This window comes from Podarcis vaucheri, assembly GCF_965113315.1.
Source record: "Podarcis vaucheri genome assembly, chromosome: 10".
Lineage (NCBI taxonomy): Eukaryota > Metazoa > Chordata > Lepidosauria > Squamata > Lacertidae > Podarcis > Podarcis vaucheri.
The window spans coordinates 45,587,042-45,712,886 of record NC_138748.1 but is presented as its reverse complement, the minus strand read 5'-3'; the positions used below and the strand labels follow the sequence as shown (position 1 = coordinate 45,712,886).

The 125,845-nt window shown below is 44.8% G+C and overlaps 4 protein-coding genes and 1 long non-coding RNA gene across 7 annotated transcripts; 3 read left to right on the top strand and 2 right to left on the bottom strand.

The window, feature by feature from the left end:
• Positions 1-4,794: 4,794 nt before the first annotated feature.
• Positions 4,795-36,890, top strand: MICALL1 (MICAL like 1). 2 transcript variants are annotated; one of them, XM_082241355.1, is made up of 16 exons: positions 4,795-5,268; positions 12,882-12,930; positions 16,532-16,673; positions 17,782-17,882; positions 19,712-19,848; positions 21,403-21,968; positions 23,291-23,354; positions 24,487-24,887; positions 25,497-25,984; positions 27,273-27,407; positions 28,211-28,340; positions 29,608-29,701; positions 30,447-30,520; positions 32,804-32,918; positions 33,424-33,470; positions 35,054-36,890. In XM_082241355.1, the coding sequence occupies exons 1-16, from the start codon at positions 5,123-5,125 to the stop codon at positions 35,173-35,175; spliced, it is 2,811 nt and encodes a 936-aa protein (XP_082097481.1). In that variant the 5' UTR covers positions 4,795-5,122; the 3' UTR covers positions 35,176-36,890. The 2 variants fall into 2 exon arrangements, with proteins under 2 accessions (XP_082097481.1, XP_082097482.1); XM_082241356.1 differs by having other exon boundaries at positions 4,796-5,268; positions 29,611-29,701.
• LOC309542525 (UPF0193 protein EVG1) lies at positions 36,878-45,770 on the bottom strand. Of its 2 annotated transcripts, XM_082241369.1 has the most exons (7): positions 45,620-45,770; positions 43,575-43,688; positions 41,853-41,915; positions 41,063-41,248; positions 40,090-40,221; positions 38,377-38,477; positions 36,878-38,123 (listed from the first exon to the last, which is right to left on the bottom strand). In XM_082241369.1, exons 1-7 carry the CDS (start codon positions 45,642-45,644, stop codon positions 38,001-38,003), a joined length of 744 nt encoding a protein of 247 aa, XP_082097495.1. In that variant the 5' UTR covers positions 45,645-45,770; the 3' UTR covers positions 36,878-38,000. The 2 variants fall into 2 exon arrangements, with proteins under 2 accessions (XP_082097495.1, XP_082097496.1); XM_082241370.1 differs by lacking the exon at positions 45,620-45,770.
• Positions 45,771-45,818: 48 nt separating this feature from the next.
• POLR2F (RNA polymerase II, I and III subunit F) lies at positions 45,819-52,738 on the top strand. Its single transcript, XM_082241371.1, has 5 exons — positions 45,819-45,981; positions 47,595-47,664; positions 48,090-48,220; positions 50,904-50,975; positions 52,563-52,738. The coding sequence occupies exons 1-5, from the start codon at positions 45,962-45,964 to the stop codon at positions 52,651-52,653; spliced, it is 384 nt and encodes a 127-aa protein (XP_082097497.1). The 5' UTR covers positions 45,819-45,961; the 3' UTR covers positions 52,654-52,738.
• Positions 52,739-59,681: 6,943 nt separating this feature from the next.
• On the bottom strand, positions 59,682-85,204 carry SOX10 (SRY-box transcription factor 10). Its single transcript, XM_082241366.1, has 4 exons — positions 85,021-85,204; positions 83,626-84,078; positions 63,155-63,420; positions 59,682-62,343 (listed from the first exon to the last, which is right to left on the bottom strand). The coding sequence occupies exons 2-4, from the start codon at positions 84,033-84,035 to the stop codon at positions 61,634-61,636; spliced, it is 1,386 nt and encodes a 461-aa protein (XP_082097492.1). The 5' UTR covers positions 84,036-84,078; positions 85,021-85,204; the 3' UTR covers positions 59,682-61,633.
• A 9,410-nt stretch (positions 85,205-94,614) lies between these two features.
• LOC309542527 lies at positions 94,615-115,933 on the top strand. Its single transcript, XR_014224280.1, has 2 exons — positions 94,615-95,035; positions 113,561-115,933. It is a non-coding gene; the product is annotated as an uncharacterized lncRNA (long non-coding RNA).
• The last annotated feature ends 9,912 nt before the right edge of the window (positions 115,934-125,845 follow it).

Sequence of the window (125,845 nt, the reverse complement as noted above, 5' to 3'; positions counted from 1 at the left end):
TCAGTGATAATTAGCTGAACACAGTAGGCCCGGTTTTTTTTCAGCAATCACTTCATAACTTCTAAAGTTGTAAGGGATCCCTGAGGGTCATCTAGTCCAAACGCCTGCCATGCAGTAATCTCAACTAAAGCGCTGTTTCTCTCAGTTTTAATCCCTCACAGGAATCCAGCTCAAGAAAAAAGAGCCAACAGCAAAGAAGCTATCTGTCCTCTTGCTTGCAGTCAAATGAAAAAAAATATATACTTTTGCTTTTAAGGTAAACCATTCTTAATTCCACAGATCATCTTATGTGGCTGCTGAGTCCCTTATTGATAACAATAGAGTAAGTAGGCTCTGGAAATAAAGATTCTCCTCAGGAGTGTTCTGTTCTCAGGTTAAGAGCAGCATAGAGAACGAGAAGAAAGGACCCTCTGTGAAGAGTTCGAGACATGTACACCTCGTTACCTGGATCAAGGAAGCCACAAAACGGTTTGAAAACATGTGAAGGGGGGCAGTCTGACTGCAGCAAAGGGGATCTTTTCTGGCTTAGCTAAGGCCATAACATCTGCAGCTATCTCTGGAAGGAGCATGTCATATTCCGAATTGCTTGGCCTCCAGCCTTTCTGCTCGCCTACTCCTGCCCTTTCGGCTTTGGAGACCACAAAGAACTCATTGTATCCGCTGGTCTGAAAATGCTGCTGTTTTCCATAGCTCCTTGCAGCAGGGCTGGTTCATCGCACCGCTGCCAGGTGACTGGCTGTTAAGAGCCCCAAATCCTCTTGTGTAAAGGTGAAGTCACGGCTCTGCCTGGATGCAGGACACACCCTTCCACACCTACCTTGCTTAGCTCCTCATTCTAGTTCCCCTGGTCTGACCAGTTTTTGCATGGGTTTCTTGGGAGACGACTTGGACTAGCCGTGTTTGCTTTCCCAAACAACTGATCCAACATTATGTTATTTGAGGTTTTATTACCGTCAAGCAGAATATCAAACTTGGGGGGGGGGGGAAACAAACGGTATTGTTCCTGTTTTTAATTATTCCTTTCTCACCACATCATCATCATTTTACCTAGCAATATGTATGGTGCTTTTAAGAAGAACCATGTATGTCAGGTTTCTGCCCCAAAGGGCTTACAAGCTAAAATACAGTCAGGGAAACTGAGGAAAGTGTTGGGAGGAAATGGGCAAGCAAGAGATGAATATGTGGTTCTTTCAATCATATTCCTTAGCTTAATTTAGTGTGGAGAACCTGAGCCCTCCAGAGGTTTACACAATGTTGTTGAGTTTATGCCTGGTTTTGATAATTCTGAATGAATGGCTAGTGACTTTTGATCACATGAATGCTAATGCTCCTTAATAGCTGGGTCTCCCTCTCCAGCCCTTGGAATGGAATATTCCCAGCAGATACTGAGGTGAAATGGTTTAGAGCCAGTTCTGCAGTATGAATTTCAGAGGCAGAGTGTGTGTTGATTTGGCTGAAGCATCCTTGGTGTAAAGTTGCACCTTTTGTAGACTTCATGAAGGATTAGTAGCTCTCACCTCCACTATGCTTGGCTCGCCTATCTGTTTTAAAAGCAAATATTACAAAAAAAATAATGATGCCACAATAGTCCTGTGCTCTCTCATTCAAAAGAAACTAATTCTGTAGTGCTGTCCCTGGAACTTCTCAACGCTTGGCAGCGGGGAACATGTAACAATATGCACATTCATTAGTGTCACAGCGTGGGACCAAAATCTGCTTCTCTTTCATTCCCAGAGAGGATGGGCAACGACGTTTTGAAAGATGCCAACTGGAACTCACTAATGCCATAATGTATGTGATTTCTGTAGATTTATACAGTTTTAGTAGAGTCTTGGTTTTTCATCGGGGGATCCAAAGCCAAACAAACAAGAAGCAATATATGCTAAATACAGCCTTCCTTTCGATGCTAAATTTCTGTCTTTCAGATGCATTCAAATGATCAAAAAACAGGCAGTACAAACTCTGCATGTTCTAGTGAGGCAACTGTCTTGAGTGTTAATGGGAGGGTTGGAGATAGAATTTTGATAACTTTAGCCTGAGCCATCAAGAAGTTTATTTGCTGCATTGTTTTGGGGACAACCAACTACTGTAAGAATCAATGAATGGGCCCCCCTCCCTTGCCTCCTCTATTAGAGCCTTCCCTGAGAAACTGGGTCAGATATTCATTCTATCCTCTGAAGCAAGATCAGTGATGGGTGTGGCCTCAGGAGAGTTCCAAGGGGCAGAGAGAGCCTTGGAAGTCTTCATTTGGCTCCCAGGCCAGAGGTTCTCCATTCTTGGCTTATGTAGGCAAAATAGGCAATGGCACCACACATACACTTGCTGGAGGTTGGGGGAAACCCCAAGGTTTGCAGATTTTAAAAATACAAAAGGGGACGACAACAAAAAGAGCACATTGAGGACCAAGTTGTGGAATGCTGACTTGACTATTTCATTGAAAAACTGGATTATCAGGTGAGAGTGGAATGGAGTTGTATTGCACTACTACAGCTGCCCCCTTTCCCCACTGGTGGCTGGAAAGCTCAGGCTATGGTTGAAAGGCTGGTTGGGCTGGTACAGACCAGCTTGGCTCTTCAGTGCAGTTTGCAAAGAAATGCCCCACAGGTTGGTATAGCATTGTGCAGACATATCATGCACTGGGCAGCCATAGACTGCATGCAGACCACAAAGGGCACACTTCCCTAACCACAAGAAGTCTGTTGTCTCTTTTTTTAAAGTGAATTCATTGTGCAAGGGCAACAGAGCACTTTAAGCTACTTAAATTGCACAGACCTAAATTTCCAGCTTGTACTTGAATCCCTCTTGCAAAATAACCAGAGTCTGAAAGTGGCCAAAGGCTTCACACATGGCACTTGTGACTCCTTTTCTTCCTTCACACTTGTACCTTTTTTCTGCAGTAAAGCTCACTCTGATTTAGCTCAGCTCTAGAGGCCAGGCAATTCTCAGCAACTTTTTAGAAGTCACATGCTCCTCACTTCCCTGAACTGTGAGTAGTTCAAAAAGCAGCACTGCCAGAGTTCAGTTTCGTTTGGGGTATGTGTGTGAGTGGAGAACTGGAAACTGTGTTTCTGCAATATTTTGCTTATTTACCATTATACAGGTAGAACATATCTGGGGGCACAGGCACTCCAGAGGGATGCACCTTGCAACTCACTGGGTGCCTCCAGGGCACAACTCCTCTCTCTTTCTCTGTGTATGTGTGTTGTTGTCTCTCTGCAACCATTATTAGCACTACCTGCCCAAGGGAAGCAAGAGACAATGGTTTAACTTACTTTCTTCTTCTGACCCACACTTCTTCTGGGGCTTTTTCAGCCCCAAATATTTCTGAGAGATCTCTGCATCCAGAAACCATTTTCTGATTAGTTCTCCCAGAGAGATTTCCCCCTTGGCCATCCTGGACCATTAACAAACCGTCTTCCTAACAAAGGAAGGTTTTCCAGACTCTGCAACAATAATATGTGCCAGGCAGGTAGTATCTGTGTTGTAAATTAATGTGAAATGACAACCTGAAATTAAGTGGTCTAATATGCTTACAAGTCTTTGAGTTGGATCCAGACTAACTAAACTATTTGCCCTTATGTTCCATGAGAATCCAGGTGAAAAAAATAGTTATGATGACCTGCTTAAATCCCACTGATTGTAAAGGGAATTAGGTGCAACTATCTAGGGTGGATTTTTCCCAAAACATCTGCACTGGTTGCCCAGAACCCTAGAGCTGTGAATAGTAGATACATATACTTGCACATTTCCCCCTATTGTAAGGTTACCAGACGTCCCTGTTTCCTGGGGACAGTCCCCAGATGTACAAATCAGTCCCCATACAAAATCCATTGAAGTTGAAAAGTGTCCCTGGATTCACTGAAAAAAATCTGATAACCTTACCCTAGTAACTCTGTAAGGAAAAAAGGGGGCAGGATTTAGTATTATTTCAGCTTCATGTATAGATTAAAGGGTCTAATACTCTTATTTGGGGGCATTTCAGTAACGGGGAAACTATGTATGGCTTTAGGCAGGCATCATTTTATAGAAAATCAGCTTAGCCCACAGGACTCAGTCTGTGTCTGGGACGTGATATTACACATTTGAGTTTGCTCTGGCATTCCCAGGAGGACCGAGAACTCTCCAGCGCTCAGGCCTTCCCTGCCACAACTACCAATCTTTCAGCACCAAACTCTTGCTTGTATGCCTGGTCTCTTCCAGCCCAGCGTCATGTCATGAAGAGCCCTGATGGCGCAGACCAAAAACCCATCCAGCCCCGAAAGTGGGTAACCTGAAGCAACTAAGGGACTCAAAACTCCCACCAGCCCACGCCAACAGAGGCCGATGGTCGGAGTGTGAGTGTTGGGAGTTGTAGTACAGCAACACCTGGTGGATCAAAGCCCCCCCCCCCCCATCTCTAGACCAAATATCCCGCTTCCCACAGCAGCCACTTCGGTGCTTCCGGGAAGCTCACAGGCCCGTTTCCCGCGGATGCAGCTGGCGCTGAGCGGCATGCTGCCTCTGCCCATGGAAGCTCCATTTGGTGTTCCTAAAAATAAACTGCCGCATCTCCAGCCAGCGCGCTCCGCTGCCGGAGTCCGTCCCCTCTCGGCTGCCGGGGAGCGAGGCATGTCCTCCTGCTCCTCCTCTCCAGCCCGGCGGCCGCGCCGCACCTCCCTTCGCCCGCCAGCTCGCGGCCCAGACGGGCTTCTCTCCCGGGGCCGCTCCATGAGTAACCGCTCCGGTGGGGTCGGCGCGGGGATCATCATCATGGGCGGAGAAGCAGCGGCGGCGGCGGCAGAGACAGGTCTGAGCAGAGCCCGGCGGTGTGGCTGGGCGAGAGAGGAAGGAGGCGCCCCCCGGGGGTAGGAGGCGAGCCGGGAGCCGGCAGAGGGAACCTGAGCGCGGGCCCCGGAGCTCAGCCTCCCCGCCCAAGCACGGGGCAAAGGAGCCGCGCCGGGCTGGGAGGCACAGACCCGCCTCGAGCCGCGCAGGAGCCGCCCGCATCCAACCAAGGCGCGCCCAGCCAGCCTGGCGCGGCTGCCTCTCCGCCCCATCCATGTCCCTCGGCCGGGCGAGGGCGGCGGCGGCGGCTCCCTGAGCCTGGACCCGCGCCCCGCTGCTCGGCTCGTCGCCCGCCCCGATGTCGGGGCCCCGCAGCGCCTTGCAGGCCTGGTGCCGCCGCCAGTGCGAGGGCTACCCGGGCGTGGAGATCCGAGACCTCAGCAGCTCCTTCCGGGACGGCCTGGCCTTTTGCGCCATCCTCCATAGGAACCGGCCTGATTTGCTGTGAGTACCGGGCGAGCGCCTCAGACCCCCGACCCCACCTCACCGCGCCCCCCTCCGGGACTAGGCCCAGCAGCCGCGCTCTCGCCTGGGCAAGCAGCCCGCCCGGGGGACGACTCCTCTGCGGCTGCGGAATGGAGATTTGAAAAGAGGGCAGGGGCGGAACAAGCCGTAGAGAAGGAAGGAAGGAAGCCCCCTGGCTATGGGGTAGATGTGGGGTAGCCCTCGAGTGGGATTTAGACTCCTTAGGAAAGAGGAGAGGGAGCCCAGGTTGCCACACCTGGCAGGTAGGAGGGGAAGCCTTCTTGTCAAGGGAAACATGCACCCAAGCACACACCCTTCTGCTCCATATTCATTGATCCTGAGTGACTTCTGTCCTTTGCTCATTACGGTTGCCAGTACAAATTAGGGCCTCGCCTCAAAAATGAGAGCCTAGAAAAGGCTGGAAGGAGAGTCCGCCCTTTTAATCCTTCTTTGATCATCCATACTTGTATATAGAGATTAGGGTAGTTAAAACGTGGGAGTAATTAATCTACCTAAAAGTGATCTCATGACCCAGGTTGCGTGTAACCATGGTTTAGCCTGAACAAGCAGACGTATAAGTTCCTAGACCAAAGATCTAGGCGAGCAAAGCCATGGTGTTATGCTTGAACCCAGTCTCGTGGTTCGGTCTTGCTGCAGAGGCACTGTGCGTTGTAACCAAAGTCTGTTTTTGGTTTATCACTCTTTCTTTTTTGAGAGCGGGAGACAAACCATAAGCCTGAGTCTGGATGGGACACTAAGCCAAACCATGACTTAACTATGGGTAGTACATTAGGGCTGGGAGAAGAGCACTATGGCTGCAGTTAGGCTGGGAGGGACTTGCCTAATTGATCATTCGTGCTAAGCCATAGCTTTACGTGCAAACTAGGCCCATATATAAGGGAATACCAGACGAAGTCGTCAACCCATATCAAGGAAGAGAGGTTGTAGACTGTTTTTCTGAAGTCTGGGGTCTAGTTAGGTGGTTGAAAACATCTTTATCAAAGAGGACTTGGAGGGAGCAGATTGAACCTGATAATGGGGCTCCTCTTTGCTTGGGCTGCTCTGATGGGAGCGGTGGCCTCAGACTGCCATTGGCATAGCTGCTCTGAAATCATAGAGGAGCTTTCCAGCCAAAGAGAGGCATCTGATTATTGGGGTGCTGGTGGTGCTGTCTTAAAATCTGAATGCCAAGATTCATGTGCAACCTTTGATCGGTTCAGCTTCCTTATCTAACCCAGTACACTGTGGAGTTTCTTTATCACACACCTGGTTGTTGCAAACTGATTGAGCCTTTTTCTAGAAAGAGAGACAGGTTGCCTTTAGTATGTGATAGTGCCAACTTCTCCTGACAATTCAGTATTATCGTTGCCATTTAGTGTAGTAATTAATACTTCACCTTCTAATCTAATTTTGAAAGCTTCCTGCATTGTCTCAGACAATGTGCTGCTTCCTTCCATATTACTATTTATAAACATGACTTGTGAATTGCAGCACCGGAGAATAACATCCATAGACAAAAGCAAGAGATTGATGAATGTGACCTAGTTTGTGTCCTTCAGTGACTTTTGTGCTTGTATTACAATGGACGGTTGCATCTGGTTGCTGCTTCCTTATGGTCTGATTAAGTGCTTGGGGAGAAAAATTGGTGCCGTTTCAACAGGAAACTTCCTTATGTAGAGCTTTGAGAGTGTTCAAATGCAAGTCTTACTTGGCAAAGATTTTAATTTAAAATATTTTTTTTTAAAAAAATTAACTAGCATTTCAAATAGCCATGTAGGTGAGAACTGGGAAACATGACCTTCCAGATGTTGCTGGACTACGAGCCCCATAATCCCTGACCTTTGGCCATGCTGCCTGGGGCTGAGGGAGCTGGAGTCCAGCAGTATCTAGAGGCCCTGCTGCAGGCAGGGGATGGCATTAAAAATATACATATATTGAATTAGGACCCGTATGGTAGAGTCCCATGGATTGCAAGAAGATCAAACCTCTCCATTCTGAAGGAAATCAGCCCTGAGTGCTCACTGGAAGGACAGATCATGAAGCTGAGGCGCCAATACTTTGGCCACCTCATGAGAAGAGAAGACTCCCTGGGAAAGACCCTGATGTTGGGAAAGATGGAGGGCACAAGGAGAAGGGGACGACAGAGGATGAGATGGTTGGATGGTGTTCTTGAGGCTACCAGCATGAGTTTGACCAAAATGCGGGAGGCAGTGGAAGACAGGAGTGCCTGGCATGCTCTGGTTCATGGGGTCATGAAGAGTCGGACACGACTAAACAGCAACATGGTAGTTTGGAACAAACAAAAACAGTCTAGATACGATAGAAATTTAAAATAGTAAAAATGTTATAAAAACAAATTTAACATACAGTTAAAACTCATTAAAAACTTGACCATCATTTTTTTTAAAGAAGTCTTGTCTGTCAACTGGGAAACTATGAACAAAAGGGCCAACTGAACTTTTGGGAGAGAGAATTCAGCAATTGAGTAGTTACCAAGAAGGTCTTTTTACTGTTAGCCACACCTCCTTTGGTGGCAGAACAGGGCTACTGATGGCAACAGTAATGGACAGTAGGTTTGTTTTCATCATGCTCTGCCTCAGAGGTTCCCAGGGCATTTTACCGACCTCTGCAGGAGACAGATTGCTGGGGTAGATTTTCCAGAAACACGTGAAGTCTCTGGTTTTGATTTTCTTGCAAGGCGGCCTTACACAAGCCAGTAGTCTCTCAGCTTCAGGCCCATCCCTCTTCTATATGGAATCAAGAATACTGGCCTACCTTACAAAGCCATAAGGATAATTTATTGTGGTAATGTATGTAAATGGTGCCAAGGTGTGACCTGAAAGTGCATGAGACTTGCTGAAGTCTAAGAAAGTCTAGGCAATTGCATGGATAGGTGACCACCTCGGCACCTTAGGTACCCTGCATTGGATTCCATAACAGAAGAAAAGCAGAATGTAATTGTTAAAATAAATATTCCCTTGTTATATGTGTGTTATATTATCATCATCATGATTGGCCCTTCTTTATGAGAACATTTGCTACTCTTCAGAATGGAGACTGAATTGTGCTAACACATTATCTTGGTGATTTCTACTCTAATTTTGAGATGTTTTCAGTAGACACAGAAAGTTAGCTTCTAATTAAATCAGCTTCGGTTTAGCACAGGTCCACACCACATGCAAGAGAGTAAACCCACAACCTGTAGCAAACAAGGGTTTGTTGCTAGGACATTGTTCTATCTTCACAGGTGGAGAAGTTATTGCCAAGGGTCTCCATACAGTACTGTGTGACATTGACGTGCGATGACAGACAGGCATGAGAACAGTGAACAGTTCATACACTTTTTAGATGTGTGTGGCAGCTGTTAAGGGTCCAAAAAGCAGTTGTTTAAAGAGCATGTGGCCTAAGCCAGCGTCTGAACAAGTGGGTCAGAAGAGCTACATTCAGCAGTGGCAAACTTCGCCAAACAGCTTTTCTATCCCATTAAGCAGAAGTCGTTGCTGCTAAATATCCAGGACATAAATCTCTTTTCTAGCAGATGGTCTAACTAAGCACTTCTCAGTTTAGTGAACTATATTGCAGACTTGACACATAGGACCTTACAAGGACATGGCACGTTAAGAAAGGATTTTCGAAGCAGCATCTAAGGGGAGTGTTGAATCATTTAAACCACTTTAGTATGCCTTCATTTGGAAGCAGGGGATCTAAGAGTGGAAAGAACCACTCGAACAGATCAAAAGCAGACCCTTTCTCCTTCCCTTCATATTAATGGGTTCTGGCTGTGGTTGCAAGGTCCTCCACATGGACTGGCTGTTTCAGCTGAGGCCTTGGAGAACTCAAAGAATCTGCTTAAGACCACAGTGAATTCTATAAAAGCCCTGAATGCTCACATGCAGCTGTGCTATTAATCATTGCCACAGCTTCCACAGACCATATGATCAGGGCTTTGTGTGGTAAGAAGTAATAGAATTGTTGAGTTGGAAGGGACGGTGAGGATCATCTAGCTCAACCCCCATTCAATGCCGGAATCTTTTGTCCAAAGTGGGGCTTGAATCCACAACCCGGAGATTAGGAGCCTCATGCTCTACTGACTGAGCTGTCCCAGCTACGCTACCACCAAATAAATCAAAACTCCACTGAGGAAAGATTTCTGTGACTTGAATAGAATACTTTTAAATTCTTATTTTGCGTAATTTAGTCTGTATGCTTACCGACTTATTCAGCTTGCGCTAGTTATAGGGGAGGAATATCCTGCCTATTGGCCATGTGAAATCTTGCAGTCATTTTGACCTGAGATTTCACCAGGGGTTGTCAACCTGCTTTTAAGCATATCTTCACAATCTTATGGACTAGGAACTTGATTTTTTTTTAAGTATAGGCACCAAGGAAGCTGAAGTATGTTATTTTCCCCTTCCCTGTGCACCAGTGTGGAATACACATAGCTCTATTTGTAGGGGGCACTGAAACTGCCTTCATATACATAATTGGTGGTGAACCAGATATGGGTTGAGGAAGAGGATGATAAACCCCTTCCACCCTCTCTGTTCATTGTGGCCATTCAGTGAAGGTGATGTGTGGCAACCCATATGTTCCTTGTCATTCACTCGCACTTGGAATAAGCCTTGCCCTTTTGTTTTCAGGGTAGTCGCTTTTTTCCCTGACTACACAATGAACCAGAGGAGCCTGGGATCAGACACAGCTTTTCAAACCCCAGGCCAATGAGTTGCCTGTTGGTTCAATTTGACCAATGAGGTCTCTCTCTCTGTCCTATATCAGTATTAATACCATCCTTGGGCTCAGTGAAGTTTTCTCTGGGCTGTGGTGCCTCTATACATGCCAAGCATTAAGTCACCTTTTATATACGAGCAGCTAGTCAATGTTGTGTCCTGGCTGCATATCATTCCTGTGCTTTATTTTTTTGCATGTGAGATGATGACAGAGGAAGTGTTTCATATTGAGATTAACAAATAAATACATCACAAAGAGAAATCCCTGCTGCTTTAGAGTTAGCAGCTGGAGGCCCTGGGCTAAACCTGGCTCCTGAGAGGCGCTGCCTGGCTCTCTGTGCTGCCAACCTGGGGGCTAGATGGATATAGAGAAATCAGCGTCTGTGGTACGGGATAGGGATTAAGGCCCATCAGCTCCCCCTCACCTCTCAAAGTGGGTTTCTAAGATTACTAGTAGCACAGAGAGAGAAGCTTGCAGTATCGTATGACCCACTTTTGCTTCTGCGTTGCCTAAACCCGCTCCAGCGTTGAGCCGAGCCCCTCCTGGCCGTATCTGTGTGAAATCCCATCCTTTCTTAGTGAGTAGTTCCTGCAGTTAAGTCTCCATTGGATGGATGTGCTTAAAAGCAGTACTGCTAGGAGGCCTTGCTGGGAAATGCATGAACCTTGCTCAGATGAGAAAAAGAGTGTTTTGTCCTCTTGGAGAAAAATGAATGTTCAGCTTCACGTGTCTTTGATTATCCAGTTGTGAACTTCCTCAACTCTGGCTATAACTAGCACATTTCACACTGTGTTTCTGAGCTGCTGCTCTCAGCTGCATCTTTTCCTTCATTCCTCCCTCCCTCTTTCACTATTGCCCAGCAAGCTTACGTTGCTCAAGGAAAGCTCATGCAGAACAGGAGTGCCTTATACTCCATCTTTCCCTGAAGGATCTAGTAGTTAGTCAGTGGCCAGAAGGCTTTTCACTGAGGTCACCTCAGTAATTGGAATACCCACACCGTGCTAGCTAGGCTTAGGCTGATTTGCAGATCAAACTTTTGGGGGCCTGAAATGGGCATCCCTGAAACAGATGCAGTAATGATACTGGGTGGTGCACAAAAAGCAATGTTTACTCTAATGCCGGAATTCTATTTCTATACTCTCAGGTCCCTCTTATTTCCGGGACCTGCATATAAGGCTAAAAAAGTACACCTTTTTTTCTCTTGAGGGCACTCACTCAGCAATATGCCAGTGAGATGGCAAAGTTCTCTCTGTGTTTTTTGTGAGGAGCATTGCTAGGTAGGGCCCACAAATTGAAACTCTTCTTACTTGGCAGTTTTTATAAGTAACATGAATAACAGGAAAAGAAAGACATGCATAGACCAGACCTACATATGTTTGTTCAGGAAGTTAGCCATATGGAGTTCCTGAGAAAGTATTCATAAGATTTCAGTCAAAGTTAGATTTTGTTATCCTTAAGTCTACAATTCATAAATTAACACAGGACACGTTGCATAGAATGTAAGTGCTAAAACTCTTTGCTTTGCAGGGTTGAATAGGGTAGCAGGAGAACAGACTAAATTAAAAATAAAATCCTTGTGCAACTGATGAAATGAATCCATGTGAAGAAAGGGAGCTTAGCCCCATCCTTAATCAAAGTGCTTGTTTTCTTGCACATGAAGCAGCAGGGCAGGGGGTTGGACTAGATGACGCTCTGGGTCTCTTCCAGCCCTACAATTCTGTGATCTTTGACCTCAGGTGCGTGGTGATGCTTAATGAAGGGTTTAAAATACACACACAATTGCTGAGATCATTGGGCAGATGGTGCCATGATAACCAATCATGGTTGCTGTTGTGGTGGATGTGCAACAACTCAGACATTTGCAGATCATGCCCTAGCTTGTTAAGGTTCCTCCTTTGCGAAAGGTACTGGAAATCTTGGCAAATGTTACCTCTTTTGCTGAACAAGCGTCCACACCATTAGCAATTAAGTGCCACTGGGTAGTTTTAGACTCTGGATGTAATGGTCTTACACCCCACCCCCTTTAGGTGGAAGCACTAACTTACTTCACAGTGTGGCAAACCACAGCCTTCCCCTATGATGCTGTCATTGCTATACACAAAGTTTTTCTTCAACTACAGGATGCTAGAGTAGAGTTGCCATATTTCAAAAAAGGTTTTTTTGTTTGTTGTTGTTTTGGCCAAAATCTCCCCCCCCCAAAAAAAAAAATTGAAGTTTTTGAGCTGTTTTTAAAAAGAAATTTGCCAAAAACCCAACACTTCTGACATGGGTTGCCATACACCTGGGTTTTCCCTGACATTTTTACCGGTTTTGGGAAATTGTGCCCAGATGCTGTTTCCAACGGACAAATCCCAGATATGTCCAGAAAATTCCGGACGTATAGCAGCCCTCTGCTAGGGGAAATGTCATGTGTGAAGCAGTCCACATGATGGTATATCCCTATTTGGATAGACTGAAATGTCATATGTGTACTGGCTATGAAAATATTGGTGTAGAACTGTACAGTACCTTTGTGGAGCAGCAGTGGAAGGGTTGGTTTTCTTTTGAAAATAATAATAAGAACCAAAGCTCACTTTTTATCTTTGGTCGCCCTAAAATCAAGGTTCTACGGCCTGCATTTCCTGCCTTTGTGTTTTGTAAAATGCCGTAGTCGGAAGCTTTATTTTCCTGCCTGTAACATCAAGGACAATTAAACTACAAAGATTCTGTGGTTTGAAAAGTGTGCTTTGAAGTGTCTCTATACTAATGGTTACCCAGAGATGCTGCCTCTCAGATCTCATGTGTGATCTGGTATAGATTGAACTGTGCTTCCTGCTCCTCTTGTAACACCTCCTTTATTTATTATTATTATTTTTTCCTTTCAGGGACTTTAATTCGCTTTCCAAGGACAATGTATACGAGAACAACCGCTTGGTGAGTCCCTGCCTCTGTCTTCTCACTTGATTACTTCACTTAATTCTGACGCCATTCTGGCTTACAGCAGGTTTTGAAAAAATCCCAGGTGCCTGGTTGCCCAGGTGTCTAGAAAATACGATGCTGGTACTCAGATATTTTGGCAACTGTTTCCAACCCTGGCTGCATGATTGTGTTTCTGATGGCTGCATTCACTTCTTGAAGTACAGAGGGGATTATCCCTCTTATCTCTTCCTACCTAAATATAAATGTGTTGATATCCAGCGAGTGAAGATATTGAAGTATAATAAATATAAATAGTCATTAATTAATAATGACTATAGAATCACCCAAAAGATCATCTGCTGTGTCCACCAGGATGATCTTGTGTGCTTCTGTTTTTGTGTTCTTTTAAGTACCCGGGTTCTTGCTTGCAAATTCCAAATGTTCAGTCTATATAAAGAAATGAGGATGTTCCCTTTTCATCTAATGAATGTGAACTGCCTTGTCCAGTAACTACCAGCTTTTGCTTCTGGAAAGTGTTGGACCTTCAGTTTTCTGTAAAGTTTAAATGGATGCATGCAATGCATGTGGACCAAAGTTTTGGATCGTGAGCTGCTTAATGTTTCTGGGATAGAGATGGGCCTGGCAAGGGGAATTGGTTTGTATAGGAAAAGGAGCAGAAATGAAACTGAAAGCAGCCAGTACTGAAAAGAAGGAAGAATGTGTTCACTTAGGTAGTTTGTATGATTTTATCTCAGATTAATAAGCTGAAATCGAATTAGACTTTTGGCTGCACACACAGACTCTTGGATCCTTTCTTCCTTGTACAAACAATCAAACCGTTAGCTGTAGTTTCCCATTTTGTCTGAACTAGGAAACTATGGTTAATAGCTTCAGAACAAGCTGGAATTATGAAACCTTTTGGCTAAGTTTTAATCAGTGTAGAGCCATGGAATTTAATGAACATTACTAACTAAGTTGGTGAGGGACAGAAGGGGCTTGGCAACCTGGGAAGGCAACCCATCTAGGAAGAGGAAAACTCTAATCCTAAACCTCTGCTGTTTTGTGGGATATCTTTGGGAGGAGAAAAAGCTAAGGAGTAAACCCTAGACAAATCTGGAGTCCCCAAGACGGTTGGATGGTGCCTTTTACACCTCCTTCTGGCAACTCCTGCAGCCAAGCTGGTACCAAACATATTGCTCTGCTTTCCTTTGGACCACATCAGCGAGGCTAAGAGGGGGTTTTGTTGCCTGGGCAGTCCAGGACCTCCAGACACACTGCCCAGGTTTGTGTCCCAGGGAGATCATTTCGGTGCTGCTAACACAGCAGTTTGGTTTTACCCTTGGAGGAACACTCCATTGTCTCTCTAGACAGACTGATGCTGAAAACTAAGTTAGGTCCAATAACTTAGCTCAATACCACCCAATACCACTTAGCTCAATACCACTAGATGTAAATTGAAGACTTCCTGATATGTTTGCTTGCTTGTGTGAAGGATGGGGCAAAGGCCCCAAAGACTTTTCTCCTTTCTTCATTTATTTGTTTTTTGTTATTTATTAATGTCATATGCCACCATTCCTCCCAAAGGAGGCTGTGACTTATTAAGATGAGATATGGCCATCTGAATGTGGTCAGTGTACAGCTCCATCCTTATTGAAACAGACTGAATAAAACTAGTTGCAACCAGACTGTATTTGTTAGAAACTCTCTTCCCCGCCCCCCGCCACTCTGTTCCTTAAAAACAGAATTCAAGTTCAGATTTCCAGGGTAGCATATGAGATGCCACATTTGCACAGCAAACTTGCAGACCCAAATATGCAGCCCAGCATGATGGGCTTGCCATGACAGTGGAGGAATGTGCTTAGATTTCTCTTTGTGGCCTTCCAGCGATACCAAGCAAGTGTAAATAATAATCTCAGCTGGGCAAACAAGCGTTGATGTAATTGCAGACTTCTGCTGGAGATGGGCTGGTTCTGACATAATCCTTTGTGGTTCCATTCTGGAAAACGCCAGAGCAAACTATATGTACGTACAAATGTTCACGCATACTTAGTCAAGAGTGCCTTTATTGAAGTTTTGCCTTTATGTTTCCCTTGGCACTAAAGTCATGGTACTAGGCTTTCTTAACATGTTTAAACTCCCATCCCAAGACCAAATGGAAACTTCTGCTTTGCAAGCAGAAGTTTTCAAGTTTGATCCCTGGTATCTCCAGGTAGCGCTAGGAGAGACTGAAATCCTTGAGAGCCAATGCCTGTGAGCATAGACCAGGGGTCTGCAACCCGCGGCTCCGGAGCCGCATGTGGCTCTTTTACACCTTTGCCGCGGCTCCGGGGCGGATACTAGCGAGGGGAGGAGGCGCATTGTGTGCCCCGACACTCCCCACTGTGGCAGGCGCTGTACTGGCTGTGACGTCGCATGGGGGCGGTGCGTGCATTAGTCCCGACGTCACCTTCCCGCCCGCTGTCAGATCGCGGCTCTGGAGATATATTTGTTTTAAATGTCGCAATGGTTTTGCGGATCCCAGGTTTTTTTTTCCTTCGAAAATGGGTCCAAGTGGCTCTTTTTGTCTTAAAGGTTGCAGACCCCTGGCATAGACCATTCTGAGCTAGAGGGACTAATGGTCTGATTCAGTATAAAACAGCTTCCTAGGTTCCTACTGCTGTGGTGGGCAGAGCTCCCATTTCTGTGTGACTGGTATTTGTTTAATATGCATCTCTTCCTAGTGTTTTGTTCAGTGTTGTTGTCTTATGTTTTATATTGATTGCAACCGCTTTGAACACATATTTCTTGGGGGGAGGAATGGGAGAAAGCAATTTTAAGCAAACATATAAATAAAATATACTCCGCACAATATGGTTTATTCTTTATATTTGATAAGCGCCAACATTCTCAAACTGAGGGAGAGAGCCTCAAGGTCACCCAGTAAGTCTGTGGTGCAGCTGAGAATTGGTGAGAGTCCAAATTCTGACTAATGGGCCATGCTGGAAGCAAATATAGCATCGTCATCTCTATTCTGCTTCATTCTCTGTCCCCGAGCAATTGCTAACGACTGGAGAAATTCACTTTGCCATACCCTGGCAGGAGCACTTCTGTTGCCACTAACTTCAAGTGTGTGTTTGTGTAATATATATATAGAGAGAGAGAGAAAGAGAGAGAAATTTGGAAGGGCGGGTGTTAAACTAAAATGGTGGAAATGATCATTGGACCCTTGCTGAAATTTCAGGGGTGAACCACAGAAAAGCTCTGCTGATTCAGGCCAAAGGCCCGCCTCTTCTGGCACCAGATGCCTATGGGAAGCCTGAAAGCAGACCTGAGCACAGCAACACTCTCCCAACCTGTGATCCCTGACAACTTGTGATCCCCTGGCATTCAGAGGCATACTGCATCTGACAGTGGAGGCAAAACATAGTCATTGTGACTGGTAGCAATGCCAATGGAAAGAGGTGGTATGATTGGCCTAGGTCCCAATATGTGTCATCTTCCTTATTAGTTCCTTCTGTACTGCAAGTTTCTACTTGGCGACTTCTGCCCTTATTTTGTTCCACCAGCGGTGCTTGCCTGCCTCTTTCTCAGAGTCAGCTTCCGCTTCCTGATTGTCTGCTCTTTGTTGCCTTTGCAGGCCTTTGAGGTGGCTGAGCAAGAGCTGGGGATCCCTGCCCTGCTGGATCCCAGTGACATGGTCTCCATGAAGGTCCCCGACTGCCTCAGCATCATGACCTACGTCTCTCAGTATTACAACCATTTCAACAACCCCAACCAAGGTGAGAGCTCCAAAGCGGGGCATTTTCCTACAGTTACCCCTCCAGGGATCTGAATGACACAGAGGAGGAGTTGTGCTCCCCTCCCCATGACAATATTGGCACCTTTGCTCGCTTGCAGTCCATAAAGTTGTTTGCAGTGGTGAGCACTGACTTCTCCAAGCTTGATGAATCCATGCCCTTCTCCTAGAGCAGGTGTGAAGAACCTTTAGCCCTCCAGAAGTTGCTGAACTACAACTCCCATCATCCCTTGTCTGTGGCCTTACTTGCTGGGGTGATGGGAGTTGTAGTTCAGCTGCTGAGTCACCCATGAGCATGAAATACTTGCCTTTGGTGAGTTGGGTTAGTAGATTCCGAAGTACCATACTGGGAGCAATACACCATCACCCTTCCTGAGACTGGCGTGGGGCAGGACACAAACACTTGCCTGTTCCTAATTTGCCAAATTTTGCAGATCCCCAGAACTGCACATGGTTTTAATGCTGCTGCTTAATGTTTCTGGGCTCTGGGCTGAAAGCCGAGCTTAAGGGCTCATCGCAGCTTTGAAGTATAAAGGAGTGGGGTGAATAGTTTGCCCACAACAACCGGAAAGAACAGAAACTCATGTAGGCTGTGTGCTGCCACCCCTGTCTAGGTGTTTTCAACTATGAGACAGTAGCGAAGTGAGAAAATCCACTTTGTCAAATGCAGTGATACTCTACAACTTCTGGCCCTGAAAGCATACAGGCTAAAAGGGGGTGAGGGTAGATGAGCAAATCCATCTCCAGTGTCCCTGCATTTACCAGCTCTGCTTTAGAGCCATGTTGAGAGGGAAAGTGAAGGGAGATTCTAAATGCGTTCACCCAACTAGCCTAGAATCTTCCCCTTGAGCCTCCCCATGCCTTAGCTGGTTTCTCGATCGCAAGGAGGCTAAGCACGCTCACCCAAACACATTAAGACTCCCTTTTCTGACTTTCCCTCTGGTTTGTGTTCAGAGATGTGCTTGGGTACATGTACTTGCCCCCTGTCCACTTTTAGCCCACATGCTTTCAGGTGAGCACCTGAAGAGGGCTTCTGTCTTTTACTGACTCATCAGCCACCATCATGGATTGGTTCCCATCTGTCTTTGCAGCCAGAGTCCTCCCGCCTATGAAGCACCCTGCAGTTGCCTCCTCACCTACTCTGCCAGCACACAAACCTGTGCCTGCCTCCGAGACCACATCAGCCCCCAAGGTACTGAGCCTGCTCCTCTGATCGGTCAGATGTCTCTAACCTGCTTCAGGTTCCAGTTTCTGAATTGATTCTTTCCAAAAGCAATAGATTCAAAAAGTATGGCTGATCATTCTGTCCTCTTCAGCTTTGAAGAATTTACGGTTCTCCTTTTGTGGTTACTGTGGCAGGGTTTATATTGTTTCTGCACTTGACACAGAGATATGTATATTTCAGGAAGGGGGATGCAGTGTATAGAGCAGGTGTTAATCACAAAGTTCAATGCAGCCGTTGTGCCACTAATAACAGCCCACAAAGGCAGGGGTGGCCCTTTAGGTATTGTTAGTCTTCCAACTCCCATCAGCCCCAGCAGCATGGCCAGTGATCTGGGAGAGTGGGAGTTGTAGTCCAATAATATCTATAGGGTTAGAGGTTCTCTTGTAAGGGTTTGCTAAACCTTATGTTTATGCTACCTGCCAGGGATTGCAAAAAAGGGGTGTTTGAGCACCATGAATGCCACAATACCTGAGTTGTAAATTGTGCACGTTTGGTGTAGAGAGTTGCTGTTATTCCTGATATCCGAGGGCCTTTTTTTGTTTGTTTAACATAATTGAGTATCTTGAAATAACTATCCCTTAACACACATCAGTGGTTGCTGTGTTTACAGGATATCAGCCCTACATATCTTGTTTCACCTTGGGATAAAAACAATTCTATTGTAAACAACCTTTTTTCCTGTGACAGGGGTCAACATTTTTGCCCAGGGCAAATAGCAAACCTGTTAAACATTGTCATGCACATTTCAAACTAGGATTCAGTTGCACACAGAGACCGTGAAACAGAGCTTGCCTCTGGACAGGGTTGTTGTATGATAAACACCTGTCTTTCTCCAGTCAGCAATAATGCATGAAGACAAAGTACTGGCTTCTTCCATGACTTCTCAGTATAACACTTTCTACTGCCAACAGTTCCACATGATCATGTCAAACAATAACACAGAAGCCTGCAATCATCCGGGGAATGGAAACATGCACGCAAAGAAGGAGGCGACAGTGAATTAGGGATCCTGCAAAGTCATGCAGCACATTTGCTCAGGCTTAACAATACATAAAAAATCCAAAAGAGAGTATAGCATGCCTCTCTGCTGAAACTCAGAAACTTTCATGTTTACAAGTGAAAATGTAGACAGACCTTTTACCATAACTTAATCAGAAGGGTTGCGGGGGGGGGGGTTGTAATATCAGAGTCCATAGAAAATTGCTTTAATGTGTGTGTGGATGTGGCATGTACACCTCTGCTTGGCCACTCCTGATTACTGAAAACAAACCAGTTACCTGCAAATTGAGAATAAGCCAGATAATGCAAACCAATTGGAGGTAACAACTGGATTTCTGAAGAAGAAGGGAGGTCAAGATATGGCTTCTATTCTGAAAAGAATATTGTAACCTGGAAGCTATATATGTGCCTCTTTCAAGGGTCTTGTTGAGAGATTTAGTAGTTCCCATGAGCTGTTGAGAATTTTACATTATTGAACTGGTATTGGAAGATTCCCCTCTTCCTCCTTGGCAGTCATCATTCGAAAGAGCATCATGCTCCATTCATTCCAAGACTGGCTGAGAGCCAGAGCATCTTGCTGAGATCTGGGCTGCAGATGTTGGATAAGTCACTTCTTAATACTTTGAACTGGGTGGGGCAGGAATTTGCAGCACAGTGGAGCCCTAAGTTGGTAAGCAACCCTAGTACCTGAATAGATCTTTCTTCAGGTTTGAGGCTCTGCTGTGAGGCCAGTCCCAAGAATGTCTGAATCTCTTTGTTTGTGGAGATATTCTTACGCCACCTTTCTGTTGCGACAGGATGAGGATGCTGCAGGCCTGGCGGAGCAGTCCCAGCGAACCACCCTGAGCAGCACTTGCGCAGCTTGCCAACAACACGTCCACTTGGTCCAGCGCTACCTGGCTGATGGCAAGCTGTACCACCGCCAGTGCTTCAGGTAAGCTCTTCCTCCTCACTGAAGACCAAGTGGAGCCACCTGCTCTCCTGTAGCCTTATCCTTCTTTGCCAGGCATGGCCTTCTAATTATGCCAAGCCCACGGAGATCATCTCTGTTTTCTGAGTTGTGAGAACACACTACCTGCATATTTTTGCCAGCTACCATGAGGTCAGTAACTTCATTATGAAAAGAGAGAAATAAGCAGCAGCCTAAAACTTCTGTACTTGAGTGGGTCCCATAATTGCTGCTGTTCTGAGAATCAGGCAGAAGGGGCTTTACTTGGCTGGTGGTTGTCCTCTATTTGTCTTTATAGGATATTGTCCTCGTTTAGATAGATAGATAGATAGATAGATAGATAGATAGATAGATAGATAGAAAGATAGTTCAGTAGCACCTTAGAGACCAACTAAGTTTGTTCTTGGTATAAGCTTTTGTGTGGATGCACACTTCTTCAGATACGTCCTCCTTTAATTAGTATTTAAATTAAAAGCTTTCTTTTTAAGGCTGCATTTCAGTACAATAGGAGGACTTCTGTTTCATGTCCTTCTCCCCACAACGCCCAGAATCTGCTCCTGAGGGTCCCCCCAAACCTCCAGGGCTGATTTTGATGGTACGAAGGGGTGCTGGAGAGGACATTGCACACACAAAAGTCTGTTGTAGTAGTGGAGCTGCCTCACTGGATACAGCTCAAGGTCCTCTCTAAGAGATGATTCCAAAAATATGACATCAGGTAAAACACAGATTGCAACAGCAGCCAGTGAATAGTAGCTACAAAGTAGTCAGACTTTTAAACAATGTACAGCCCAGCATAAAAATAGCCAGAATGTCCAGATAAACTGAAGATTAAAACCCAGTCCTCTAAAACCCAACAGCCTAAAAAGAAAAAAGAAAGCTGAAACAGATGGGGCTTCAAGGCTTTTTCACATCACTACTGTAGGTTAAATGATGAGGGCATATCAATTTTTTTCAAAAACATGAGCAACTGTGGGAATATAGAACACTACTGTGATGTTCTGCTACTAAATCCATGAGGCTCATAAGTCTCGCTGTCATTCCCAGTTCTGACCTGCTTTCTGTGTTATTGGCGTACGACTGTAGTGTAGAAAAAGTGAGGGGCACGTCTGTTTCTCAGGAAAGAGGCACATTTTCCAAACCAGCTTTGATTGTTTTACTTAATATGTCTTTTCTCTGAGGAATAAAATGTACTTGATTAACTTTATGGTGTCATATTTGCCCACACAAAAAGGGAAGACAGATCCAGCCCCAGAGAGCAAAACTGCTTTTGAGTTTAAGTCATGTGAGAGAGACGGCACCAGCCTCTGCTCTGAAAACCTATAGCCTGAGTTAGAAGTGCAAATCAGTTGTAATTTCTATGTGGACAAATGGGGACTCAAGAAACAGAGAAGCTAAGTGACTTAGCCTAGAGTGTCACAAGGCATCTTTGGCGAAGCTATAAAGGGAAGTTTGTTCTTCTAAGGGTGCCTGTGATCACAACTCCGCAATTCTTGCCTATCTCCACTGTTTGGTGACAGGCTTTGCTTGTGTCTCTGGCAGGTGTAAGGAATGCTCCAGCACTCTCCTCCCCGGTTCTTACAAGCCTGGACCTGAACTGGGCACGTTTGTGTGCACCCAGCATCGTGGCAAGTTGGGCCTGAGCGGGAGGATGGAGCGCAGACCAAGCCCAGATCTTCAGCACGTGGGGGAAAGCGGAGAGACTGGGATAGTGAGCACTGGTGCGGAGGAAGAGAACGGAATACTGGAGGAGCACCCATCTGCCGCGGAAGAGATAGGCAAAACGGGGGAGAGGGTAGCTGATGGAGTGGAAAGCGAGGTGCCTCTTGCGCAGCCAAAGAACGAAACACTCGCCCCTGCTCCCGGATCTGAAACCTGCTCCCAAACACCCCCCAAACCTCCTGTGCCAGCAAAGCCACCTCTGCTCATGCAAGAGAAGGCTAGCCTGCAACACGGGCAGCTCAAGGAGGCTCGGCCCACGCCTGCCCCCAGGAAGAGCACAGACACAGCAGCTGCCCTGTCACCGCCAAGCTCCCAGCCTGTTCCGAAGCCCAGAGCCAATGTGCAAAGCGAGGGATCCAGTGAGCCTGGCGCTGGACTGGCCAATGGTAAGGAAATGCGTGCACAGAGGGAAGCAGTGAAAAACCCATGTGCAGCACCATGGCAATAGCCAAACTGAAATGGGAGCCCTCATTTGCAGCTTGTGTGGATTGGAATCTTAGAATCACAGAAGGAACCTCAAAGGCCATCTAGTTAGACTCCTGAGGCAGGAAACCTGCTGTTGCAACATCTCTGGTAGGTGGCCACCCGTGATGTTGCAGGAGCAGAGTCCCTGCTTTCTCTTTTTTGTAAACTGCAGTGCAGCCATCCTTGTTGAGGGGCAGTATAGAATTTTCTGCATAAATAAATACAGTTGACAGGGGGTTATACGAGAAAACCTTTGGAGGTACATTTCAGCAGTAGCAGTGGGCAGCTTGGCGAAAGCCCTTTTGTCCTGTGAAACATGCCCTTCTGATGGGACAGATAACCTGGATTCTGTGCCCATGAATTAACTGCATTCACTCCTTGTGTGATGCTTCATTCTTCTTCCACAAGCACGATTTTCTGGTAAGGACCAGTGGAGTGGATGGAAAGAAGGGCGAGGAGATTCAAGGCTGGGTGTGCCTTGGGCATAGACCAGAGAGCCGTAGCCAGAGTGGAGGGAAAGGAGCTGTGCGGCTGTGCAGTCATGCTCCCAGAAGGCAAGAGATGATTTAATTGGCCACTTTCCTAGTTTCTGAGGTTTCGCAAGATGCCGCGCAGCTGCATGTTGGGAGCTTTCATCCCTGGCTATAAAGACAAGTTATCCCAGCGTAATGGATTTGGACGTCCTTGCTAGGAGATGAGACACATGGGTATGTGAAGAGCCGAGCTGGATCAGACCAAAGGCCCATCCAGTCCAGCATCCTGCTCTCACAGTTGCCAACCAGAGGCCTATGGGAAGCCTGCGAGCAAGACTAGAGCTCAAGAGCAGTCTCCCCACTTGTGGTTCCCAGCAGCTGTTATTCAGCAGCAGATTGCCTCTGACAGTACAGGGGGAATCATAGAGCTATTAGCCATTATGGCAGTCTGCCATGACTTTGTCTAAGCCTCCATTAAGGCACCTATTTTTGCTGGCTATCCCTACGTCTTGTGGGAATGAATCCCATAGATTTAACTGTGTGCTATGCGAAGAAGTATTAACTGTTGTCCTGAATTTTCCAACAAATTCAGTAGTGCTTGAAAACTGTTGGGAGAGAGGGAGAAAAATCCTTTCTCTATCCACTTTCTCCAAACTGTTCATAATTGTATACACATCTATCATTTTCTCCCTTACTTGCCTTTCCCCCTCTCCTAAACATAAAAGCCCCTAATGTTGCACCCTTTCTTGTGTTCTTCATTTCTGGATTAGGTAGGCCTCCTGAGCCCTGTCCTCCTGTTCCGAAGCCCAGAGGCAGACCCACGTCCTCCGAGCGGTATGTCCCTTTCGCTTGCAAATCACATTCAGACAGCGAGATAAATGTCAACCTTCCCTCCAGTTTCCTTTTTCCCTGTTCATGCAAATTGAGCTGCAGGATGGGCATGCATTGGAGGTTTTAAGTGAGAGATGGAGGCTCATTCAGAACTTGTTATTTTGAAGTAGTGACACTCCCCCCCCCCCACTGTCTATTGAAGAGAGAATCCTGGGTCCTTGCAGAGCAATACAGACAGCAACAGCCCCCCTTCAATCTGTGTACCTCTTGTCAAAATGCAAGTTAACAAACAACTGTGTAGACCACACTTCTCCAATCTGGTGCTTTCCAGATGTTGTTGGCCTGCAACTCCCACCATCCCTGAACACTTCCTCTGCGGTCTGGGGCTGATGGGAGGTGGAGTTAAAAAACATATTGAGGGCTCCCAGTTGGGGAAGGCTGACAAGATAGTAAATCATGCAGATGAACCCTGTGTAGGAAGAACAGCATGTCTTGATTTCCAAAGGGTAGCTATGTTAGTCTATTGCAACGAGTCTTGTGGCACCTTTAAGGACTAGCAAAGCTAAGAAATCAGGTAGTTTTCCCTGGACCATGTGTCACAAGACTCTTCATCATGCTTTAAGCAGCTCTTAGCAATTTCAGCCACAAAGAGGGGAAGATGGAAAGGCTCAGGGTCATGTCTGAGTCACTTGATGTCTCCCAGTCCAGCACAGATGGAAAGGGTTGTTCTCAGTGCATCAGACTATCCTTAGCTTGAGAATGCAAAGCTGCTGCTCAGTATTCCTGCCTGAAAGACTGGAGAAAAAAATAACAGGGCTGTGTATATTCTAAACATAACAACCAAAGTCATGATTCAGTACCAAGAAAATCTGCTTTCTGCTTTTCAGCCTTCAAAATATACATGTGTCTATCTTTTTTCTTTTTTTTAAGCAAAGGGTTATGAAGTAAATTAAGATTCTGCAGGGGGGAGTGAATGTTGTGTTCAGTATCAGCTTGTGGTCTTGTGTGGCACACTTGCGGAATATGTGCAGCCTTGGGCTTCAGAGACCGAGCGTCTTGCTTGGGAGGAGCCTCTTTTCCATTTTGTACTCTCCCCCTTTCATCCTTCCTTACCCCATATAATTTCTCCTGCCAGAACTGGGGAATGCCCGCGGCCCAAAGACCCTCCCTGGATTGCATTGGTCCAGGGAGAGCCCAAGAAGAAGCCTCCCCCGCCTCCCCCGCCAGGTAGTCGCAAGGAGAGCCCCTCGAGGGTTTTGGAGGAGGATGAAGGCGGAGAAGGGAAAGCGCAAGGCAGGGAAGGCAGGCCCGCTCCGGAGGAGCCCAAGCCGTATAACCCCTTTGAGGAGGATGAGGAAGAGCAGGAGGAGGAGGAAGAGGAGGGAGTCGTCGCGCAGCAGAGCCCGCCAAAGCAAGAGCAGAGTGAGGGCGAGCCCACCTCCAAGGGGTCTCACCCCTGGTACGGCATCACCCCCACCAGCAGCCCCAAGACCAAGAAGCGGCCAGCTCCCAGGGCCCCCAACGCATCCCCTCTTGGTGAGTCTCCACCCTCCCTTCCGACAGGAAGGAAAAGAATGAGCTCTCTCATGGCTTGCCCTGACGTGGCTTGGATGTTTGAGGCCTGGTCCTGCCATGCTTGCCGTGGCTGGGGTGCCCTCAGGGCTTTGTTGGACTCAAGCTCCCATCATCCCTGACCACTAGCCATGCTGGTGGAGGCTGATGGGAGTTGGAGTCCAGCAACGTTGAAGGGGAGATGCTCAGGTTCCCCATCTTTCGAATGGGCCTGTCTGGAAAAGGTGTTCTGTCATGCTATGACTTTTTTTCTGCCCAATCGCTGCCTTCACTCCTGGGTGCTTTGTGGGGGGGGGGGCAAATTGGCTGGGGCAGCAAAGGTAAATTTTGCCTTTGGACCAGTAGGCTAGGTTTTGCGCACACACATCGTTCTCTGTCCTCCAAATGGACAATCAAGAGGCAATATCGGAGTTCAAGGACACATTCCATGCAGGCAAATTGAGGGCCAAAGCAAGGCCAGTGGGAGGTGTGGCATGGGAAGGGTTCAGAGGGCTGGGCAGAGAGGCCTAAAGAGCCATGCTTGGGCCTGAGTTCCCCCACTTTCGTCTCACCTGTACTTTCCCCTGGTTGCAGCTCACCACCCCATCTCCCGACTCTCCCGCTCGGAGCCATCTTCCTCCACCCCCTCGCCTGCCCTGAGCCTGGAGAGCATCGCATCCGAGTGTTTGGCCAAGGGCGCGGACGACTTGGACGAGACCTCCGTGCCCAAGAGCTCCTCGGAGCCCGCAGTCCACGTCCCAGCCGCCACTTCCGTCGTCTCCTCCTCAGCCCCTCCGCTCCCCCGCCTCTCCTCCTCTGGTGAGGAGTGTCCCACGGCCCTGCCCGGCAGCTCGGCCAACTCCTCCTTTTTGTCCTCCAGCGATTTGGCTGGCGATGGCAGCGAGGCACACGGGGGACATTCACAGACTGCCCGAACCTCCTCATCTGGGAACTTGAAAACCTCTCCTGGGGGAGCCTCCCCCAAGCCTTCGGCCGGGGCCATTCCCACGCCTATCCTCTTGGCCTCGGAGCTGAGTGGTGCGGCTGCCAGGAGCTCTCCATCACCCAAAGCACAGCCAAAGGTAAGTTGGAGTCGCTTTCCTAGGTTCTGGTCGTGAGACCCATCCTTCGTCCCTGCAGGTTTTTGAAAAACAATGACCTTTTGCCTTGCTCTGTTACTTTGAAAGGTCCCTGAAATGAACGGAGAAGTTTTTATGTGTGCATGTGCATGTTTGTGTGTGTAACAAAGCATCTGGCCAGGAAGTCCCAGTCAGAGTTAGGGCTTCACTGTCTTCGTACAGTGGTACCTTGGTTTGCCACCGTTTTGGATTACAACCACGTCAAAACCGGAAGTGTGTGTTTTCCTATTTTGGATTACAACTCTTTTTTTTTTTTATTACAACCAATTTTGGGGGGGAGGCCCCATTGGCGAAAGCACGCCTTGGGTTACAACCTGTTTTGGTTTACAACCAGACCTCCGGAACAGGTTATGGTTGTAAACCAAGACACCACTGTATTCCCAGAGACATGACAACTTCTTGGCCTGCTCTCCACTCTCGCCTCTAGCACCACCCGCTGGTTATCTTATGTACTGCTTATTTCGCAGCCTTACAAATAATTAACTCTGGGTAGAAGCTGCTGTTATGAAGTACTGCACAGGGTTTCAGATCCTCTGACAATGCTGCTTTAAATATGGCATGCACAACAAAGGCTGTTCTCAAGGGAAAGGTCTGTTAGGGCTGTGTTTAATGGTGCTGGGGGGGGGCTGATTGGGGGGCTTCTGATTCCCCCACCCCTGCTTTATCTCTCCATCAGTTTTGGCTTTTTGCTCCATTCTCTTCCCCCTCCAATTAACATAGGCCTAAACTGATCACATGCAGAGGGCTTGAAATGAAGGCTGCCTGTGGCTCATGAGCTGCAGAGGAGGGGGCTGACACGAAACTCCCCAGCCACAGAGTGCTGCAGGGTTTCGTGTCAGCCCCCCCCTCCATCTTTTACCCCGGGAAATATAAAACTCACTGCTCCACCATGCAATTCCCTGTTCCACCAGGATCCCTTGGACTGCAAGGCAGTCTCACTGTGGCTGGCTTGCCCTCAGTTGCTGAGCATGGGTGTCGGGAGTGTCCCCAGCATTTGTGATTTCTCGTGTGCACTGCCTCATTTCCCTTGCTCAGAATCAGGAGCCCCTGGCCTGTGTCTGTTGCAAAAGAGGCCTGGCTACTACGCCCCCCCCCCCGGTGCCAGAGCTGAGTCCCTGCTCCAGAGATATGGTCCTCAAAAGTGCCAGGGTGGAGTGGCAGGTTCAGGATCCCATTGTGGTGCAGCCCAAGAGGTATATTTTGATATTCTGCTTGGTGTGTTTGTCCCCAGTCATCCTGCAAAGAGAATCCCTTCAACCGGAAGCCGTCGCCTGTCACATCCCCCTCCATTAAGAAGACTCCAAAGGGACCCAAGCCAGCAAGGCCTCCTGCTCCAGGACATGGCTTCCCGCTAATTAAACGGAAGGTAACGAGGATTGGGGGCTTCTGCCTCATTTGCAATGCTACTTAAATTCCCACAAATCGCTCACAAAAGGAGTATTTAAATTAACTGAGCTAACTCAGTTGTGTTTGTTAACTTCAGTGGGTTCTACTCTGAGTAAAACTTAATTGAATACCACCCCTGTGAAGAGGGATTGCATACTTTCTAGTGAGGTGATTGAGAGCTAAGGGCTGGTGTGAGGCATTTGTATGCAGTGGTTGTGGCTTCCTCTGAAAGCTACACCATAACAAAAGCTGCTGGGGCAGATTCTAAATGCTGAGCCTGAAACCTGGCTTTGAAGGTGCTGAAGGCAAGCTTCGCTTGCAGAAGAACAGTTATCTGGGGTCAGGTGTGGGGCAGGTGCTGGGGCAAGGCTTGGTGAAATGAAAGCACAGGTCAAAGAGGGGCCAGGGCATGTTTAGTTAGGCCTGCAGGCTGGAGGTTCCTCACCAGTGCTTTATGTTTATTCTGTGGACTCCAGAATTTGTCTCCTTAAGAATGTTGGCCAAAACAAGTTTCTGTCCCTCATGATTGTGTAGGAAACCATCTGAAACATTCAGTAGTGATAATTTTAGGTAAGGAGGCTAGGAGGGATTTTGGGTGGGAGACCCCTGCCAGGTTCTGCCCTACATCTTGCCCTAATTCACAGATACATATTTTCAAAAATGTATTCTCCATGACTCTTATCTCCCTCCTCCCACCCTGGAGTCAGTAGTTCTCTTCTAGAAAGCCACACCTGCCTTGTTAGAAACAGGAAGCATGATCCTTGGTTCCTTGCCTTTTTACAGGTTCAGTCAGACCAGTATGTTCCAGTGGAGGACATCTATGGCGAGATGGACAGCATTGAGCAACAGCTGGATGAGCTGGAGCATCGAGGGGTTGAGCTGGAAAGGAAGCTTCGCAGCATGGAAAATAATGGTAGGGTGGTGGATCGCTGCCTGTGAGGCTGCGCAGGGCGAGGCAGAAGGCAGGAATATTCGCAGGATATATGAGCGTCATCTTTGGCCATGCTTGCTGGGGCTGCTGGGAGTTGTAGTTCAGCAACATCTGGAAGGCCAAAGGTTCCCCCGCACCTGATAGAAAGCAGCCAAGTTTGCTTTTCCATGGCTTGGGCACCACCTGCCCATCTTTGCTTATCCCACTGTGTATATTCATGGGGTGAATGTTAAAAAATATTCTATGTATATGAATTATCCATGTTTGTTAAAATATATGCCACGTAATACTTGCTTAGGGAACTTTCAGGCAGAAGGGTTTCTGTGTTCAGAGCAAAGGCAAGGAGGGAAGAGGTTAAGTGTTGGCTACTTGGAAAAGACGGGTCAGGTTTAAAAACAAAAGCCAACCCTCCAGGATGTTTGGTATTTGTGTCCGGAGATGGAGGTGATTGAGGAAATGCCTTTGTGCGTGTCCTGGTTGTGTTTCTGCTTCAAAAATAGTATTTCTAGGTTTCAGGTGCCCTGAAGCTAATGTGGACTCACAGTAAGAGCTGCTGTAGCTGCCTCATCCCTTTGCCTCTGTGGTGGGCAGATCTCAGGGAAGGTCTCAGTGGTAGAGCACATGCTGTGCGTGGCAAAGATCTGGGTTCAGTCCCTGGCATTTCTACGTAGGGCTGAGAAAGTTCCCTGGTCTGAAACCCTGGAGAGCCACTGCCAAGGTAGATGAACCAATGGTCTAATTCAGTATTGGTGTCAGGCTCTGAAGAGTGTGTGGCAGAGGCAGGGGGACAGTGTAGTGACCCCAGAGAGACAGGAGCCAGGGCAATTCAAGGCAGAAGGAGAGACGGTTCAGGCGAGGGACAGGTCAGTAGATTCCCCATCTTCCTCTGTCCCACTGTCTCCTGGGAGCAGGAGGGGCTTGAAAAGGGAAGAGCAGTGACGACTTCTGTGCAGGAGGTCTCAGATTGAGGGCATGCCGCCTGTCAGATAAGCCGGAGGATAGGAGGGGGCCCCACTGTTGCTGCAACTTCTCCGTAGGGCCCAGACCTATGGACAGCTGCATAGAGGCTAGAAGTGTGTGAGTATGTGTATCCAGAGCACAATGGAAGCTGCTGTAAGTGGTTCTCTAGCCAACAAAGAGTTAACTGTCAGACGTGCATCTTCCTTATCCGAGATAGGCCAGGACAATAAGGTAGCTTCGTACCCGTGTGGCCTTCTGAGCTCTTTCCCTTCCTCCTCCCTTTGACCAGCAGATATTCCTGAAGATGGCCTGCTGGTTGACTGGTTCAAGCTCATCCACGAGAAGCACATGCTGGTGCGCCGGGAGTCTGAACTCATCTATATGTAAGTACATGTGGTTGATGAATGGCCACACACTTTCTAGGGGGCAAGTGCCACTCTTTGCAGGCTCAATCCCAAGCGCCAAAGGCCACCCCAAACAGGTAGATCAGAGGTTCAGGGGGCGCCATATGTTGTTGGGCTGCATCTCCCATCGTCCCCAGCCAGCATGGCCAGTGGTGAGCAATGATGGGAACTGTCTTCCAGAAGCATCTTGAGAGGCTAAGATTCCCCATCCAGGAGTGGATCTTCCAACCTTCTGAAAGAATCTGGACTTTGCTGAATTGGCTGTGGTAGGGAATGCCATAATGGCAAGGAGGATGAGCTAGTTAACTGGCACTATTACAGATGCCACATAATATTAGTTCTGCACTTGTTCTGCAGGGGGGCACCACCAAAACTCTGGAACTCACTGCCTATTGACACCAGGCAGGTGCCTTTACTGTACTCTTTTCAGCACCTGCCAGAAACTTTACCCAAACATGTAAAAACTGACAGACATTTTAATCTGCCATTTTAGCCTAGCTGATTTTATTTATATATTTTGTTTTTTAAAACTAACTTTAACTTTTATCAATAATTCTAATGTATATTTTATGCCTTTTGAAAACCACTTAGAAGTTTTACTTCCAGTTAAGCGGTGTATGCAGATATTGTTAAAAATAAAAAATTTGCCTTGCTGAAGATTCCCATCCCGCTGCTCCCACATCTTTGTGCTGGCATGTAACTCTCCTCTTTTCCTTCCTTTTAGCTTTAAGCAGCAGAACTTGGAGCAGCGTCAGGCTGACGTGGAGTATGAGCTGCGATGCCTCCTCAACAAACCTGGTACGTCTCTCAGGGTGTGATACGAGCAGTTTTTAAAAAAGTGATCTTTGCCGTAGCATTTGAGAATGACTTGAAAATGATTTTGGATGCATTTGAAAGGAACAGTGTTACAGGACCTACGTGATGAGACCATGCCAGGCAATGTGAGCTGTTTCTTGTTCCCCTGGTGTGCTCAGACTTTGCTGGGATGGCCAGTGCTCCAGGCTGCTCACTTTGAACGTTAGCCTAAGTATGTTTCTTCATAAGGTGCTTACAGTTCCTTCAGTATCCTTAAAATTGTGTATGTCCGTTTGTTTGTTTATTTACCCTACTCTTCAGCCAAAAAAAGACTGAATAGCAATCAATAAATCATTCATCCAATTTATATCCTACCTTTCCTGCCGAAAAGTCTAGGACTGCAGAAACGGCCATGACATATCACAACTAAAAACAGTCAAAAACAGTTACAAGCATGTTAAACGCATTCTAAAAACCAGCTAAATACATTATTTCAGTCGGTGACCTCAGGGTTGCCAAGAGCAGTGTCTTTCAGCCATCAAATGCCTGGAGAAACAGGAATGTTTTTAGAGTTCTCCTGAAAGTCAGTAATGAAGGAGACAGACACACCTCACTAGGGAGGGCATTCCACAAACACCCCTGTCCCTAGGTTTAAAATTTGAAAGACACAACACAAAAGGAAAAAGGATTGGGCAGGAGGAGGAAAGAAATGAAACTCAGAAACTAGTTCTTAGATATGGAGTTCTTTTGACTAGCTGGAAGGGAAACTGCCCAAGGAGAGGAACAGCCGAAAGTTGCTGATTTTGCATCAGAGCCAGTAAAGTGGTCCTGCTTCCCTTCCCTTTGCTCTGCTGTAGTATGACACAATGACAAGATGGCATTTGAAGGAGAAGAAAAGCCTGCTGGAGACGGCTTCTCAGTGGAGCTGATGGAGCAGTCCTTTCTTCTGTATGCTTCAGGCTGATGGAATGGCAGGCTAGGAAACCTGGGGCCCAGCAGCTGTTCTTCCACTATGGCCTGAGTGTTGCTAGTTTAGACAGCCGCTGTTACTGTGTCAGCTAAGAGGAGAACTCCCTAGTTTGAACATTCTCTCTGCCATGGGCGCATTAGGTAGCGTTTGGCAAGCCATAGATTCCCAGCCTCAATCTCATCTGCAGCATGAACAGAATAATAGCGGCCTACCTTACAGAGCTATTCTAAGGCTTGCTGAGATTGAAGGATTTCAGAATTTCGACATGAACCTATATGTAGGCGGAATACTACCCAGAGCAGAATATTATCTCAACGCACGTTGACTGCCAGCAGAGAGCACTGTTCAATAAAACGAGAGGCTCTTTCCCTACTGCCAGCCTTCAGTCGATGGCATTTCCTGCCCTAGTTAGTTCATGAAAGTCCAACAAGAGGGAAGCTCTCGAAACAGGCTCAAGGCACGGATGATCTGTAGAGAGGTATGGGGAAGAACATAGTGAGCAAAACCAGTGTTTCTTGAGCCACAATTGACCCTTTGTGAGGAGAACTTGGAAGATGTTCAGTCTCACAGGCAAGAAAGGAACATGGAGCAGTCTTGTTCTGAGTCACTGCCTTACACATTGCTTTGCCCAGTCTAGTTCTGTGTACTCTGAAGGGCAGTGGCTCTCTGGGGACCCAGACAGAGGTTTTCCTTAACTCTACTACCTGAGACCCCTTCGACTCAGGAGTAGCTAACCTGGGTCCCTCCAGAGGTTGCTGAGCTACAACTCCTCTCTGTCCTAGCCAACACCCCGTCATGGACAGTGTGGGTTGTAGTCCAGCAACTTCTGAAGGACACAGATTTTCTCACCCATTTTATCTGGAATTGACACACTCTGTCCCACACAATCCCACGGGTTGTGCACCTTCATAAGGGCCACCTTTTATCCTTTGGGTGGCATGTGCTAGGCTAGAAAGCCAGAACACGCTCAGACTTTGTGATATTTCCAGCACCGTTCATGTTAAGAGGAGGAGCACGCTGGGTTCAAGCGCACACTTGTCAAGTAATCCTTCGCAGAGCAGAAGTGTGACCATCTAACCCTAGGAAGTTCCATCACATAACTCCTGCATTGCTCTTCGCTGCTATTCTGTGCTGATGTTTTGCTGTTGGGTGTTCTTGTGCTTTCATTTTATGATTTTAACGTAAACTGTATTTGTTTAATTGTCACACTTTTTTGTCATCCGCTGCGGGACGGTTTCAAGGAAGGTGGGCTTATAAGTACAAACACCTAGTAAATAAATAACCGCCTACTCACCTCTCTCTTTCTTGGCGGACAGAGAAAGACTGGACAGATGAGGACCGTGTGAGGGAGAAGGTGCTGATGCAAGAACTGGTGACCATTATTGAGCAGCGGAACGCCATTGTCAATTGCTTGGACGAGGACCGGCAAAGGTAGCAGAAGGGGGAGTGGTTGGAAATGGCCTGCCTACTTCTAAATAACAGGGCTGGGGTGACTGTAAAGCTGGCTGTAATTGCATGGCCCCAAATGCCGTTCTTATAGTGAACATCTTCCCCAGACAAGACACAAGAGCTTTGTCCAAGGGAGCTGGTGCTAGGAGCTTGCCCAAAGATGTGGTGCATTTGGGATCTGAAAAAATGGCTTTCCTACTTGGGCCAAGGATGGTGAACCTGTGGCCTGTCAGTTGTTTCTGGACTACAGCTCCCATCATCCCTGACCATTGGCCATGATGGCTGGGACTGATGGGAGTTGGAGCCCAGCAGCTTCTAGGGGAGGGTCATAGGGTCCTATCCCCCAGCATAGAAACTATTGGCTGGGCAGATTCGGGAGAAGAGCAGCTTCTTGTGTTCTATGGCATAATGACATCTTTTTAGAAGCTTCACTTCAACTGTTCTGGCAAAGGCCGAATCTTACTATTCCTTCCCCTTGTTTTACCAGGGAAGAAGAAGAGGACAAAATGCTGGAAGCCATGATTAAAAAGAAAGGTAAGAGAGGTCCAGGAGTTAAGGCATTGGTTCCTGAATATTCTTTATTAAAATATTTCTAATTCACCTTTCATTTAGATATTTAAAACGACTGTTAACCAGGACACAGTGTGCTTATGTGTCCTTTCCATACTGAACACACTAAAAGTATGCACCCAAGCAATTTGAATTCTGCTCCAATGAAAGCTGAATTGTATGACTTAAATGCAAAATTAAGCAAATTTGCATAATTTTTCTTATTTTTTGTAATCCTGCTGATCACTCAGGAAAGTAGCCTTCTGCTTGCAGATGCAGTAGGGGCAGGAAGCTGAGTTCGGGGAAATTTGGGATGGAAAGGATGTCAAATGCTCCTCAGCTTTCTCGCCAAACTGCCTTTGGCCATGGGTGGTGCATGCACGTTCCCTCGGTTGTTGAGGAATATCGCTCCCGGCACAGGGCAGCACATAATCCTTATAGCCCAGGTCTTGTTCTTCATCTCGAAAGCAGTTGCAATACAGAAGGAGGAAGCTCTGAGACATTGCACCTAAATCTGAATCCTTCCCTCTTAATAGTTGCCTGGGGGGCAAAGGGAGTCTAAGCTTTCCCTTCCCTTCTGAAGCAACTATTTTAGAGGAAGAATGAAAGCCATGGAAATTCTTTCATGGATGCATGCTTGTTTTTGCTAATTTGCTAATTTAGTCTGGTTTTGCTAGCCACAGGGCAGGGCAAGAAACTATGCAAGGCACTGAAAGCCCTGCCCCCAAACATAGGAGATTCAGTCTCCTTTATGGCTTCTGAGATTTTAACTCTGCATTTTCAAGCATTTTCTTCACATCCAAAAAGGCTAGAAACCTTTTTCTGTCCTCCTGGTTTCTTTTTTCTTTTAATCAGGAAACTAAATTCAGTGACTAAGAAAACATTATGGGTTTTTTCTGGACTCCTGCAGAATGGCAGGATATACGTAGCTTTGGGATCAACCCTGAACACCCAGGCATAATTCCAGCTTGAGACTGTATCTAATACAGTCATCTAACACACCCTTTAGGTGCATATTTGTTTTGGCAAACAGCAAGGGTCACAAATCTATTTAGTGGCTGCTATTCCTCCCTTTTTGCATTTTTCCACAGGTGATGATCTTCCTTTCTCAATCCCTTGCAGAATAATAATTCCAGATTCTGTAAACAATGCTTGTCCTGACTTGACAAATGGCCTGTTGTCTGAAGCATGCAAATAAACAGATTTATGCTAATTTAGCTAATGTAATCCCTTGAGGCATTTGGATTTTCTGGTTACTGAATCTAATTTTAGTATAGAACTGTAGCATCCATGATGTTACAAGCATTTGCCAGGGTATGCTTTGTGTATACTTGTTGCATGGAGATCCTGGTATATATGGGAGGGCTTTAGCCCATGTTCAGTCCCTGGCGTCTCCAAATAGTGTTGGCATCTCCTGTCTGAAACCCTGGAGAGCTGCTGCCAGTTGCTGAGCTCCTGTCTGACTCAGCTGAAAACAGTTTCTTACCTTCCTCTCTTGCCCAACCCCAGGTGCATTCCACAGAAAGTGATCACTGTACTTTCTCTCTCCCCCTCCCTCCTTTCTCCAGAATTTCATAAGGAGACCGAAGCCGAGAGCAAGAAGAGAGGGAAATTCAAGCCCATGAAAGTGTTGAAACTGCTTGGGAACAAACATGAGTCAAAGAGCAAGTCGCCCAAGGAGAAAAGCTAAAGCAGGAGGCAGCCAGAAGCGGGGAGGGACAAAACCGGTCCTGTTTGGCCGGCCACCTGGCAAATGGGGCTTCTGCCTCCTGCCCCTTCCCTGCCCTCCCGCCACCACCAATGCTGTGCCTCGCCATACACCAAAGCTGGCTTCCCTTGGAGAAGTTCCGTCAGCTTCCATCAACAGAAGCTCCTTTGCCTAGTAAAAGGGGAGAGAGGTGGGGCAAGCCTAGTCAGCACTGAAATTGTTGGAGGGACAGACTGGAGGAGGAAGCTACTTGTCTCTTCGGCTTCTGGGTAGGGGTGGGAAAGTGAAATAGCTTTAGGCTTCCTCGGCTGTACATGTGTACTTCTTCTTACTGGTTCTGAGCAGTGCAGAATTTGGGTGTCTGTGGGAAACTTGCACTAATTGTCCCCCTCCCGTCTCTCAACTGTGATAGTCACATGTGCCTCGTACCCCTCTCCTTCGGGGAGGAGGAGACTTTCCATAGTAGTCCAGGGACGGGGACTCCTCTCCCCTGCTCCAAATCCCTTTTCTCATTAGCCTGCTAGTCAGAAATCCCACTTGGGTCATTTGGAAAGGTTTTGGGCTTTTGGAGCATGGTTAATTTTTTTGTTTTGGCTTAAAACTGTTAAAACTGAGTATCACGGGAAACGCTTCCATGCCATAAGAGCGGATAGAAACAGCCAAGAGCCTAACCAGTGGCCTATTTCTCTCCTGCTGCCAATGTGCTGTGAATGCCGAATCTCTTGGAAACCGTTTTTAGCAATGCAGGGAGGAAAGCTTAAGGGGGTTGGATTTTCATGTACTTGGTAAGGTCTGAATCGGACACTCACTGGGCCTTTTCACCCTCTTGGTTGCTGCTGCTAAATTTCATCCATGGTGCTCTTCAAAGGGACACAGTGGGCTGGGAAAAGGTCCAGCGTTCCCCTCTACTGTGAGGGTGTAAGATCTCATGCTGTACTCAATGCCAACAAGGTTCCCTTTTTGCCTTGCTCACCAGTGCCACCCTTAGCCCATTTGGGAGGGATTCCAGCTGCTCCCCCCTTGGCTTGACATGTATATACTTTCCTAAGAGTGCAAGAGGGCTCCTTTCTATACTGCTTCCTTAGCTTGAATTTCCACCTCTCCCTTCCAGCTTTGTTTTTATTTGTTTGCGTGTGTGTGTGTTTGCGTGTGTGCTGGGAGGGAAGGGACCTTCCCACCTTCCTTTCTGCCTTCTCCGAGTGGAGGAGCTATTTATTGAGATGTTTGTTTGGTCTGAGTTAAACACTGATAGTATTGTAGGTGTTGGTTAGTCAGCTGTTAGTCTTGGGTTCTTGTTAGCAGAGTAGACTACCAGCCCAGAGCAAATTGCTGTGCTGCCTTATCCAAATATGATGGAATGTTTGGCCAGTCCCTGGCTATGACACTCAGCCTACGCTGTCCCAGAAGGGGATCTGAGTTCATCAGTGTTGCCAGCGCTGGTTCGGGGCCTTGTTATCAGTCCCCACAAGTGGATGACAACCTCCTGCTGAATCCTGCTCTCCACAGAAAGGCCACCCTGGGGTTTGATCCCAGAGCACAACATTCCCCTCTAAAACGAAACTGTTACAAAATCCCACCAGAGACGCTCCCATCACAAATTCCCCTAGCCCTGATGGACAGAATTACACTGTATTAACCACAATCTCCACTTACATGCAGGGAACAAACAAATGAAATAAAACTATTGTATTTAGCAACAGTGTTGGTGTTTATTTCTCCGTTTTGAATCACAGTAGAAACAAAACAGACCCTCTCTTATAAAGGTAGTCCCAGGGCATATAAAATAGAGAAGTCTCAGGTATATATTTCATACAGTCTTGTTTTTTAAAAAAATAATCTGAGAAGAGTATATGAGGGGTAAACTAGCCTTGAGGGGGCAGCTGTTTTCTGTTTTCACACTTCTGCCCCACAACTAAACTGGAGTGGGTGTTCTTTTTACAATAAAAGGTAAGGGGAGCTGGTTGCCTCCTCCCTCCCAAATTTACCTCTTTCCACTCTTGTCACTTCAGGCATTTGCCCTGGTTCCAATACCAACCATGAGCTAAACAGGCAGAAAATGTTTCAAGTGACCGAGCACAGTGAGTTAAAGCAAATAAGATATCAGCCCTCCTTGGCCCCAGCTTTAGTCATGAATGGGGTAGGCCTGCGACTAAACACACATGGGTGTCCTCTGTTATATCTAGGTTGGTCCTGACATGTTCCTACATGCTCCCAATCTCACTGAGGTCGCCATAAAATTAAAAACAAGTTCTCTCAGTGTTCTTACTAGCTCTGAAGCAGCAGGCACCATTATTTGTCAGGTATAATTGTATACAAGATTGTAAGAGACGGCAGCATTAACTTTCAGCTTTCACCGGAAAACGTGTGAAAAGTAAAGGATATGAGCTTAGACAGAAGCTTTTGACCCAAACACTTCCTAGAATAGGCTGTTGTGATTTTAACAAGCAGAAGCACAACCTTCTAGAAAACTGCATACTGCTTTGCTTCACATTGAGACTAGATAGGTGTGTGGAAGTTCTACTCCTTGCTGGTCTGTTTAAAGAGGAAATGCCCATTCATGCCCTTTATTGTAGCCAGGCATTAATCCTATGGCAACTTTTAAACCACACCCTTGAAAAGGCCTCTTGCTGTTAAAGACTATGAAAATAGAATATTTGGAGTTCTTGCAAAAACAAAGCCCTGGGGGCACTGAAACTCTTCAATTTGCCACTTAAGGACTAAGAGGCATTTCTGAAACTGTCTCGTGGAAAGCCTAGTTCTGGCACCCTTGTGCAATAATCATGTCGAAAATGAAAAGTGAAAAATGACTACTGGTCTTCTTGACTTGTGCATTCAGGGTCAGGTTTGTTGCCTATATTGAAGGATTTAGCCATCGCCTCTTTCAGTTCTGCACTCCTCTGTTTGTCGATGATCTCCATCTCTCGAACCTTCTGCAAAAAGCAGGGGAAGGGGAGGCAGTGAGAATTCCAGACACTTGCATCACAAAATCACATGCAACGAGTATCAGAGATTTACTCCCACCCCTGTAGCATTTTTTAAAGGATCTTCATGTCTTTCATATACCTGTCGGTCAATCTCTTTCCCCACCTTCTCAAAATACATTATGGCCAGTTATCAGACTAGAACAGTAATGCTCAGTACTATACATGACAGAATGTCCAAACCAAAAGAGGCCACACATACCTGTGATATTTCAGTGAGGATGATCCCTCGGTACAATTTGCCTTGTCCTAGGGCCTCCATTTCTTCCAGAAACCTCTTTCGATCTTGAACTTCATTAACCACTGAGCATTTTATTTGGGGGGGGGAGGGGGAGAGAAAATGAAACAATGGAATGAGGGAGCCTGAAGGCAGGAACACATAAGTACTCCCGGAACTCTGACTCATCCAATTTCCTAATTACTACGCATATTGTATTCATTTTTAGTATGCTCTTTAAACTTGGAAAGGACCATTACTCTCTTGGAAAGAAAGCTTGATGACTGAATTGGTTTATTTACATGTATGAAAAGGAAGTGCCTAATTAATTTGTCAAATTTGCTTGCAATAGAAAAGTGGCGGTCAGCGCCTTCAGTAACTTTAAAATGAGACTGAGCAAATTTATGGATATCAACTTGCTGGCGTCCAATATACATCAACCCCAGGCAGCATGGCTCAAGGGCCAGGGAAGGTGGGTGTGGTGCCCTCCAGATGTTTTGGACTACTCACTTGGTGAAGGCTGAGCTATAATAACTAAATAGGAACTCCAAATTCAGAGGAGCTGAGCATATAAATTCTATTTGCTGTGGTTGGAGGGCAACAAGTACAGGCCAGCAGTTGCTTGCCAGAATGTTAGATTGGATGGCCCTTACGCTGATCCAGCAGGAATCTTTCATCGGAGCATTTATATTCTGCCCTTCTAGTTTTGATACACCACACTGGGGTGCCTTAATATACATTAAAAATACAATTCTATTAAAAAATGGTATAAAACAATTACTTAAAAAAATAGTAAACAATTACAAATATTGTAAAAATACTGTCCTAAAAATTTAAAATAACATTTTGTTTCCTTTTTATTTTATTTATAAAAGTATTTAATTTTATACCATCCTCTCACCAATCATCAGAGCAGTGTACAGCCCTGTTTATGAATGACTTTTGCCTGATCACCACCAATCAACATATTTGAATGCAGAGGAAAATACACATAGCTTTCCCAACTTGCATGTATGTATATCACCTACTCAGCATGTTTTCCAAATCAAATATGAGAATATTCCCCCGCACCATTGGCAGATGCTTTTCAGAATGAGCTCATCTCAAGGTTTTTGATGCCACAGCTGTCACTGGCACTGTGTAGGTGTTCCCATGCACATGGGATGCACCTCTGGGGCTTCTAAACTAATGGGGGTCTGCAGAGTGAATTCACTTTACACAGAGGACACAAGCCCACAATACATGTGCTGTTTCTATTGTGGCAGGAGTTCATTTAACTAGGAAAACTAGGCTGCCTGCCTAGTCTGCTTGTATATTTCGACAGCTTTACTGAGTCAGGTCTGCACTGTATGTGCTCAGACATGAAACTAGCCCTTGTAACTCATTATACCCATCTTAAATATGTATTAATCTTGTATCAGACTGCTGTAGTGCCATCACGGGGAACAGAGGGCACCACTGACCATGTTTATAGGGTGGAATTTGTCCTGCACTCTATAGTTCCTACTTAGTGAGGTAACCTTCTTTGACAAGACACAATAAGGGAGATTTCTTTACTTAGGGCTCTCCCTGAACCCAATAACACAACCCTTACTTTCCTCTGACCAGTTCCTATGCTTCAGAATGGGAGAGCAGCCTCCCTACCATACATAGAGCATCAGATCACTGCTTTCAACCAAGGCAATACATTGTACATACATTCTTCAAACCGGTCTGGTTCTGGGACCTTCTCTTCTACCTTGACTGGCTCTTTCTTCGGCTTTTTTTCAACTTTGTCCTTTCCTGTTGCAAAAATGTTTTGGAGTCTTTCCTTCTCCTTCTCCAGGTCTCCTACAAATGCCAAAGCAAGCAGATGATGTACAACATGTGGGAGAAGTGCTTTCTTCTATTGCAAGCTCTTCAGGCAGTTTCTGTGCTAGATATTCAGAGCTCCTACAAAGGTGTCTGCATAGGAGACTTATCAAAATCAGGCACCACAGACTGTAGGCTGCAGAGGCCATGCATCATGAAAATGACAAATATTTTGGGTAGGATTTCTGACACAAATCAATCAGCAATGGTAATGTGAAACAACCTGAACACAGCAAGGTATGGCAGGCACCAAAACTGGTAAGAGGAGGGCAGAGGTTGCAACACAATCCTATTCATATTTACTTGGCAGTAAGTCCCACTATGTTCAACAGGGCTTGCTCCCAGGTAAACATGCATAAGGCTTGTAGCCTTAGTAATGGAAACTAGATTCTATTAAGCTTTTCAGAGGAGAGGTGTGAAAACTGGTTTAACACCTGGAAAATTTCAGTGTGTGGTCTAAAAATTCTGCTGAGCTTTCACAAACAGGAACTTTCATAAACGTTACTGCAAAGAAAACTTGTGAGCTACTGCACTGCAGTGGCTAGGAGCTGGAAGCCAGGAATTTCCCAGTTCAAATCCTGCCCTCAACCATCAACTTATTGGTGGCCCTAGGCAAGTCCCTTATCCATCCGCTTTAGCACAAACACACCCACCCATTGCACATGGAAGGACTGTTAATGCTGACCTGACAGGGCTGTTGTGAAGAGCGCTAAATCCATTTTACATTCTGAAGTGCTACATAAATGCAAAATGTTGTCAGGGTTACTTAACTCCCATTTCAAAATTAGTCCCCTGGGAATGTTATCATTTGCTTCCTTACGGGTGGCCTGGGGCCTGAATTTCTCCCGGATGTATGCATCGCCTGCCCGGCACATCTCAGCAGGCCGGAGACGAGGTCTTCCATATGGACTGATGGACAAAAAAGCCTTTGGTGGTGAGACAGGCTTGGAAAGCTCTGGTTCCTTGCTGGATGTTGGGCTGCATTTATCAGGAAGGGAGTCACCTCCTAAGGAAGGAAAGACCAAGAGCAGAAGATCAAGGAAGTAGATCTTGTGACTTACTGACAGAAGCAAGTGAATGTAATCCTGAGGCTTCAAAGGTATACCTGGTAAAAACCAAGCATTTCAAGAGCTCAGATTTGAACCAAAGGCCTAACACAGCCAAGCAGATGCACAGTGCTCTACTCACCACCTCTCAGCAGCGGCTCTGGCAATTGGTTTGGCTGCAAATGCATGGTGCAGCATGGTAGATGACATTTAACATTCAGAATCTTTTGATTCTCCGCTTTTAATAAAAACTACCCAAATCTAGTTTTACAAATCTAGTTTTACAGTATATGCAGTGACCAGAACAATAAAACAGCCTTTATTATGTCTCTACAGAGACAGCTGGATAGAACTAGTATCTGTTAGGGAATCATCCATGACTCATTTCCACTTACGTTCTGTATTACTGCTTGAGTCAATGCTAATTTCCTTTCCAAAGGGATGATTTGTTTGTTTGTAAATGGATAACATGAATGTGACTAAACCGTATTTGGACTAGTAACAACCAACAACTCAGCAGCAATGCTAAGTGTAACGGCAAGGCTGAAATTAGACATAACTCACGCTTTATGCAGTTTGTGAGATGACGTTGCTGGAAGTTGGTAAGTTTGGATTCTTGCATCATCACTGAAAAACAGAAGCTATCTGTAAATATCATGGCCTGAAAATTCCTAGGACATCATCACCTTCACAGGATTAGTTTTAACATAAACAGGAAGAGCAATTGTCCTACAGATTCTTAAAAGATCTTAGGTAACGTGTGTGGGGGTTTTTTTTGGGGGGTTAAAGTATATACAGCAAAATAACTACTTAAATCTTCAAATGTGTGATTCGCCATCAGCTCCCACTGATCTCAATAAGTGGAATTCTTGGGTGAAATGGTGATGACTATTTGAACTTTTCAAGAGACCCCCAAATGGAATAATTGATTTTCCCCATATTTCTGAAAAAGAATGCAAATATTTAAATACCTTCTGAACCACAGAAATCCAAAGAAAAGAGACACTTTTATGAGTTTGTACTAGATCTTTTATTTTAAAAAGTATTATTCAGAAAGGCCATTATACAGAAGCTTTTTTTTTTTAACACAAAATTGCAGATCAGTTTAGAATCTGTTTCCATTAAAACTTCAGTGGATAGCAGCAGTGAGAGAAACCCAATCTTTGGAGCTAACTGCAGATCATGGCAAATGGGACACATGCACTTGTCCCCATGCGTTGGGAGCTTGGGCAGCTTATGGTAGTGTGCCAAAAGCTGCTTCCACTACATCGTGGCAGGTGTGGAAATCCTTCCTTGCACATGCTAGGCAAAGAAGGGACTTGATGTAGGTTTGTTTCTGTAGTCATCATTTATGAAATTGGTTCTGAAACTAGGCCTTTACTTTATAATCCCGATTTGCACTTTCAACACCATTTAAAATTATTTGTATTATGACATAATATATATTCTTTGGCATGTGCTCTTAAGTGTAGACTTGGATAAAGAGGGCTAAATCAGAAGTGTGAGAAGCCCACAAATTAGATAACTCTGAAATGCAAGTCCATTTTCTTGCACTTATACAATAAAACTCATGCCATGTGGATTGTATTTTTAATCTTTGTTGGAAGCCGCCCAGAGTGGCTGGGGAAACCCAGTCAGATGGGCAGGGTATTAATAATAATAATAATAATAATAATAATAGGCTCAAAGAAAACCTGTAGCACGGTGGTAGTATGCATGATGTCAGTCCCTTGTTTGTCCAAGCAGTCTGGGTAAGACTCCTGCCTGAAACCCTGCAGAGCAGTTGCCAGTCAGCATAGAGCAGTGGTGGGGCATCTGTGGCCCTCTAGATGATGTTGGGCTCCAATTCCCATCAGGCCCAACTAGCATTGACAATAAACAGGAATGGTGGGAGTTCAGTAACATCTGGAGAGCCCCAGATTCTCACCCGGCATACAATCTTTGCAGACAATACTGATTGAGATGACTCAATGATCTGACCTGGTAGAAAGCACCTTTCAGTGTTCATGTAACTGCAGAGACTTTGCTGTATCTGCACTTGCTGTTGCCCGAGGTGTAGACAGCCCGCAAAAAAGGGGCGATGAGTGCTAGATGGACTGCAGACTGTGATAGTGAATGTGGATCTACAAGCTCAAGGACCTATGTGCGTGGGAATGCATTCACACAGAAGATTATACAGGGCAGCATGGCCAAATGATCTGGTGCATGAAGCAGGGTACAGAGTTGCTGGGCGAGGTCTACGAAAGCTCAGTCTTGTTCTAATATCTGCTTAACAGCCTTAATTACCTTTCAACAGTTTCTGTGTTTCCTGGCTATATTCGGTTACAATGGGAACATGCCAGAATCCAGAGCCTTTTGCCACAGCAGGTGTGGTCCTTTCTCGGGCAGCCATTGCAGCACCTTTAAAAGAAAGGTAGGGAAATGCATTTTCTGCATTGGTTAGCACTACAGCTCTAAGACATATTCCATCACCAAATATAGTTTTACAAATAAACGTTGGTCAACATCAACAAATTTTACCCTTTCACCATGCTGTCAGGTACTACTGAAAAAAAGATGGGGAGTGAAAATTATTCTTTGAGAAGTTACAGGTAATGGTTTAACTGAATTCAGGATTTGATTGCCTTATATGCAGGCCAGTCCTATGCATATTTACTGGCTACTGGTTGCTAATGTGCTTCCAGGCCATATTCATGGTGCTGGTTTTAACCTTGAAAACCCTTTGTATTCCATCATTGAAGGGGATGGGAACCTCAGTTGGTAGCAGATTTGTTTACAGCATTTGATCTCATCTTGAATAATAATCTCAGACCTGAAAAGCTGCAAATCATTGGCTTACTTTAGAAAGACATGAGGCTTTCAAATGGCTTTTGCTTTGGGTGGACAGGAGGCAAATTACAAAAAGCAGCTGATGCTGTTACAGTTCTGTGGTTTTTTAGAACTGTGTTTGAGATGCTATTTTAAATATTGATTAATTTCTTATATGCTTCTCTTACGAATAAAAACACGTAAAAACTCAGAAATCAGCCCTTCAGACTTCAGTGGGACTTAGTACCAAGTAAGATCTAAAGGGCTGTCACACAGAAGATTGAGAAAACTTGTTTTCTCCTGCTCTGGAGGGTAGGACTCAAGCCAATGGATTCAAGTTATAAGAACAGATATTCTGACCAGTGTTACAAACTGAGATATGAAAGCTAGGAGCTAAATGGCACCTTAAACTTAGGTTATGGGCACCGCAATGGAGTGTCTAGACACACTTTTTAATAAGAATACAAAGCTGAAAATGAATGAACCACAGCTAAAATCTTATGCTCATTTTTTACATGGTTTAGTCCTCATCTGAAGGCTGCAAAAAACAAAGCCCACCCCCCCCAATATTCCTATGAGGGTCCTTTCTCCAGTCTTCAGAAAGTGGCTGGAAGTGAGGAGGCAGAAAAAAGGTCCCCTTTTCCTTCCAGCAGTGGCAGTTTTAATCTGAAATTAAGTACTGCGCCCAGAGCTCAGAAACTGTTCACATTAATGAAATTCCCTGTCGCAAAATGCGCCATGAGAGTTTCAAACGCTGATTCCAACTAAACATCAGGAAGAACATTATGACTGTAAGAGCTGTTCAACAGTGGAATGAACTCCCTCAGAAGGTGGTGAACTCTCTTTCACTGGAGGTTTTTAAGCAGGATGGCCATGTGTCATGTGATGCGAGGGCTGAACTAGCTGATTCTTTGGTCTCTCCAGCTCTATGATTCTAGGAAACCAAATATTTCAGGTATTATTGCAACATATGAGTTTCTCATGCTGAGGCTGTATACACACCATATATTTAAAGCCGACATGCCTCCCCACCCTCCCAATACTGGGAACTGTAGTTTGTTAATGGTGCTGGAACTGCAGCTCAATGATGGCTAAACTACAGTTGTCGTGATTTGGGGCGTGGGGGGGGGGAGAGGGGGAAGCACTCAGCCAGAATTTCTCACAAGACCAATTTAAAGACAAAAATGATATATTTATTATTTTATTTTATTAAATTTGTATACCGCCCTTCATCCGTAGATCTCAGGGCAGTTCACGGTATAAAAATACAAGATAAAAACACGTTTCATAAGCAGTAAAATATAAACGAAGCAGCAATTCCATGAGGGAACACACAGCCCCTCGTGCATGTGGCTGCAACAATCCGCGCGCATTTCTTATTACTGACTGGTTCTAGGGGGCATTTTGGCATCGCACGTGACGCCACGGAGCAGCTTGTTGCCTCGCAAACAACGCAGGGACAATATTCTTTTCTCCCCATCCACCTTGCATATACCGTGGTCGCCCCAATTCCACCCTTTTACCTTTAAAAGAAAAAAGTTCCCTCATAGGATCTTAATTGTTCCCTTCATTTGTAGGGGTAAGTCGAATCCCTCACATCCTCCTCCTCCTCCTCCTCTTGCCCGAGCTGGCGGCTCCCGTCGCCATAGCAACCGCCTCCGGCGTCCACTTCCGGTGACGTCAGCTACGACCCGGAACGACTTGCGCCTAGAAAAAAATCGTTGCCGGTAGAACGTTTGCGAGGCTTGCGCGCGGCGGCCCGGGTGCCGTTTGGCGTTTCTTGGCTCCCTCGTGCTGGGCGCCTCGCTTCTCGTCGGAGCCTGTGGTATCGCGAGAGGCCGCGCCGAACCCGGAAAAGGCGCAGCATGTCTGACAACGAGGATAAGTAAGGGACCCTCGTGAGGGGTGGGGATGGGTCGCTGGGGTTTCTGTAGGCAGCAGCGGTGGTATTTACGCAGGGCGCTTATTTTGTGCTGTGCCGCTGGATTCCCAAATATTAAACGCCATTATTGACGTTATTCTTATTGCGTCCTCCCTCCAGGGAACTCAGGGAAGCCTGCCTGGTTATTCCTATCCACATTCTATCCACACAACAGCCCTGTGAGGTGGGTTAGGTGGAGAGAGAGGGACTGGCCAAAACTCAACCAGTGAGCTTCATGGCAGAGCAACAGTTTTGTGGGGGTGATGGCCACAAAGGTTCGATGATTTTAAAAGAGGACCGACCAAATTCATGGAGGATAAGGCTGCCAGTGACTATTGTCCACAGTGGCTATGCCCTGCTGCCACAGTTGTCAGCAGTACTGGCTTTGAATACCAGTTTTGTAGAACTACAGGAGGGGAGCATGGGAATTTTTTTTTTGGGGGGGAGCAGGACTTTTGTTAGGGGAGAGGGCAGAAGCGATGTGATTGGTCAATTGGTTAAGTATTTCTATTATTTTACAGTGGTACCTCAGGTTACAGACGCTTCAGGTTACAGACTCCACTAACCCAGAAATAGTACCTTGGGTTAAGAACTTTGCTTCAGGATGAGAACAGAAATCACCTGGTGGCATGGCAGCAGTGGGAGGCCCCATTGGCTAAAGTGGGACCTCAGGTTAAGAATGGACCTCCATAACGAATTAAGTTCTTAACCCAAGATACCACTGTACTTTATCTGGGGAGGGGGGGCAGCTTCCCTCTCTGCCCCCTTTGGCTATGTCCATGGAGGGGAGAGCAGTCTTGGGCTCGAATCCAGATTTTGGTAGGTGGTGGTTGGGTTCTTTTCTTTCCCTTTTTCTTATACTGTATTAAGGTGAAAAAAACTGAAAGGCTGTGATTTGTCTGTGGTCGTTCTTTAAACTAGTTGCCAAGCTGAAACATAAGCCAAGCAGTCAGTTCAAACTCTCAGAAATTAATATGACTATTAGCACATTTCTTCCAAACCTTCCACTCAATGCGGTGGAAAGGATTGTGAGAATAAGATGCATTGCTTACATGGAGGTACATGCTATGTATCTCATGTCATGGCAGCCATGCTCATAAGTTTCTCACCTCATATTATGTATAGTATTTTGAACTGGTCCAAAGTGTCTTAAAGTTGGAAGGAATCCAGTGAGTCACAGGCCTTGAAGCAGGACTAGTGGCCCACAAACTTTGACTAGCCACTACTGCATGTTGCCACCAACCTTTCCCCAAGTCTTCTGCGATATGCAAAAGATTCATGCTGGGATTTGGAGATTCTTGGAAGATGTACGAGACCTGTGATGGCAGGTTTCAGTTCTCCAATCTTGGAAGCCTTGGCAAAGGAGATGAGTTGAACATATTTTGTTGATGATTTTGCAAAGGGAATCTTGCTGTTAGTAAAGTTTAAGCAAGATACAGTAACTAGCCAATTCCACAAAAAGTTATTTGAGTATTTAGTGGCTATTATGAAAACAAGCAGAGTATTTGAAGACAGTGATGTAGTAAGATTTGAGCTCTGAAATTTTATATAAGCCTTTGATACATTTCTTCCTCCAGTTTTGATGGAGATGATTTTGATGATGTGGAGGAAGATGAAGGACTGGATGATCTGGAAAATGCTGAGGAGGTAAGTGACTTCAGTATATGATGTCCTATAGCCTATGTAAACATCCCAACATTTACCTGCAGTTCTTGTATCTGTGTCTGTAACCTGTACCTGCACGGTTCCTATGTCTAACGTCAACAACTCCTCCAAAACTCATGTGATGAGAACAATAGAAAAAGATCAGGGAACAAGTTCTAATCTATTAAGGTGAACATATCTCATAGCCTTTCTTTTTTCTTTTTCTTTTTTTGAAATGGTAAAACTTAGTCTTCTGTGTTAATCAAATAAATACTTCTCTCTAATGGTTTTCCTCTTTCAGACCTTTATTTTAATATATTTTATTGAAATCTTCTCTGTAGATTTGAATTTGATCTCAAGTGGCTCTAACAACTAATACACATATAACTCTGTGAATATGGTTATAATTCCTTATATTTGTGTTACAGGAGGGTCAGGAAAATGTAGAAATCCTCCCCTCTGGAGAACGCCAGCAGGCAAACCAGAAGCGAATCACCACTCCTTATATGACCAAATATGAGCGTGCCAGAGTTCTTGGTACACGTGCCCTCCAGATAGCGTAAGTATGATTTTGGTCCAGGAATATGGATATTCGTCAATGAAAATTGGTAGAACTTATTTCATGTGTTTAAAGTTACTTCTGTTTATATCTACACCTAGTTCTTATCTCAATCCTCTCCCCCTCAGAAGATTTGGCGTTCCAACCAAGGATAATACCCCTGTGCTATAAAGCAAGTTAGGTGTTTTAGCCAAATCCCAGAAGGTTTTAGGCTTTTTCTATAATTTTCTGCCCCCTTCTTTTGCCCCATTGTGCAACAGTGCCCTTCCAGAAACCAATAATAAAATAACATTTGGGAAGCATTTCAGAACAACTAATGAAGTGGAATGATGTGTGGATGGGCCAAGTAACACACGGTTATTGTGACAGTGACATGTTGCAGAATACACCCACACAAAACTCTGGTCTTGAGGGGCCACATGTGTGTCAACTACACATGCAGTGGATCACCAAAAGAAGTAAGCTGTTCATAAGGGATGACAAAGAACAGGTTGCATATAATCTGCCACCCACTGAAAGCTTTTCATATGAGCATGTGAAATTGCACCTTTTACTCTGGTTCTAGGTTTTCATATAATTCCAGTCCCTTATATTGTCATAAAATGTAGGTATCTCATTTTTCTAGAGTGCTGTTATGGAGATGTGCTTTAAAGTATCTAAGATAAGGGGGGGGGGGGTTGGTCTTTTTTATTATGGGTCCACAAACTAGCAAACAATAAATGCATTATAAACAACAAAAAACCTGAAAAGGTTAAAACTTAAAATAATTTAAGCATCAACTCATTTAAAAAAAATGTTTATACTTAAAATAGTGGAAATGAAAGGGAAAAACAAACTTATCAGCTTACATACTAATTATATAACAAAATGGTACACAATATTTCATTTTTTCTCTTCATATTTTATATTCTTGTAGTTAGTAAATACATTTCATTTTTCAGTGAATGTATATGATGCACAATCTTCTTTACATTGATAAGTAAGCTTAGTCAAGGAGAAAAGTGTTTTCTTCTTCTTAAAGAGGTTCCCATTCTGTATCTCTGAGTTAATACCTGTTGCTGCATAACTTAATATGCCATGAATACAGAATATAGGCCTGTAGGAGCTAGATCAGTATAGCATGCATAGTTATTTTGCTGAGAATGTTTCAACTTCTCATCCAGGTGTAATATTAGATGTGAATGCAGCATTGGCTTAGTGCATGTTTTGGTTATAATAATATACAGGTTATTTCATAAAAAGACCAGTATTTCCAGGCAATCTTATTCATGTGCAAACCAAAATTTTTAGAAAGCTAATTTGCATCCATAATTGTTAAAATAAAAACTGTCTTGAATTTAAGGTGTATTGTCTAGACCAGGCATCCCCAAACTCGGCCTGCCAGATGTTTTGGGACTACAGTTCCCATCATCCTTGACCACTGGTTCTGTTAGCTAGGGATAATGGGAGTTGTAGTCCCAAAACATCTGGAGGGCTGAGTTTGGGGATGCCTGGTCTAGACATTTTGTATGCTCTGAGTAAATGATGTGTGGTCCAAGTCGGGATATCTAGGCACCAAAATTACTACATCTACTCCAGTCTACTGGGCAAAGAGAAAGGGAAGCTTTAGGGTGAGGTACTGAAAGTACCTTGCTCCACCTGTGTTTGTTGTTACTTGAGATACCTGATGTCTTGCAGAAGATGGAGATTTTCCCTGCTTGGCATTCTGTAAAATCTGGAAGTGAAAAACAGCCCTTCTCTGCTCAGGATTAACTGGTCACTGAAAGTGAAGTGATGTCCAGTGTTTGGCAATATCTTCTGTTTAGGGCTTCAGGGAAGCACATGGAATCAGTGTAATGCAATACAGTACTCCTGAGCTGAGCCTAACAGTATCTTTCCACAACACTGAAAGGGCAAAAATAAATGTAGTTTGTAGATACAAAAGATCCCTGGACTGCTTTTCTCCCTGAAGTTAATAGGAGTCCCACATAGCGCAGTTGCTTTGATAAGCCAGCTGAGACATGTTTGCTGGCGCCTGTCAGAATAATGTGTGTGTCTGACAATTATACAGTGGTACCTTGCAAGACGAATGCCTCGCAAGATGAAAAACGCGCAAGACGAAAGAGTTTTCCGTTTTTTGAGTTGTTCCGCAAGACGAATTTCCCTATGGGCTTGCTTCGCAAGAGAAACGTCTTGCGAGTTCTTGCGAGTTTGTTTCCTTTTTCTTAAAGCCGCTAAGCCGTTAATAGCCGCTAAGCTGCTAATAGCCGTGCTTCGCAAGACGAAAAAACCGCAAGACGAAGAGACTCGCGGAATGGATTAATTTCGTCTTGCGAGGCACCACTGTACTCTCTGTTTGCTTTATTTATTTCAAATATTTCTATTCTGCCTTTTTGCCCGCAAAAGGGCCCCTAAGGTGGCTTTCAATTTAAAAACTACAATAGAAAATTTAAAAAACACAATCGAAACATCTCAAACAAATAAAGCAAGTGGTATTAAGTGACCTCAGTTAAAATAGCAGCAAGCAGAAATCATGAAACTAAGTCAAAAAGCTAACAGTAGAAGGATAAAAACACAGGTTAAATAAAAAATATGATGCAAGATGGAATTCACTGCCCACTCTGAACTGAGAATAGAGTTGCTACTGCCACACAATATATCCCTATTGCTGTAATGATTTTGGAATTGTTTCCCCTCCTCCCAGCATGTGTGCCCCAGTGATGGTAGAGCTAGAAGGAGAGACAGACCCGTTACTGATTGCAATGAAAGAACTCAAGTAAGTTGGAGATTTTAACCATGTGTGTGTGATTTGTTGTAGAATGCTCAGCCCTGAAAGAGGAAAGTTGATATAAAGCAATGTGAAGAAGAGGGCTTCATCCCATCTCTTAATATTTGCTGTCATTTCATTCACACGTAGATTACAGACAAGGCTGGTATTGATATGGAGTTTAAATGGAAAATTCATTTTCTTATTAAAAGTGCAGTAGAACCTTCATTAGCTTGAAAGCCATAGTGCCACTTCATAAATTACGTTGGAGTTGTGAAAGAAGTGCTGGCGACTTGTGCTCCTGCTATAATACAAGTGAGATTCATAACTGCAGCTTCACACATTACAGAAGTGATGAGAAAAAGCAGGACAAATCAATCAACCTTTCCTCGCGTCTGTGCTAGACTTTTATATATTTCATTTATAGCTCGGCTTTCTCCGTAAGAATCTAGAGATTTGGCTCTTGTTTTCCATATAATTTAGCATCTGTACATCTGTGTCTATATAACTTCATGGAAACAAGTTTGAATAGTCCAAACATTAAAAGCATGTAAGCTTGTTTTGTTGTAAGCTTGTTTTACTGCATGTTTGAGCTGTGTGGAAGGAGTCATGATGAGGGGCACCAGTTACACCATTCTGGACACGGCTATGTAATGAATTCTTGTGATTTTTAAAGATTTTCATGTGGGGTTTTTTTTACTGTTCATGTGCTGCAAGATTATAAGCCTGATGTCCTGGACAAATTCCAAGCTGGCTAATTACATTGTTGACCTAAAAAGTCGTACTTAGATTAATCTGGATTTGAGTTTCTTTCCTTTCAGTCCTGAAATGTTCACTTTTCCAAATGCTTTTTTACAGCCATTGTATTCCACTCAAAGGTGGGGCCGTTTCAGTGGTTGATGAGGTGTGTGAGCTCTTTAGACTCTGCTAGACAGATGTGTTATAGATGCTTTCGTAGATTTTCACGGGTACAGGAATGCAGGTTTTGGTGTCTTCGGGTGTCTTCCCGTGTAAGAGTCGGGGTGTCTGTGCGACGTTTCGACGAGGTCTCACTCGTCATCTTCATATAATACAAGTGAGATTCAGAAACGTCGCACAGACACCCCGACTCTTACACGGGAAGACACCCGAAGACACCAAAACCTGCATTCCTGTACCCGTGAAAATCTACGAAAGCAAATATCTCACCTCTACGGGGAGGAAACCTTCCAGCTGACAATGAAGATGACGAGTGAGACCTCGTCGAAACGTCGCACAGACACCCCGACTCTTACACGGGAAGACACCCGAAGACACCAAAACCTGCATGTGTTATAGATAGGTCAACATGTGTCAGATATTTGTGTCATCCCAGCAGGATCTTTATTCAGTTGTTTCTTCACCTCGGGGGGGGGGGCGGGGATGATCCATTGATTGGGATTCAGTATTACTAAATCAAACCATTTCCTGCTGAGCTGTGGGGGAACTCATCACTTAATGTCAGAAGTTTTTGTAAACATTTTGTGTGATCTTACCCCACCAAAGTGCCCTTGGATGCGAAACTCCATGATGTGGCCAAAGTGCCTTCTTCTATATACTTTTCTTTCCTCCCTGCAGAGCCCGGAAGATTCCCATAATAATCCGCCGGTATCTGCCAGACGGAAGCTATGAAGATTGGGGTGTGGATGAGCTAATTATCACAGACTGATCAGCTACCCTTCTGTGCTCTGACTTCAATTTGACTGCAGATGTTTTTATTTTTGTGTAAATAAATACTAAAACCCCACTATAAATGTTTTGTTGCTTACTCGTCCCTCTCACAACTTAATTCCGTGAAGAGGCCGTACTATCCTTTTTTTCCTTTCTGTTTTTCTGGAGCATCCAGGCTACTTGGCCCATTGCTAGATTTGAGCTTTGAAATACTACATCAGCAAACTAGTTGAGGGCCACAAGAACAGACTCTCATGCACTTGTTTCTGACTGCCATGTTGTATATTTAAGTGTTTTTTAAAGTGATTGTGCAGCTGCCAGGCTGCCAGGTGCCCTCTAAGGCAATTGAGAGACACCCTCCCCCCTGCCCAACCCACACCCTTCTCCAGGGGCCTGTAGTAGAGGAGACCTTTCTCTTATCTGCCAGCAGACAGACATGCCTTTGTGCCTGGGAACAAGTTGCCTTGGAAACCCCCAATTTCCCCTCTGATCAGGGCTGGCTCTGTGGGCTTCTCAGGAGTATCACAGAGCAACTCTCATCAAATCTCCCATTGTTCCCTTCTTCTGCCCCAGCTTCTTATCAATCAACAGGATCCCCTTACAGTGGCAGTTCTGCAGCAGAAAGCACAGTTTGCCTCTATGAATCCCGACCTAGTGAGGCTCTGTTTTACATCTTTAGGTATAAACTATGATTTACGGTATGTATCAGTGCACCTCTTTCCCACAGATCCCATCATAGCCTTAATGTAAGTACATCTGGTCTTCCTATTGTAAGAAAGTGAGGTTCTTAAATTTTAGTGAATGAACCACTATTGAGGCAGGGATCTATTTGAGGAACTCTGCGCGTAACAAATGGAAATAATCACTTTTGGGGGAAAAAAATAGAAAAGAGCAGCTATTTGGATGCTTCTGGATGGGTTTCTGTGTTAATCTGTTCTGGTAAAAATAATACTGTCTTTGGCATCTTAAAGACTGACAAATTAATTGTGTCTCTTCATTGTTTTTGCTGTGTATCTTATATGATCTAAAGATCTGCATATAGCACTAATTCCAGATTTTAGGTACTGAAAACAGATTTTAAAGCAACAACCATCCTTTAAAAACCACCCTTTAAAAACAGCGCCACCTTTAAATTGCTGCACTGCAAGTTTTAAAAAGCAGTTGGTGGTAACCTGTAAAAGTGTCAGAAACAACACATCTTAAGTGGATGACAAAGCTACAAAGTGGGTGGACAACTGAAGTTCCCTAGGCAAAGAATTCCAGAAGTGAAATTTTAATAATTTGGGGTGGGCGAAAGAACCACCGCTAACTATACTATGCTCTTACAGACTCCACCAAATGTAAGCCACTCTGTGATCATCAAAGGAAAGGTGGTATATAAATGTAATAAATCAAAATAAATACATGACGAGTTACAGAGCAGAGCTTAATTTGCTGATCTCGATGTGAATGGAAGTACATGAGGCAGCAGGCACTCCCTAAGCATGTAAAGTGGTTTTAAAGGTCAACAGCAGCACCTTGAATTGGGGCCGAAAAAGAAGTGGGCAGACAGATCAGCATCAGAATAATATGATCTGTCCTAGACAAAGCTGCCAGTAGGCGGAAAGCGCATTCTGTATTACCTTTCCAAACAGTCCAGGGCAGCACGTTGCAACAGTTTAAACCAGACCTTGCCATCGCAGAGACGATAGGAGCAAAATTCTGGGCTAAAAGAATGTCTTAGATGGTTTGCCAACAAAAGGTGATGGAAAACATTACTGGACACTTTCTCCACCTGAGAATTAATCAGCCCTACACAGTCAAGGAGCACTTCCAGGCTGCATGAATCAGGAGTGAAGAATCTGTAGGACTCAAGAGGTTACTCCCACCATCCCTGGTTATTGGCCATGCTGTCTGGGCAGATGGTAGTTGTAGCCCAACAGCATCTAAAGAGTCACAGGATTCCTACCTCTGATCTATAATGGTGAAAGTCACTGAGGTCAAGAAGCACTGTTACACTCTGTCTGCTGAATTCTAATAATCTAGATCTGTGGTAGCCAATGTCCCCTCCAGATGCGGGTACAACTTGCATCAGCCCCAGCCAGCATAACTATTAGCCAGAAATAATTGGAGTCCAACAACATTAGGAAAGCACCAAGGCTACTCCTGATCTAGAGTCTAAGTGTAAACTTACTTTAGTTAAGTTCTGCACAAATCTACCATCGCTTGTACTCAAGTTGCTTCTTCCTTGCAATTTCATTGCCAAGAACTACTCCATAAACCAAGTAGAAATCCTTCTTGTTAGCAACATGAGAGATCATGGCAAAATACCTTTTGATTCCAATAATCAACTTGGCTACAAACCAAAACACTAGTGGGAGCAGCTGACAACATCCCCAGAATGTTTGGAAACTAATTGGATTAATCAGTCCTTGGAGGAAGACATATCTGAATTGATCTCATAGGAGACAACTCCTAGGGGCTGAGGGGTCTTCAGCCCCCCCCCTCATAAAATATTTGAGGGAGCCAGGCCCCACTCCCAAAATTGATGGGCATTGCCATTCAAATGGTGTGATTGCACTGCGTCATGTGATTGATTATTTCAGGGCAGGGCTCACTTGCCCCCCCTCCAATATTTCAATAGATTGATCTACCAACGCTGTGTGAGTGAAGGACTTTCACGACCTATGCCCTGACCAAGTTTCAGTTTGTGCATGACAGCTGCAAAACGGAAATGTTGCCTTAAAACCCAGTAGAGTATATGCTTTGTGTCAGGAGCTGGAGTCCAGTGGAGGTCAGCAATTCAAATAAAGCAAAACAGTGCAGGCCTAGTCACCTCAGTAGGTCTTGCCCCCATGTAGGTCTTGCCTAAGTCCCCTCCTCTCCAGGGTTTCCCCCAAGCAATTGGAATTGTGTCTGCATGAAACCTCTACCCTGCTCTTTTCATTTCTCTGTGTGTTCTGTGCAGACCAGTGGCGAGGGAAGCTGGTCACAGCAGGACGGGGAGACTTCCTGGACTCTTCAGCAGCCAGCCTCCTCTCTGTCTCCTATTCCCCCTCCTCTACCTCCTCTGAATAAGGACTGCTCTCTGCCCCAGCCTCTTCCTGCTCACTAAACCCTGTTGCCCCTTCAGCTTCTTCCTCCTCCTCCCAGACTGTCCCGTCTTCTCCCTCTGACCACTCGTCGTCTTCCCACCACCGATCCACTAGCTCTGAACCTTCTTTCCTTGGTTCCTGCCACTCTTCTGCATCTAGCCAGTCCACGACACTTTGCACGCAAAACATCCCAGGCTCTGTCCCAGGTATCTGCAGGAAGGGCTATGGAAAATACTCCTGCCGGAAACCTTGCAGAGCCAATGCCAGCCAGTGGGGATGGTATTGAGCTAAATGGATCAGTAGCCTTGATTTCGGTCTAAAGCAGCTTCCTGTTACTCCTCATCCATGTGACCAGTGTAGGGTATATGTGCCTTGCCAGTGACCAACAGTTGCCGTGGGTGCCATGAAATCCTGAGCTACATCTGACAAGGCCGATTTGATATGGCTGTATCCCCCCACTCCAGCCGCAGCCCTCAACTACCAACAGCCTTCATTCTGTGTTGTGTGTTGCTTCAGGCAACCCCTCGATAATGTCTTCCCATGTGAAAATGGAATGCAGAGATGCGAATGGCGATTTAATCAAGGGAGCGGTTTAAGAGGCAGTTTTGAGAAATGACCGCTTTAAAGGGATATGATAAGCAGCTGTCAGCAGGAGCAGGGCACTGAAGCCACAAGGAATGTGCTGCGTGCTCGCAGCAACCTGGCCAGGAAGAGGTTAATCTGTGGAGTTAAAGCTTACAGGCCTCCTTGTCCTCCCCGCTCCCCCTGGCGTTTAATCACGTTGGCGTGATGAAATTTCAGTAATGAAATGTGCCTTTGTGCGATCATTTTGGCATCTGCAATGGAGCGCGGGAGTAGTTTTCTTGGTCCTCTTTTTTGAAAAAAGCTTCTTTGTTTTAATGCTCCCCCCTTCCCCCAGCCCAAGCCTTACATCTATATCAGATACAATTAAAGGGATAGCGAGGGACTCTAGGCCAGCTCCCACCAGACTGCGAAAGGGAACGTGCAGCCCCTTTGTGTCCAGTGTGGAAGCTGGTGGGTGCCGAATCCTGCTTTTGCTGGGAAGACAGAAGTGGAGTCTTTGGCACTAACTCCTGCCAGTCAGTGACCAAGAGAGCCTGCCACCGCTCTCTTAAGCAGCCTTCCTCGTAGGGAAATCTGGGGACCAGTTGAATTAGGCTGGGAGGTTTTCTTTCTCCAGCTTTGCTTTGGTCTCATGTGCATCACTTTTTTGCACATTCCCCTAATCCAAATCCCAGCTCTGCTTCTGCAAAGGCAGGATTTGAACCTGCACTTTATTCTTAGCTATCTTTCCTAACTTGAAAAAATGGCTTTTCTCCATCGCTCTTTTTGAAATATTTTCTCTGCCTTGGATTTTCCAAGGGCACATCTTCATGTGCACTTAACCACAAGGCAATTTTCTCTGCTGTTGCTTTTGCCTGCATATCCAGGGAGCAACTTCTAGAGGGGTAGCCGTGATAGTGTGTTGCTGCAAAAACAGTCTTTGGGATCTTAAAAGACTAATATTTATGTTGGCATAAGCTTTGGGGATGCGTCGGATGAAGTGGGCTCTAGTTCACCACAGTTTATGCCATAATAAATCTGTTATTGTCAGGAAAGTGAAGGATCAAGTGCCCTCTAGAATTAAGCAGTATCCTAATTTCTGTCTCATTTGCCGTCTGAAGGCATCTGAATGTGTAGCCATGGCTGGTACAGACTCTGATTAGTTTCCAGTGCCAGCCAAAGACCACATTTGCCCAGGTAACCTGGCACTTGAGCCGTAATTGATTATTAGATTTTACTGGGTGTTTTAAGTTTGTGAATAATATATTTCCTTACTGATTTATTACACAGGTTGCATTTTTTAAATGATGAAGGAACTCTGCCCTGGGCTTGTTTTTACAAAGAGAAATGGGGTAATGCATACATTAAGAGCAGTTCTTCATGTTTCCGCTTGCTGACCTATCCCTTCATAATCCTCTTTCTCCTCTTCACTTTAATCCATGGGTGCAATGGTGGCTACGTGGGCACTTAACTGAGGCAGAGTACCTCCCCTCACTTGATTAGGCAATTTCTGGCACCCTGATGGAGGCATGGTCCAAATCGCTTAATTTGGCTGGGCATTTAAAGCATTTGAACTGGAAAGACCCTCTGTAGGCGTGGAGCCAAAGATTCCCATTAAAGCCAGTCGGGATAATGTCAGGCCAAATGCATAACCCACTCGCCTACTGCATTTTTGCATGTGCCCACGCGCAGAAAACGGGCAAAGTGTCTGCTCTGTCATGCAAAAACGTGGCATTTCCTAACTCTTTGAAGTGACCTCTGGCTGCGTATCCCCCCCTTCTTACCTTTTGCTACCTTTGGCCTTGCAAAAAGATATTTCAGAGTGAAGAAAGGATGTGTCGTCTGTTCGTCATCTTGAAAGGCTGGCTGTGGAACCATTTTATCTGATGGAGTGGAAAAGCCGGGGGAAGCTTCTGTAAATGGTGTTTCTTTCTCCTCCTGACTACTGTGCAGTATGACAGCTCCGAGATCAGAGGGTATCAGTTGCCTTCAAGGGTAGTGCAGAGGCTTGAAACAAAGGAATCATGGTTTGGAGTGGAAATGCCAGTGGTGTGGAGCAAAGGATGGGTTGTTGCTGCCATAAGCAATCTGCTGGAGGTGTGCAGGCAGCGATGGGATGGAGGAGGCAGAGCATCCTCTTTTACTTAACCTTTGGCTTTAACTGAGCTATGCATGGTAAGGCCAGGTACTCTGAGTTCTCTCTCTGTCTGTATGTGTTTCAGTACTACTAGAATGTGATGCTACCCAGTGGAATAGATTAGAAGGAGGCTTACAGAACGAAGTCACGCTTAATGCAATGTGTAACTTACAAATGCATTGAATCAGTTGCAGGTATGGATGGGGGAGATATTCTGCTTAGATCACAATTAAAGATGAGTCTACCTAATTTGTACTTCCCAAAGATATAGTCAAACTGAAACACAGCCTGCCTTTGAAATTTGCATTTATCTGAATTTTGCAATGCCGTGTGCACAAAAATGCATATATTCATGGAAGCAACATACAGAAATGCTTTAACTTAGAGGACATTGCTTTGCAAAAAAGTGTGTATTAGGTAAAGCTGTATGCAAAAATGTGCTTATTCAGGGACAAATTAACACTAAAATACTGGTGAGGACTTTAAAACGAACAGTTTGGGGGCCTGATGTGGAAATGTGAAGAACTGAACTTAAGTCAGGAAAAATGAGAAACTGAAATGAATAGTTTTGCCCATGCCTAGCTGAGAGGGACCTCAGCGTTTGCTTAGTCAAGTCCCCTGTCACTACATTCCCACAGAAGGTCGGAATGGGTGCTTCTGCCAAAAGATTAGATGCAGACCAGGGCGTGGATCTTATTTGGGATTATCCCTGAAAACTAACTGGGTGGAACTTAGGTCACCCAGCAAAGACAGTTCTTAGTTACCATTTGTGCCCATTCAACAATGTTTAGGGAAGAAATATGAAACACCATTTTCATATTGCATATGTATTACTGCTATTAGCCACCTTGAGCACTACAGTCGTACCTTGGAAGTCAAATGGAATCCATTCCGGAAGTCCGTTCGACTTCCAAAACATTCGGAAACCAAAGCATGGCTTCTGATTGGCTGCAGGAAGCTCTTGAAGCCAATCGGAAGCCACTGAAGCTTCGTCGGACGTTTGGCTTCCAAAAATAGTTCGCAAACCGGAACAATCACTTCCGTTCAAGAACTAAGCTGTTTGAAAACCAAGGTATGACTGTACTTGGAGGAAAGGCGAGATTCAGATTTAACATATAAATAAGAAAAAAAAAAATGTGTGAGCCAGAAGGGTGTGTGTAGGTAGAAATAGTTTCCTTCCACCCCTTTTGGGCGGTGGGGGTGGGGATTGAGATTGAGATAGAGAAAAGAAGAAACAAAAATTGACACGCATAGCTGAAACCTCTTAAGTTTATTATTCCATACATTTGATGCAAAGTTAATGGTGCTAGAGGGTTGTGGTGCTGGGAACAGGGGAGGATGTGCTACTTCCATAAATAAGGGTGTAGAGCAGTTAATAGATTGCATGCATACAAGGATTACAGGCATACTACATGTTCTTTTCAAACACCATGGAGAAGAGATAATCATCCATAGCAGAAAAATGGAGTCAAGCATATATAAAGCTCATAACTTTTGGGGAGGTTAGCCTCAGTCGTCTCAATCCAAAGGGGTTAGGAACAACAGCAAGTACCACAATGTACATGGTGGCCAGTTGTGGGTCTATCCTCATGCAACTGCACAGTGTCTGGCCTCTCCAGGGTGTGTTTTGGGTACCGTCTTAAGTCACGGCAGCCATCAAAGTGACATGCTCATTCTTTTTTGAAGCTGTGGAATGGGCATGCATCAGGGCCACGGAGAAGAGGAAAATAAAGGCAAAGTTTGATTTAGCTGAGGAGGCTGCCTCCATTTGAAAAACTCAAAAGTGAACATGGGTTCATCTGAATTCTGCACAGCCCTACTTCTTCTTTAAATGCCCATTCCACATCACTTACACCAGCAAGGTCCTCCTTGTTGTGGCAAAGACAGAACTTAGCTGCTAACAATTTTGAACATGTGACAGGGATTGGCCCTGCCAGGAGGCAGGGTGAGGCAGCCTCTGGCACACAGCAGATTTTGGAAAGTGGGAGCAAATGATTGGTGATTTAGTTTATAATGTTTTTGGCAAGCCATGTGCATGCTCTGCCTCGGGCACCAAAACGCCTTGAGCTGTCTCTCGTGGGGGAATGAGGATATGTCTGTTCTAGCATTGTGTTCATGTAGAAGTTCTCCCCGCACATTTGGTCTGTGTTTAAGAAAATAGGAGAACCACACTGACCGTTCCAGGCACTGATATCTTTCTGCTTTCCCTCACCCACTCTGCACACACATGTGCACACACACACACATATAGACACACAATCACTCTTGTAAGCCGGAAGGAAAAGTATTGGCTTTGGTAGGGTATCTTCTGGCATGTTAGGAAGGTAGCTGGGGGAGTTTAGAAGGGAGCCACAAAGTGTTGGAAATAAACTAGGAATACAAAATGTTCATAACAACAAAGTTGGATTCAGTCCCATTTGCTATTTTTATGGTCCAAGGGACCAGCATGTATGCACATGCTTACATGCTGCGATGCAAAGGCGTCCAGAGCATATAATGCAGTTCCTGAGTCCAAAGTACTGTGTAGTTAAGTCTTAAGAGAGCCAGGCAGCAGAGAGGCGATGGAATGGATAAGGGAAAGTGGGCGCAGGTGCCAAATATCAACAGGAAAAGCAAGCATAGGTTGGTCTTCCAATGGGGAGCAACATTTCATGCACGTGCGACTCTGAAGCAGGAATGTCCTAGAGCATGGTCCATATCGGACGGCTGCACCATTCTACTTCTCCACCTGTAACATTACCCCACCAGGGTGCCCACCTAGCCTTCACCCACAGCGAGTGGCAGAATTGCGTCCATTGTGTTTCTTTCTAAACCATCAAGATGATGGGTCTGGACAACTTCAGGGAGGGGGAGAGAAGGGAAGGGATTATCTCTCAATTTTATTTTGTTTTAAACCCTTGATCTTCTGAACAAAAACAAAAAAACCCGCCATGACTAGTTGCTCCGTGCCTAGAATCGTCCTCATCTAGAAGGCCTACGGGACCTCGGAAGCCAATCAAGGACTGGGATTGTGGGGGGTGGCTGGGAACCTTCCTCCAGCCAGGTGAGCCATCGATAACTGCGGTCAAGATAGACACGCCCGGATATTCTGTGGGTTCTGGCGGCTGGATTACCCCGAATGACCTCGGGACCCGGAGGCTCGTCTTCTGGGGCTGATTCTCCGGAGCCTTTCCGCTGCTGCTTTGGTCACTGCTCCCCGTTCCCTAGGGTCTCGAGAGGGTCGTATATACAGGCTGCTCCCAGTGTGTGGGGCTATGAGACTGTGGCACTGAAGGTGCCGGGTCAGAGATGGCAGTGTATAGGGGCCGTTGGGAGGGCCCCATATAGGAGAAGGCCGAGTAGAGGCCGGAAGCCTGACTGGAGTGGCCGTAGTAGGGTCCTGAGGGCTGGTGGTCAGGGTAGTCAAACTGAGGCCTGGATATAGAGGGGAAAGCTGAGCCATAGTGGGGCAAACTGAGAGAGGTGTATGCTATCTGTGAAGTGGAGGGCTGGTCAGTGTAATGGGCCCCCGGAGCAGAGCCCTCTGTTTTCACTTGTGCCTTGGAGTCTACCACCGATGATGTGGCAGCAGACAAGGAGACTCCATGCTGCTTGGAGATCCAGGCCGAGTGTCCACTGGCTGCAGCCAGGGCACTCCCAAGGCCATAACCAGCAGCTGTGGCATAGCCTCCAACGTGACCTGGGTGAGCAGCATGTCCATTCGGCGGCAGGTACTGGTCAAACTCGTTGACGTCGAAGGGCTCCATGTTGGACATCACTTCGTGGCTGATCTCCCCAATATCCACATTGCCAAAGTCGATGTGTGGCTTTCCTCCTTCCCCAAGGGAACGCCCCTCCCTCTTGGAGTCAGCCTTACCAGACTGCAGTTCTGTCTTTGGAGTGGTCGGCGGTGTGGGAGGTCCATGGCTCTGACCTGTGATATGAAAACCACATAGGAGGAAGCCGAGGGAAGATGTCAGTTACCACCTCGTCGCGGATAAAGTAGAGAGAACAACTTCACAGCAGAAGAAGAGAGCAGCTGACCTGTCTCCCTTCGCTGCACAGACCTGCTAGAGCAGCTCCCTAGCTTGAAGCCCTACAAATGTTGTTGAGTTGCAGCTCCCATCACCTTTAATCATTGGCCGTGCTGGCTGGTGTCAATGGGAGCCAGAGCCCAAAGCATCTGGAAGGCACTAGATCAGCCTTTCTCAACCTGTGGGTCCAGAGCTCAGGGATGATGGGAGTTGTAGTCCAACAACATCTGTGGACCCACAGGTTGAGAACTGCTGCACTAGATGTCGGAAAGCTGTGCTAGCATTGTTCCTCAGAGATGAGGCAAAAATAAATTGGGCAGCAGCTAATGAAATACAAAATGACAGCTGGGTTAAATATAGCCCTTAGACTTTGGCAGTGATGAACCATGAAGGTTTGTTTTTTAAAAAATAAAAAGTTGCCAAACTCACTTGTGCCTATGCCAAGTCAGAAAAATAGGAACAAAATCAACCATTTGTTTTCACGATGGTACTCTACAGTTAGACAAGGGGTAGCCAAGTGATGTCCCTCAGATGAAGGTGAGACTACAACACCCATCATCCCTGACCATCAGCCATGCTGGTTGGGGCAAATGGGAGTGGGAGTCAAAAAACAAAAAACAAAATGGAGGACACCATGTTGCCTACCCCTGATATTCCCAGCTGCTGATCTTCAGGGTATGTCTGTGGATTAAACTGTGTTATGGGACTAACCTGAGGGGTGTTCAGGGTGCCCGTCAGACAGGGGAGAACCTTCCCCAGGGTGCCTGTGGTCCAAATGGGCGTTCTTGTAATGTGCCTGTATTGCAGCTGCTCCACCAGCTTCCCCCTCGGCCTGGCTGTCATTTTCACCCTGGGCGGCCTTGCCATTTTTCCGCCGGCGCGGCTGGTACTTGTAATCAGGGTGGTCCTTCTTGTGCTGCATTCGCAGCCGCTCCGCCTCCTCAATGAAGGGACGCTTGTCGCTTTCATTCAACAATCTTAAAGAAAGCAGAGGAAGGGGGGTGTTGGGGGAGGACACGCGGAACGAGTTTGTTAAAAGCGGAACCACAAACCCACCAGAAGCCATAGCATTGGAGGAAAGAGGGGCAAATATGTTCTGAAAGTGGATTGCTCCATTGTGACCCCTGTCAACCATACACTCCCTTTCAGAGGTTTTGCAGTGGCAGGGTGAGGCTCTTCGGGCCACTTTATGAACAACCTGCATATGTGATCGGCTCCCCATTTTTGATACATTTCTAGTCTCAACCAATGAGCCATCTGATCCATTTATTAGTAGTAGATTGCAATTCAATCACACCAGCAAAGTTGTTGACCTTAAGCACAGTTTTATTTAGATTTACTAACACGGGCAAAATGTGTTAATTCTCTTTATTTTTTTTCTGTGTAGTTTTGAAAGCTGTGCAATTGGGAATGTCCCATTTAATTATCCCAGATATTGTTGCATTAAAAACCCCCACAAAATTCTAAGGTCCTTGTGGTCTGATCTCATTTTCCACTCTCTTTAACAGGCGCTGCTTTATAAGATGCTGTTTTGGGGTGACTAATTAAATACACAGCACAGAGCCTTGAAAACACAGGATGAAAGACACTATAGAACAGTACGGTCACTCCTGTAGCACTTTGAGTTTTCTCCAGTTAGAACAGAATCTCACTGCTCTTCATCATATTAGTCATGGACTAGACAAAATCCTATACCGCTTTTGCAGGTGCTATCAAGCTTTGACCACAACCTTTTTTCATACTACATCAGGGATGGCTAAATGGTGACCCTGGAGTAATATTTTTCTGGACCCTGGCAACTCTTACCAGATTTTAATCAAGGTGTCGTGTACATGCTTGTTGTCAGTTTCCCTCATAAGAAACAGCATCGAGTGGACCACGTTTCTTATCTTTGTTCCCAAATATGCTTATTTAGCCCATCTAATTTGCTCAAACATAATTTACACAACTTTTGTAGATTCCAGAATTCCAGTTTCGGAGTTGTCTTCTGTTCTGAATATGGTTCCATGGTCATTCTATCTTGCAACACAGATTGACTGTCATTCCCCACCAACCCAAATGCCGTTCTGTGTTCTATAGGAAACAGAAAAGCTCCAGGGTGTGAAAGCTTCTTGGGTGACATTTCCAGTCAAGACAGACCTAGCTGTAATATCTCACATGCAATTTTTTTCATTTATATGCAAGATCTCTAGTTGAAAATTTGAATTAACTTCTGGAGAAAGTATAAACTGAAGAAGCTTCTGAGGGCCTATGCAAATGCAGAACCAAACTTTCTGCAGAGTCTATTGCTAGAAAGTAAATAAACTCAGGACAAAGAAATAAAAAGGGGGAAAGAGCTAATGGCAGGAATAATGAACACAAAGCAGCCCATAGCAAAAGTAGTGGCAGACTTGAGACTGATTTAGTCAGGCCCTAACAACAACAACAACAACATTTCTCACCCGCCCTTCACCATCTTATCTCGGGACTCGTTACAACAATTTAAAAATACAGTATTAAAAACTGTTAAGGCCATTGGGCAGATTGAGGACGCTGCCTCAGGCAGCAGATGCTGATGGGTGAGGAGTGGCAGCAAGGTGTTGGGGGAACCTGCCCTGCCTGCCTGAAACGCCTCTGCTATCCAATGAAGCCATAGAGGGTGCTGCCTCGTTCACCAAGGTTGAATTATGACCCAACTGCCAGTCCAGTCCGCTTCTGTACACAATGGTAGGGACACCATTTTGCATTTCACTTCAGCAAGCAAAAGGCCTGGGGCAGCCCTGGATTGAGCTTCTCCTTTTCCCTCTTGGGCAGGATGTCCTGCAGTGGTACCTCTAGTGGAGCTGACCTAACTTCACACCAGGCTGAGAGGGTCTCCGCCACATAACTGCATTCCAACCATGGCTTTAATCCAGGAGATTAAAACGATTGAGTCACCCTGAGTTCAACACCAGCTTTCCTGTGTCTCCTTCCCGCCCCTTTTTATCACACACAAATGTCCCCAAGGATCCTCATTCTCTCATCCTGAATTGCTGCTCCCAGCACGGTTATTCAATGAGTCCAAGACTCGATTCCTGATGGTTTCCAAGAAGCAGGAGACTTGGGAATCAAACCCATTTTGAAACCTATTCTGGGTGCTTTAGGTGGATCCACGCCATATTTATTTATTTTATTTATTTTAAATTAAATTTCTATACCATCCTTCCTCTGAGGATCACAGGGCAGTTTTCAATGTAAAAATACATGAATACATAACATGGCAACAAACAAAACAATACTTCCCCCAAACAGTTTAAAAGGTTATAGATTGTTTAATTAGCCAAAGGCCTGAGGGAAGAAGGATGTTTTTGCCTGGCACCTTTATATTTAAAGCACACCCAACACACAGTGAAAGCACATGACTTCCCCCAAAGAATCTGGGGAACTGTAGTTCGTTAAGGGCTCTGCAAATTGTAGCTCTGTGAGTAGGAAACCTACAGTTCCCAGGATTCTTTCGGGGAAGTCATAAGTTTTAAATGTACACTGGATGTGCTTTAAATGTATGGTTTGGAACTGCCCAAAGCTCTCAAACAGGTTTCCAGATAGGTTTAATTCTGGGTCTCCCGCTTCTTGGAGACAGTGAGGAGCTGGGTTTAGACTCGTTGAATAATCGTGCTTGGAACAATTTAGGATAGCATAATTGTTTTTTTCCTGACACTGGAGGAAGCAAAAACTCATTCCAGCAAAGGATCCAGCCTTTTTTAAACCTGGGAGGTACTAAGTACAACATACACTCCAACATTTCTCCAATGAAATTAGGGATGTCCCATTTCACAATGATAATTTTACTATTGATACCCCACACATCTTACTGGGTTGCCCCAGCCACTCTGCCAATCTATATAAAAGCATGACAAAACAATAAACATTAAAAAAACAACCTTCCCTATACAGGATTTTCTTCAGACGGCTTGGGGGTGAGATAACTCCATACCCTCCAACATTTCTCCAGTGAAAATAGGGACATCTTAAGGTAAAAGTGGGACATTCTGGCATCAAATCAGAAACCAGGACGGCTTCTCTAAATCAGGGAAGTCCCTGGAAAATAGGGACACTTGGAGGGTCTGAATACAAGCCGGTGGGGAACTGGGTTCCTGCAAGCTTTCCAGAGCTTCCAGCCCTTGCTTATTCTAGTGGACATAGGACGTTGCCTTATAGTCAGTCAGAGTATTGGGCTATCTAGCTCAGTACTGTCTACACTGACAGACAGCTGCTCTCTGGGGTTTCACCCTAACCCTTACCTAGGGATGCTGGGAATGGAAACTGGGATCTTCTGCATGCAAAGCAGATGTTCTACCCTGAGCTACAACCCCCAATGCATGCACAGGGATGGATTTTTCAGTTATGGCACCCACATGTGCCTAACCCTATTGCTTCTTCTGAGTTTAGGATGTCATTTCCCTTTACTGTGAAAAATGCATCATGTCCAGTGTTACAGATACATGTTTGTCAGGAGGAAACAAGCCACAGAAACAGTGAACTCCAGATTTGAACTGCAGTGCTCGACAGCAGCCTTGCTCTTGAGATTCCCTGACTGCATTGTGCAACCAAGTCCTCTTTCCGTTCCTCCCACCCCACCCCATGGCCCAACCCTGCCCTTGTCTTCTCCTGCTATGTCACCTGGCTTCCCTTTGTTCTTCCTGGGGATCAGAACTTCAAATCAGCTTTAGCGAAGGGAAACCGGTATGAGCAGGCAGAGAGGCCAGGAGATTTGCGGGATTTGGATTTCACTCGTTTCCTGCCTTGGCGTCCCCCCTACTTCATGACCTTTCGTGCAATGGAATTTTTGCAGGCACCCAGGAAAGAAAGAAAGAAAGATTGGCATGTAAATGCAATTGGTATTAAGGCAGCTTTAACTGGACCTTCTCCTCCTGCCTCCCCATAGGCAGAATACTTTTTGATGCAGCCAGAGTGGCATCTACACTCCAGTTTTGTGATCACGGAGGGGATCCATTGCCGTGGCTTCTACATTTGTAGTCGTAGCACATGCAACTAGTCTAAATCACTGAGCCTCTTGGATATGCCAATCAGAAGGTCGGTGGTTCAATTCCCTGTGATGGGGGTGAGCTCCCATTGCTCAGTCTCAGCTCCTGCCAACCTAGCAGTTCAAAAGCACACCAGTGCAAGTAGATAAATAGGTACCGCACCGGCGGGAAGGTAAAGGATGTTTCCATGCGCTCTGGCTTCTGTCACGGAGTTTCCATTGCACCAGAAGCAGTTTAGTCATGCTGGCCACATGACCTGGAAAGCTGTCTGTGGACAAACGCCGGCTCCCTCAGCCTGAAAGCAAGATGAGCGCCACAACCCAGAGTTGATTTTGACTGGACTTAACCGTCCAGGGATCCTTTACCTACTCCCCCCCCCCACATCACCACCATGCTACAACTCATATCCTCCCTAACTGCTAGTGGCTGGAGTTGATGGGAGCTGGGGCCTGACAACATACGGCATACCCTCCAACATTCCTCAGGTGAAAATAGGGACACAGTCTACATCAATGTCATCATTGCTATCCCCCGTGCCTCCTTCTCCTCAGAGGCTAGGGCATGGACTCAGACACAGTGGCCGAATGAACCAAGCTGGAGCCAAGTGACCATAATGGCTGCTCTTCAGCTCCCGTGGCGCCCCTTGCAGCCATGGCAATGGCCTTGCTGAAGGCCCCACCCCCTTCGCTCCCCCACCCTCCACTTTCTTTATGGGAGTCCGACCGTCTGAGGGGCGGGGTAACGGAGAAAAACTTTCTTGGGGGCATTCAGGTGACTTGTTTTCATAAAAACAGGAAGTGACGCCATATTGAGCGCATCTAATAAATGTGCACAGAACTGAACTTCTAGTAACACATTGAAATGCTGTACTGAAGGGAAGGGCCCTTGGGAATTTGGGACTCTGTGTGAGGAAGTGAGATGCTGTAATGGCTTAAGGGTTTTCGTGATGATCCTGGCATTGTGAGGGCAGTGGGAGGGTATGCATATGGAGGGCACCACCTTGGCCATCCGTGCCAAAATATCGTATTTTCCCATCTATAAGACGCCCCCATGTATAAGACGCCCTCTGTTTTGGGGGACTCTGATTTAAGAAAATGGGGGGAGATCTATCCGTGTATAAGATGCCCCCAAATTTTGGACATTATGTTTTAGGGGGAAACCTAGTCTTATACATGGAAAAATACAGTATGTCTATAGTGTAGTGGCTCTATTAGTGGGTGGCTGCAAAGGATGCAGCTGATATATTTTGCCAAGCCTCTTTACTCATCGGTGTCTGCTACAGCTGAGTCAGTGCTATAAGAGGGGCTCAGTCATTGGTCCCATAGAGAGCAATGAGGAGAATTAAGGCAGGGAATAGAGTGGGGGAAGAGATCAGTTGTATCTATGCATATGTGTGCACAGACCCAATGCAGATGTTGCAAGCACTGCTCCAAGGGACAATTTGCTCAGAGCGGTGTGTGCCGAAAAAGATTCAGCTGTTATCCACATGCTGAGATCCCATCAACTCATCTGTTATATTTGATAGGCCTCTTGCCTCTAGCATGCAGGCATGGAATAAAAAAACCCAAATCTATGGCAGCCAATGGATTCATTTCATGCTGCTCCGAGAGAGGATCCCCCATATTTACACACCCCAAAGACTTTTTACATCCTATTTTGCCATGCACCGAATGCAGAAGAGAGAGACCAAAGGAACTTTAAAGAGACTTGAGCATGAATCTGCTAACTTATAAAAACGTTAGTTGCTATCCACTCAGACTTGAATGGAGACAGTGGTTTCCTGTCTCGTTATAGGTGTGAGTAATTAACTGTGCTTATTTTGAATACGTACATTTAAGTTTTTAAATGCATTTGTGACAATTCAATTAACGCATATGCAAAATAAGCAGAGCAGCAGGCTATAATTTTTAACCATTTGATGCCACTGTTGACAGTTTTTGCTCTCTACATCAGAGGTGGGGAACTATAAGGCTGGATCAGACCTCCCAGACCCCTCCTGTCACTTCATGCTTATTCGCAGAGAGGAAAACAAAATGATCTGCCCCTGCAGGAAGTTCCCTACATGGCCAGCTTGCTGTTTTCTCTTTTTGAGTGCTGAGAAAGGGCTCCTTTTTCCCAGTGCCCAGAGAAAAAAACAGCACACATGTATATACACACACTTACAGACATATGCACACTTGCATACACTTTCACACACACACACACACACACACACACACACACACACACAGATTTGTACACCAACATGCTGAGGATCACGAAGGGGCACCCTAACATATAAAAGCATATGCCACAATAAACATGCAAGTCCTAAGGCATGTATTCTGCCTTAAAGGGGAAGCTATCACTTAAGGGAAATATACTTATTCAAAGGCACCTTTAATATTTTTTCACATGTTCACAGTCTAAGGCCTGGCATGCAGGCCAATTCTGGGAATTTAGGAAGCATCAATTTTATTCAAAGCCACGAACATCTTCTTCTTCTTTTTTTTTTAAAAAAGTTTTTATTAAGACTTTCTTGGGTTACAAAAGTACATACATCATTTCTGTTTTCTGATCATAAAGTCCTTTTTTCAGATCATTTATATTCGATATGAGACTTTGATGCTGCATACAGTAGAAGGTTGGGGAAGAAGAGAGGTAGGGAGAGAAAACTGGGGAGAGAAAAAGGGGGTAGTAAACTTTCATTCTTTTACATAGTGTATGTGTGATATTTCTGTGTCAGGTACACATGTGTAGGTTCCCTTTCTATTCAGTAATTAGTTTTCATTGGCGTTGAGAGTGGTTGGGGACTCAGGGTATGGTTAGTTGCCTTCAGCCGACTGCTGTGAGTTTTCTTTCTATGGGGGGGGGGGTTGTTGGGTCAAGTTAGCCGTATCAGTTTGTATGCTGTTGGTGGGTTCTTGCCAATCACACCTTTTAAAACTTTATTTTAGCTTAGCGAAATTCATTCAAAAAGCTCTGAACTATGTGCGAAAGTAGTTCCTGTAATTGCAAGGTGAACTGAATGTGGAAGATTTCTACAATTATCTGCCATTTGTGGAGCACAGTCTGTGGGCATGAAGCTCAGGCTGTGCTTTTGTTCTTGCGATGTCACAAGTGTCACAACACTCGGCACTATTTATAGCCCTTGTCAATGTAGCACATGGATTGTTATTGCATGAGGGTCATAGGCACCTGTTGGGCCCAGCCGTCTGTGATGTCATTTCTGGAAGAAAACAGCTCCTCCCTCTCTCCCTCACATTCTATTGGTTGCCAGATCCATTTCGGGGTTTGTCTGGGTTTTGTTTTTTTTAATGCTTCATTTTAGGTTTTGGGTTTGAAAGCTGTGTTCTCCCAAATCATGAAGAGAAGCATGTGATTGTGGCATTCAGAGAGAGAGAGAGAGAGAGAGGATGCAATAAACAGTAAAAAATATTCCACTTCCACAACACACTTGTTATGTTTACAACTGGGATGCAGAGATGGGATACTGAGGCACTGCTGATGGTTGCATCACTTGTGCAGGTACTGCACAACAGGTGAAATGTGGCCAGGGCACACTTTGAGTTATTGTATGGAAAGGCTCAATCTGAGGGCCTATTATTTACAGGCATAGAATGGGTTAACAAGTAACCCCCCCCCCTTTCCTGTGAACCATAGTCCTATGAGGATCATAGGAATCTCTAGCGATGGGAGAGGGGTTTGCGGAAGAAGCTCAATTCAGTTTGTACTTCAAGGTGAATCTGCCTTATTCACACTTTCTGAAACAGCACACAAACTGAAACACAACAACCCTTCCGAGTTCTCACTTCTCTGAATTTTGCAATGCAGTTCTGCATCCAGGCAACGTTTGCATACTAGGATAAAGTGTGCATACGACTGCATATGTTTGTGAAAACAACGTACAAAAATGCATTATATCGGGGGAAATTGTTTTGCAAAATTGTGTATATTAGGGGGGAAATGGCACAAACATGCAGGCGAATTTTCACAAGAGCTTCTTTAATGAAAAGAAAACAGATGTGAAAATGTGGAGAATTGAACTTAATACTGAGAAACCAAATAGACTTGTCCATGCCTATGGATTTCTAACATAATTATCAGAACCTTCACTAAACTACATCTCCCAAGGACTGTCTGGGAAAACCTTTAAACTGCTATAATACGGATATATGTTTCGTGTGTATATATGCCTCCAAAGTTAACATCTCTTTATGACCAGATTGCTTACTGAAATTCTTGGGCACGCTCAACTGAAACGAAGGCGCTTCAGGGAGTATTTCTAATGTGCCTTGGTTCATCTCACTTGTTTCATAAATTCATGTAGCAATAAATTAATTTGTGTTTAATGTGCCTCAACACTCTCCTCCCTCCCTCTTTTTCCCCTTTGTGGCAACAACAGCTACACCTCTGCGGCTCGTTCCTGTGACCAATTGTTTGTTATTTGACTTCTTGTCCAGTAGAGGGTGCTGCTGCGGACACCAGTATCTTGGCGTTGCATTTTTCAAGCAGCGAAACAAGTTTGATCTCCTGCTGCATTATGCCAGATACTGATAATTGTTTTGTCTTGCTTCCAAAAGGGCGAGGCTCCTGTTTACAGGCTTTTTGGGAGAATGTCTGTAGATACCCTACATGCATGTGTGCATGTATGAAAGCCACGACTTCAATTCCCATAGGTCTGACACCATTGAGTATTGGCAGTTGTCCCCGTTTCTCCCTCCATCTCACAGTTTTGACTGTCTTCAGCCTACTCTTCAACTACTCTTTAAGTTCAACTCAACTAAGTGGACTGACTTCTGAATAGTCATGCCTATGATCATCCTTTCAGACTTAAGAGTGCTTCCAGATTCAGACTTAATATTGTATTCAAATAAGTTGCCTTAACTTTGTGAGTTCTTACCGGAAAGGTAAATCCAGATGAAAGTGGGGGATATGGGATAGAATCATAAAACTGTAGAGTTGGAAGGGACCCTGAGGGCCTTCGAGTTCAACCTCCTTGCAATGCAGGAATTCTGCCCCTAGTCACCCCTGAGAGGGCTTGAACCACCAACCTTCTGGCCAACAGCAAGACACACTTATCCATTGCGCCACAGAGACCTCTTGATGCCTATGAAGTTGTGAAAGTGCTGCAAAAAATGTATGCCTAACGATAACCTGCCCCACAATAGATACCCACCTGGAATCATCCTTAAGGGTATCATTCTAGGATTTGACTAAGTTAGAAGAATTCGGGTTTCCTTATGGCAGGGTAGAGAACTATCAGATTTCATTGGACTCCAACTTCCATCAGCCCCAGGCAGCATGGCCAGATGATGGGAGTTGTGGTCCACAGGTCACACACACACCCCGCCCTAGGGAAGGCCAAGTGAATTTGGCAGCTATCCTGGCTCCAGCAATTTCCTGGCATTCAGTCTGAGGCACAGGATACCGATTTTTGTTATTTACAGGAAGATGTTGAAAAGCGTAAACTAACCAGCTAGATTCAATTTCAAAATTACTCTAGGTTGATGCATATATTTTTTTAAAAAAAAATCAACTCTATATAATTAGCCTCACCAAAGTTGGCAAAATAGCAGAGTGGGGGGCAGCAGTTTAATTTCCGCTGCATTTAAGCTCCCAATGAAGCATTATTGTTAGCGGAAATATCCAGTGATAACCTGCATGTTTGAATCGTCTATCACAGATTAACCCCAGCAGCCTAAATTTCCACATTTTCTGAGAAGGATTACAACAACAACGACAAAAATAATACTTTATAATAGAGACAGATGACACATTCAGCTGGGAAACTGGATCATTAGGTGGCAAGCCGACAAGTGGAAAGAAACACGTATGCATTCACACACACACACACACACACACACACACACACACACACACACACCCCTTGTAGCTTCTTTATTTAAGGGTGCTTCCAAACAGCCTGTTTATTGAGCATTCATTTTGATTTGTTTACAAGGAGGTTAGCTGACACCGTATCAAAGCAAGTATTATAGCACACTTTCCAGCGCATTCTATGATTCTATTTACTCATCATTTTCCTTTTCGCAAAGAAGTCAGATTTTGCAGGGGACGGGGAGTGGATTTGTTGTGAAAGACCTGCCTAAGTCCGAGTCAGTGATAACCGTACAACTTGAATTTCCTTGTATGTGATTGAATCCTGCCCTAAAATAGTGATAATCTAGAAGCACCGTAACTAGGGTGGAGGTCTCTAATTCCTTTTTCTCCTTGCTGCATCTAGGGGTTCATTTCTAGAAGTTACAACTGAAGCTGACCCTGAAAGCCGTGCCGTAGGACCTTAACATTTCACATTGCGGCTGCTGTTGGTTGTTGTTGTTATCCCACATTTCAAAATATATATTTTTTCCACAGCAGCTTACAAGCGATTACAAAGATTAAAAATACATCAAGACATATGCATTTATAATTCCATATATTCCACAGTTGAGCAGTTCTAAAATTTTGTTACAGGGCTGAGTCCTGGTGACCTTGAGCTTAAGCCAAGGTGTAGCCTGTGAAGAGTGGTCCTGTTGATTTAGGCTGCAACCCATACAATGTCTACTCAGAAGTAAGTTCCACTGAATTCAATGCAGCTTACTCCCAGGTAAACAGGGTTAGGATTTCAGCCTCAGTTACCACCGGAAGAGCCAGCAGTAAAATGGAGCACCATGAGAAGACAACATGCTTTGTAGTCTGTAAAACAGCTATTCTTAACAAAGGAGATAAATAACTGGGAATTAATTAGACCGATTAATTACAGCATGAAAATGAAGCCATTAGCATCATGGATGTTGCCACAGAGTCTGATTCCCTTGTAATTGCCCTTCACATTGTCAACAATAATTGTGATGGGGGGTATTCAAAGCTTGTCCTACTCAGAGTAGACCCATCGAAAGTAATGGACACGACTAATGTAGGTTCATTAATTCTATTAAATCTACTTGGAGTAGGACTCAGCTGAATACGATTAAAACGTAAGGCACATTGTAAGCCTTATAGCATATGGGGAAGGCACACAACAAAGCAGTGGGAGAGTAATCAGCAAACCACTATGTCTCCCAGAGGTGTGGTTTTATCATGACTTGCCCACGGGACGGATAGCAGTTGAGTGTGCTTCACTCAGATTTATTCTGCCATGCTCACAAGCCTGCCGATGCCCGTGCAACTGTTGATCCTGTCAGTGTACAGCGACCCCAATTACTACACTGCCTGACAGCAACATTTCACAAGACAAACAGGTTCTCGGCAAAATCACGAGCAAAGAGAAGAAGGCACACGAGAAGGCAAGGATTCCAAATATATGTACATTGCCATGCAAAATAGAGACACAGGCTGCACATACTTTTTCTGAAGCGAATTACATGTAACCCACATGTGCGCTGTAACTTGTAATGAATGCAACACAACTGCTTTGCTACATGTGCGTTCCTCACTTAAGAAAATGGACTCTTGAGGAATGTGCATGTGATTTCCTAAGTAAAATATACATCTGTGAAGGAAATTAATCGTGGATGAAGTAACTGGCCTTTGCCTTTAAGAACCAGCAGGGCCCAGTAGCTGAGAGATCTATTTAGTTAAAGCTCAACTCAGCTACAGACCTGGTGTGTTTATGCAGCGAGGGAGGGGGTATTGGATAAGTCACTCCCAGCTCCTCATCAGTAAAATAGTGTGGCCAGTTACGGACTGCCAAAAAAGAGGATTTGCATGGACAAAAAAGAGATCACTTTGCATAACATTCACATAACGAAATTCATATCTATAGACATGGCTCTAGAAATAATTTCTATAATTTAAGAAGAACTACAATACAGTGGTACCTCAGGTTAAGAACTTAATTCGTCCTGGAGGTCCGTTCTTAACCTGAAACTGTTCTTAACCTGAAGACCACTTTAGCTAATGGGGCCTCCCACTGCCACCGCCCAATTTCTGTTCTCATCCTGAAGCAAAGTTCTTAACCCGAGGTACTATTTCTGGGTTAGCGGAGTCTGTAACCTGAAGCGTCTGTAACCCGAGGTACCACTGTACATCACACTATAGTGGGGAAGACACCAAGTGACTGGTATGCCTGCTTTTTTACTGACCAGGTGTGGCTAATTGTGATGAGTGGCTTCTAAGCTCCTGATCTCCCTTTCTATAGTTACATATATTTAAACCAAACATGGGGCAGATTTGTTTGTTTCTCCATTATGTATTTCCGGTGTTTTCAAATTGTAAACTGTCCTGTGATCCTCGGATAAAGGGTGCTATAGAAATACAACAACAACAACTCTTCAAATAGAGGGCTGTCTTCTGACTGCCCTTCCAAACAGAGGTATGTATGTAAGGCTACCCTACCATAAAACAAAACATATAGGCTTATTGTGGGAAAGATGACCTAAAGCACATTGCAATTTTAATGTGCTGCCTATCTTTACAATTCTAAGTGTATTTGGTAGTACTAATTGCAGGTTTTCCTTCCCCCAGTGAACTCCCAGGTCGTGTTGATGTGCAGATATTACCACAATGAATAATGCCCTGCCCCTTGATGTCGATCTCTATAGACAGCGGTTCCCATAGTGCAGTGACTGACTTTGGTGCGGGTGCATATGTGTGCGCACATGCGGAGGATAGAGGAAGAGAAGCGTGGGCACATTTGAAGCAAACTACAGCTCCCTGGCTTTCACCCAGGGAAACATCTTTCATGGAAGATACTTTAAAATGGAGAGGAAGTATGATTCCTATCTTCCGGACACTAGCATTCTTCTTTGGCAGTCGTGATAAAGGGATCAATGTCATTCTATAATCATTTTGCATCTGAGGAGCATGTATTGCAGGACTGGACTGACAGATCAACATTTCAGGAATAAGGAATGTTTTGGAACTATGGGGTTGGAAACAAAGGACGTGCATTATGATTTATGCAAGATATGGTTTCTAAACAGCCTTGTTGTTAAAATGTAAGAAGAGCCATGCTGGATCAAACTAAAGGCCCATCTAATCCTGCCTCCAGTTCTCACGGTGGCCAAAAATATGCCCACTGGAAGCCTGCAAGCAGGCATGAGTGCAACAGTATTTGCTATGTTTTGCGGGACTGTAATGTTCTTGGGTGTCCCTTAAAACAACAGAAATCTGGAAATTCAGGCAATAGTTTTGCATTCCTTGAAGGGGGAAAGAAAGGCTTCTGTGGAGCCTAATAAATCTTTAAAATAAAAATTTGTTTGGAGCTCCTGTTTTTGCCACAGAATGTAGTCACAGAAAGAGAAGGATGTGGAAACTACTAACAGCACAAGCAGAGCAACAACCACGCCATAGGTCAAAATAAGAGGAGCAAGTGGTATTTATATTTTGCCAAAGTGATTCATCATTTGACTTTAATGCATCAGCTTTTGGTGGCACCAAGGCGCCAGTCACCATTTGATCCCAGTTCCCGAACCTGGTGCTGTAAGTTTTTTCATATCTGCGGCTTAAATACCTTTACATCTCTCTTGCCTGTTTGTTTGTTCTCAATGCAGAATATAATGCAGAGGAGAGGCGGTTGTCATTCTGGCCAAGTGCAAGTTTTCCACTCACATTTTAAACCTCATGTCATGAGTGAAAACAGCCTGAAACAATGTCTGTAGAATGTCATCCATCCACTCTCCTGGACCTAGGACCAACCTGTGCAACATGAGACTTACTTATATACAATTCCACCATTTCTCTCCCCGGCCCCCATCTTTCCTTCCTCCCACCATCTTTTTCATTCCTCTAAAACAAGGGGTGGTGAAGCTGTAGTCCTCCATTCATTGTTGAATTCCAACTTCCACCAGCTCCAGCCAACATGACCAATGGTCACCATTAATAGAAACTGGAGTCCAGTAATATCCAGCAAATACATTTTATCCACCCCCTTCTTTAAAATGTAATTGTAGCACTGCTGCTGTAACATACCAAAGCAGCATCGGGGGGAGACAGATAAGACCCTCTAGTGGCAAATCAGAGCTCTGGAACTCTTATATTTTGCTTGCTATCTCTTACCCTTCCCAACTCAAGTGGAACAACAACAATGGACTCTTTTTGGGAGCGATCCACCAGGCATGGTGCCACTGTGCAGCCCCTATTATTTGAAACTTGCCACTTACGCAAAAAAACCCACAAACCTACCCAAGCCACAATGAAAGGAGTGGAAGTCGCAGAACCATAGTATTTGCTAAATGGCGTGACCTCTCTGATTTATATATGTGTGTGTGTAGAATCAAAATAATAGTGACAATAATAGATTAGTAGTAGTATACTGCCTTTCCACGCAACAGAGCCCAGGAAGACGAACTTCATTCTAAAGGGTCATATGCTGCCACATCAGAACTGCAAAGTAAAGTTGCATTTCAGTTTTCCTTCTTAGGAAAGTTCTTTTTTTTAAAAAAAAAAAAGTGTAAGTGTATTTTGGTGTAGTATTTATTTTAAAATATTTCTGCTGATTTTGAAGCGTTGGCGGCAGCAGAGTATTTAAAAAATGAGGAAAGCGTGTAGAGCCATGTTAGTGGCGAGAGACACAAGGAAGTCTCTGTTAGCAAAAGCAAACAAGGCTAAACAAGTAAAGGCGTACATTGGTGGTGTTTCCCCCCCTCCCTTTTTTTTCACAAGGCAGCCATGTTGATTTGGCCCATGGGTTGTCCTCGTGGAAGCCACTGGGACATGCTGTGAATACACTCCTAAAACCAGAACTATGCATGCAGGGCAAATACCAAGGGACCTAAGGCTAAAAGGGAGCTGAATATTATCCAGACCTCTGCCTTAAATGATGAGCTTTCATAAGCACTTTTTAGTACAAAAAGCAAGCATAAGGTAGCATCCAGCTCTCTTCACTGTAGGGAGTGCATTAGCAGACCCATGAAAATACCTGTATCCACAGTTCAGATCCATCCTAAACTTTGAAATAAGTTCCATTACATTCAGTGAGCCTCATCCAGGCCACTAATAAGTAAATTTAGAATTGTGGTCTAAATGTGTTAAAGATATCAAATAATCATAGAATTGTAGGGGCTACAAGGGTCATCTAGTCCAACCCCTGGCAATGCACACATCTTTTGCCCAACGTGGGACTCAAACCCACAACCCTGAGACGAAAAGTCTCATGGTCTACTAGCGGAGCTAATAAGACATTAATAAGACAAATATAATAATATAAGAACAATGAAAGTAAATGCAGCTAATGATGCAGTAATTAAATGATGCAGCTAATCAAATGCAGTAAATGAGTTAAAGGATATTGAGATCCAAAGATATCGTCATTCTGTTTAGTGATTCACATATCAGACTAACTAGAGAAGGGTTTAAAAGGCAGGGACTGCAACCTTACACCATCACTGAGCTTGTAGCTTGTTAGGGAAGTGGACAGCACGCAAAAAATGTTGTTGTTTTGCCTCCCTCCACCATAATTTATATATTTCAGATATTTGTTTGCTAGTTGGATTTTTTCCTACACAGGTTAAAAGATTTTATAATAACTGAATCCTTACATTTGTGGAACAGTTAAACATTTGCAGTGCTGAAAAATCACATCAAATAAGGGCTGGGGCGAAAGGAATGGATTCTGACTGGGACTACATAAGAAAGTACATGCAGACAATTATAACTAACCTTTGTTGACACTCAGTCTGCTCCTCTCTGACAACAGAGACCAAGGCATTACACAGATGTATGTGCTACTGTTACCAGTGGCATAGCGTGGGGGGTGCAGGGGGGGCCAGCCGCACCAGGCGCAACATCTGGGGGTTAGGGTTAGGGGGCGCAAATCCACGGGTTAGGGGGCGCAAATTACTTGCCTTGCCCCGGTGCTGACAACCCACGCTACGCCACTGACTGTTACCAATGCAGTAGAGACACAGGTTTCCTTATTGGTTTATGTTGCAACAGGCTCTTTAGGCGGCAATCGTCTGTCCACTTCCCCTAGAGAAAGCCCTACTGAGTTCAATGGGACACACTTCTGAGCAGACATGATAAGGGTTGGGCTGTTATGGTAAGTCCTGCTGAGATGTAAGTCCCATTGAGCTTAATGAGATACCTGCCCAGGTAGGTTTACTACAAATCTATCCACAGCAAAAATGAGTCAAAGAATCCCTCGAGCCACCATTTGACAAACAGCAAGAAAATTAATATACACAGGTATTCCCGCAAATTTAAAAATAAAAGCTACAGAGAAAAAGGAGAACCTTTAACTGAATGGCTAAATGGAATATTTCAAAGGATTCCCTGCCTAGGACTGAACTACAGTCAACTTGTCTGTATGTCACAACAACAGTCAGTTGGGTTAAATCAGCTAGGTACCAGCAGTATTATGATGATGATTGGTGGATAAAGTAGGAAATGTGTATAGGAAGAGTCAGGTGAGTGGCGTACACATCTTTCCAAAATCTTAATCAGGTTCAGCAAAGCGTTTAAGTCCACATACCAGTGAAGCATTATGGGAATGATGGCTAAATACTTAGACTGGGAGAAATTTATATGTAGGCAGGACAGTTGCTGGGAATCGCCGTGGCACCCGGGTCCTGTTTGCTGGCTTTTCGGAGAAATCTGGATGGCCACTGTGAGTATAAGATGCTAGAATAAATGAGCTTATGGCCTGATCTAGCAAGGCTTTTCTTTTCAGGACAAATCAACCAGTGCCAAGCCTTAGGAATCTAATTTACGGTCTGCCACATTTCTCCATTTTAATTCTTTGAGGAAGCCATTTTGTTTGAGTTGTACTGCAGGCAGAAGACTTAGGAAGAGGAGGTGGTTTGATAGACAGAGGAAAAGGTTCCGATGGGAGCTATTCTCTGTCATCACAGAGACAAACTAAAGAATGGATATAACCCAAAGGTCCTGCCTTTGAATGTCTGTATTTAATATTTCAGCTTCGCACCCACTAGACGTAGAAAGAGGGTTATCTGTCAGATATAACATGGCGGAAAGAATGGAGACCCAAACCCTTTAACTGAAGCTCAGTCTGAATTCTTATGAATTGCCATAAGGGGGGGGGGAGAAACCTCAGTGTCAGAAAGGGGTGTGTCTCTGACCAGTCTAACATGGCAGTGAAAAAGCATTTCTCCATATAGGAAGTTGCTTTATACTGAGTCAGACGGCTGGTTCATTGAGCTCAGTATTGTCTCTACAACAAGATTTCCCAAACCTCTGAGTTCATTGACTCATTGATGAGCTTATAAAGCCGTCATCAACCCCATCCCAAATTCTTTGTAATGTAAATGAAATAAGATCCAAAGAGATCAAGATATAATTGATATTTATTAACAATCGCTCACCGTTACTCATTGGCAAGGGAAGCACACTCTGTACATGCCCACGGCCTTTATTTCCGAGGCTCGTAATTCCTAATTAATTTTTTTGTACTGTATCTCAGAAACTTCTACCATGACCTTTTGACCCATGGGTCTTTATACATTCCCTGAAGAGTCTCATCAACCTTTAGGGGGTCAGTACTGATTACTTTGAGAAACCCTGGTCTACAATGACTGGCAAGGGCTCTCCAAGGTTTCAGACCAGGAGTCTCTCCCCATCCCACCTAGGGGTGCCGGGGACTGAACCCATGACCTTCTGTGTGCAAAGCAGATGCCCTACCACTGAGCTACAGCCCTTCCTATAAACAAGAAGCCTGAAAAGAAGTGGAATTCTTGGCCCTGCAGCAATCACATGGATTCTGCATGGCTTTCCACACACAAATTGCTCAGCAAAGCTAATCACATGAACTAGGTCCCTGCTTATTTAGATGAAGGAATGGCAGTTAGGGTGTGGATGGGAGAAGAATTTGGAAAAAAAGAGAGAAGAAAAAACCCACAGGGTGGCCGGATCTTAAGATTTCAGCATGTTGCATATATCTAATCTGTTCACTCAAAACCAAGAGTCATGTGATAATTATTATTTTTTTAAAGAAAAAACCCTGCGTCTTCCATTTTGTTTTGTCTTGAAGGTATTTTCTAATAATCAGATTTTCAGATAAAAGCTGAAATCCTTACCATAACCTCAAGGATTCAACTCAAACAGAAAATAATTTAAGCTTTGCTCAAGCCTAACTCGAGTGTTTTTTTGTGGGTTTTGAATATTTAAGCTGTCAGAGTACTGCAAGCTGAAGTAGAAGGGATATCCTGCCTTGGTGGAATTCGTTCTTAAAGGTTTACGTGGATGAACAGCCCCATTGCATTTCAAATCTCACAGGAGAGTTTTACAAGTCCCAGTGTCGCAATGCAATAATACAGTGCCCATCCTCAGAAAATGCACAGCCAGCCTTTGTGCCAAGGGAGGTACCAATTAAAAAAAGAAAAAAAATTCTGATGTATGTTCCGGAGAAGTATTTTGCCTGCAAAGTCAGGATTCACTTGGGAATGAAACCAGCTAAAATTAAGTGTTCAGGAGCTTCTTATCAAATCTACCAAAGCAATAAGTCCAGATAAAGCCTCAAGGCAAGGCATGTGGAGACTGGCTGCCATGGGCATAAAACTAACAAGGTTCTTCTCTGCCCCAAGGATTGCTATTGTCAGCTCCAACTTGCTAGCCCTCTATTTGCAGGTTAGCATTTGGAGAACGTGAGTTGGAGGCAGAGTTGCGCCTGCCATAATGCATGAGGGCATGGACACTGTCCAATAGGTGCCCGTGACACTCTCACAACTGCATGATTCTAGACACTGCTCCAAACAACAACAGTCCTCTTAGGTGGGGTAAATAATCACATTTCCCCACCTGCAACATAGTGTTACTTGAATGCCAGGGAAATGTGATGTCTCTGAAACAGTTGTGCTTCCTTAATGTAAGATGCTTAGATTCCATGTAAATGGCGAGCAAGCGCCGCACAACGAATGCACAATAAACAGATAATCTGGAAAGTCTTGAACAGTGCAATCCTATGCATGTTTACTTAGAAGTGAGTTCCGGTATGTTCAATTGGGATTACTCCCAAGTAAGTTTGCAAAGGAATGTTGTCTTCAAAGATTTACTATATGAACATATGTGCACCTGAATAAGGAACATAAAGTGCCTTCTCGCTACCTGAGTGGACACTGGCTTGTTTCTACTATGGTTGGAGTAACATGTTGTTCCATAAACAGAAACAAGCCCAAATTGTGACAGTCCACTTAGCCAGAAGCAATGCATTGGCATAGATTGCTCAGTGGCAATATAAGGGATCTTATATTCTGATTGTGTTTCCTTATCTCTCCATCAGCCTTTTATTACAAGCCTTGTTCATCACTCCATTAGCCTCCCCCCCACCCCACGACTCTTCATTGTTCGTATATTTCACAGTTGCCAAATTCCAAATCCAAATCACCTTCAGGCAATCACCAATTATTGATATCTGTGACTAAACAACAATGGGATGGTCTGTAACAGGGGGCTGAGTTTCCGTCCTTTGCCATACCTGCTCCTTCCTTCCCGCCATGCCAACAGCAGCTCACTCTGTCTTCAAGACAGGTACAAATACATTTAAGGATGTTTTTAAAAACAAAAAACACAAATACAAACAAATGCCAGGCTAGAAAACTCAACAGACACAGAATGTCAAATTCCAAACACTCCAGTTTGAACTTTCACAAATCAAAGATTGGCTCAAAATCATGAAATGAAAACCAGCTTGCGTACAGGGGAGCACAATTTTGTCATTTTGCTGCTCAGCCTTGGTTCCATGAAAATCACTATTCTTTTCTCTCAGCCATGAAAGCTGTCAACTTTACATTTTCGAATTAATCTTTCCCTTAATTTCACCACCATGACACTGCTTGTTTGGGACTTCAGAACTGTTGGATAAACAGCATGTAGCAGAGGAGAGACTCATGATTTCATTGGGGATAAAACTGAAGAACCCCAAAAGTGTAGTAAAAAGAAGGAACGCAACAGGTCAAGAAGAGAAGGTGAAGTATGCAGTTTCTGAAAACCCAACTGCTGGGACTGTGGCTTAGCGGCCAGATTAACTGGGGCTTGCAATGGAATAGGATTACAGGTCAAATCAAAACGTGGACCAAGTTTTATACTGGTAGCACATAATCAAGAAAGAAAGTACCTTCTATGCTTTGCTCTCTACGCCACTTATCTGTGCCTTATTTCCTGGATCACCCCACCTGCTCTCCCTTTATCACCACATCAAAGCAAAAATTAAAACCAATCAACAGATGCCTGCTGAACTCCCACCACTCTCTAGTGCACCCCAGTTTTCCCTCATCTTATGGGTGTCTTTCTCCCAGCCATTCTTACCTCCAGAGCTTCCCAAGCGTCTTACTAAGCTCTGCATTGTGGAGGTGAGGATACTGATCTGCCAGCTTCCTCCGGGCCGCTTGCGCCCACACCATGAAGGCATTCATGGGCCGCTTGACATGGGGCTTGCTCTTGCTGCTTCCATTGACCCGCACAGGCATGGGCACCAGGGTCCAGTCGTAGCCACTCAGCACCTGGCTCACGGCCTCCCTGATGCACACTGGGAACTTGTCGTCGTCCGCTTCTGAGTCCTGCTGTTCCTTCTTCACCTTCCCCATCTCACCGCTGCTGGGGTTGCTCAGGTGAGAGCTGGCATCTGATGCCATGGAAGGTCCTGGAGAGAGGCAGTGGTGGTCTTCAGAACCCACAGGACTCATCTCCACCTCAGAAAGGTCTTGATCGTCTGTCATTGTTTCCTCTTTGTTTTACTCCTCAGGTACCAACGTCTTCCAACTGGAACCACACACACAAAAAAGGTCTAAATGAACACTAAAGCTAAAAAAGTTCAAAATATCTGAATAATCTGGAAAGGATTTGGTACATACTTAATAAAAATATGTGGCCCCTACCACATTAACATGTTGTTTTACGGGACCTGCAAAAGCCGTGATCAAATGTGAGTGGAGAACATTCTAATTAGCTGGAAACTTCTGACATGTGCCATAAAGTTTCTCTAACATGAGAATCCGCTTTTTTTTGGTGTACATGTTATCTACAAAGATTGGGGAGGTCTTCAAGAGGGTGAAGACCAAAATACAAGACCTATTTCTTAATTTCTCCTTCCAAATCCCAAATATGCCTGCAGTTTCTTAACTTGCTTTGATATTGGAGTCAAGAATATCAGCAGTTGGGGGGAAATGAGCATTAAAGGATCAAGACAAAACGCCTCATGATTGTGTAAGAATTAGTGTATTTGGAGTGCGTCTCAAACACACTGCGCCATTTGAAGCAGACCAGGTAAAAGGCACCATAGAGTGGGCTGGAAATATTTTGGCTTCATATTCTCTTCCTGGTTCACTTACGCTCCAGATATTATTATTTTTAAAGTTTGTGTGCATCGCATATATCTAATATATACACGTATGTTTAAAAACTTCTAGAAAATTTGAAGCTTCTATCACTTTTCAGCCCTGTCAGACATTAACCAACCTCAGGAAAGCAATGCCTAAAAATAAAGTTGGCACAGGACCTAGTTGGTTCCCTAACGTAAAAGAAATTAGCCCCCACCCCAAATTGGCTGCCTTTTCAATCTGTAATTCTTCACCCAAAGCTCAGTGGAAGGGTGAAGGAAAACTACTGAAGGAGAAAACTGTCAGATGTGTTTTAAAAAGGAGAGAGAAAGAGGGGGAGAGAGAAAGAGACAGTGAGTTACCAAGCTCAGGTAGAGAAACTTACATCGGCCGCTCTGTCGGGCAAATCCTGAGAGAGCTGTAATTTGTATCCCAATAGCCCCTCTGTTCTCCTTTCACAAGCCTGGTGGCTTTTCAGGAGCTGTGTGCTGAGGAAACTCTCAGACAAGTGCCATTCCTAAGGGGAGGCTTGGTTTTTCCTAATACCCTGGATGAATGTCTCTGTGACTGGCTTGCCGCTTTACACAGGGGGAGGGAAAGACAGAGGGTGGAGCTAAGAGCTCTTTATGGCCCAGATGCATTCATTGTATGCAGGCAGGAGATTCTAAGGCACCCCCCCTCCACAACTGCACATTTCACCCCCATCTCAAACTGACACTTATAGAGGCGTGTTGTTTATTTGTTGTTGTTTTTTGGTGGTGCAGTCAACGTTTATTTAATTTGTTTTTACATTGGATGGTTAACATTGGGCATTTTTAGGCCCATTTGGCGTGAGAAGGGATGGCGTTTAAGGACTACGTTGAACAAAATTCCTATATGGAATGGAGTGTGTGTGTGTTTGTGTGTCAATAACCACACACAGAGATTTTGTTGTGGCAGCTGTATATGCATTGCAGAGCTGCCATCGGCCAGAGTATTGCAACATATTCTCCCAGAGAAGACCTACGTTCGTGTAGCTACCACAAAGGGGAAATATGAATGTGTAAGCACAGCTATATAGAAGTTCCTTCAGCGTAGAGCTTGTATAACATGTGTGATCTGGATGCCTTTGTGTCTCCCCTCCTATGCTTTCTTAGATGTCTCAGCGCATACACTTACTGGAGCCTACGGGGAAGAGAAAGATGGCGACATCTTCACTTGCAGGTCCTTCAGGGTGGGTGTCTTCATCTTGCACACATGGTACAGAATATTCTATAAATGGTATGGAACATCCTAGGAATAGCTAGAATCTTAAATATCTGCTTCTGCCATCTCCAGGTTGTGGGATCCATTTCTAGAAGATACCAGGATGGGAAGATATAATTAAAAGCTTGAAAAGGCTATTTGAGGCTAGGGATGAGGGAAAATTTCATTTTGCATTTAAAGGTGAACCTACCTAGCTGGCACATTCCAAAATAATATGTCAACCAAAACACCACAATCCTTTGAAATTTGCAATGTTCTGAATTTTGCAATGAAGTTCTTTAGCCAATCTACTTGTCCAAAAATGGACGTACCAAAGTACAATGTGTCTAAAAATTGCATATATTAATGACAGCAACATGCCCAATGCATTATATTAGGGGAAATTGCTTTGCAAAAATGTGCGTGTTGGCCAAAATTGCATAGGAAAATGTGAAAATTAGAATAAATTCACACTAAAATGCTGGTGTAGAAATGTGGAGAACTGAACTTAAGACTGAAAAAAATGAGAAACTTGGAGAAACCTCAATTGCCCATTGCAATATGAGCATTTGTGCGGAAAGATGGAAGAGTTCTCCCCAAATTATGAACAAATTATTTAACACCCCTCCCTCCAATGAAAACTCTCTAAAACTATATTTTTTGTTCCCTTGTCATAAGTGATCTCTTAGGCACTGTGCAACTGGTGCTTGTGACAGTTGCACAAACATTAACACATTCACAACAACAGTATTGCTAATGGATTGAGGGTTGGAACCAGATTTTCACAGTAATGAAGGATGTATATAAAAGAAGACATTTCTATCCTCTGAAATAAAGACAGAAAAATCTATGAAATCATAAAACTAAAAATATTTGGGGTGTGTGTGTGTAAAATTGATGCCTATCTCATCCTTGGAGAACAAGGTTTCAAGCCACATGTCTCAGCTGGAAAAGTATAATGTCGCTTCCATGTGTTCTTCTGCAACTGCACCACAAGAATTTGAGAAGGGCAGATTTGGAAGAATTATTTTGGGAAATGCAAATTAGGTCATTTCGCATTAAAATGTGAACTGAACCAAATTTCTCCCCCATCCTTTGCTATAATCTTTGTTTTCTTATGGCTTGGTCACTAATAATGGGTGATTAATTAATTAAGCGGCAATCAGTGCCACTTTCCAAGGACTCTGTAGCTGATCAGGTTGCCAGATGTTATTCCAGAAATCATAGCTGTAGCATTACAGAGTCAAAAGTAGGAAAGAGTGATGTAGCTGGTTTTATCTTCCATCTAGGCCAGGTGCTCCAGGGGTCCTTTCACCTGTCTTCCTCTCCTGCTTGCTACTGGTAGGGTGGAACTGAGAGTAAACTTTTACTTGCTACAGCAAGTCCACTCTTGGAATAATGGGCACGGGAGCTGCTTCTTGCATCTTCTACTGCTGTAGGCATGATCTCTGACAATAGTTTAAGGCAGGAGTATCCATATGTTGTTGTACTCCAGTTCCCTAGGAATTTGCTTTCAGATGAGCATCCAATGTTTTATCAAAACGGAACCCTATTGAGAATGTATATCAATTACCACATGTGTCTTAACATGTGCATTCCTGTACATGCCAGCTCAGAAGAAAGTCCCATTGAATTCCATGAGGCTTCACATGAGTATAGGATTGCTTTTAACTAGTAACTATGTTTAATGGGGGATGCGGGTGGCGCTGTGGGTTAAACCACAGAGCCTAGGACTTGCCGATCAGAAGGTTGGCAGTTCGAATCCCCGCAACGGGATGAGCTCCTGTTGTTCTGTCCCAGCTCCTGCCAACTTAGCAGTTTGAAAGCACACCAAAGTGCAAGTAGATAAATACCGGTAGGTACCACTCCAGTGGGAAGGTAAATGGCGTTTCCGTGTGCTGCTCTGGTTCGCCAGAAGTGGCTTAGTCATGCTGGCCACATGACCCGGAAGCTGTAAGCTGGCTCCCACGGCCATTAAAGCAAGATGAGCGCCGTAACCCCAGAGTCGGCCACGACTGGACCTAATGGCCAGGGGTCCCTTTACCTTTACCTATGTTTAATGGAGCCCATACCTCTATGCATATAATGTCCTGCTACGTTTGGCACAAATAATAGTTGTGTATTCATTTCCTTCAGAGAATGTAATGAGCCACACAGAGTTGCTTGCCATTTAAAAACAGGACCCTTTGGGATCATGCTATGAACCATGCAGCAACCCATCAATTAACAAACAGAGCTTGGTAACTTCTACCCAAGGGAATAATCAATGATCCCCAGTGCATACTTTTGGATGAGGGAATTGTATCGCATAAACTCAGCTTGCAAAGTGCCCACTTCCCCCTTGTTAGAGCTCTTTGAGCCAGTGTGAGAGATGGAAAAGCCTCCAGACCAAGGAGCAGCCTCGGGGAGTGGAAAAGGGGGTTGTCTCCTGGTCCCACAGGGATATCACCATGGCTTGGAAACACTGGCCTGATTGTTCCCATGTCAGGGTAATATTCAGCTTAGGGTGGAGGGAAGAGCAAGCAGCAAACAATGGGAAAGAGGCATGCAGCCCACCCGCCAAACAAAAAACCCCAGAGCCCAGGTGCAGAGTTTCTGCTGGCCTCCAGATGAAAAAGAAAGAGTAAGTGAGACACCGACTTGCCGGCAGAAGACCTAGCAGGAAGAGAGGGAAGGAATCCACCTTGTGCTAGGAGAAGCTAATGCAACAGGTTGGTTGAATATGGACAATAGAATTTTTACGGTTAGGAAGGTGACAGGGACATGCACTAAAAAGAGTCGGGTTAACAAGTGACTGACAGGAAGACGTATAAACATCCCACAAGCAAGCAGGATGAACGCTCATTGCTGTATAACCTCCCCACAAACAAATCACATTGAATGCTCAATAAATACCAGGCACTGTCTAACCCAGGGGTAGGCAAACTAAGGCCCGGGGGCTGGATGTGGCCCAATTGCCTTCTCAATCCGGCCCGTGGACGGTCCAGGAATCAGTGTGTTTTTACATGAGTAGAATGTGTCCTTTTATTTAAAATGCATCTCTGGGTTATTTGTGGGGCATAGGAATCTGTTCATTTTTTTCTTCAAAATGTAGTCCGGCCCCCCCCCCAAGCTCTGAGGGACAGTAGACTGGCCCCTTGCTGAAAAAGTTTGCTGACCCCTGGTCTAACCTCACTGTAAGCTTTGTGCAAGCAAATCAGGGATGGATGCTCAATAAACAGGTCATATGGGGGAGCCCATATTTCTGCAGTCTCGAAGCGGGGGGGGGGGAATATTATGTGTACCTTGCCCATCTAACTGGGTTGCTCAAGCCACTCTGGGAAGCCACCTTTGAATGGATTCTTTTTAAAAAGATGGACATTCTCTCTTCAAGCATAGAAGCTGTGGCCCTCCAGTGCTTCATTTGCTGCTATGCATGTCTCCCTCAGCTGCAAACTCAAGACTTGCACAAAATTTGTTATGATCTCTGTTTTTAGATCACGGTCTTCACTAACAATTCTGCTTTTATATTACTGTCTGTCTTCCTCCATAACGTTGCATGGCCTGGAGAAAATTCCACCAGATGTGGCTTCTTCCATCAGTGTGGCATAGGAACGGCAGGGGAAAATACAATTCAGTTTGGAACAAAGCTCCTTTCCAAATTTCCATTTCTCCAAATTTTGTGACGCAGATTTTCAGTCAAGCAATGTGTTCAAAAAGGAAAACACGAGGATAAAGTTTGCATAAAAATACGTATATTAATGAAACTAACATGCAAATGTATATTAGGGGAAATTGCTTCACAGAAAAATGGTATATGTTGGGAGTCTGCAGTAAAACACTGGTGAATTTTCGTGTGGATTTTTTAAAAAATTGCAAATCAATGTGGAATGTGGTATACTGAACTTAAGGTTGGAAATATGAAAAATTGAGAGAAACTCATAGAGCTATGGCAGTATGGTGGGGAAACCACCATCTGCCTGTTTCTCTTTCCATACAGCCAGGGCCATCCCAAGACATTTTGCTGCTTGGGGTGAAAGACAAGGGCCACATTCACACAATACATTTAAAGTGATGTGCTGACACTTCAAACCGTCAGTTATTCCCTCAGAGAATTATTGGACCTGCAGTTAGTTAAGGGCTCTGAGACCCCTATTCCCCTCACAGAGCTACAATTCCCAGAGTTTCCTGTGAAGAGGAATTTATTGTTAAACCACCCTGGGAATTGTAGCTCTGCGAGAGGAATACAGCTGTCTCAGAACAACAAGACTGGGCCCTGCCTGCAACTCTTGATAGTTACATGTATCCCTTCAAGTTCTGAATCCAGCAGCCAGAAAACTTTCCATAACCAATGTGTTCTGGAAACCTGGGGGTGCAAACATGGAGTGATTTATTATGCCATGAGACAAGGGATGCATGCAACTTGTTTACTTCATAGACCCTCTTTTGGCTGGCTAATTACCATCCCCAAAGGATAGCATATTCATAAAACTTATAGAAAGTCACGAATGTGATGAATCGTGCAGAGTCACAAATTAATGTGATATTTATTAAAGGAAATAAACAGAAGCAAAAAAGTGGGGAGTGAGAATCTTCCTAGTACTAACTCTATGCAGTCACAGGAATCTGGATGTTCAGACAGTAAACAAGTAATTCAGTTAAGCATAAAGAGCACATTTGCGTTTATCTCTGGCCTAGTTCATTCTTTTCATTTGGAAATGCCTTTGTATGAAGGACTCCCCTCACCCCTTTGCTATTTGAATGGGGAGCACTGGTAAGTGTATGGCAAAAAGGTAAAGGTAAAGGGACCCCTGGCTGTTAAGTCCAGTCGCGAACAACTCTGGGGTTGTGGCGCTCATCTCGCTTTATTGGCCGAGGGAGCCAGCATTTGTCTGCAGACAGTTTTTTTGGGTCATGTGACCAGCATGACTAAGCCACTTCTGGCGAAAGCAGAGCAGCGCTCGGAAACGCCGTTTACCTTCCCGCCGGAGCGGTCCCTATTTATCTACTTGCACTTTGATGTGCTTTCGAACTGCTAGGTTGGCAGGAGCAGGGACCGAGTAATGGGAGCTCACTCCGTCGCGGGGATTCGAACCGCTGACCTTCCAATCGGCAAGCCCTAGGCTCAGTGGTTTAGACCACAGTGCCACCCACGTCCCAAAGTGTATGGTGCTTCCTCACATAACATGAAACTTGCACCACCACCATCCCGTTTAGGGGACTTGTAGTGGTACTGGCATGGAGAAGATGCTTCATGAAATGATGCTATAACGACCAGGGCCTGGTTCAATCTTTGGCATCTTACAGTCTGAAACCCTCGAATGTTCTGGGGCAGCCACTCCCATCAACCCTAGTCAACATGTCCAATGGACAAGGATGGTGGGAGTTGTAGTCCAGTCCAGAGGCACCATGTTGAGAATCCCTGGTGTAGACAACCCTGAGCAATGGTACAATTTGGCCCAAAGCAGCTTTCTGTGTTTCTGTCAAGCAGAGGCCTTTCTAAATTGGAGTCATCCTGTGTAGACTAGTCCTGTAGCACCACAAATAAGTCCTAATGCCTCAGGGTGTGAAGGATCGTCCATGCTATGGCTAAGAGTTGTTCTCTGGGCTGGTGCTAGCATGGAAACTCCTTACATGATGAAAAAGAAAGGCATTATTACTGGCAGTACATGTTTCAGGGATAACAGGGAGATATTATCACATGGCGGCACATCCACGTGATAGGTGCACCATGGAAACCAGTCCTGTCACTTATCTCAGCCCATGTCCGAAACATAAATTTCTACAGGCTGATTTTTATTTTTATTTTTAAAAAGGATAATGAGCTTCCTCTTATGTCTTGGCTGATTTTGATAGTAACTGACATGTAAACAAAATCAAAGCACAAGTCTCTCTTTGAAGTGGATGTAATAGATGAGCCTTAATAGCGTTTTCTGAATGGGACACACAATCCCAACAGTCATGGCAAATGTACTAATTGGTGAAAAATGCAATGAAAATGAAATAAAGATTTGGAGTTACAAATGGCTGCTTGGAGAGCCAGGGTTCCTGTCTTTTTCAGCAGGAACCTGCCTGCTGGCTGAGACCATCTTCAGAGGCCCTGTTATAGATTCCACCATCGAAAGAGAATTGGTTGGCAGAAACACAAGGCAGAACCTTTTCTGTGGCAGCACCGCAGTTGGGAAATTTTCTCCCAGAGGAGGTGAGACTAAATACCTGTTGGCATTTAGGCAGGCTGTGCAAAAGTTCTTACTTCATGTGGCCTTTACTGATTTTAAATTGATGGTCAAGGTTTTAATTCTTTTAATTGTTTTGGGCTTTTTATGGTATTTTTGTTATTTTGTGTAAACTGTTTTGAGGGTGCTTGGTAGGGCAGAAAAACAGTATAAATGTGCATAAAATAGAATAGGTTAGCAGTTAGAGTGTTGCATCAGGAGACCCAAGCTCAAATCTCCACTCAGGCCACAAAGTTCATTGGGTGGCCTTGGACCAGTCACTCAGTCTCACTTGCCTCACAGGCTTGTTGCAAGGGGCTGGGCTTGTACGCTCTGTGCTCCCTAAAGGAAGGGCAGGATAAGAATGTAATAATAAAATATAAAAACGGTGGATGAAATGCAGTTGTTCTGGGAGGCGATAAGAAAGCCCACAGTGGTTTATAGTAAGATCATGGAGAATGTAGCACCAGCAAAGCAGAATATGGCATGGAGTTACAAAAGACAGTTTGGAAGATTTTAGGATACAAATGGTAGAAGAGACGCTCAGGATCCTGACAAAGATGAACAAGATCACTGGGAGGTGAAGACTACGAAGAGCATTCAATGTGAGCAAGAGAAGTCTCTGCTGGTTGTAAAAGGGAAGGCAAGAGAGAAAAAGCACTCTGATAAACTTCTCAGCATTGCTACTTGCTGCTCAGCTATGTTGGCAATCTTTTCCAACCTTGACAAAGGGCGCTTTCTTCCAGGGTGAATGTTGGAGCCATGAGAAACTCAGTACTGCACTATGGTCAGTGTCAGCCTTAGACATTTTTCCATTGGAGGCTCTGGCCTGGAGCTCCTTTTAAAAAACCTCAGGGAGAGGGAGGGGGCTGGAGACAGGAGAATGAAGCCTCTTTTGGCAACCATAGCACCGCCCCATATTTCTCCACACCAAGAAACTGTAGCAGTGCGCAAAGCAGCAGGAGGAAGAGGAGGCTTCCCTTGCTCTGTGTCTCATTGGTTCATCTAAGGGGCAATATTTAACTAAGCTGCTAACCATATTAACTGTGTTGCCTATGACAGGGATGGAGAACCTGTGGTCACCTGCCAGATGTTGGAGACCCAGACTCCCATCAGCCTCAGCCACCATGGCCAAGACTCAGGAATGATGGGACATCCAGAGGACTACACGTTCTCCATCCCAGGCCTATGAGCTTGCTCTTGTATTTATGCATTGTACCCATAACAATACTTTGTATTGTGACTCCAATACTTTGGCCACCTCATGAGAAGAGAAGACTCCCTGGAAAAGACCCTGATGTTGGGAAAGATGGAGGGTGCAAGGAGAAGGGGATGACAGAGGATGAGATGTTTGGACAGTGTTTTTAAAGCTACAAACATGAGTCTGACCAAACTGTGGGAGGCAGTGGGAGACAGAAGTGCCTGGCGTGCTCTGGTTCATGAGGTCACAAAGAGTCAGACACGACTAAACGACTAAACAACAACAACAACCCATAACAAACTTAGTCCTCCAACCTATCACTTGTCACAAAGTAAACAGCTGGTATATTTATAGTGGTATGTAAGCTCCAGAATATTGGGAAACCATACTGGACTGGACCATACAGTTGCCCTACCCAAAATGTAGCTCATCAGGAAGAAAATGGTTTCACCAAGGCTCCCTCCCTGATGTCTGCTCAAAAGTAAGTCCTACTGAATTCAAGGGGGCGTACTCCTATATAAATGGTGTCACAATTTCAGCCATAGTAGTTTCCTGCTAATGATTAGAGCAGGCATAGGCAAACTGCAGCCCTCCAGATGTTTGGGTCTACAATTCCCACCATCCCTGACCACTGGTCCTGTTAGCTAGGGATGATGGGAATTGTAGTTCCAAACATCTGGAGGGCCGGAGTTTGCCTATGCCTGGATTAGAGGTCTAAACAATGTGGAAGACTGGTCCATCAGAAGAGAAACTGGTAAGTGGAATCCATATATGAAAAGACAATCCAATCTCAAGGTGTTCCACATCAAACCCCCAAGCCCCCTTAGCCCTTCTTTATTTCATCTAAACATTTGAATGAACTTGCATGCACAGGTATGCATGTGCCGTCACTATCTTCACAGCAGTGCCTAAATAAGAAGGTGGCAGCTGTTTTGTCTGTCTCCTGTCTTAGGGGCACAAAATTAGTGTTGTCCCAAAGCAGCCTGAGGGAAAAAATGGAGGGTCTCACACAATTAAATATTTCTATACAGTATAGCAGAACTGGGCGGGGGAGGGCAGAAGAAGTTTGACACACAACGGCCGAACAATAACACCAGTGTGCTGACGGAATGGGAGACCCATGAATTGGAAGTTTGATAAGGGCTCTCTCTTTCTCTCAACAACCCCTTCAATTTCCCTCTGCACTCTCTCCCCCCTTCCCTTCCCTTGCCTGCTTTCTTGTTTGGGCTTTTTAACAGTGCACTGTCTTTGTTCAAGATACAGGTGAACAACAATCATGTGATTAATACACACACAACCACACACATGCACAAAGCTTTTTAAAGGCCCGTCCTGCCTTGCCTCAGAGAACCAAGGAGCAGATAGGGCTTCGAGGAGTTGAGAGACGTCAAGAGACGGGCTGCAGGCCACAACAGGGCTGCCTTCGGGTCGTTGTCGTTGCTGTGAACTTTTTCCGACAGCCAGAGAACCTGCAAGGGCTTGGGGTGCCTCATCCCCAAATGGAATGCTTCTCCATAGATACAGAAGCAGCATCAGATATTTGGAGGCTGTGAGGAGAAGGTTTTCGTTGTTTCTGAGGTGAACTATGAAACCCTATTTGATGCCACTCTTCTTGGTTTTGAGGTCTGCTCTCTCTCAGGCTCCAGTCACCCAGGCCCTGTTGACAAACAGCAGTAAATTGGCATGGATTTTGCTTGTCTGCTTGCCTCTATCTGTCACTGCTGGTGGTGTCAGGAAGTCTCACTGGAACTAAAGCAGGGGGATGGAAAAGAGAGCTGAAGGTTAGTCATCTTTATTTACGCCACTTTTTAAGTCACACAGAAATTGAAGAAGGGGCTGCCTGCAGTGGCAATCGATTAGCCATTCCTCTTCAAGGTCCGAGGAGTCTTTCATATGCCTTGAAGCCTTGCAGAGGCAGATTCCAGCAGAGAAAGGACCCACAGAGATTCTTCTCATTTCCTTCCTCTGCTGTGCCTCACACAAAAACCACTTTCTTTCACACTCGTGCAAGCTTCTAGAGCCTTCCACCACAGAGTCTGCCTCTCTTGGGTTCTCTCTCTCTCTCTCTCTCTCTCTCTCTCTCTCTCTCTCTCTCTCTCTCTCTCTTTCCCTCTTTTTCTGTAATTTGAAAGGTGGTTGTACACCTCCAGAGTCAATGAGAAAGAAATGTGTGAGGCAGAGGTGAGAGATTGTCACTAATCTTTCCATGCTGGGACTGTTGGGGGGAGGGTACAAATGTGGAGCCACCCAAAATATTCCAGGCAATCATTCCTCCAAAAGGAAACAGCTTCTAATCTCTTAGTATAAACGTGGCTCATATGTGAAGATGACACTTGGCAGCTATGATAGCATCATCACAGAGGCAAAGAGGGCATTGAGGATCCTGAAGAGGCATGTGTGTATCTACAGGTATATAAAGAATTCTAATCCTGACCCAGCCCTTCCTTCCTTCCTTCCTTCCTTCCTTCCTTCCTTCCTTCCTTCCTTCCTTCCTTCCTTCTGTAGCTGGCCAGTTCATAACTTTTATTTTTTCTTATATCCCTTCTCTATTATAGATAACAATTTTTGCTCCAGGGACTTTTAATGGTGCAATTCTCGGCATGTCTACTCAGAAGCAAATTTGGTGGGCTTCCTCACAGGTAAACAGGTATAGGATTGCAGCCTTAATGTCCCCTGAAGCTAAAAGTTTGGGGTGGGAGTTCTTCAACTGCAGGAGGGCGGAGTGGGGGCACATACAGATGTTCTGTTGGGGTGACACACAGCTAGCTGAATCGTCATCGAGACTGCAAAGGGGAAATGCCAGTAAATTGCCAGACAAATTTACAGAGGGCCTGCAAAATATTCTCTTTGTGTAAGGTCGCCCCTAGCATGACGCTCAGCAAGGGAGGGGGAACGGAATGCCTTCTTTATGATGCTTGTAAAGTCTCCAGCTTTGATTCTGAACATGAATGTAACTTTGCTGACTAGCTTCATGACTCCTTCTATTCATGTCCCAGGTCCTTGCATTTGCGAGGCATTCAGCTCTATTTTAGAAACATCATTTGACCTAAGAGCTCGCCAGTGCCACCTCCAAAGCTTCTCGTGTCTGAAGTCTAGGGAGTCTATGTACACTTGTAGCCTGGTTTTGTAGCATTTTAACCGACATGGCCACCTGCAAAGATCAGGCGAGGTGCTGACAGTTCTCCGCTGTTCACTGCGGCTGTACTCTCTATGAGGAGATTCCTGGCTCCTCTCACAGAATACAATTTCCAGAGTTTTCTGGGGAGGGGGAACGGCTGCTCAACCCTGTTTAAATCCATAGAGTACTTCTGCCCTAAATGGTGCTCAGTCCATTTAATTGACTGACATAACTTTTCCCTTATTACAGGATGAGAAACAGCAGCATGAGGCCATAATAATCTGTTTAGGCAAGTGGGAAGGCAAAGGTCATAGTCTGGTCAGATCTGCTTCATTCTCAATATTTTCTAGTTCTTGACTCAGTTGAACAACCTTCTCCAACCCAAGGACCTAAGGAGATCCCGCTGGAACAGACCAGTGACCCATCCAGTCCAGTATCTTGGTCCCACAACATTCTGCCTACTTGCCATTCCCAACAGCTTGTATTCAGAGGCATAGTGGATGGAGAACATAGGCATCATGGTTAGGAGTCTTGATAGTCTTCTTGAACTTGTGACCTTCTCTAGGCAAGGCATGTGTTCTTTGGGTCAGGAGCAAGACAAATAGGCCATGTTAGTGCTTCTTTTACTGTTTCACCCATAACACGATTTAGCCCAGTATCTTATCACCATATCACCAGCCTTATTGCAAATCCTGTGATCTTCCTGATGATTTATTCTCATCCTTTTCTCCTTGTTGCTAAGCATAAAACTGGGAAGTCTATACAAATAAGAAAGCAATGAATAAGCACACTTGTGTTAAAAACAAACATCATGGGTTTTAAGACCGTATGGGGAGAAGGGGGGTTCGTTTTCCTCGCCAACATTTTTGGGGAAAGGCCATGGCTCAGTGTTAGACCATCTCCTTGGCATGAAGAAGGCCCCAGGTTCAGAACCTCACATCTCCAAGTAGAACTTGGAAAAAACCTACCTGAAACCGTGGAGAGCTACTGCCAAGGAGCCCAGCACACAGTAGGACAACTGATTTTCATTTGTCAAAGCAGGTACACTCACTTTGGGTGTTCTTGATGAAATGGCCAAACTCCACATTATGTTAAGTGTGTCTTTGCATTTATGTGTGGGTGTGTTTTAGCAGGTGTCTTCCTTCCCCCAGCACTACCACTGCCATCCAGATCATAACCATCGTGCTGGTAGAGAGGAAGTTAAGCTTCTCCCACAGTCCTAATGAAAATACCTGCTATGAAATGCTGTTCTATGATTGGCAGCAACAGCAACTTCCCTTCTGGGGCAAATAGCAGCTTTCAAGCATTATTCTCATCAGAACCATGATGGGAGGCAAAGGGTTAAAGCCCCTTTCCTCTTAACACCATGGCCCATATATAGGTCTGAGCAGGAGAAGTAGCAGCTATTTTTTAAGACACACACAGAGAGAATTAACATAATGTGCTGCCAAGGCAGGAAGGGGTGGATAGATATTCTTTTAAGTAAGGCTGATCCCAAATCCTAGTCATGATAACTGAGGTCTCTGGGAATTATGGAAGGGTCTTCAAGAACTGGGGAGGTTTTTCACATCTACTGTAGGTTGTAATTTGCTTTCCAAGCCAGTGGAAATGTGAGCATTTGTACCACTGAGATTGTTCTGTGATATCTGTGAAACTACTGAGAAAAGGGGGACCGGTTTAGTCCAGTCCAGTGATTCTTAAAATGTGGGGCAGGCCCAACTGAAAAGCAATGTCAGGTATGAAAAATAAAATGTACCTGTTCAGGATCACATCTAGTCTGTGTCCTATTTAGATCAGGTCATTTTTATACTGCACCTGCACCTGGAATCCACAACCAGATATGATGGGGGCTGTGTGTTCAATTTATTTTATGCCTCTGGTGTCACTCCTAAATTGGACTACCATTTTCAGGAAAAGATTGAATGTTACCCTAGAGCCAGTACATTTCTGTCCGTCTTGAACCAGATCCCCAAGCTTTGTTTCTGTTTGATTGCTTCCAGGGGGGTGAATGATGCAACACCATGTACTCCCCACCCCAGAGTATCTTTTGCTTTGGTAAATTGATGAAACTCATGAAACAATACTTCTCCCATTTTCTTTTATCTGTTTGCCCAAAGCCAATGGATATGAGGAAGTTGAACATTTTCTGCGTTTGTTTCCCACTTAGGGAAGATTGGACAGTTCTTGACTAAAGGAGGGTTTAATGGTAAAGCATAAGCTTTGCCTATAAGGGCACGGCACGTTTAGGTGAAATGGTATTTGGAACACCATTGATAAAGCCTGCAAACACCCTCCAAACCTCCTTGCTCGAACTCCAACTCTCCACAGGTCTCAAAGGTCGGTGCAAGGACTCCTGGGATTGCACTTGCAAATGCTTGTGGGATTGCTCGACACTGTTTTCATGCCAGTGTCTGCAGTTTTCACACTCTTTTAGGGCTGTTTTTGCCCCTTTTCCTGCCACTTCGGGGTCTGCAGCAATGCGCGTGGTCGTAGGCGAATTGAATGCTCATAATCAACCTGCCCATTACATTCAATCTTCTGCAGGAACCTTCTCCTTCTGTGGTGGATGGCACTGGGGAGAAGACCATCTCTGAGAGAGCACTTAAGTCTTTGGAATACTCTTCCAAGGCCAGTCCCTTCCAAGGCCAGTCCACCAAGTCAAAACACAATGGTTTCCCCAATCTTCCAGGGGTATTGACTGAACTAGCCTTCACTAACCTGTTTCCTCCAGATAAACCTAGTGTCTACCAGATGATGTTAGAATCTGTTTCCTATCATCCCTACCCATTGGCCACAATAGTTGGAGTCCAGCATTTCTGGAGGGCATCAGGATGCAGAAGGCTAGATTAGACTCCCCACAAAGTATGGAAATTTGGGGAATACTATGCTACTGATTTATTTATTTTTACAGAAGGTTAACATGGGATTTTAAAGTACAGTGGGAAGGGGCACCATATAGGATTGAATCTTCCTGCTTACCAGCTAACAAGCAGGAGGATCTGATCCTGGCAGTCCTGCTCTTTTGCAAGTGGCTTTGCACAAAGGAACAGCACCTGTTACCACAGAGGATCCGATTCTGCGCGGTGCTGCTTCACAAGCGGGTTTCCTGCAGGAAAGTTGCTTCTAAAGCAACTGCCACACCCACAGTGCCTTTGATCAACAGCTGTTGAGCAAAGGCATTGATCCTGTGTCAGGCTGGCAAGAAGGAGAATCACAGCATTGGACCTACTTTCTCCTAGAAAGACGTCACTGCTGGTTATGTAGGCCTTGCCCTTTTCATGTGGTTTTCCCACCCTGCCTGCCTCTCATTCTTGCCTGATGCCCTGCCCTCTGGGCTCTCCAAACTAACTTGTAGCCATGACTAGCTGTACCTGATTTGTCTCACACCTGAGTCCCTCCAAATATGCCTGCTTTGGCCTTGGCTTCAAGCCTAGGCTGAATTAGGTGCACAGTCCTAATTATTATTATTTTTATTTGCTGCTGCTTTCTATCCTAATGTTTTAAATGGTTGTCCTATTTGTACTTCATATTTTTACCTGTATTTTATTGATTTGTTTCTAAACTGTCCTGGGATTCATTTGAACAAAGGGTAGTTTAGTAGTGCAACGCATAAAATTAATAAACAGCAGAACTGTGGAGACAGTCTGATGTACTGAGAGCCTGGTTTTAATCAGAAGTCCAGCACATATATCCACTTATTACAAAACTGTTTAACAGACAGAAAGAGATTTACAATGGCAAAGGAATCCTTTTTCCTGCATAACTAGGGCCTCGGGAGATCAAAGAGGAAATTGGGCGCAGACTATCTGTTTGCTACCTGCTCTGGCAGGTGGTTCCCCACCTTCCGCTCACTTGCTATTTTAACTCCTTCATGTCCTAATGGAGTGTGTGTGTGTGTGAGAGAGAGAGAGAGAGAGAAAGAGAGAGAAAGAGAGAGAAAGAGAGAGAGAGATGGGAGGATACTTGTGTTTTTCTGTGAGCGTACACACATGTGAGTATGCAGAACCACTGTCCAACATCACATGCAGACCTTGGACCCCCAAAGGTTTGCCCACCCCTGGTTTAGTAAAATGGGGTTAGCTTGTTAAGCATTAATGTAATAAAAGAGTGGGGGCAGGCAGAGCTGTAGCTAGGTGATCTTGTGCCCCTGGCAGAACTGTCCAGATTGTGCCCCCTAGCCACAAAAAATAGGGAAAAACAGGGCTCCTGCATATCATATAATGACTCTCTATTTAAAACCTTTTCTTATGAGGCAATAATCAATATTTTTATTTATAGACATATTTATGAACATATTTTTAAGCTGATTTTGAGGGGAGACCCCACCTGCGCCCCTGGCACCCCCCTAGATACGGCCCTGGGGGCAGGATCCTGTCAGAACCTTGGTTCCGAGCATATTTTTCTGGCAAGAAGTGTAGTTCTCTTGGAGGAGGATTGAGTAGACTCTATAGGGCAAAGTAACTTCCCTGCTTGTCTCTCTGGGTTTCTGGAGTGTCCCAGGAAGTCAGGGGAAGGGTTAAGTCAGGAACTTTTCAGTCTGCTGCTTTGGTCCTTGTAATTCCTCCCAGGGAATAAGAATGGGAGAACAAGGAGCTCATTCTGTTTTCGAGAATTAATAGCAAAGAGTCATCTGGGGTGTCATTCAAGCCGTGATCGGCTCCCAGAGGAATGTGTGTGTGTGTGTGTGTGTGTGTAAGTGTGCACATGTGAGAGAGCACAGGCCTAAGGCTGAGATGCCAAAGCAAGGGCAGACACAGTTCTGTTGGTAACCAGAGGTATAAACGGGCATCCAGTTTCTCCTTGTGACTCCTCAAACTCCAACAGCCCTTACTCAGAGCCATTTTAATCAGTCTGTTCTGCCACAAAATTAAGGGTGACCAAATCTCTCCACTTTGGTTTCTTTCAATTTCTCATTTTTCCAGCCTTCAGTTCTCCATGTATCTACACAATAAGATTTAAAAAAAACTTAAAAAAAAACTTCTCTTGAAAAACCACCAGCATTTTAAGGCATTTTTCTCCCAATATGCAGATTTTTGTATGCACATTTGCCTAATGCACACATATTTGCAAAGTAACTTCCCCTAATATAATGTGTTTTTCACTAATATATGTGTTTTAATCCATAGTTTTCCCTAATATATACATTTTTGTACACATTACTTGGCTGGAGAACTGCATCACAAAATTCATATAACTGTGAATCTCAGAGAATGGCTGTTTATCCACTTGAATATATATTTTCCTGAAAGTGCAAATTAGGTAGGTTTGCCTTCAAATGCAAGGTTAATCAAATTTATGCCCCCTCCATTCCTATGCATAACAGGCAGCTGCTCTTTCCTTACCTGTGGCTGTGGCTTCTGCTTTTCCATATCCCAACAAGGCTGTTTAGGTACCTCAGTTCTATCTGCTCTATGATATGTACCTTTACCCTCTTGGGTTGGGGTATTTTTAGGTTTTGTTGTTGTTGTTGCTGGGTTGGGGGTTATTGCTGTTATTGATTGTTTTTGTATATTTGTAGATCTTATTATGACTCATGTGAAAATTGTCGATTTTGTTATATACCGTATTTTTCACTCTATAAGATGCACCAGACCACAAGACGCACCTAGTTTTTGGAGGAGGAAAACAAGAAAAAATATATTCTGAATCCCAGAAGCCAGAAGAGCTGCACAGTGAAGGCAGCAATGCCGCTTGCTGTTCTGGCTTCTGTGATAACTGTGCAGCCTGCATTTGCTCCATAAGACGCACACACATTTCCCCTTACTTTTTAGGAATCTTATAGAGCAAACAATACGGTACTTTTTGATGTTTGTTGTTTATGACTACTTTTGTGAAACAGTGGACCCTCCAGATACGAACGTAATTCATTCCAGGGGTCTGTATGTACCCCGAAAAGTCCGCAACATGAGGCGCCACTTCTGTGCGCGCGCATGGTGTGATAGAGCGCTTCTGCACATGCGTGCGGCACGCAGAGCACTTCTGTGCATGCACACGCAGCAAAACCCAGAAGTATACACTTCCGGGTTTGCCGCGCTGGCAACCCGAAAGTTATGTTACCCGAAGGTAACATAACCCAAGGGTCCACTGTATTTGTAATTATGTAATTTTTCATGTTGTAAGCTGCCTTGAGCATGGTTTTAAAGCATGGAACTGTGGCATACAAATCAATATGTATGTATGCAATGCTATTATTCTAGAAAAAGAGGTGCCAGAACTCACCATGAACACCTCCCTTGTTCTTTTAGAATGGCTATGGCGCCCACCTGAGAGGTGCTGGAACTGAGTTCCTTTGAGTTCCCCCCGATAAAAAAGCCCTTCATATATGTTTGACCCACAAGGAATGAAGGCTCTCAGTGGAGCTGATGCATCTATGGCAGAAGGTCTACACCTACCTTCCTCAACTTGGTACCCTCCAAATGTTGGCTTACAACTCTTATTGTCCCTGATGACTGGGCATGCTGGCTGGAGCTGACAGGAGTTGGAGGCCAACAACAACTGAAAGAATACCAAGTTGGAACACTTCTGTGTGGGTTGTCTGCATGGGCTGAAACCTTCCCTTATTATGAGGATGAAAGGCAGAATTCCCATTCCTGACTACAGGGTCATTAACAGCATCAAGCAAGCCATGGATTATCTCTGGTATCAATAGAGTATGCCTCTGAATGCTAGTTGCTGGGGGATCATTGGCGGAAGACAGCTATTGCACTCATATCTTGACATTGGGCTTCCTATAGGCATCTAGCTGGCCACTGTGGGAAACAAGATGTTGGAGTAGACAGATCCTTGATCTGATCTAGCAGGGTTCTTTGAATGTGCTTATGCCTTGTTCCCGAACGACTCGGCTTCTAGAAGGTTTGGACCATCATCTCTGGCCACTGACCATTCTGGCTGTGGCTAAAATGTTGAAAACATCTGGAAGGCATGAAGTCGGGGAAGGATGATTTGATGGATGATCATTTCCATCAAGTATTACTTATGATCTTCCCACGGCATTCAAGTTGGCGGCTGTTGGCTATCCAGCACGGCTTGTGATTGGGCCACAGAATGGTCTCATCCAGCCCTGGTAGTTCAATATCAGGGAAAAATATGTGTCGGCGGGAAATAGGACTGGACTGCTGCCTTCATTGTGGATTCCCCAGCTGTTAGTCACATGAATGCTGGAAAATGTTAATCTATATGGATTATTTAGGTCAGTGGTCCATTAGTCAAAGTGCAGGAAAAAACCTGCCCAATATCTAGATCTGCAATTACGTAAGTCACAAAATGATAGCTAACCTTTGTGGTCTTTCCTCCCCCCCCCCCAATATAGCATACAAGTTAGAGGGATGGATTTAATCCCTGTTTTATCTACCACAGCTGTCATACAGTAACCCAAAGATTAATATGTAATGTTGTAGATAGCAGATTTCTCTAGAAATGAAATCTGAACCAAATTAACTACAGTGGTACCTCGGGATAAGAACTTAATTCGTTCCGCAGGTCCGTTCTTAACCTGAAACTGTTCTTAACCTGAAGCACCACTTTAGCTAATGGGGCCTCCCGCCGCCGTGTGATTTCTGTTCTCATCCTGAAGCAAAGTTCTTAACCCAAGGTACTATTTCTGGGTTAGCAGAGTCTGTAACCTGAAGCGTCTGTAACCTGAAGCATATGTAACCCAAGGTACCACTGTACTCTTAAAAAATGCATCTGAAATGTTTTCTGGGGAAAATTTGGTTGTTGGATGGCATAGCTTCATTTCTAGGGTTTCTCCTTTGCGTCTCTCTCCTCCCTCCCCACCCATGAACAACACCAGCATATCCAGAATTTCAAAGGATTGTATGTATTGGTAAATCAGTGAAATCTATCACAGACGGCATAAAGTCAGTCAATACAGGTAAGCAGGCTACTGAGTTCTAATATTACATACAAATTCAGGAGAGCGAGCAACGTGTTAACCTTCACAAGATCCAAAAATATTTTCTTGGAAGCAAGTCTAGTTTCAGATGTGCTTAGGACTAGTGGAAAAATAAGTAGTGTGTCTATGAAAGATAGATAAATTTGGAAGTTATGCTTTTTGGTCCTGCAAATTACATTTTGAGACTATTATATTTCTAAGAAGTAGATTTAGCAAGTTGCGACATCATGCTTTTGTCATAATCACCCTCCATTTTAACAATGAATTCCAATGAATATCCAAAATGTAACAAGGGAAATGGTTATCTAATTTGCTAATATGTTGTTTTATGGACACGGCAATGATTCCTAAACTTTAATGAACATGAATCACCAACAGAATTTTGCAAGCATTTGTGAAGTACTCATTGGTTCCAAATTCTGAATGACTGAAAGTGGTTGTGCTTGCAGACTGATACGTTTGCAATTTTGCCTTTCTCTTACTTTCAACAGCCATCAATAAGGCACTTATTGGCTTGTGTGTTTCTTCAAACCCACTAATTTACTTAAAGCAATTGGATATCTCAAAGCAGTATAAGCTCAATCCATTTTCTCATAAACATGCCCAGTCTTACTACCCATAGATTTGTTTCATATTGTAAGGTGAATATAGAGAGTGGAGTGGCCATTGATAATTTGTATGTGCTGATACTTGTAAATGTTTGCAAATTTGCAAATTTAAAATTGTTAGGCATTGAGGATACGTTATAAATGCACCCATGAATGAATGAATCCAGGTGATCTTAACTAGACAACACATTTTAAGCATATTTTAAGATTCTTGTAGTGCCAGTTTTAAGTAGGCTCTGTTAACACCTTATTTATACTTTTAAAAATTATTATTACCTTTACTTCTACTGAAAAACTAGCAGTAGTCTGGTATCAAATGAGTCAAGTCAACTGACCAGTATGTTGACCTTTTGACCTGTTTTATCATCTCTTTGCTTTTGTTTCCTCCCCTTTCATCTGCAATGTCCATTTGTTCTCACTTCTTAATGTACTCTCTTTGGGGCAGAGACAGTTGCTTTGTTCTGTGTTTGCTATTAATCTGCTTCCTCTTCAACATCACTGGAATCGAGTAAAATGAGCCACCGTTTGGTATCAACCATCAATGGGAGCACAACGATGGAAGAATGCCTACAGTTTAATCCCTGTGCTCCTCTTCCTCAAAGGAAAGACTGTATATACAAACCCATCACCCTACAAATAAGGGCCCATTGTAGAGGAAGGGTTAATAAATGATGTAAAGAAGAGACCATTTAAGACATGGCAAACCTTGACCTTTCATAAATCATACTGGCTCAGTTGCGAGTGTGTGGGGGCTATACGCAGCTGCGCGCGACGTTGACATTGTTCCCACCATCTCTAAGTGCAACAAATCCCTCTATTGTCTTCCCAGTTTATCTGGTTCCTCTTGTTTATTAGCAGAGGTTGTTTGGCACTGGTTCCAGCCCTGGGCGGGTGGAAAGAGTGCTGGCACGCACCAAAGAGGGAGGGGGGAGGGGGGATGAGAAGGCTGTATCAATGGCGTTATTGTCCCACCATTTTTGCTTCTGCTGTAATGATATGTTTGAAAAAAGGGGATTAAAGAGAGAGAGGGAGTGAGAGAGAGAAATCGGTGCAAAGGACTTGGTAAGAATTGTTGTCTGGGCCCCAAGCGGATGCTGCTGCAGCTGGGAGGATGGCCCAGGACAGAGGCGCGACGGGGCTGCAGTGCGCCTTTATTCTGTTCCTTTGGATTCTGATCTGTCGCTCTAGTGATAAGCACTGGAATCCACAGGTGCCCATGCATTTGTTTTTGCATGTGGAGGTTGTCCCCCAATTTCACCTCCATCTTCCAGAAGCTGCTGTGATATCATGGCGATTTCAAGAAAATTATTATATTAGCATGGTGGTTTCAAAGACATGACTACCATTACCATAAGCAATATTGACCTCCCTAGGGGTTTCGTTGTTAACTGCTACAAAAACTGACACACTACAGTGGTACCTCGGGTTAAGTACTGAATTCGTTCCGGAAGTCCGTTCTTAACCCGAAACTGTTCTTAACCTGAAGCACCACTTTAGCTAATGGGGCCTCCAGCTGCCACCGGAGCACGATTTCTGTTCTCATCCTGAAGTAAAGTTCTTAACCCGAGGTACTATTTCTGGGTTAGCAGAGTCTGTAACCTGAAGCGTATGTAACCTGAAGCGTATGTAACCCGAGGTACCACTGCATTGTCTATACAGACCCCACTTTGCTTTATCTTGATTGAATGGGCCTGTTCCTATGTTTGTGCAAGGCTGCACAATCCTCACACGGGGACCTTAACCACCCCAAGTTTCCCGTGGGAAGGTATTCATCTGCAGGTGTCTCTCTATGAAAACAACTACCAACACAAACATTTTAACATGTCAGAGAGAGGGAATTCCAGATCAAACCTTCTTTCTGATGTGACATATCACTGATGCAGAGGTTACCGTATATTTGAACAGAGCAGTTTCAAACTTGAGGTGCTACAGGCCCCTTCCAATAGACTACGTATATAGAAGATGCATATGGGAATAAGCTCTTAGTTTTCTTCTGGCAAAAGAAAGTTTAGGCTGCAGTGCACTGATTGTGTTTATGTTGTGTCCCCTCTGGTTCTTTCCCTAGTAGTGTCTTTCTAGCTCATTGTGTTTCCCCAGTCCTATTTCCCATGCATTGTGTTGTATTGACTTCTATACTGGAACAGTAAGTGAAGAATGGAAGATGGATAAAATAAAGGCCTCAGTTCCAGTAGAGAACAAGAAGAACCCAGGAGGTTGCTCTTTTTTAAAAGAGAGAGAATAGTAAAATTATTGTTTTTGTGGTAACTGTACTGATGATATTTGACATGGCGGCGGCAGCAATATCACACATTATTTGAACCATGTTGTCTGATTTTCTTTATATGGATGGGGACCAGGATTCTTAAAGAATTATGGGCCCCAAAGGAAACATGAATTAATACATATACTCCCAAAACCATAGAGTAATTGAGTTGTGAGCCCTACTGAAAATATTCTGGCTCTTGTGATAATCCCCCACTTGCCCTGCCCTTGCAGAAGCCCTGAGTGGGGCACTGGCTGAGGCTTCTGTTTTACTGCCAATTTGCTCATCATCAGCTTGGCTCCAGCAGGGAGGTCAGAAAGTGATCAGGAGGCACTGGAAACTTCGTGTCTTTCTGCTGCTTTCAGAATCAGACCCCATGAATCTCTCCACCAGCAACAACCCTCCCACCAATCACATGCACATACATTTCAAGGAACCTTTAAAAGAGTTCAAGCCTATGAAAGTTTTGCATGCTTTTAATTGGAACGATCTTGAAGATTGCAAATGGAGAGATAATCGCCTGGCCGAGAGTCTGAAGAAAGAAAATAGTTTGTTTCAGATTAAATGACAGCTACACATGATCTGTACTCTTATCCCACTTTTACCTCTTATAAATAGTCATGCAGGTTTCTGTACTGTTTCAAGAGCCTACAAAACGTGTTTGGCCTCATTGGTGACAGTTATACTCAGTGGTGTGAAGAGGTGGCATCCATATCAAGCCATTGTTGACTATCTTAAAAACTGTGTTATTATTGTCTTCACCAGCCATACAGGGTTATAAATTGGAGTTCCTCAAAAAACAGAGTTAATGGAGACCAATGGACACTCTGTGTTGCAAGCAGTCAATAATGAAATTAGAATACAGATCCTTTGTTTGGATGAAGAGGCAACCTCTCTGTTGCAAAGGAGGAAGAACACATCTCCATATGGATATATGTATAACAGAGAGACTGAACAAATGCAACAACAGTTAAAACCTTTGAATATGTTTGTGTGTTTAGGCTTCAATCAAGGGCTGTTCATGAAAGAAAATATTATTCTGTTTCTTCAGTGAATTGAAGGTGGTTTGAAATTCATTAGCTATTTTGTGTACAAAAGCTGTGCTGAATATCCACTCACCCCATCATTTCTACAGGGCCTCACCAAAATTGAAATTTTCATTATCTTTTGGGGTGGCCACAAAATTTTGAAGACCTTTTGCAGTGACTGCGTATTTTATCCTAACTGAAAATAAAATATGGGGTGTCAATGGCTTTTGACTTTCTTTATTTCCCACCTTTTCATTTTTAACTAGAAAAAGGCTGAGCTTTCCCTTCCTTAACAGTGTGTACCATGGGAATGACAATACCACATAAGGTAGCACCATCTTTTCCCTTGGGCAAAATTGATCTGATACATTTTGCTGCCTGAGGCGAAGGGCAAGATGGTGCCTCCTTCCCATTGCACTTAGAAGAGTTTGGATTTGATATCCCGCTTTATCACTACTCGAAGGAGTCCCAAAGCGGCTAACATTCTCCTTTCCCTTCCTCCTCCACAACAAACACTCTGTGAGGTGAGTGGGGCTGAGAAACTTCAAAGAAGTGTGACTGGCCCAAGGTCACCCAGCAGCTGCATGTGGAGGAGCAGGGAAGCGAACCCAGTTCCCCAGATTACGAGTCTATCGCTCTAAACTGGGCTGGCAGTTGAATCTTACTTCAGCACTGGGGATGGAACAGAGTCCTCCACAACACCTGTGAGCAACAGACGACTTTAGGGAGCATAAGATAAAAACAGCCCTGTTGGATCATGCCAGCGGCCCATGTAATACCAGCATCCTGTTCTCACAGTGGCCTACCAAGAAAAGCCTCCAAGCAGGACCTGAGGGAAACAGCATCCTCCCCTCCTGCAGTTTCCAGGAACTAGTATTCAGAAGCATATTGCCTCCCAGCAGTGGAGGTAGAACAGTCATTGTAGCTAGGGCCATTTATCCTCCATGAATTTGCCTGACCCTTTGTTAAAGCTGCTCAAGCTGGTGCCCATTGCAGGCTCCTGTGGCAGCAAATTCCATAACTTAACTGTGTGCTACATGAAGAAGTATTTTCTTTTGTCTGTCCTGAGTCTTAAGGACATAAGACAAGCCTGCTGGGTCAAGCCAATGACCCATCTAGTACGCCCATCGTCTTCTCACAGTGGCCAACCAGATGCCTGTGGGAAACTCTCAAACAGGAAATGAGCACAACAGCACTCCGCCCACCTCTGTGATTTCCAGCAACTGCTTTTGTAGTGTATGCAGCATGGCCATGACCTCTCTTAGGTACAAGCCTGGGCAGTGTGTCTGGAGGTCCTGGGCTGCCCAGATGACAAGACCCCCTCTCAGCCTCACTGATGTGGTCCAAAGAAAAGCAAAACAATACATTTGGCACCAGTTGGGCTGCAGGAGTTGCCAGGAGGAGGTGTACAAGTTGCCATCCAACTGTCTTAGGGAAAATTGCAATGCATGAATCTTTCAGTTTTAATTTCTTTTCTTTCAATCTAAAGTATTTTGTTTTTTGTTTCTTTCCCATCAGGAGTTCAGTTTACCTCATTTCTGCTTCAGCTTTTGATTATTATTTTTTAAAAAAGAATAAGTCCGCATGAAAATTTGTAAGCTTTTCCAAACACATTTCTTTAATGTTAGACATTTTTGAAACGGTTTTGCCGAATGTACATTTTTTTTTGCAAGCAATTTCCCCAAATATAATGCATTTTTGTATGCTGTTTTCATTAATATATACAGTGTGGGGGGGGTGTTTGTGGGTGTGTGCGTGTGTGTGCGTGCGTGCGTGTGTCTGTGTGTCTGTGCATTTGGGGACATTTGGAGAATTGCATCACAAAATTCAGAGAAGGGCAAATTGTAAAGGATGGCAGCATTTTGGTTTATGCATTGGTTCAGGATGTGTGAGTTAGGTAAGTTTGCATTAAAACTTAGGTAAGTTTTAGGTAAGAATACATTTCTCCCCCATCCCTACCAGGGCTCCTTTAAGAAGAAGGGAAAGAAATGTAATAACATATATAAATAAGTAAAAGCAAAATTCTGCAATGTATTCCCACCACCTAGCAGAAGTACTCCTGGTCAGGATTACAGCCAGCCAGCCATGCCCTGCTCAAGCAAGCCATTCCATTCCATTTCGTACCCCACTTACCCCTACACACACTTTCCTTTTCTTGCTGACATCCAGTAGTCTGTAGCTACTGCTGGTTCAGTCCTCATTGGGCTGTTTTTGAGGTCTGAAGAGGCAGGGATTAAGATTTGTATGTGTGCGCGCTGCCTTCCACCAACCTTGAAAGTCCTTATTTTTCAGTGGTCCTGTTTTGCCTTAATTTTTGTCAGCACTCGTCACCTTAATTCACTATTAGAGAAAGTGATGCAGTCGCACCCAGATATTTAACAATAGACCTGAAAGAGGAATGACCCATGAAGATCTTTACTGCACATGAGTGTATTGTGCTCATTGGAAAGGCGCCACCAGTATCTCCATAAAGGGCAAAAAATGGGCAGTGTTTTACCATGGATAGGCAGTGTGACCAGGTGTCCTCCTTGACAAAGGGTGGCCCTCCATCTGAAGGGCTGTCAGAAGCTAGACCTCAATTTTGAGGTATTCTCTGAAGGGCTGCCCAGTCCAAGTCTTGATTTAAGATTTTTTAAAAAACAAACAAACTCTGAAGACGGGAGAGCAGGGGTGCTGAAATTGCCCATCAGCAATTAGCAACTGGACAACTGGACTGTGGACTGAGGAGGCACGTAAATCAGTAGGGCACAGTCTTACCTGTGGTGGTGAATTGTACTGTATCCCTATTTAAATTATAGTAAAAAAAGAAATAAATTGTCCAGTAGCACCTTATCGACCAACTAAGTTTGTTCTGGTATAAGATTTTGTGTGCATGGACACAAAAGCTTATACCAGAGCAAACTTAGTTGGTCTATAAGGTGCTACTGGACAATTATTATTATTATTATTATTATTATTATTATTATTATTATTATTATTATTATTATTATTACTGCATCAGACCAACACAGCTACCTACCAGAATCTAAATTATAGTAATTGGTTCTAAATCTCCCTCTCTGTGTTATGAAGATCTTTGCCCTCATATTACCCATTTTATGGCACATTACCCCACCCCTCCCATTTATAAGTGGCCACCCAAGGGACATGAACCCTAGGGATGAGACCCTGGCAAATAGAGACTGCTGGAGTGTTAGCTGCTGCTAATAGTCTGGGTTTGTGGTGAACCTTTTTGAAACATGCTGTACAGGGAGATCATGCAGACTGATCCCCACTGGGATAATGACAGAAGTCAAAGGAAGGCTAGGGAACAGTGCAGACTCTCCATGCCCTGCCCTGTGACCTCTAGAAGTCCTGCACAGCCTCAACAGGCTTGGAGCTTTCATCAGAAGGCAAAGGCCAGCTCCAAGTTCCTGTGGACTTGCAAGCGGGAGACTGGCTGTATGTCTAGCACAAATGCATTTATTGGGTTGGCTCCAGACTGTGTCATGCTCAAAGCAGAGTGTTTGTCACATTGATTCCATGGACGACCAAGTCTGGAGCCACCCAGTGCAAGCAATAGCATACAACTACAAGATGCGGGTGGCGCTGTGGTCTAAACCACAGAGCCTAGGGCTTAAGGATCAGAAGGTTGGCGGTTCGAATCCCCGCTATGGGGTGAGCTACCGTTGTTCGGTCCCTGCTCCTGCCAACCTAGCAGTTCACAAGCACATCAAAGTCAAGTAGATAAATAGGTACCGCTCCAGCGGGAAGGTAAACGGTGTTTCCGTGTGCTGCTCTGGTTTGCCAGAAGCAGCTTAGTCATGCTGGCCACATGACCCGGAAGCTGTCTGCAGACAAACGCTGGCTCCCTCGGCCAGTAAAGTGAGATGAGCACTGCAACCTCAGAGTCATCCGCAACTGGTCTTAACAGTCAGGGGTCCCTTTACCTATTTACAATACAATAAAAGGTAACCAAGAAATAAATTAAACATAATTTAGATCTAATTATAAAAGCATAAGAGACTGTGGAAATAAAAAGGCCTTCAACTTGCCACCTGGGGGAAAGCATTCTATAGCTGTGATGCCAATGTGCAAATGTACTATATTTTTAATCTTTCTTTCTTCCTTCCTTTCTTTCTTTTCTTACATTTATATCCAGCCCTTCCTCAAATTGGAGTCCAGAGTGCCAAACAAGAAGAGATAATGAAAACATCTTTAAAAGGTCGGCTTAGGCGCCCACAATGCTTTTTCCAGGTCAGAGTACAGTGGTACCTCAGGTTACAGACACTTCAGGTTACAGAGTCCGCTAACCCAGAAATAGTACCTCGGGTTAAGAACTTTGCTTCAGGGTGAGAACAGTGCAGTGGCAGAGCGGCGGCAGCAGGAGGCTCCATTAGCTAAAGTGGTGCTTCAGATTAAGAACAGTTTCAGGTTAAGAACGGACCTCCAGAACGAATTAAGTACTTAACCCGAGGTACCACTGTAGACAATATGGAACTAGATAGACCAACGGTCTGACTTAGCACAAGGCAGTGCCCAACATTCCTACCTTCCTATTCAGAATATGCAGTGAGTTAATGCTCCATTTTGTTTGTCCCTGCCTCTAGCTAGTGATTTATAACCTCACCATCTAGAATCCCACTGAGCAATGTGCAGTTTTTGAATTGACACACAAAATGTCTCCATCTTCCACAGAAGCTGCCTTCTATCCTCCCTCCTCACCCACCAAGCAAAGTCTCTCCCTTCCACCTCACTGCCACCCCCCAATCACCAAACCAACCTCTCTCTCTCTCTCTCTCTCTCTCTCTCTGGAACTTCCTTGCAGCTGCAGAGCTGGCTAGACAATCGGGTGTTTTAGAGAAATACATTTTTGGGCTAATTTGCCATGCATAAGTGTTTCTCCTACCCTTTAAAGGAAGGGAACAAAGAGCGTATTCTCCCAGCACTCTGCCCTGTTGTGAGGCGGCCCTGCAGCTGTACAGAGCTGTGCTACCCTCCGCTCTCCTGCTCCATTCTCTGCTAGCTTTGTAAAGAGATGGGCCTCTGCTTTTACCAGCGCCACGAAAAGACCATGCCGTCTCCAACCCCCTCCAATGTGCTTATTCTTCCTTGGGGAGGCAGATGGAGCAGGTGGGAAGGCCGAGATGCTGCTGCAGCAACATCACCCTACCTATAGCGCCTTTGTTTGTTTGTTTTTGAGGAAAGCTCCTTATTTTAAGAGACAGCTGTTATTCAAGGGATATCTCTCACTTGGTACGTTATGTCGCACTTCCAACACCAAATTAAAAAATAGGTCAGATGCAAATGGAATCAGGCGAAAGAAGCGGTCCTATGCAGGGAATGAAATTTAGACGATGTATCAATACACACTTTCAGTGATTAAACCAGGGTTGGGGGACTTTTTTTTTTTCAGACCAAGGGATGCATTCCACCATGAGAAACATTCCAGGAGCCATTTTCCAGTGGGATCAAAGGGCAAAGTGAGCAACTGATTCTAGCCATGCAGAGGTCAGAGGTATCTACATACTCACAAGTCACCAACAAGCATTATAATGGTCTGAGGACCCATCCCAGCCAGGTAAGAACATGGAGCTGGGCCAATTATTTAAATAGCAGCTGTGGGAGTGGAGCAATCCTCCCCTATTTACCTTTCCCCCCATACTGAAGTCATAGCAATAATCTTCCCCCAAAGCTGATATACATGGCGTAAGGAAAGTTGATGTTGACACCAAGGGCAACTTCAGGAGCGACGATCAGAAAGAGAATCCATGAACTCTGAGAAGATTGGGTGAAGAGATTTCCTACAGGACAAAGTCCAGAAGTATCACTCTACCAAAACTCTGTGGGTGGGGAGAGAACCAGGAGTTTCCTTGGCCACCAGCCATACAGCTTAAGATGATTGCTCTACCCTTCCCAGACTCAACTCCTGAGCTCTCTATAGAGTTTCCTGCTCCACCGAAGCCAATACCTGCGGAATCAAGCGGTGACTTTCTGAGAACCAACAGATTTCTCACAGGGGGTAGAAGTAGAATCCCTGGTGCACCTGCAACTTAGTTAAGCTTTTAGTTGACATAAAGCAGTGATGGCCCTCCAGCTGTTTTGGGACTACAACTCCCATCATCCCTTGCTAACAGGATCATTGGTCAGGGATGATGGGAATTGTAGTCCCCAAACAGCGGGAGGGCCAAGTTTGGCCATTACTGACCTAAAGCGTCACTGAAGCATCATCTTAAACACTTGGATTCATGGACCTCCTTGACTCAGCTATGCATGGAGCTCTCCGGGGTTCTGTTTCCTTGCTGAAACTTTTGTGTCACCTTCCAAATAATCTTCACAGATTCTGCCTGGAACAGGAGACTAATGCTGAGCCAATGCTGCTTGGTGAAAAGCCGGGCTTTCTGTTTTAATCAGGCAAAGGGCTATTTCACACATGCAAAGCTGGGTTTGCCCTAACTTTACACTTTACACTTAACACAAACAAAACGGAACACTCTCAACCATTGCCAGTCAGTTTCCTGGCACACATAACTGTAACCACATGTTCCATTTTTAGGTATGTGCTTAAAATATTTTACACGCTTGCCTTAAAAATGTAATGCATGAAGTTGCCCTAAGGAGGATAGTGAATACTTACGGTATTGTGTAGTAGGAAAAGGATTCACAACCCTGGAATTTGCTGGGATATGATAGGCTCCCAGCTGAAAATAGCAACCATTTGGAAGAACCTAGTTGGTTCTTCAGGAAAGGCTGACAGGTCTGCTGAGATTAAATATCAGCTGGTAATTGGGGGGCGGGTGTCAGAAAAAGAGTGGTGGGCTATCACAGAATTTTTGAGTAACAAATGAAGAAAAAAATAGAGCAGAAGTGAAAATTCCATTTTAAAACAAAAACAAAAATTCCATTATCACCATTCAAACTCTGAAGGCAAGACCCATATGGGTAACATGGATTTCTCACCTCACCATTTGGAATTTGTGTGTTTTAGATTTGTTGGCATCTCTTAGTTGTTACAAAATATGTAATGTCACAAGCTTTTAACTCTCAGTACAGATAACATGACAGTCTACCCATCAAATACACTGGGAATTAAATATCACATGCTATCATCATATAATACCAATACATAATGCCATTTCATTTCCATTATGAAATTTCAAAATACCAGCGGCTGAATATCAAATACTGAAATCTCATATTGGATGTCAAATACAGGTATTAAATATTTGGTAAGATGCCCCAGAAAATAAAAAAGGTATTTGGCATCAATGACACAAAAGCAATTCTAAGAGAATTTAGAGAGCAAATTTCAGCTGAAAACAATGTACTGCGAAGAAGCTGTGGAATTAATGCCACTGCATTAGTTGGACATTCCAGAACATTCCAACTGTGCGGTATAAGATGGCATAAGACTCAAAGCCTTGTGGGCCTTCTAATTCTATACAAAATAGATACCATATATAGATGGGTTTCCTTTGCATAAAAATAGTTATGCATACCTATTCTTCATTTCCACTGAAGGTCGCTTGCAGATGATCCATTTGTTGAGCATTCATCCGGATTTGTTTAGACAAAGTTTGCAGAGAGGCTAGATGATGTTGTATTGTACATTCATTCTTCTTATTTTTTTCTGCAGGGAAATTAGATGGCATTGGGCCTCCTCAGATGTCCTTTTTTATTGTATGTTTGTGATCATTAGCGGTCATGGTGGTGTTTTGGGGTGGACATGCTGCTTCATTTCCAATCAGTGCATGTCCCTTAACTCCCTAATGAAATCACATAGCTTTTATACCACAAGTGTCCCCTTTTTATGTTTGTCATGCTTCTGTTGAATGATATAGCACAAGAGTGCCACTCCAAATAGTAGTAAGGGAGTAACACAGAGGAAGCATCACAGGGCAACTGATAAAACTGAGTGACGTGTGGACAGTCCAGTATAAATGAATGCACTATTATTGTATCAATGACATGTTGTAGAATATGCTCACACAAAGCACCAGTCTGGGGGAGCCTGTTTTGCCAAACCATTGTTCTCCCACTCTTTCCATAATACTAGAACCCCCCAATTCTAGTATTATGAAAGGGGGGAAGACAACGTTTTCTGTATCCACTTCCTCCATGCCCTGTATAATTTTATCCACTTCTGCCATATCACCATTTACTTGCCTCTTTCCCAATCTAAAAAGCCCCAAATGCTGTAATATTTCCACATAGGATAGTTTCTCCATCCACATAGGGATGTGATTGCATCTGAATCTAGGGCAATATCGACAAGCATCTAGCGGGGAGGTATATTTTTGGGCACTGTTCTACAGGCATCTCCCTAACATATGCTTGTATTGACTTGTGCGCAACTGCGTATACGTACAGTAGAAGCAAGGAAATCATTAAATAAACCGATTTAAATTGCAAAAAGGTGCAAAAGGGACCTGAAAAGAGCAAGAAACTGCAAAAATGGCACAAAAAGAACGGGAAAATTGACAGCAATTCCAGGGGGACTTTACAACCACAGTCTCATGAGCCTTTGCACCAACCTTTGAGGCCTGTGGAGAGTTGGAATTTGAGAAAGGAGGTTTGGAGGGGGTGATTGTGGTAGAGTTTGGCAGATTTTTGTGGATTTTTCAAGGGTTTCCAGAGGTTTAGAGGGTGTTTACAGGCTTTTCAGATGGTGTTCCCCACTATACGTGATTTCATGTATACGTGCAGTACCCACAAACATAAGCGGGGAGACACCAGAACTCTATACTGAAGAATTGAGTGCAATGAAGAGTTTGGGGTTTCACTGTGAATCTTTTAATAACAGCTAAATGCTCATTATATTAATGGCTGAACATTGCAGGCATTAGTAGAAGAACTGGGTTTCAGCAACCTTCCAGTTCTTGCTTATGCTAATGAAATTGCCTTGTACCGAGTCTCAGAATGTGGCCGGTGACCTCAACATTGTTTCCACTGACTGACTGCTGCTCCTCTGGGGCTTTCCTCAGCCCTACCTGGAGAACCTGAGGCCGCCTGCTTGCAATGCACACACCCTACCACTACTGAGAACCAGACCCTCCACCACTACAGGTGAAATCACATGAGCTCAAGGATAAAGAAGTCAGAATGGCACGGTGATTTGCATGACGCCCTGGAAGTTTTCTGGTGCAACACCCTCTCTCCCTGGTCCCAGACTCTTGAACTAGATCTGCAGGAGCAGAGATTGCCAATGTTTGTGGTTATAGGAACGGGGGGGGGGGGGGAGGAGATCAAGAGGGTGGCTGTTATGGGGGGGGAGGGGTGTCTATGGATTCGTGCTTCCACATGATTTCCTCAGTTGTTTTCAAAGTGCTTCTGAACCACCCACACCCCCATGTGATCCCTCATTTACGAAAGCAAAGGCGTAATCAGTGCGCAGCCAGCGTTTGTTTATCATCCCACCCAACCCACATCTACCCCCAACCCCCACCCTGCGTACATCCATCGGCATTCTTAATATAAAAGGCACTGGAGACTTGGAGACAGCTGACCCTGGAATGTCACGTGGCTCCTTGAAGGGAATCTCTTTTTCTGGTCACTCCCTGCCTCTGTGCTCCTTTGGGGCTGTTAGGCATTGAGGATACTTCCAGGCAGAGCATTGCTCCGCTTCAAATGCTGCCCCACCCCACAGGACACCCGCAAAGATCAGTGGGGAGACCATTGAAATTGATTCTGTGAAATCCCTTTGGATTACCAGGCTTTCCTCGCAAGGAAAATGTGGACAAGCCTGAAATTAGCAAGGAGGCCTTGTTGGGTACAAGATTTGTGGGGTGCTAGGTCTGAATAGGGACGTGGGTAGCACTGTGGTCTAAACCACTGAGCCTAGGGCTTGCCAAACAGAAGGTCAGCAGTTCGAATCCCCGCGATGGGGTGAGCTCCCGTTGCTCTGTCCCTGCTCCTGCCAACCTAGCAGTTTGAAAGCACATCAAAGTGCAAGTAGATCAATAGGTACTGCTCCAGGGGGAAGGTAAATGGCGTTTCCGTGCACTGCTCTGGTTTCGCCAGAAGCAGCTTAGTCATGCTGGCCACATGTCCTGGAAAAACTGTCTGCAGACAAACGTCAGCTACCTCAGCCAGTAAAGTAAGATGAGTGCTGCAACCCCAGAGTTGTTCGTGACTGGACTTAACTGTCAGGGGTCCTTTGCCTTTTTTTTAGGTCTGAATTCTGCTCTGTAAAAAAAAACCCCTGGGTATTATCAAAAGGCCACAGAACAAAAGACAGTTCAGAATAGCTTCGCTTCTGTGTAGATAGGAAACCTTATTACATGGTTTCAATATTGGCCATTACTAATAAACAGAGGGACAGGGTTGGTTAACAACAATAATACTATATATAACAGGTCAGGTGCATTAGCAAGTTAGTATGGGTGGAAGAGGAGCGGGGAACCTCTACCCCAAATTACGCCCACCATGCCACCCCATTTGGCCTACAAAGCTATGTGGGCTAAGCCACACCCAGTTGCCTTACATATATCATATTGATGTCAGCTACTAGGCAGGTAAAGCTATGGTTGGATTGAAAGGGAGGTTTCCACCTGTGAAGCTGATTGTCTGGGCTTGCAAAGGGCCATGCACAACCCTTTGCAAGCTTTGGAGATCTCTTGCATAGCATACCCTTCAACTGTCCCAATTTGAGCAGGACATCGCAGAATTACAGAAGCCATGCCAGCTTCTGACTGGATCTCAGGTGTGTCCCATTTTGGCTCCCACAAGAGCACAACCCCAAAAGATGCCCGTTTTTTTGGGGGGGCGTGCTCTTGCACAAGTCACCTGGCTCCCACAAAAGAGTGCAGCCCCTCAGCATGGGGCCCACTGGGGTTGGCCATCAATTCCCACCTTCCCTGCTTGCTCTTCTTCCTCATCCACTGTGATGCTACCTGCTCACCTGTCCTCTCCAAGTGATTGACAAGAAGGAGGATGAGGAGGAACATCCACTTGCCTTGCCCTCTCCTTCTTGGCAGAATGAGCTCGTAAGAAGAAGAATGAATGAGGAGTGGTAGCACAAGCAAGGGGAGGAGCCTGCTCTGTGTGAGGGACCTGTTAAGGACATCCTGCTCATTGGCCTTCCAAAATCTGGGGCCCCCTCCCCTTCCCCCAGTGCTTCTCCACTCCCACAGCTTTCCAGAAGACTGTAGTCACCTGGGCTAACCCAGCGTAGACAGAATAGATAACAATTCCTTGGCATGAGTAACAGAGCTGTTGCTGTGAATTGGGGGAGGGGGAAATACAGAATTTCCTACACAGTGAACTTTTTAAAGAAAGGAGGAAAAGGCTTTACAGCAGGGCTGGGGAGCCCTCCCCCCCCAGATGTTGTTAGACTTCAGTTCTCAACAGCCCAAGCTGGAATGGTCAACAGCCAGGGACAATGTAGTCCCGCCACATCTGGAGAGCCACATGTTCCTCATCCCTCCTCTGCAGACAATTCATACAGCCAGGATAAAGAGGGACGCTTTTCTTATTTTTAGCCGAGATTGCTCATGAAATATATATCATTTATTATTAGCAATGATCTGATACGATTTACCATGAGTAATGAAAGGTCTGTTGCAGGCTCAATTTGTAACTTGTCAGTCACCACTCAATTAAATGTTTGATGTGGGAAGACCAACCGCAACCAGGCCTGCTAATGAAACCCTCAGATAATCTATTGGCTGGGGACATTTGGCGATCTGGGTTTTAAAAACAACAGCAGAAGTGCCTCAATAGCTTCAGAGTTCATGTACATTTAAGACTTTCTCTAAGAGGCCATCATCTTCATCCATGTTGAGATCAGTCTTGGCGAGACACACCAATACCTGCCTCCCCCCATGCGGAAATAAACTGTGTCAATAACAAAAATGAGGAAAAAGTCTAGGATTGCGGCACCTTCCTCCTACGCCTCATGTTGCCTCCATGAAGGGTTAATTCAGCCAGGCTCTTTTTGCTCTGAGTTGTTTTTTAAGAAACAGAAAGAATAGTTCTCTTGTTACAAACATGGCTTCTGGGCATTTAGTGATGCTTTCTCCCCCCCCCCCAACCCACCCCACCCCACTCTGCCACAAAGCCATCTTTTGTTCCCTCTTCCCAGTCTCCTTTGCTCCCTCCCCCCCTTCCAGCTCCCGCCTCTTCTCCTCGTTGGCTGCCAACTCACTCCAGAATGGCAAAATAAAAAGAAATAAATGACCATAGCACAGTCATGGCAAATATTTCTTTGGTGATTATGTGAGTGGGACTTTGGGGATTTCTGCACTGGGAGCGTCCCATTAGCAGGCCACAGCGATGGTGGAGACAGGTTGATTCATCACATGGCTTATATATGCGCATCTCATGCAAATTGTATGTCATGCCATGTTGTTTAGGGAAATCAAGTGGACAGCACCCATAACAAGAAAGGAAGCATAATAATATTCAGTGTTGTGTAGTACAGAGAATATTATGCTTCTACATGGAAGACCCAGCTTCAGATTCCTCCTAAGCCACAAGGGTCATAGACTTGAGCAGGTCATTCTTTCTCAAAGTCGTTTCACTCAATGAAAACAAGCACCAACAAAATCATTCGGCCCGGACACTGAGATCCAACTCCAAGGGTCTTCTGGTGATTGTCTCGTTGTGAGAAGTGAGGTTACAGGGAACCAGGCAGAGGGCCTTCTCTGTAGTGGCACCCACCCTGTGGAATGCCCTCCCATCAGATGTCAAGGAAATAAACAACTATCTCACTTTTAGAAGACATCTGAAGGCAGCCCTGCTTAGGGAAGTTTTTAATGTTTGATGTCTTGCTGTATTTTAATTTGTTGGAAGCCATCCAGAGTGGCTGGGGAAACCCAGTCTGATGGGAGGCAAACAACAACAACAACAACAACAACAACAACAACAGTTGTTGTTTAAAATGCATTCATTCTATGGCATCCTCTTTCATTATATACTGCCTTTCTTCCAAAGAAGAAGGAAGCATGCATGCTTCTCACCCCAAACCCAATTTCATTTTCACAACACTTTCACAACACAACCCTTTGAAATGGGTTAAGTTGAAAGAGACTATGGAAGCTTCACAGCTGAGCGGGGATCTGAGCTACTGCTTCTCTGCCAGTCTCAGTCCAACACACAGCCTTGAGATGGCCCCAAATGGCAACCTCCAATTCACCACACCATTGGCATCTGGTAAATTGTGGGTGATTGTTTTGGTTGGTGCTGCTGCTTTGGGGGCTGAGATTTGACCTGGGGCAGACCCTAGAGCCTAGATATGTTCAGGGATGCAGCCCAGTGATGTGGGACAGGTGTAGAGACAAGCAGTTTGAGGTAGGCCCTGATGGAGTCCAGTGCAGAATGTGTTGACCTAAGCAAAAAAATAATAATGACTGAAGCGAGATAAAAATGGCCTTCCCCTTTGTTTTTTGGACAACTAGACTGGAAACAAAAGGCTGGAATAGATTTCCCTGTCTTCCCCCTGAAGAGCTGGCAACCCTAATATGTCTGAAAAACATCAAGATAGCCTATACATTTTAATGCAAATCTCCTTCCATACACTAAACATATATGAGGTCATGTCCAATGCTAGTTTTACTGAGAGCAGACCCAGCGGAATGAATGGACTTAATTTAGTTTTGGCCATTCATTTTAATCAGCCTACTTTGAGTAGGCTGCAGATGTGATCTCAGAACCACTGGCAGTCATCTTTGAGAATTCCTGGAGAACAGGCGAAGTCCCGGCAGACTGGAGGAGGGCAAATGTTGTCCCTATTTTCAAAAAGGGGAAAAGAGAAGACCCAAATAATTACCGCCCAGTAAGTCTGACATCAATAGCAGGGAAGATTCTGGAGCAGATCATTAAGCAAACAGTCTGTGAGCACCTAGAAAGGAATGCTGTGATCACCAATAGTCAGCATGGATTTCTGAAAAATAAGTCATGTCAGACTAACCTGATCTCGTTTTTTGACAGAATTACAAGCCTGGTAGATGAAGGGAACGCAGTGGATGTAGCCTACCTTGATTTCAGCAAGGCATTTGACAAGGTGCCCCATGATATTCTTGTAAAGAAGCTGGTAAAATGCGGTCTTGACTATGCTACCACTCAGTGGATTTGTAACTGGCTGACTGACCGAACCCAGAGGGTGCTCATCAATGGTTCCTCTTCATCCTGGAGAAGAGTGACTAGTGGGGTGCCACAGGGTTCTGTCTTGGGCCCGGTCTTATTCAACATCTTTATCAACGACTTGGATGATGGACTCAAGGGCATCCTGATCAAATTTGCAGATGACACCAAACTGGGAGGGGTGGCTAACACCCCAGAGGACAGGATCACACTTCAAAACGACCTTGACAGATTAGAGAACTGGGCAAAAACAAACAAGATGAATTTTAACAGGGAGAAATGTAAAGTATTGCACTTGGGCAAAAAAAATGAGAGGCACAAATACAAGATGGGGGACACCTGGCTTGAGAGCAGTACATGTGAAAAGGATCTAGGAGTCTTGGTTGACCACAAACTTGACATGAGCCAACAGTGTGACATGGCAGCTAAAAAAGCCAATGCAATTCTGGGCTGCATCAATAGGAGTATAGCATCTAGATCAAGGGAAGTAATAGTGCCACTGTATTCTGCTCTGGTCAGACCACACCTGGAGTACTGTGTCCAGTTCTGGGCACCACAATTCAAGAAGGACACTGACAAACTGGAACATGTCCAGAGGAGGGCAACCAAAATGGTCAAAGGCCTGGAAACGATGCCTTATGAGGAACGGCTAAGGGAGCTGGGCATGTTTAGCCTGGAGAAGAGGAGGTTAAGGGGTGATATGATAGCCATGTTCAAATATATAAAAGGATGTCACATAGAGGAGGGAGAAAGGTTGTTTTCTGCTGCTCCAGAGAAGCAGACACGGAGCAATGGCTCCAAACTACAAGAAAGAAGATTCCACCTAAACATTAGGAAGAACTTCCTGACAGTAAGAGCTGTTTGACAGTGGAATTTGCTGCCAAGGAGTGTGGTGGAGTCTCCTACTTTGGAGGTCTTTAAGCAGAGGCTTGACAACCATATGTCAGGAGTGCTCTGATGGTGTTTCCTGCTTGGCAGGGGGTTGGACTCGATGGCCCTTGTGGTCTCTTCCAACTCTATGATTCTATGATTCTATGATTTGAGTAGTACTAACACTGGAAAGGTATACTCAGTGCCTGGAATTAGCTTTGTGTTAAACTATGTGGGCTACCTTGACTTTTTGCATCCATAGGTTATTGTTTTGGTTCTGTCTGATCACCCTAATACGATGACCACAACGGGGAAATCACCTTTGAACATCCAGTGGGGAGCTGCCATTGCTGGAAGCAACAGAAATAGCTGGGAGGCAGGTGGATGGCCTTGCTACATAGACACTGGAGATGCTACTTACCTGGGCTATATTCTGCATGTTGGCCTGCCTTCAGTAACTGTGGACAGTGAGTCACTTACCATGCGGTTAAGCTCTATAAAAACAAGTAACGCCATTTGCCTTCCATGGGAGGCAACCTGGCATCTTCCCGGTGTTTTGAACTGCAACTCTATCAACCCCAGCCAACACTGTTTCTCACAAGAAATGATATGCTACTGATTCTTGCAGAAAATCAGTTCTGGCCAATAGTCCGCAATACATTTTAGGTCAGAAAACAGAGAGGCTGGAATTGGGTCTCTCCTTCATTGTAACTGTCTTTATGTTCTGGACTGCAAGAGACCTGTGAAAGGTTTACACACTTGGTTATGGTGGGCTTAAGGAAACTAATTTCTTTAGGCATTTTCTGACTGACATACATAAAGTGATGTATGTATGCAAGCCAGGAAATAAATGCCTAATGGATAGCACAAGTAATAATAATATCCCACCTTAAGGGTAAGGGGACCCCTGACTGTTAGGTCCAGTCGTGACCGACTCTGGGGTTGCGGCGCTCATCTCGCTTTATTGGCTGAGGGAGCCGGTGTACAGCTTCTGGGTCATGTGGCCAGCATGACTAAGCCGCTTCTGGCAAACCAGAGCAGCACATGGAAACACCGTTTACCTTCCCGCCGGAGCGGTACCTATTTATGTACTTGACTTTGATGTGCTTTCGAACTGCTAGGTTGGCAGGAGCTGGGACCGAGCAACAGGAGTTCACCCCATCACGGGGATTCGAACCACCAACCTTTTGATTGGCAAGTCCTAGGCTCTGTGATTTAACCCACAGTGCCACCCACGTCCCAATATCCCACCTTACTAGGATGTAAAATAATTTCTGCTTTTTATTCCTCTATTGGCTGCATATTTAACTAAAAGTTTTTAAAGGGTTTCCAAAGAGTCATCAATTAATTTTTCAGAGCAACAGGAGGGCAGATTGTGGATTCTTATTAAGATTACTGTACATGAATAATGAAAGGCGGGGCATGGGGGGCTAAATAAAGCCCATGAGATCACATGTTCCGCCTTTTTATCTGCATCTCTCGTTCCCCTTTTGGATAACAAGGCCTCCATTGATACTCCGCAAAAAAGGGGTAGGGAGGGCAGAGGAAAAGAGGTGTCACTGTCACCCCAATGGCCCCCGGTCACTTCTCCACGCTCCGTAATGCGATGTTCCCACCGACAGAGAAAGGCAGAAAAACACAGTGATCTCATGATTCCAGAACTGACTCATGCAAACAACACCCAGGGATGGATGGAAATGAGATGGCGGGAGCAGGAGGACAGGAAGGGGAACAAGGTGCAGGAGGAGGAAAGGAATGGGGGCGGGAGCAGTAGGGGAGAAACGGGGGGCGGGGGGAGTCAAGGGACAGGTGCACAGGTGGGAGGGGGAGGGAGCAGAAGTGGTGGCAGGTAAATCACTGGGAGCAGAGCGCCAAGAGAGGCCTTGGAAAGGATGAGATAAGAAGAGAGAGGATTTAGAGGGCTTGTTGCAGACCACCAAGAAAAGCAAAGTGCAGGTACCTTACCAAACAAATGCAGACATGCAAACCTTCCTGTTAGCACCTGCACAGATCCATCCAGCAGCAGTAGTTGCAAGATCTTGTGTCTACCACACAGTGCCAGAATTATGTATAAGCTAAACAAGCTATAGCTTAGGGCGCTACTCTTTTGGGGGCCCCAAAAAAATTAAAGGAAAAAAATGGATGTACATTTCCAAAATATGATAAGTTCAACAATTACTTTTGATAAAATACATATTTTGTTATGTGCAAATGGCTTTAGACCTATTAGGTCCATAAATTACCATATAGCATACATTCAACACAAAAAAATTCACAATTTGTTGTTGTCAACGGACAGCTGGACATATAAAGGGCCCCCATTACCTTCAGTAGCTTAGGACATCATCAAACCTAAATCCGGCCCTGCTACCACATAATGGGCAGGGACAGTCAAGCTCATGTTTTCTGCTTTGGGAAATAAATTAGAGATGTACAATGAACCGTGAAAACACACCGGTCTTCGAGTAATCCTTTTATAAAGGAAAAATAAAATATAAGCCTAATGGCAAGGGCGCATAATAGCTCTAGACCGGGAATGGGGAACATGAGGGTCAGAGGCTGAATAAAGCCCTCCAAGCCTGTCTCCAGGCTCTTGGGCTCTCATCAGGCCACACACCCTCACCAGCCCTGCTCCATGCCCCCCCTCAAGTTCTTTTGCCTGGCTGAAAGGTGTCCTTGAACTGTGTGGTGTTTCTTGCTTCACTCGATGGAGAATGTGAGCCTGTGTGCATGAGAGAGAGAGAGAGAG

Bases quoted from the DNA above. Each gene is read 5' to 3' on its own strand.
- MICALL1 (XM_082241355.1), top strand. From the start codon at position 5,123: ATGTCGGGGCCCCGCAGCGCCTTGCAGGCCTGGTGCCGCCGCCAGTGC. The intron at 12,931-16,531 runs GTGAGTCCCTGC...TTGCCTTTGCAG, and splicing joins TATACGAGAACAACCGCTTG to GCCTTTGAGGTGGCTGAGCA. The intron at 23,355-24,486 runs GTATGTCCCTTT...TTCTCCTGCCAG, and splicing joins AGACCCACGTCCTCCGAGCG to AACTGGGGAATGCCCGCGGC.
- LOC309542525 (XM_082241369.1), bottom strand. From the start codon at position 45,644: ATGAGGGAACTTTTTTCTTTTAAAG. The intron at 41,249-41,852 runs GTGAGTTATGTC...TTCCTTCCTTAG, and splicing joins TCTCACAAACTGCATAAAGC to GAGGTGACTCCCTTCCTGAT. The intron at 38,478-40,089 runs GTATGTACAATG...TAAAATGCTCAG, and splicing joins ACCAGACCGGTTTGAAGAAT to TGGTTAATGAAGTTCAAGAT.
- POLR2F (XM_082241371.1), top strand. From the start codon at position 45,962: ATGTCTGACAACGAGGATAA. The intron at 47,665-48,089 runs GTAAGTGACTTC...TTTGTGTTACAG, and splicing joins ATCTGGAAAATGCTGAGGAG to GAGGGTCAGGAAAATGTAGA. The intron at 48,221-50,903 runs GTAAGTATGATT...CCCTCCTCCCAG, and splicing joins ACACGTGCCCTCCAGATAGC to CATGTGTGCCCCAGTGATGG.
- SOX10 (XM_082241366.1), bottom strand. From the start codon at position 84,035: ATGACAGACGATCAAGACCTTTCTGAGGTGGAGATGAGTCCTGTGGGT. The intron at 63,421-83,625 runs GTAAGAATGGCT...GCTTTCTTTAAG, and splicing joins ACGCTTGGGAAGCTCTGGAG to ATTGTTGAATGAAAGCGACA. The intron at 62,344-63,154 runs GTTAGTCCCATA...TTCATATCACAG, and splicing joins GCACCCTGAACACCCCTCAG to GTCAGAGCCATGGACCTCCC.